The 106833-nt window shown below is 33.1% G+C and overlaps 10 protein-coding genes across 14 annotated transcripts in view; 2 read left to right on the top strand and 8 right to left on the bottom strand.

Annotated features, from left to right (window-relative positions):
• LOC111025884 (Glycosyl hydrolase superfamily protein) overlaps positions 1-3358 on the bottom strand; it is a 3431-nt gene extending 73 nt beyond the window's left edge. The window contains exons 1-4 of the mRNA XM_022303789.2: positions 3023-3358; positions 1814-2910; positions 841-1049; positions 1-72 (exon numbers count right to left, since the gene is read on the bottom strand). The exon at positions 1-72 is cut by the window's left edge and continues 73 nt beyond it. Coding sequence (XP_022159481.1) covers positions 981-1049; positions 1814-2910; positions 3023-3083 — 1227 coding nt within the window. The 5' untranslated portion in view covers positions 3084-3358 and the 3' untranslated portion in view covers positions 1-72; positions 841-980. The remainder of the gene's footprint in view (positions 73-840; positions 1050-1813; positions 2911-3022) is intronic.
• A 2797-nt stretch (positions 3359-6155) lies between these two features.
• GBSS1 (UDP-Glycosyltransferase superfamily protein) lies at positions 6156-10700 on the bottom strand. 2 transcript variants are annotated; one of them, XM_022304028.2, is made up of 15 exons: positions 10548-10700; positions 9676-10042; positions 9490-9570; positions 9300-9398; positions 9129-9218; positions 8614-8677; positions 8419-8519; positions 8218-8327; positions 7888-8131; positions 7636-7812; positions 7362-7553; positions 7139-7225; positions 6898-7026; positions 6619-6752; positions 6156-6496 (listed from the first exon to the last, which is right to left on the bottom strand). In XM_022304028.2, exons 2-14 carry the CDS (start codon positions 10033-10035, stop codon positions 6636-6638), a joined length of 1851 nt encoding a protein of 616 aa, XP_022159720.1. In that variant the 5' UTR covers positions 10036-10042; positions 10548-10700; the 3' UTR covers positions 6156-6496; positions 6619-6635. The 2 variants fall into 2 exon arrangements, with proteins under 2 accessions (XP_022159720.1, XP_022159719.1); XM_022304027.2 differs by having other exon boundaries at positions 6156-6752.
• A 5877-nt stretch (positions 10701-16577) lies between these two features.
• LOC148211055 (uncharacterized) lies at positions 16578-17472 on the bottom strand. The gene is made up of 2 exons (XM_088124936.1): positions 17153-17472; positions 16578-17032 (listed from the first exon to the last, which is right to left on the bottom strand). Exons 1-2 carry the CDS (start codon positions 17267-17269, stop codon positions 16907-16909), a joined length of 243 nt encoding a protein of 80 aa, XP_087981062.1. The 5' UTR covers positions 17270-17472; the 3' UTR covers positions 16578-16906.
• Positions 17473-30675: 13203 nt separating this feature from the next.
• Positions 30676-32276, bottom strand: LOC111024903 (GDSL esterase/lipase At5g03980-like). Its single transcript, XM_088126030.1, has 4 exons — positions 31672-32276; positions 31418-31566; positions 31050-31323; positions 30676-30949 (listed from the first exon to the last, which is right to left on the bottom strand). The coding sequence occupies exons 1-4, from the start codon at positions 32240-32242 to the stop codon at positions 30732-30734; spliced, it is 1212 nt and encodes a 403-aa protein (XP_087982156.1). The 5' UTR covers positions 32243-32276; the 3' UTR covers positions 30676-30731.
• An 11291-nt stretch (positions 32277-43567) lies between these two features.
• LOC111025953 (uncharacterized) lies at positions 43568-46690 on the bottom strand. Of its 2 annotated transcripts, none has more exons than XM_022303887.2 (6): positions 45758-46690; positions 45319-45481; positions 44993-45169; positions 44822-44905; positions 44450-44531; positions 43568-44307 (listed from the first exon to the last, which is right to left on the bottom strand). In XM_022303887.2, exons 1-6 carry the CDS (start codon positions 46096-46098, stop codon positions 43868-43870), a joined length of 1287 nt encoding a protein of 428 aa, XP_022159579.1. In that variant the 5' UTR covers positions 46099-46690; the 3' UTR covers positions 43568-43867. The 2 variants fall into 2 exon arrangements, with proteins under 2 accessions (XP_022159579.1, XP_022159578.1); XM_022303886.2 differs by having other exon boundaries at positions 45319-45484.
• A 4962-nt stretch (positions 46691-51652) lies between these two features.
• On the bottom strand, positions 51653-58976 carry LOC111025945 (Galactosyltransferase family protein). The gene is made up of 11 exons (XM_022303871.2): positions 58497-58976; positions 56975-57074; positions 56844-56902; positions 56476-56687; positions 56317-56380; positions 56158-56230; positions 53313-53433; positions 53111-53198; positions 52917-53042; positions 52723-52832; positions 51653-52002 (listed from the first exon to the last, which is right to left on the bottom strand). The coding sequence occupies exons 1-11, from the start codon at positions 58598-58600 to the stop codon at positions 51854-51856; spliced, it is 1206 nt and encodes a 401-aa protein (XP_022159563.1). The 5' UTR covers positions 58601-58976; the 3' UTR covers positions 51653-51853.
• Positions 58977-69373: 10397 nt separating this feature from the next.
• LOC111025900 (uncharacterized) lies at positions 69374-70240 on the bottom strand. Its single transcript, XM_022303810.2, has one exon. The coding sequence runs from the start codon at positions 70120-70122 to the stop codon at positions 69595-69597; it is 528 nt and encodes a 175-aa protein (XP_022159502.1). The 5' UTR covers positions 70123-70240; the 3' UTR covers positions 69374-69594.
• A 6190-nt stretch (positions 70241-76430) lies between these two features.
• PRPL11 (plastid ribosomal protein l11) lies at positions 76431-82624 on the top strand. Its single transcript, XM_022299888.2, has 4 exons — positions 76431-76789; positions 76881-77053; positions 77154-77217; positions 82304-82624. Exons 1-4 carry the CDS (start codon positions 76531-76533, stop codon positions 82510-82512), a joined length of 705 nt encoding a protein of 234 aa, XP_022155580.1. The 5' UTR covers positions 76431-76530; the 3' UTR covers positions 82513-82624.
• Positions 82625-90821: 8197 nt separating this feature from the next.
• LOC111025992 (metal tolerance protein 1) lies at positions 90822-94686 on the top strand. Of its 3 annotated transcripts, none has more exons than XM_022303952.2 (2): positions 90822-91108; positions 93057-94686. In XM_022303952.2, exon 2 carries the CDS (start codon positions 93057-93059, stop codon positions 94359-94361), a length of 1305 nt encoding a protein of 434 aa, XP_022159644.1. In that variant the 5' UTR covers positions 90822-91108; the 3' UTR covers positions 94362-94686. The 3 variants fall into 3 exon arrangements, with proteins under 3 accessions (XP_022159644.1, XP_022159643.1, XP_087982118.1); XM_022303951.2 differs by having other exon boundaries at positions 90823-91113; XM_088125992.1 differs by lacking the exon at positions 90822-91108 and adding an exon at positions 91145-92820.
• A 5526-nt stretch (positions 94687-100212) lies between these two features.
• On the bottom strand, positions 100213-103874 carry LOC111025975 (protein DMR6-LIKE OXYGENASE 2). The gene is made up of 4 exons (XM_022303924.2): positions 103569-103874; positions 102382-102629; positions 100986-101307; positions 100213-100649 (listed from the first exon to the last, which is right to left on the bottom strand). The coding sequence occupies exons 1-4, from the start codon at positions 103800-103802 to the stop codon at positions 100404-100406; spliced, it is 1050 nt and encodes a 349-aa protein (XP_022159616.1). The 5' UTR covers positions 103803-103874; the 3' UTR covers positions 100213-100403.
• Positions 103875-106833: the final 2959 nt, after the last annotated feature.

A 106833-nucleotide genomic window follows, 5' to 3' on the forward strand; every position in this document is an offset into this window, starting at 1 on the left:
CACCAGATTTTATGTCCATCAACGAACCCAATTCACATAAAAATTATTAATTAATAAGACACTGATATTTCCCTGTAAAAAAGCAGGATAAAAAAGAGATATTAACAGGTCAGATCCAGCTAAGAATGTCAAATGGAATGCATATAAAACAGAAAATGATAAAAATTCCAAACTGAACTTTTTCTTTTGTCACATGGCTCTGTCAGTTGTTCGTCCCCACTCCATTAAGTGACTAGAAGTAAATTCAAGAAACTATCAATAAAACTGTAACTTTTTCGTGGTAAAATGATTACTATGACCACCTAACAATCCCAAAAATAAAAAAATAAAAAATTTATGCTGAAATCTTCATTTTTGGAAAAAAAAAGGATCAGATTAATTAACCAGTAAAAGAATAAACAAAACACAAACCTGAGAATATAAAAAGAAAAGGGTGGGAAGCAAAGATCTCATGAAGTGTAGCAAAAGTCCAAAATATTACAAAAGCACTCTTCAATTGAAAAAAAATAACAAGTATGGCGAATAGGGTTCTCTTTTCAATCCTTTTTTCACATGTGAAACGATGGTTTTCATAATTATTGCTAAAGAGGTTATGATTAAACGGTCTACAGGGAACTGTTCACTTAAAAATGTGAACAAGATTGAAGATTTGTCTCTCACTTAGTTTTCTGTTTTAGAAATTATAAAAATGATTTCAATTCATAATTTCAACCTTTTGCTAGCAGTAAAGCAGAAGCCGAATACTTTTTCTTATGGTCACAGACAAAAGAATAGCAAAAAGAAAGGCATGGAAATAAAAGAGAAGATAGTCGCGTACAAGAAAAGGAACGGAATTTTTACCTTTTCCCAAATCCGACGCTGCCTCTTATTCTCTTTAGCATCATCTCCCAATTTGCTTTTAACGGCTGATTCTGATAAATGAAATAAATCCAAAGCATCTTTCGGAAACATACACTGGAAAACAAAATAATCTCCTAAATTCAAAGTAGCAACTTGAACAGCATAAGAAACATGCACGCTGAGAAGAATCCAAGCCAATGGCTTCTCTCCTGCCACCAAAACATCATCACTGTTTTTCAGTCTCCACAACAGTCACACAAACAGATACATTAATAATTTTATGCAACAGCGATTAACTCAAATTTCTCCAATCATTTAATTTCGCTTAAATGATTCAATAAACTGCGAGTAAATTTTAAATATTCAACAAGAAAAAGAGGAAATTTGGGCCCTTTAGACAGTGCGCATCTCCACAATGGCATTGCACTGCATAAAAGGATCCCCCAAGAAATGTTTTATAACTCGAGCTCTGTTTTTAATCTACTTGGCTTGAAACCTTGAGCTCCCTATTGGAATTGGAATGTTTCTTAACAAAAGTTCTAAAAAGCCTGCCGAATCATACAGATATTCTGTGCTGCCAAAGGGAAAAATAAACATAAAGATGAATTTAGAACTGGACCACAGCAGCAGGGGATATGCATATGGCTGCAAATAACACTGCTAGAATGGCCTCAAAGTTATCAGGATGAGTATCCAATTGGGCTAATGTATCCATGTGCTCCCCCCAATGAAAATGATCAATCACAGAGATGGCCCCCACTCAATTCTTTCCAATTCAAACTCTCGTTTTCTCAATTTCCGGTGATTAGAAATTTCAGAAAAATGAACTCTTTTCACGTTACAGATTGGAAAAAAGCTTAGTTTAACCCTACACATGTTTTTACCATTGTCACTTTATGAACCTGTAGCGCAAATCAAGCAAAAGATATAACCATAATCATGAAAGCGATAAAGGTAATTGGAAAAAAGTTACCGTGGCGGAGGAAATGGACAAATAACCAGTGGAGGTAGTGGGAGATCCCGGCGGCGAAGGTTGCGTGCCGGAAGTGCCATGGGTCCCGTTTCCGACGGCGTCGTTTATGGTAAACCCTAGCTGATACACCGGCGTACCATCAGGTTTAAAGAGACCGTAATTCCTCTCCGAAGTCGGTCCGGGCTTCATATTCTCGTTAAACAAAGCAAACACATAAATGTTGAGGTCCGAGCTCGGCCTCAATGGCGTTCCCTTCTTCTGGCAGATGAACTTGAGAAGGTTACCATTGTATTTCTTCGCATTGTCCGGAGTCGCACCAGCCTCGTCTTCGTCTCCCTTCGACGGCCATCCAGTCTCCGAGATGTGAACGGGAAGTTTCTTGTAACCAACTGCGGCGAGCGCAGAGTACACCGCGTCGATCTGTGCGAACAGCATGTTGTCGTAGTGAAGATTCGTGCCGGGATCTAAAACCCCTTGGTTCGGTTGGAAGAGGACGAAGTCAAGTGAGACCTGCTTCGGATTCGCCTTGTATGCAAAGTAAGGATAGGCATTAATCAAGAAAGGCGAGCCGATCTTGACATGGAAGTCCAAAATTGGGGTCAAACAATCAACTAAATCTCTTCGGAAGACTCCGGCGGAAGGCGGATAAGAGGTTTCAAGTATTGCCAGAGAATGTGCCGTCGTCACCGCCACCTGCTTATCCAGCCCTAGATTTACGAGCGCCGTGTGCACGCTCTGCATCGCCGGTAGTAGATTGGCACTGAGAGAAGTATCATTGAAGGTTAACACCTCATTGCCGACGAAAATGGAAGTGATTCTAGTTCCAGGCAAGTAATCCTGAACATTATTCTTCACCCACTCTTGAGCGCACGCTGGATTCTTCATTTTGGCCAAGTACTCGTTTCCAAGTCCGACTATGAACTCCACGCTTGTATTAGCAAATGCGCGAAGGACCTTGGGACTCGCATCGTACAGCTTCACCTTCGTAGCCCCAATCGATTTAACCAGCGAGATTACATTCTCCGGAGCGGGAAGATTGTTCGCTATCTGACCGTAGTTCACTCCAATTGAACTCACCATTACAGGCAGCAACAAACCTTCACACAACAACAAGTTCTTCACGATACTCCTCAATTTCACAAAAATCCACATCTCAGACAACAACAGCAAAGAAAAAAAAAAGAACAAGTTCATGATATTCCAGATCACCTGAAACCAGAAGAAGAAATACCGAACAGCATTGCTCGAATCCGGGCCTCCTGAGCTCCATGGAGCTTGAAACTTCAGTAGGCAAGTAAAATTCGAAGTGCGAAAATGCTAATCACTGCAGTGAAGAGTGAGAGTGAACGGCGATATAGAGGTAGGGGAATCGGTCTCAACAGTGCCGTCGAAGGCAATAGCCGGAGAAATCGACGATGAGCCGCCGGCCGCCGTCTGGTTTGAGTGTGGACAGAGAGTTGAGTAGGCGGCGGAAGCAAACTGAAGAGCCGTGCGGTTGTGGTCATTTTGTAGAACGTTGAGATGGACGGCGTAAAGTAAAAAAAGGGGAAAAAAAGTGTCGAGTATCAATTCGTTAAAACATTATATTATAAACTTTTCAATTTAGTATAATTGTTATCACATTACAATCATTTGCAATTTTCATTCTCTTTTCTTTTCCATCTTTTAATATATGATTAATTTCACGTCACTATCCCCACTATCCGAAATTAGGCATAGTTCGATGGATAAGATATCTTATGAAATTTCAGAAAATTAAGTTTTGAGACTTCCACTTTTTTAAATTGAGGGACCTAGTGATATAATTGTAAAAGTTTAGAGATCAAACTTATAATTTAATCACAATTATTTTAGTTCTCGAACTTCTAATAAAATAATTATTTCGATCTTTACTATTACTCTACCATTTAAAATATGTACTTTAGTATCTATCTTGGTCAACCTATGCAGTGTCTAATATATGCTTGTATTAATATGTTAATACATAAATTCAACCATATTTATTTTTAATCTTTAAACTTTTTTTATAAAATAATTATTTCGATGTTTGTTATTATTCTACCATCTGATGTTTGCACTAATATTTATCTAAACTTATTTATGTTGCTCTAATTCGTGTCCTGCAGAAACCATATTATTAATGTATTAAATAATAAATGACAAAAACATAGCAGAAACTAGAATAGTTAATTTTTGAAGGCTGACGAAGTAGAGGGTTGAGGACGAAAGTGTAATTCACTTCAAACCCATAGAAAAATAAAACTTTCTCACCATTTATTGTCATTTGGCACCATCTTCCAATGATTCTCATCCCACGTGAATTTTTCTTTTATGATATTCTTTTGTATATTGCCCTAATAAAGTATTATTCTTTTTCCAAGTGACTGTATATTTGTATGTGACATTAATAGAGATGGTCGATGAATTGGAGAAGAGTTTGCGGATGTTACCGGTATCTCAAATATCTCCACAATTGTATTCTTACTACTTTACTTTTGATTTCACCTCAAAAATCTTATGTCAATGGAGATAACGTTCTTATATATGTAACATGGATCACTCTATCTTTCTTAATTAGTGTGAGACTTTATTTGCATACTTTGCAATCCGACTGGAGATGCCCTTCTCGTGTGTAGTTCTTTGCAATTCTTAGTCCTCATATTATTGTTATATTCTTTTCTTTTTTTTTTTTTTTACGAATAATCAAGATGGGTCTGGAGAATCCCCTATTGTGTGGGTCAAGTATCCTTTTAGTTTGATTATAAATCTGGTCTCTATAGTATAGTTTAGTTTTAATTGGGTAAGAATAAGGTAGGTTTATTAAGGGCAATGTCAAGAACCCTGATGGTGATTTGCTACATGCTTGGAAGTGCAGTAATGACATTGTAACTTCTTGGATTATGAATTCAATCTCAAATAAATCATAGCGACTATTGTCTATTTAGATTCGACTAAAGAAATATGGGATGAATTTAAGGACCGATTTAAACAGAACAATGACCCACAATTTTTTTAAAAATCAATTATGCAAAGTGTTGGTGACTATTGCTAGGGCTCCAATATTTGTTGAAGCTTACTACATCGAATTGAAGACTGTGTGACAAGAGTTGAGTAAAAATCAAACGACTAATAAGTGTTCTTGTGAATGATTAAAAGATTGCCTTCATTCTGAATATGTTACGGTGCTCTTGATGAGGCTCAATGATTTTTACCTAGAGTCGGGGCACAAACTCCATCTTGACTCTTGAAGGAGTGTATTAGTTATAACAATTTAGTTAACTAGGATTACTTGAGTTGAAGTTTATTTAGTTTAGTGTTGGTTATAGTTTTTTACATTTAGTGAATTAGCCTCAATATAATATAATTCAGATGAATAATACAACTTTCTTTCCCAAACACGTGTTATTGAGTAAGAAATAGAGGAATAAATGAATGGATTTTTAAAGGTGAAAGTAGATTTAGGGACCATTTATGAGGTCTAATCTAACCAAATGGACCAATTGGAAAATTTAAAATCACAAAGATCAAATTAAATTAAACCTAAACGATAAGAATTAAATTGAAATTTTTAAAACCAAAAGAACCACATTAAACCTAATCTCAAAATATAGAACCAAATTAAAACCAAACTCAAATTATAGCTATACCAAAAAAATTTCATTTGCATTTCATAAAATTAATTGAATACTAATTTATATCAAAAAGCATATATTTTATGTAAAAAAAAAAGATCAAATTTAATTTTCTTAGTTTTGAAAATCAAAACTTAGAAATATATAGTTATATACCACATTTTCCTTTAATTGTAAAGCATAAGATAATCATTACTATTAATAATGTAAAATATTTGGGGATGTGAGTAGATTTTTAGGAGCAAAATGCATTCTTCATCTTCATCCCAAAAATCAATCCATAAAAAAATAATATCATTCTAGACCTCGTCTTTACAGAGAAGAGAACAACCCACCGGAAGGGCATACCTCAGGAGCACCCCCGGGAAACATCGAGATGCACGAAGCCGACCTATATCTCGAATCGAAAGAAAAATGCAGGAAAGGAAAATTAAATATGAAAGAAAAAAGATGCTTTGGGAGTGTGAGATACGCGGACGGGGAGTACGCAGCCGAACAACCGCAGGAGCTTCCAGCAGTGATAGCTGCCCCCACCAGATGGGCCGCCCAAAACCGATTCTCCATTGTTAGTCAAGGCAAGATAAAATTTAACTCAGATGTAAGCTGTATCAATCCAATTATAAATAAATAACATGATGAAGATATACACCATCGTCCAAATAAATATGAGGTTGTGATAACTACTCCTCATTTCAAAGAGAAAGGTAAGATATTCGAATCCCGAACCACATTTGTACTAAAACAAAATAATTTTTGGCCAATTTTGTTTAAATTGGTATCATCAGTTATTTCCAAGAAACACCCTTTAGATCTATCCACAAGCAAATTTGCAAGAGGCTGAAGAACAGAACTACAGGATGCACTATACCATACTATTTACTTGCACTCTACAACAAAAGTTCAAAAGCAAAAAATTTGCAAATGTAGTTTATTTTCTGATTCTTTTTTCCTTGCCAGAACACAACGATCACAGGGCTCTCATGTCCTGAGGAGAAGCAGCATCAATTGGAGAGTGGCCTCAATTTTCCAGGGCCATTTCACCTGCTGGAAGCTGAATTTGTTACATCAAACAACTGCTTCAGAACTCTCCTCTTCTTCTTCCTCTTCGTATCCATATCCATTAGCAAGCAATTGGCATATACTAAGAGAAACTGGAAAATTATGTTGACATACCACTTTTGCCAGTTTCCTTAGGGGGTGGCAACGTTTTCCTTGGCAAGAGGAGCAATTTCCTCTCCGTCTGTTCCAGGTTGACTGTTATCTACTCCCAAGCTTAACAACAGTTTTTCCCATAGTTTAGCAGGAGCCTGCATAAATTACACGAAACAACGACGTTTTTCTTTTTCAGCCGAATACAAAGTAAGAAATTATATGTGGTGCTCAAACGAGCATGATCCGATGATGAGAAAGGTTTTATATGATGTGGGATAAAGGATTAGCGTTGGAACTAACCTTCCATGAGAAATCTTGAGCCATACAGTTCTGTATCATTTCTCTGTGGGCAGCGGTGCCGAAGAGCGCAATAGCTCTTATTACAGTTTTAGCAATTGCAGCTGCATCAGCTGGATCAACCGTTTCACACTGGAAGACACCAGCAAGAACTTGGATTACAATTTGCAACATTAATTCCAAACGAAAAGGGAAACAAAATGGAAGCAGTTCCGTCGAGGGATTAGAAATTATCAATGCTTACTTCAACACTGAAAGGACCCATTTGGAGCCCTGTATAACCGTCAATAACGGTGTCGGCAAGTCCACCAGTTGTGCTTACCAAAGGAATCTGAAAGTGAAACATATGAACACTATCAAGCTACTGTGTTGGAACTGCCAACAGAAGTTTGCCCAACTATCAGATGGTTTAAAATCTGTAAACGGGAAGATAAATATGTGTATATATGAGATTTTTGGTGCCTTACTGTGCCATAAGGCATAGCTTGCAACTGGATGAGACCACAGGGTTCGAATCTACTTGGAATGATCAAGAAATCAGCTGCAGCATTTATAAGATGTGCTAAAGGAACGTTGAATTTTGCCACGCCTCTAGCCTTGTCAGGATATTTGATCTCTAGCTCTTCAAGCTGTTGTTCTAAGTACTTCTTGCCAGTTCCCTAGCAGAAAGAAAATGGAAATCAACTTCCATCCAAATACGGCAGTCGTTTGGCAAAAGAAATGAGTTATATATATACGTACAAGGACCACCAATTGGACATTTTCATGAATGAACTTCGGAATGGCTGATGATAGGATATCTGATCCCTTTTGCTCCTCTAGTCTACCAATAAATCCTATCAGAGGGATGTTCCTGTCAACGGGCAATCCAACTTCTGCTTGAAGAGCTTCTTTCAAAAGAGCTTTAGCTTCGGCAACCTGAAAATGAATATATGGTCAAGAAATTTCTTCCATCAATTTAGAAGGAAACTATGAACCCTTTCAGTTGCTTACAGTTTCAGCATTGAATTTGATAGGAATGTATCTGTCAGTGGTAGGGTTCCACTCTTGTACATCCATGCCATTCAAAATACCAGTAACAGTGGTTAAACGAAGAATGCTATCCAATTCAACACCCCGGTCAATTCCAGAAACAAGTTCCTGGGCATAGTATGGACTAACAGTCAGCACTCTATCTGATTCCAATATTGCAGCCTTCATCCAATTGATTTTTCTTCCTTTCACAGGCTTGACATACCTAGAAACCAAGATTTCTTAGGACACATTGTGAGAAAATAATTTTTCGGGATACAGATTAAAGGGAAAGTATCAGATGGCACTCACCCATCAGTAAAGTCAAAGGAACTCTTGAATTGATCGGGCAAATTCAGAAGGGAAAAGTCTGAGAAGGCAAATCTGCCTTGGTAAGCAATGTTGTGAATGCAGAAAGCAACCTGTTCGCATTTATGAATCCAACATCAGCTCCTGAATAATGATACAAAAGAGTCTACTGAAACAGTGAATATGAACCTGGCACAAACCTACCTTGGCACTTCCATAAATTCCCCTTGCTTGATACATGGTTTTCAGGTAACATGGAAGAAGAGCTGTGTGCCAATCATTGGCAACGAATACAACGTCCTCCCCTGCCATGAATATCAAATCGTACATACTTTGTAAATCATTTCTCAACTAGTAACTATTAATTTGAGATAACTAGGGAAAAAAACGAATACATACCATACGGTCCTGAGAAGTACTTGTTGCTGTTCAAATTTAGAACCAGAGGTGCTAACAGAGCAGCCTGATAAGCAAAGGTATTCGATGGTTAAATGTATAATAGATATTGAAGCACTAGAAAGTATGTCATCAGGAGGAAATTCATCAATTTGCAAATTGGGTACTTCTATACACAAACTTCTTATAGATGTCGCCATTTCTGAACGACTAGTACAATCTTTTAAACAATTTCTTTACAATCTTAACAGAAGTTTTATTTGTTTACTTTCATAAGAAAACAAATTTCAATGATGTAAGGAAAAAAACCCTTCGAGGTTACAAAATGGCACTCAATGGAAGTTAACTAACTAGATTATAACTATTAGTTCTATTATTGTGTTGATCCCAATATGAGACCTAGCTGGACAAGCATAATGAGACGTATCAAGGCAAGTGTTTTTAGTTGTCTTCCTATTATCCCGCTCCTCAAGGCTGAAAAGATGATCTGTAAATAAAAGGAATGCAAGATGAGTCACCTGGCACAATAAGCTAAACCGCAACTGATTGTTGTCATAATCTACTCCTGCCTTAGGTCCATAGAGTTTAGATTTAGTTTTGCCCCAAACCTGTTGAGATCCAAAATGTCAATCTTGAAAGATCTAGTAGAACCAGCTACTGAGACTTCAGTTATGGAATTCAATTCATACCTTTTCCAGAAACATTGGGTGATCAACAAATACTCGATCAACTCCACGTTTGTAGCAATGGAAGAACCGTACAGTTAAGATTTCATCCCCAACTTGTACCTGGTCATGTTCATTAAGATATCACTAAACTATTTCACTTTTGTCCCCTCCCCACAAAGGATGATCATTTCCTGAAGATGAACTTATTTACCTCAACTGTAACATTAGTGTCCCAAGCATCTTTGTACTGATCATAGCGAGGAGTTATTGTCATGACACGATGTCCTCTAGCCTATAAAATAAAGAGCAGGCAAAAATCAGGCTGTAGCACGAAAATAATGGCTTCTGAAAATAAGCGAAATAGAATTGAAGCTTGGGAAACAGAAACTTCACTTACAGCCAATGCTGGAGGCAATCCTCCAAGAACATCACCAAGCCCACCAGTTTTGCTCCATGGAGCAACTTCAGTAGCCACAAACACCATGTTCATCCCTTGTGCACACACAATTTTCCCACCAGTTTTACCGAGTTCGTCAGTTTTTCTACTGGCTGTCCTGGAAATTGCAGTTACAGCGGTTTTCTTCCGCAACACATCCAATTTGTTCAAGGATTTCAATCCATTGTGAGTTTCTGCTTGGTTCCTCAGGTCAACCTGTGATAGGCTCGTTTTGGTCTCTGAGCCTGAAGCCCCGTGACTAATGACGAGAGAACTCCTCGATACAAAGTTGGAGACGGTCACGGTTCCCATTGATGCCATCCTTGATCTAAAACAACATTCGGAACAATCAGTTTAAGCCTTCTGCTTCAGAAATCAATGAATTATACTCCAGAAAAGGGCAAATGACTGGACACGACAGTGAAGATTACTTAGGAACAAATAACGGTGCGATCATGGTGAAAAGCAAGCTAAAAGTTCCAGAATCTATCGTAACGAAAACTCCCAAGCTCAATCTCGCTCCGACCGCTTTCATAAAAATTTATTCAGTCAGAGAACGCGACTCTCAGAATAAGAGTTTCATTGGAACAGGAGGTCATGAAACTAGGAAGCATTAGTAAGAGCCAACCACTTACCGGAAGAAAGACGATTATATGAGAAAACACCAACCAGCTAGACCGAATACCACACTTCAAAAGCTTCAAACGGAAAGAAAAGAAAAACAAACGAAATGCGAATCGATCGCAAAGCAAAACTAAACTATCATCACGAAGCAGAGACATTTGCAGAGAGTAGTTAACAAGAATAAGAGAAGAAGAGGAAGGAGAACTCACCGGCAATGAATGAAGCGAGCCGCAAGAAAGACGTCGTCTCCGGTGCAAACTGCGATGCTCGGAAACAATGGCCGCTGCGAGATCTCAGGAACATCCCCGGTACTTGTACTGGTTCACAGACTTCTCGAGGGTGACACGTGGCGAATATTTAGTGGGCGAGCGTGGGAGCTCAGGGGTGGCACGTGAGAGGTGGGGCCGGGGCATCGGTGGGAATATACTGAAAGTTTGGGGTCAATGAAGATTGGAGAACGAAGGCCACCTATGGGGAAGAAGGGGATATTTTACAGAGCCAAAACGACGTCGCAACGTGGGGCTTGGTAGTGGCTACACTTACAGCTGGTCCCACGGATGGGACGTAATAACATATAAGGAACCTACGCCAAGAACTTGTGTTTCGTCTATACCAGGAAAATTATTATTATTATTTTGATTTGTGAATCAACGGTGGAAAATTAAGGCCAAACTACCATTTGCTTTCCATGTGTTTAAATCAAATATACTCATTTGTTTACAAATTTTTTATTTTTATAATATTTTTAGTTATCGACATTTCTATGAAATTGAGACTTAGACCCTCCCATCAACATTAACATTTAAAAATTTGGTTAGAATTAAGAATCCAACCTAAAAATGTTAAATCCAAATCCTACCAAAAAAATAAATAAAAAATAGTTGTAATTTGAAAGTTTAAATTTCTTTAAATGACTTGGTAATATAACACATCTATAGGCTAAGAATTTAAATTTTTAACCTTTTACAAATGGCAGCATACATTTTAACTGTTGAACTAGGTTTATATTTACACGTGGTAATATTTTGAGCTCCATAAATTAATTGAGTAAAATATGGATTGTACCAATATAATGTATCAAAATTGTAGCAATAATAAAAATAATTATTTCTTTTTATAACCGATTCTTTCTGATCTCTGTTTTCTAAAAACATTTTTTAAATTCTAAGTACAATAAAATAAATCATTTTTAAAAATGGATTTCTATTTTTCAAATTTTTTTTTCTTCTTAAATTTTTTTTCTTTAACATATTCTTTTTTAACCATTTTTAAGTGGTCTAAATTTCTCCGTATAAAATATTTATCTTTCTCTATCTAAAAGGTTCGTCCCCCTAAAATTTCAACGTTATTTTTTATTTCTAATCTATTTTTTGTCGACTAAATATATATCCAACTTTTATCTATCTAAATTTGTCTTCTTTCAATTTTTTTTCACTATAACCATTTTTTTCGTTGTTTGTATTTATTTATTTATCTCTATCAAATATATCTCGAACTATTTTATGTCTAAATTTTTTTTTTCTCACTATAATGTTTTTTCCTTTCTCTAACATGTATTTCATTCCCAACTTTATTTTTTATCTTAAATTTTATCTTTTCGTCTATAAATTTTATCTCACTAATTTTTTTTGTTCGAAATCATTTTCTTTATTTATCTCTGATCTTACTCTTTACAAAATTTCTGTAAAAGAGTTTCTTTTTATTTCTCTAGAATTTTATTGTAATGTCTTTACACTGACACATTTTCCACCACGTCTTGACCTCATTCCCAATTCTATTTTCTAAATAGTTTATATATACATGCATAGCTATTTTACTAAATTGAATAAAATATTAAATATTTTTTAAACGGATTTTTACAGTAATAGATTAAAAAAATAAGTAAAATAGATATATGTATATTTATTACTCTTTTTGATTTTTGAACTCTAAAAATAATTAAATTTAATTACTAAACCGGTATTTTTCCTATGAATGTTCTCATTCAGTCCAAACGAGGATTTTCCTCGACTTGGATCTCAATTTGCAAAATTGAAGAATGTAATGGAGTCAGAAATTTAAAATTTAGGACATAGATGGAGAGTGCCTCAGGAATTTAAATTTAATTACTAAAATTTAGGACAAAAATTAGGACATAGAGGATTTTCCTTACCTCATTCTCATCCCTACTCTATATAAAACTTTCTATATATCTTTTCAACTCTCTAATTTTTTAAAAATAAAAAATGAAAAAAGATGTGAAACTTTGGTTTTCAATTTTCTAAAAACAAAAAACAAACCACCTTTATCAAATAGATTTGATTTTTTTATTTTCTAAAAATAGAAAACAGAAGAAACCAAAAACTAAAAATAGAAATTATTATCAAATACCCTAAAATGTAATACATCGAAAGTTGAATAACTAAAATAGAGATCTCAAAAATTCAAAATAAAAATAGAATGAATTTTCTCAAAAAAAAATAAAAATAGAATGAATTTCAAAGTTTGACGAATACAATAGAAATTAAAACTTGTTTTTTTAGAGTATTTAGATTACAACTGTGGACAATATTTAATATCATCTCGATAATGAATTTTAAAATTTAATTTTTATGTGGCACTCTCTCTTCTGGTCTCTAGCCCAAGTGGCTTCCTAATTTTTTTTCCACCTCCTAATATTTTCCATCTATAAAATGCATATTTTCATTTAAAAATAAATTCTCTTGTGGCACTCTCGTTATCTCTCCTTTCATTTTCAAGCATACCAAATTGTTCTAGAGAAAATAAGTAATTTCAGAAGAAAATTAATCAAATGATTCACTAAAAATACTCTTTAGGTACTTTTTACCTATTCTTATACATTTTAAAACTATTTTTATTCTTGAAGATTTTAAAATATATTTTTAATTGGTCAAAAGCATTTTTAATGACTCTAAAATTTTAACCAAACACTATAATTTATTTATTATTATTATTTTTTTAAAAGACTTCTAGCCACTATAAGTATAAGCACTTTAAAATAGTGCATCCCAAACACACATTTAAACCTAAGATGTTATTAATATTTAAATTATAAAAAAAATATATATTTGCAATAAATTTTATAAAATTACATATTTGACACCTAGTTTTAGTGTTGAAGAGGACTTTTAATACATAAGTGGGGGGAGGGACACATGAATTAAGGGTCATACATCATAAAGAACAATTTTGGGATGGTGCAAATATAGAACACCATTGATAATAAAGGATTAAAGCTTAAAAGATAAATAAATACTATAATGTGACACTTTTATTTTCAACAACCCATTTACTAAAAATTCTATAGTTAATTAGCATGTTTGATTTAGAACGATTTCATATTTTTATTTTTTGTTTCTTTCTCAAAAGCATATGTTACACTCGAAATGTATTATTTACGCAAGTCCTAGATTATAGTAAGATAACAATAATCATTATTTTTATGCTCTCTTAAATCTTAACTCAATACTCAATCAATCTTAGTGAATAAAGCACCTAAATCTTAGTGAATAAAGCACCTATTTAACTTCTTCGTCAAACAATCACCACATTCACATTTATGTACTAAATTTAAGAAAAAATAAAAACTCGAGCTTTTAAACCCTTGCAATACCTTGGTTCAGTACCACTTTAAAAGTTTTAAATAAATTATTGAATTTTAAGGGTTGTATCTATTTAGTTCCTGTTATTTAAAAAAATTTTAATGGGATACTTAATTTTTGGTCAAATAGACACAACCTTAAAATTACGGGACTCATTAAAAACTTTTAAACTATAATAGGCGTAAATTTGAAAAATTCAAGAATCAAATTTTTTTTAGTTCAACAAATGCAAGGGTGGAAGTTTGAACTTTCAATCTCACTGAAGATGATAGATACTTGAACTATGCTTGAATTGGCACTTAACAAACAAATTTATAATTTAGATTCAATTACAAGTTTAATCTCTGAACTTATAAGTTTATATCTAAAAAGTTTTTGAACTTTACAAAGTCTCCATTAGATTCATACACTTTCAATTTTGTATCCAATAGATTCCTGAATTTTTAATTATGTATTTAAAAGGTCTTCGACCAAATCAACATTTTTTTTTTTAAAATTATGAGCTTTATTAGACACATAATTGAAAATTGAGAGTTCTATGGGATGCAAAATTTAATTTTATGTCGAAGAATATATCAATAAGTTTTAAAAATTATTAAAAATAAAAGACTTATTTAAGTCGAAAAATTCAAGAATTTATTATATATAAAATTAAAAGTTAAATACTATTTTGAATGAAGTTCACCTATAATTTAACTTTATATATAGAAAAAGCAGGTTTGAATTGTACTGCCTCTGCCCGTAATTTGCGAAGACACATGAACGTGGAAAAACAACAGCTGCACGGCAATTTGCAAATAATGCAAGGGGTCCGGTTAGAAGAGTTCGTTCATTTTCATTTAATGATTTTTTTTCCCATTTTTCTTGTCCAAATTTTGAAATTAGCTTTTCATTTTCTTTATTGTATTTTTCGGTTGAAATTTATTCGTTTTATTTAACGTTTCTTACTCAATTTTTTTGGACGTTTTTTTCTGGTAGTATATGTTTATTTTTTTTTGTTTTTGTTTTTCCCATTCCGATAACTTTTAATGGTTCACATGCATGAGTGGGATGAGGGGAGCAGAAAAGGAAGAGAAAATAAGAGACAAGAGACATGAGAGATAGAGTGATTTCGTAGATAGAAAGATTTCTAGGATTATGGAGAGAAACATTTTTTTTTGGTAAGAAGTCATAAATTTGATAAAGAGTAAATTTTGCGCGCTCAAACCTCAACTATTTCACATCCATATTTTTTTTTTTAGTAAAATACATAGTAGTATGAGTAATATTATAATTTACGTTGGAGGCCTCTTATAAACGAGTTAAACTCTAAACAAAAGTAAAAATATTTATAAATTTAGGCATTTTTAAAAATGAAATTTCCAAGTTGTCTACTTATCCCTTACCATCCTTGTAAATTGGTTGGCCCTCTTTTTTGTAGGCTCAAAAAGTTGACCCTAAACTCAACAAGTTGATCTACCTGGGTCGGCCCGGCCCAATAATGAGGGTTAAGCCTTAGAAATGACACTCATTTAAAAAGGGAAAAAGAAAAGAAAGAGAAAAAGAAGTAACTTGCATTTAAAAAGAAAAAAAAAATCAAGGGGAAGAGATCACTTTTTGACTTTGTTTTAAGCATATTCCAGATTCCCATTTCCCACCCAACACATTGCCTTTCCTCTGAAGGGATTGGCAAACCATTTTTCCACTTGGTTTTATTTCCTTAAAAACATCACAACCAACCATTTCACTTCCTTCTTTTTCCTTTTGAGTATTTGAAGAAATCAACCAAACCCATTACAACGCAATCTATGTTAGTTTAACACACAAACAATAACAAACAAAAAAACCTGCTCTCCTAAGCATTCAAAAAGCTTTCATAGGCCATATTTTAACTTCATTTTTATAATTGAATGAAGTTTAAAGTTTACGTGGCATGTTGATGGTGTGCATTTGGTCCCACATCCATTACCAGTGAATAAGATATTTGGTTTATAAGGGTAACACCTTTATTGCTAAAAAAAAATTTGGTTGAAACAACAAATATGGTCCATAAAAAAGTAAAACCATGTGTATTTAGACTCGGGTAGATTAATTCAAGACAGAGTCGGATGTTCAAAGGACTAAAATTGTAAATAAACCTTTGAAGTATAAATGGGTTTGTGTATATATGCATTTTTTGATTCCTCATTTTTTATTTCTCCTTTTCAATTTTTGATAAACATATGCATTCTTTGACAAATCAGAAACAAAAACCAAACATAAAAAGTTGAGCCCTTAGACCTGATGAAGTAAACATGACTGTTTTCTTTGGGTAGTTTGGAGTTGATTTTGTAAATGGAAGTGTATATTTTTTCTAGTTGGATTTAGACATGTTAAATTTTGTGTTAATTATTCAATATCGACTTCACTTTTTTTTTCCTGAAATAATATTGACTTCACTTACATGAGAGAGGAAATTGAAAAAATGATCAGTATACAAAGCCCAAAAAAAAAAAATAATAATAAATAAATAACTCCTGGATTCGTCATCATACACACACCAACAATGAGTTTTTTTCAAAACGAATCGACTAATTTGATGATTCCCATGCCCATGCTTTCATTTTTACCATTTCGTCTTCATCATCAATCCAAAATAGCTTCAACAAGGAAGAGGAATCCAAGAAAAGCCACTCATTTTCATAATTTACAACAACAAAGAAAGGCTTCCAGGAATATTCGTAACATTCTCACACAGACAGATCGTTCAACAATGATTTTCGATTCTACACCAAGGAAAACTACATTTCAAACAAGAGGAACTCGCACAAAATCTCTTGATTTCTTTTCATAACTTCGGAGTTAAGTAAAATCACTCCACAAAATGTAAAAACAAAAATAAAATCTCTTCCTAACAATCATATGAAACATTATACGATCCGCAAAATCTTAATGACGAGAAGAAGATTAAAACCAAACGAAGAGCGAGGACAGGCCTCTAGGGATTGTTATCTGTGAGCGGTTACCAGAGTCTCAATGAATCTCAACCCATCGAACCTCGGCGCAAATTTCTCCTTCTCCGATGACGAATCCGAACCGCAACCTCTGTTCGCACCGGATTCCGAAGCTAGGCCCTAAATAAAACCGTCCGTCAAATTAAAACCGATCAGGACGTTGAAATTTCTCGAGATTGAAAACGGAACACGCGAAAACAAACAGAGGAGAGAAGAAATCGAAGGCGACGGAGATAATACCTGTCGAGAGGGAGGAGAAAGAGCGGCATCACGATCTCCACCGGAGGAAGAAGAAGAGGAGAAAGCCATGGTGGAGGCGGCGAGCACCGAGGCAAGCAACGTACAGGAGCCCTTCATGGTTGCGTTCGGAGCGTGAGGAAAACGGCGGCGGAAGAGGCGGAGGATGAAATCGGGGCGAAATCCGACGGCGGTCGCCGGATCTCGGCCGGATGTGGGGATTGGAAAAAATCGCTGGGCGATTATCTTGACCTCAGAAGGCGAAAGATCGGATCGGGGCTTTTATATTCCACCAGTTAAGCGTCTGTGTTTAGAAATTTAGACGCTTCCCGCATTTAACACAATTGAATTCCGATTTAAGATCCGGCCTTCCGCTTTATTTCTCAGCTACGTTCGTTCTACGCCGTCCATTCACTTCGTATCTCACTGGACCCCACTGGCCGACGTGGCATTTTTAGAAAAGAAAAAAAAAACGTTAAATTGGGAATTTGGTCGGTATGACTTGGGGGAATTTTTTAATACTTTCACACCACGTCACGGGATAGCTTTTTTTTTTTTTTTTTTTTGGGTAAGGGATAGCTTTTATTTCTCAATCAAAACATAACTTTTAATTTATATGCATATATAGTCTCTATTTAATAATATAGTTTTTCTGAAACCATAGAGTTCGCGTCATTCCTATAATGAAAGTAGTAATGATTCTACTAAATTTTTGCATAGTTTTTGTTCGCATGGGATTTCGAGCAAAACTTTATTCTAGTAGGATTTTATTTCGCATTAAATTTACGTAGTGTTGGAGTAAAAGTATGACACTAATACGCAACGAGATAAGAATATATCATTTTGAGTGATCAGATGATCAAGCTATTAAACTCATCCATAGGTCAAGATGAATAGTTCATCTTAGTGAATGACCTATCAAGCTCTACCAGAATGGTACCGAATAGGTTGGGCAAATCGGAGATAACATTGAAAATGTTTGATGTCGACCTTAGTCATTACTGGCCCGTAGCTCGGTGCCAATGCCTTGAGCTTTAGACAAATGTAAACGTATCCAAGCTTGTCCCACCCAAGCTAAGAAAATCCAACAACCTTGTCATACAGTTTGGGAATAGTTCAATAACCTTGGTAAGATATAATGGTTGTCGTAACATAAAGATTCTCGCCTAGCCTCTATAAATACGTCATCATTTCACTCAGTTAGGTATGTGATTATGTTTGGAACCGACTTACTTAGCTCGGGCTTTAGACTAACTTGAACTTTAAAGTGTTTGTTATTTGCGTGCAAGTCTCCTTGCATAACTCACTCAATTTGGCCAATCAATTCGCTACAGATCTCAAAGTTCAAAACTTAGCATCAACAACTACTAATTATGATCTCTATATATGATCTGATTGTTTCTCCTTAACGTTTCTCCTTAACATAAGTTTGACTAAAGAGCTTAAATGTGTGTTTTAGAATGAAGGAGATGTGAGTTTTCTACTTCTAGCTTGTTGACTTTTTTTGATCAGTCTCCTACCTTTGTTGATCTCTTTGGACCAACTTTCTGCCTTGTAGATCTCTTTCGATTGTCTTTTTGACTTGTTAACCTCTTTGGATCGGTCTTTTGAATTTGTTCATCTTTCTTGATCGATCTTTTAGGTTTGTCGATCTTACTTTTAAATTTTGATAGATCATTGTCTTGAAGTTTTATAAGCTTCAAATGTTTCCAACTTGTCTTCTATTTTTGCTCAATTCTAACCAACTCCAAGTAGGTCAGACAAGCAAGCCAACCTAAGGGTGAACCCTACATAGAGAAAGAAGAGGATTTAATGCTCAAGTTAGTTTATATTTGATCTAGCTCTAAAGACGAAAAATCAGAATTGCACACTTTCGTACGGAGCAGATCCTATATTTATAGGTGAAGACTAGTAGACTCCAATTACTTGTCAGTTAAAATTGTTCACGATTCGCAGCGCAATAGTTGGAATGACGGTTAACTGGTAGTTGGGTGCAGTCTCGTATACTTCAACTCAACCTTTGAGAAGATCGGAGACTTTATGCTTTATTCGTCAGTTTGGCCTTTAACAAGGTTGGACTTTATAACCTAAATACTCCGGCTTGTCCAACGATAAGGTATGAGTCAATCTTGAAATTTATTTAGTGTTATACGTTGGACATTTAAATTAAAGAATTATAACTCATAATATTATGGTTACTTGGTACGTTCCGACCTAGAATATGTTGACATGTAGGAGGTCATGTCGTTGCCTCCAACATTTTCAAAATTTTAAAGCAGGTCGGGCAGCTATAAGGGTTTTTATATTCGAGGTTTGGGTGACTTGGCTTCATATGGTCTTGGTTATGTTGAAATTTATCATTCAAATGCTTTAATTTAGTTGAATTTTTTTTAGTACAATATGTGGGTTAGGAGTTTGAATTCACGATCTTTTGATGGGAGATATATACCTTAACTAATTGAGCTACACTTCGGTTGACTATTTAGTTGAAACTTAGTCTTTAATTTTTAAATTTTCAATTTGGTCTCTATAGTCATCAATAAATATTTTTCACTAATCCACCCTCTTTTGCTCGTATAATTGACCATGGAGACTTTTTGAAGTATTTGCACCAAAAACAATTTATACAATAAGCAAAAAGCAAATAACATGTCACATAGTCAATAATAAGAGACGATTTTTTAGATATGATGAAACCCAAAATATCCATTTAAAACTTTTAATAATAATAATAATAATAATTTTTTAGACAATTAAAACTTTTAAATTATAAAAAACTAAAATGAGGAGGAGGAATGAAATTGAAATTGAAACTTAAAAATAAGGGCTAAATTAGTAGTTTTACAAAGAAAAGTAAAAGTAAAGCATTATAAACGCAGGACTCGACGGTTATTAGGTCCGGTTGATGTTGAGCGGGTCCCACCGAGTCAGAAACTCAGAAAGGAAGTAGGTGAGGAAATAGGTTACGAGTGAGATTTGGTTAGGAAATGCCGAAGCTGGTGGTACGGGACCAAGGTTGTGTTTGGAAACACGTTTAACAGATGCTTTCGGAGAAAAATGAAAATAATAGAGTCTGTTTGGCAACACTGCTGCTCCTACCATAAAGTAATGTACTATTGCTACTATTAAACTAGTTGAAATATTTTCTTTTGAAAGAACTACTTGAAAAAAAAAATAAAAATATTACTAATTATTACTCTCTGTGTAAAAAAAAAATAAATAAATAAATAAGTACTCATTATTACTCTTTAATATCAAATAATGGAAATTTTACTATTTATAACCATCATTAAGCTTGTTGTTAATTTTCAAAATACCTAATCTAAAGGAATTACGGAACTATTTTTGAAATAATTAAAACTATGTATTATATTTTTAGGAAGATGCCTTTTTGACCCTCGAGCTAAAGAAATCCTCCACCCTATTTACAGCCACTGAATTTTCTCCTAAATATCCAAATATGAAAAGTTTTTTACTATAATGCATTGGATTCGATCTGCGAAAACTTCTTCTCCAGAGCTCGGATTGGAACGACATTTTCATGGCTGGAAAGCTCTTCCAAAGGCTTTCACAATGGTGTCTAATTTGACACAAGATTTGGAGAAAAATGTCAATATAATACATTCAATCGAACTTAAAACAGTACAGTTTCGGGTGCTGCAAAATTTTTAGTTAGAACGTCGTACACTAAAACATCGATAACTTTCAAATCATTGAATGAATTTCAACAATTCTCGTTGTGTTTGACAGCTAATTTGAAAAGCTTTAATTTGGCACAAGATTTGGCTATAGTTGAAGTTTGGGGCAAAAGGATATTTTCTCAGGTTTCTAAAAAATTATGTGTTTGAAAATTTTTTCATAACTTTGGTTATAGGATTTGGATTAAAGCGAAATTTGGCTTGTTAACGTATTTTTTGAATGCTGAAAAAATAAGTATAAATTTGAACTTTAATATAATTTGTCGAACATTCATGCAAATATGATCGATAGTGAGCAAGTGGAAGTAACAAAGAACGAGGCGTTTGAAGTTTTGGATTTTTTAATATTATAAAAGTAAAGACAGGGACGGAAAATAAATGGATATATTTGATCTAGAGCCTAAACTCTCATACCAAATGATACGTGACAACTGTAACATATGGACAACAAAGTCACTTTAAACCACTATACCCCAATCGTATAGTTTGTTCAATATAAAAGAGAAAAGTTAGACATATTACTTTTAAATGGTCGAATACCAATAGTTGACAGAATGCCATATATACTAAGACGAAACACTCCACAAATTTGATGACCAACTAAACTTTAATACTTCTCAATAATGCATCATAAGCTACCAACAAGGAATATATTTAGGTTCAGGTAGACATGGACACTGGGTTAGGTTCCAATCATCATCGATCGGGTGGTAGGACGCAATCTAATAGCAGTATATATTTAGGGGTGAGAAAAGCAAAATCTCTGTCATCTAGCTCCTTCCATGGTACAGTACCTGGGTTTAATCAGATACAATTTGAAGGGTTTTGTAGGTTCATTGATCATGGCTTAACAGAAGAACTTTCTAAGTTTCCAAAAATTGAAGATACATATTAGAAATTGAATTTCAATTATTTGTAAGGTAAACCAACCTCCTACGGTAAAATAGATGGCATTCCACGCAATGAAGATATTATTGACAAATATCTGAGCGAGTCTTGCCCATTGTTGGAATATGGATGGTCTCATTGTAAAAAATTTGCATCTTTCTTTTTATTTGTGAGTCAATCCACCACGATCAAGACCCATCCTACCTTTTTTGGCAGAGCCGCAAAAAAGTCTAAAGGAGAATGAATGACCTTATAATGCCTATTTCAATTTTATTCCAACTAATTAAATTTTCAGAAAATACCTCGAACCAATGTTCGAGTACCAGGCGCTACGACGCTGAAGTAATCCATGTCATACTCCCAAAAAAAGCTCGAACAACCTTAAACAAAAGGAACCTGTACCCGAAACCGAGGAAAATGGGGAATTGTTGTTTCACAGTCGCTCCTCTACAACTACCTTTCACCCAACATGATCACGAACGAAGACAGATTGGATTTGACCAATGCCGAAGGTAGCTTGCTTACCAAGCCACCCACTTGAGGAGCCAGTCACCAAAAAGAACAGAAGTTTCCATAGAACAATATCGTGACAACGTAGATCTAAGTGAGATATTGGATCCTTGGGAACCATCACAAGTACGACCGACCTATATTGGAAAGAGAATGTTGTGTCGTCCATGAGACATAGAAGAAGGTGACTCACAGAGACATCCGACTCCTTTTCAATAGAAAGGAATAGTCAAACCAACCCAACTGGCTGGTCAATCTCAAAGATCTTATCGACCAGTAAACAGGAGATGGACGGCCACGATCCCAACCTTACCAGCACCAAAGGTTTACTAATCAATTAACCTCTGGCTTCCGCTTATGGGCGATCAAACGGAGCTCGATTAGTTTCTGCTAGACGAGAAATAAAGAACGTAACCAATAAAGGGAACGGGGAATATCGGACCATATTTGCTTTTTCACAATGACAATCTCACAGGTGAGTGATTCATAGAATCCTCTCAGGATTCTAGGGAGATTTTGAACGGAAAGAATTTTTATCCAAACATTAATTGGTTGTATATTAGCGGACGATATATATATGGGCATGCAATGCATTGACATTAGAAATCAAGATATTGGTATCAATTGATTCATAACCTTTCAAACACAACCAATATATATTCAAACAGGTATTTGGTGCTCGAACCAGGCAGCTTCCTCTCCCTCTCCGTCAATTCATTTGTTTAGGGCGAGAGAGAGAAAGCTCATGTAGTCTTTCATCTGTATCCGAAGGGGACAGACTTGCCGGTAACTAACTAAACTCCTTGTCCGGTTCAAATAGGCTGCATGCTCAGACGAAAGTAAGCCTCGAAGGAATAACAAAGAAAGATTTTCCAATCTTGTTAGGAATCGATCTAGACTAACTACCAGCAGGGGCCGCGCATAGAGCCAAGCAGACATGTCTGTTGGCAAAGGCAAGCACGCGTCGAGGCTGGCGACATGGGTGCTGGGGGCGGAAGTGTGCAAGCAAGGCAGGGACATCTGCGAGTGGCAGCGAGGATGTGGCGGTGTGACCAAGAGATTCGACGGTGCATCTCCTCAATAACTCAGTTCTGTTGCTAGCTATTTCCTCCATTGACGACCCTGCAACAACGATAGTGCAACCCAAGATGACCACAGACAGCGATCTGCAGCAACCCGTGACACCCGAACCATATTTGCAACCTCTAACAACGCTCCACGAACAGTAACACATGAACCCGTTGGACAGCATCCGTCCATGATCAGAGCAAGCAGCCCACGAGCGCCAACAACTTGAGCTATAATCCCCTTGCAACAACGCATGGCGACGCGACTCTCCTACAGCGGTGCATTCAAAAATTGGAATATGAATGATTTCTTGGAAGGAAATATCATTGTTGTAATTGTAAATGCTGCAAATCGTAAATGGCATCCAAATGATCTTTTTCCTTTTCCTTTTAAGTATATTATTTTTATTTTTATTTTTTTTGTTTATTTAAAATACTCATCATGGGCAATATGTAATTTTAACTTGGACTCCTTCCTCAAGGGCCAAAATCTATATATGGACATTTATGAAATTAGGGTCTCAAAATGGCCTAGTTGTATCGTTACACGGAACATGGCTCAAAGGGAGCCTAAATCTGTGGGCCGACCCAACTTAAGTTCAGCCCAAAACTAGGGCCCATCTTTGGCAAACTATTCATTGGATTCGGATTCAATCTACAAAAATTTGAAGGAATGACCATATTTACACCGTCAGAATAAATCTTAAATTGCATACCTGGCTACCATGTTTCTTGTTTAGTTTAGTTTTTTTTTTTTTCCATTTCTTTTTTTTCCTTTTTTACCCTCCTTAGTCCTCGCTATATTCAAACTCCTTGAAATTATTTATAGTTAAAAAACAAAAAGTTGTGACATTTTCTAAAATAAATATTAAATTTATACGGTAGAGTAAAATTTCTCCTTTAAAATATTTAAAAAAATTTTAAATTAAAATAAAGGGAAAAATCAATGTTTACTGACTGAGTATCACTTTTTACCTTAATATATTTCAATTTCATCTTATCTTTAACTTAGATAATTTTTGCATTTTTGTCTTAAATTTGAAAAAATACTACCATTTTTACCTTCTAATAAGTTTTCATAAAGAAAAAAAAGGGACATTAGGGCAAGCTTTATTTATTTATTGAATTTTTTTAGTTTTGGTAAATTTTGTTGAAGCCAGTAAAGTTTTTGGAGAATTTTACATTATTTTTCTAGAAAAATATTAGTGGACCAACCAAGTTGAATGATAGAAAATTACAACAATTATATAAGGTAGAGTCGAATTTAATGAAACTATACACCTTACCATGTTGGGAGTAAAAAATAAGCCATTAATGAAAAAGTAGTAAACAGCCAAACCTAGTTATTTTTCAAAGAAAAATTTTAAAATTTAGTTTTAGATTCATTTGAGTTGCTCGCAAGATTTTAAATTTTGATGTCTATAGAAATGTCAAAATCTCAATTGTCTAGAAATATCTGTGTCCATAATTATTTCGAAAAAAGTATTTAAATTAAAAACAATAAAATGGTTTTTTTTTTTCCTAGAATTTTAATAAAAATATCAATTTATTCATTGTGATATGTTGAGAGGAGATTCGAACAACCTCTCAGTCGCATCGTGGACCGACGCTTGGATACTTCGTAGTTTCTCCCGTGACTCCACTCTTGAGAGGTGACCGATTCAATGCACGATGTGGGTCCTACTCATGACCAGCACAGCTCACCGTTGCCCAAATTTCAAAGACCAACTCAAATGTCGGCCACTCACTTCTCTTTTCTTTTTTTTTTCAATTCAGTTTTCTATATTTTATTATGTAAATATTAAAATTGGTTAATAATAAATTTATTTAGTTACTTAAAAAAATATCTAACTATTCTTCCAAATTTTTTGAATTTAATAATTTTATAGAATAGAGAAGTGAAACATTAATATTTGAAACACTTAAACACTTAGTGTTTCATCCACTAGGGTAAGTTCGAATGGATTATATATTTATTTACAACAAAATTCATTTAAATCGTACTAATTTCCATGAAGAACAAAGTTTAATAAACTAATGCACAAAATCAAGTATTAAAAAATTTCTAAACTTGTCCATTAAAAAATTCAGTGCTTCAGCCTTCTTTATTTACTATTTGTAAACTTTTTTCTCAGTACAAATAATTTGAGGAGGGTGAGTTTATAACCTTTGGTTTGAGATATATGCCAATTACCGTTGAGCTATGCTCGCTTTTGGTTACTATTTGTAAATTTGTTAAAAGTTTAAAGGAGAATTTTAAGTCGGTATATTGAGGAACTGCACTAAAAATTTGTGCATAAATGAGATATGACATGCTTCCCTAAAACAAGTTTTTCTAACTTTTTGCCACAAACATGCAAAATTACTTTTACGTTTTTGGTTGAAAATAGGTTTGTTTCGCTCTGGCTTCTCCCCCTCGTCCATGCTATCACTCTTGTTCTCTCCTCTCTTGTGCTCTTCTCTCCCTCTCTTTTTCTCTTAGGCTCACTCTTCTCTCACTCGCTATGGCTCTCACTCTCTCTCGACTTGTTCTCTCCCTCACCCAGGCTAACTTTTGCTGCTTCACGTATTTATGAGAGAAAATTTCAATATCATACCTGTTAGATAATATTATTTTAATTATAATTAGATTTGAACGGAATATTATTAGATTTAGTTTAAATTATATTATTTGATTAAGAATTATACGTTTGTATCAAGCAACCAAATTTAAGGAAACCTATTTGTTATCTTCTCAATTTTCTCTCCATCCTTGGAGTCGATTGGAAATGAAATCTGACAATAAAAGAAAAAAAATACATATAGTAATTCTTCTAGTGATTCTTTATTTTTATACGTATCAGGCTCGTAATTCTGCGTGCAGCAAATCTAAAAATTAAAAAAAAAAAAAAAAATCATTTAAAATCACCTCCCAATTAAAGATAAAAAAAGATTGAAGGAAGCGGTTTGAGTTTCCGTGGAAGCGTGTGATTTGAGTTGAAGGCCGATACAAGGAAAAGGATAGCGATGGACGGCTGTGATGTCATGAGCAGTCGACGTGGGGGCCCACCAATTAACGGCCCAGCCCATGGCCCTCATTCTCCTTCTCCTTCTCCTTCAAGTTCACACGCTAAGAATAAGAATTGACTTTGACTTTATTTGTTTTAAGTAAGAACAAAAAGAAGGCTACTTCCAAATTCAATTTCCAATTTCTAGCCCTATATAAAACCATCCCCTCTCCCCAATTCAATCAATCACACAGCCAACATCAACAAGAAGAATTCAATCCAAATCTAATCAGATCGAAGAAGATGAATTCCATGTTCAGTTTGTTCGATGCCTTCGCCGCTGAGTTATTGATGGCCAAAACATTTAGGGCTTCTTCGTCCTTCGCTCCAAACAATGGCAGTGGTGGCTCCGTGAAGTCTCCGCCGAGCAACGCGGCGCCGGACAACCTGGAACAGCCCAAATCCAACAAGAATTCGCTTCTCCGGCCGCCGAGGTTGGCGCCGGAGTTCGACGGCCTCAATTGCTTCGAGACTCTCGTCTCCTACTGAGTATTCATCACTTCAAACTTCAAATCTAACTCATTATTTTCTTCTCTTTTTAAGAAAATTTTAGGTATAAGCTTATACGAGATTTCGAGTAGATGTGCGTTCGTTGCTCTGTTCGGATTCTCTGCTTTTGTTTTCTTCCTATTCTATATAAATCAAATCAAATCAAATCACGCCGTTCGTTGATTGCTCTTCTTCCATGTCTTCATATCATCATCCTTCGTGGTTTTCTTGTTCCTAATTGTTCTTTTTTTATTTCCTTATAATTATCGTAATCAAGATTTGGAAATTATGAACTCTTCTATTTTTGACGGTTAGTGAAAACTCTATGAATTTGAGGAAATATCAGTTCCGGAAACGCAAACACACGGAATAATCATTGCAAAAATACATTCAACATTCTAACCAACTTCTCTCACCATAAATAGATTCACCAAATTTTACCAACTAAATTAGGGCTCTCGCGAAATTATTCAACGTAACTATCTTCTAATTCTATACATATCAATCAAAGTTTTAAAATTTGTAGGACAAGAGAATAGAAGGATCCAAACTAATGACTTATTAATCGGAGACCGTAACAATTGTTGCTTAACTAAATCCATATTAACCAACCATTTATCGTATACTTCTCACGTAGTCATAGTCGAGTGTGAGAATGTTCAATGCATGATGGCGGGCCCACCTTTGTTTTCTTGGAAGTTGGACCTTTGGATTTTTAACGGAAATTAAAATTAAAATACAAGAATGGAATGAATTTTTGTTTGTCGAATTTATATCTTAGAAATTCTGATATCAAAATCTGCTTATATTTTTAGATTCTAAATATGGTGCCAAATCACAAATTAAAAACCCGTCCCCTCCCCTCATTCTTCCCAATCTCATCATCAGGCTCAAGCAACTCGCCAAAATCACAGCAACAACTAGAAGAAATTAATCAGAAATCGAAGATGAATTCTCTGTTCGGTTTGTTCGATTCCTTCGCCGCCCAAATATTGCTGGCCCAATCAGTTGGGGCTTCCGATTCCGATTCCGATTCGAAGAATGCGAACAAACAAGAAGGCGGCAACTCCAAGAACAAGAACTCGACGGTGGAGCCGCAGCAGAGATTGACGCCCGATTCCGATGGCTTCAAGTGCTTCGAGACTCTCGTCTTGTATTGACCTCAACATTCTTTTCATTCTTTCATTTTTCTTTTCCATTTTTTGTGTTCTTGAAATTTTGATCTAATTTGGAGAATGGGGATTACAGTAGTTCAGAGTAGACTTCTCTGTTTCGTTGATCGCTCTTCTTCTTTCTTTTATGATAATCAAGATTGCAAAATTCTCGACTCAACTATTGGTTTCTTGTTCCTCAACCAAATTTCATATTCAACTTCTTGTATTTACAGACCGATTCTCGATGAAATGATTTCATTCAACTCCTGCATTCTACATAATTTCTTCAATTTGGTTCTTCAGTCGTAATACAACATAACTTTCTATTTGACTTAAATTAAAAGATTAGCCTCTTATTTTGTGGGTAATAATTCTATAAATTTAATAGATTAGAGTCTATTAAACGAAACAATAATTTATTAAATTTAAGAGAACATAAAACTTTGAAAATTTAGTAATTTAACAAAACAAAAAAGTACAAAATATTCAACCCTACAATGGAATGAAATTAGAATTTTTATCTTAAACAAAAGAAGTTATTAATGCCGAAATATTCTCAGAGTTTTAAATTTTGATGAAAATATCTGAAAAGGTTATTAAAATAAAAAATTTAAATTAATAAATAAGTATTAATCAATCGTAAATAATTTAAAATGTTGATTTTTTCTGTGATAGGATGAATTTGATGTTGAACTCATGAATATATATAAATCTCGACGGATATCTAATACTATGATTATAGCAAACCTTCGACTAAATATTGCGGCCCTTAATATTGTAAACATAAATTTCAAGGTCGAGAGATAGAACTCGAGCATAACTAACTAAAAAAAATGTATGAGATAAAATCGCTTAATACACCCAATTAAGGAAGATAAACAAATTAAAAATTTTGGGATTAGTCGTCTTCTAATTAAAACTATCCAATCAATACCCAATAAAACAAATCACTGGGGAAAAAATAGAGAGAATTTCCTTTGGACAAAGTCTTGATTGGATAGCCTTAATTAGAAGATTGGAAATATTCTCTCTTGTATTCTAACTAGGATCGTTTCAATGAGACATATCAGTCGAGAGGCAAATAAGGTGGCCCATGACTTAGCCAGACGAGCGATGGAAAACGATTTGAGGGAAGAGTGGAGTTGTAAAACTCCCTCGTGGTTGGACAATGTAGTTTTTCCAGAATTTATTTTATGTTAAGTTGTTTTCTGATCGTTACTTTCAGGCTTTCAGCATCCACATGGAAATTTCAATAAAAATATTGCTTTTTATCTTTACTTCTTAAAAAACTGCAAGAGCCTTTAAAACAGGTTAAAAATTACTTTTGGCCCTTGGACTGTTAGAGAAGTGACGATTTTTTTTTTTTTTAAAGGGTGGGTCTTTATACGCTTCTTTCATCTTTGCTCGAGAATTGAACGAAGGATTGGCTTTGGTACGTCCAATGGTGTTGGAATGTCGCGAATTCACCACATATTTTCTTCAGCAACTCATTTCTACATCTTTCTATGGAAAAAAAAATCGAGGATTATACGTGAGTATCTTGTGCTTTCATTGAGCTAACATTTAGCTTCTGAATTTTAGTCTTTAATAAGTTAGTCTTTCAAATTTGTAACAATTTAGTCTCCGTATTTGATGAAAATGTGAGGAGTATTTTAGTCTAAATTTTTTTAAAGACATTTTGGAGAATTTAATTAAATAATAGAGACTGAAACAAAATCGAGTATAAATTAATCAAATTAACTTAGTTGATTGGATTTTTTTAAAATGATTTTGTTCTTTTTCATTTTTAGTCCCTATATTTGTTTTAAATTAAATATCTAACCTTTGAAAGGTTTTACAAAGATTTGTTTTAACGTTGTTGTTGGCTTAGTTACAAAGATCCATTCATATTCTTTCAAAAATTTCAATACTACCCTCAACTTTTAATAAACGTTTTAAAAATACTTTTTGACTAAACATATACGTGTCAGTTAACGTTTCAATTTTAACCTATAAATATTATTTCTTCATTGTTAAGAGAGTTTGTTCTTCTATTGGTTTATTCAATTTTGCTCTAATCCCCTCTTAAAAACGATAGCTTCTTCCACGTTTCAATTTTGCTCTAATCTATGCAAACTTCCACATTAATTATCACATCAAATATTTTTTAAACCAATGACATAATTCACGAGTATTTTTTGTAATGTAGCCTATATTGTTTGGTGAGATGAAAAGAAAGTGAGTATCAATGTCTGAAATTTAGGCTTGATAAATTGAATTAAAATTTTGATTATATTGCTTTTAATTATTAGGGGACAAAATTATGCATATTTAATTCTATTTTAGATTATATTTTAATATTAATTAAAGTACATGAAATTTTTATAAACAAAATGTTGATGTGGAGTCTTCTAAAATTTACTTGAGATTTCATTGATAGATAATCTGGAAAAACATAAATTTCTACTCGTGTTGATAATTTTTAGTTCAGTGCCAACTCTATTTCTTTTAGGCCACAGTTCATGAAAAAAGAAAATGAAAGAAAGGGTAAAAAAAAAAAAGGAAAGAAGTAAACATGGGATTATATAATAAATGTAATATTTGAATTTCATTAATGGATCAAAAAAGACCAAACTAAACCATAAACATTATTCTAAAAAAAAAAAATAATAATAGTAATAAGAAAGACCTAACTAAACCATAAACATTAAAAAAATAATAAAAATAGAAACAAACAACCAAAACTAAATTTAAAAAATGCAGTGCAATTTTGGGAAGATGTCGTGGATGATCCAATATGCCATGAATTTGTAGGCTTTTTCTGTCAAATGGATTCCATCCCAACTTATATGTTCATGAGGGTTTGGGCAAATTGGTACACCAGGAAGTCCACAAATCTTCATGAGGTTAAAGTTGTAGTTGCCTCCAATCCCGCAACATGATTTTTGCAAGGAAGCTTCATCAAATCCTACTCATATAAATATGGATACGAAACAAAACATTAATAATTTATAGAAGAACAGTACCAAAGATCTAACTTTTATTTTGTAAAATGTAGAATAGCATACCGAGCACAAACGCATGGCGAAGAATCCAAAGCAATGCATTATAGTAGTCGCCATATACAATAACAGTATGTGGATTCTCCCTTCTCAATACTTCAATGGCGTGCTTGATTTGATCATTGTGATAACTTGCCAAACTATTCATACCCTTTAAACAATGAAGTTCATCATACGCAGCTGTATCATTGGTTTGGAATCCAGTGAGATAGATGGGTAAACATCCAATTGGAAAGTTTCCTGGAACAATGACTCTAGTAGCACCATAACTTATCACTTTCTGCAAACATCATCATAAACAAAAAGAGGGGATTAGATTAGTAGGGAAAATCTCAATCAACATCACCTGTAAAGAGTATATAAATATAAATTACCTCAACACCATTCTTTATAGTTTGAACAACATCCGGCACCATATCTTTCACCTCTTGAATAGTTTTACCTTGGAACAGTGCATAATTATAATCATTCCCACCAATCTCGCCCACCAAGAACAGAGCACTTCTTAACTTATCGATGCAATCTATAGCATATAAATACGAAAACAAAATCAATATGTATAATAATGAGAGAAAGAGAAATTGAAAGTATTTACATATATAAAAATTGAAGATTAGTGAACAATTACCTCTTTCATTTAGACAAATAGAGTTAAAATGAGAGTGCATCCAACCAAGCTGATGATCGAGAGAAGAATTGGTAACCGGAGAAAAGATTTTATTTCGTAAAAGAGCCTCAGAAGACAAAGCTGTAGAACCAGCCACTGCAAAATTCACTCCGTGATTTGTCAAAGCATCCCTATTTAGATAAGGATTCACCAATGGAAGTCTTGCGGTTAAAGCTACAAAATCACCCTTAACAAAAGTTTTTATAAGAAAAATTGCAAAGAAAGTGAAATTAGAGAAACAGAAAGAAGATGAAAGTATTAATGAGTTACCGAAGTAATCGAGCATGAGTAAGCCGTTGGAGCAGCGGCCAGTGGCTCCATGAAAGAAGGTTTCACCATAGGGAAGGCGAGAGAAAGTAGTATTAAGATTTTCGCGGATCAGATTTCCAGTGTCGGAGATTGAGTCGCCAAGTTGGTATATTGCGTGGAACATACAGGCCCCTAGTGGATGGGCAGTGGAAGGAGAAGATAGAAGAAGAAAAAGAAGAGGAAGAAGAAGAGAGAAACATGATGTTGTAGATGAAGTGGCCATTGTTGCAAAAGGGAGAGATTTTTGTGTAAAATGAATTCGCGTAGGGGAAATTGTGAATGAGTGAAAGAGTGGAATAATGGTGAGGCCTTATTTATAGATTTTGATTTCTTCCACTTCCTTTTGGGATAAAAGGGGCTTGAATTTTGATTTTGAATTCCCTTATCCTTTTAAGATTGGGAATTCCTTCTCATCATTTTTTTTTAAGGTTAGGAGTAAAATAAAGTAAAAAGATCATAATGATTATTTTCTAAAGTTACAAGGAAAAAAACATTTTGAAACTTCAAATATCATATTTTGGCACTTCAAATTTTTCTCATATTTTATTTTTAATTTCATATTTTATGAATTTTTTTGCATTGATTTTGAGCTGCAACAAATTTGTTAAGGGAATAAATAAACAAAAATATCTGCAACTTCTTTCCCTCTTTATACGTTTTTTTTTTTTACATAAGACGTTTAATTTTTATTTTAAAAAGAAAAACAAAAAAAAATTGAATAAATAACATTCCTTTTTTCCATAAATAAAATACTTTTAATTAAAAAATATCAAATCTTTCTTATTTAGAAAATTTTTAATTAACTTACCCCGACTTAGAAAAGATGGAACTATTTAATCATTTAAATAACATCATTTTATGTTTTTCCCTTTCGAGCTTGATTGATTAATTGGTCAAATAAAATTATATTATTTTCTTTTCATTTTAAATTTGATTAATTAATTAAATCAAATTATTTTCAATTTTTATTATTCGATCTTTTATATTCATTATTAAATCAAATATTTCCTTTCGACTTTTGTTCACAACTTATTTTGAAGTTGAAAGCCGTTGGTAGAAGGAATTTTCATTCATATAAAGATAAATAAATTCAAAATCAAAGTTCAAACCCTTTTTTCTTTTTTCCTTTTTTTTTTTCTTGAGTACAAGTTCAAACCCTCTTTATCCCCTAAGGAATTGGAAGAAATCAAAACCTATAAATAATATTTTAGACTAATTTTAAGTATTATTAAATAAACTGCATGTTATAAAATTTCATAATGAACAATCATTATTATCTAAGGCCGCTTTATTTTATTGTGATATTTGAAGCTACAAAATATGTTTTTCTTGTAATTTAAAAAAATAACTTTTTACTTTTAATTTTTAAAAATAATGAGAAAGAATTTCCACTCTTAAAAGGTCTAGTGTATTTACTACGCGTCGTGCACACATATTGGGGTGGAATAAAACACATAGGAATAAATCCTTCCTTTGTTTGGCGAAGTATAATGTGGGAAAAAGATTTGTTTGTAAAAGGCGGTAGATGGAGAATTGGGAATTGGGCTACTGTTACCATAGGAAATGATCCATGAATTCCTCGAGAAGGCAATTGCATGCCAGTTTATGTCCAAGATGGGATGAAACACAATTCTGTGGTATGTCTAATGAGTGAAAGGGGAAGGTGGAATGAAAATCTTGTTCGTGATAACTTTTATGAGGAGGAAACTGAAATGATTCTTAAAATTCCTTTACCGCGACAGAGTCAAAAAGATGAAATTATATGGAATAAAGACAAAAGAGGGTTGTTAACTGTTAAAAGCGCCTATCACTTAGGGATGAAATTGGAGCAAGCAAAAGAATGTTCTACCTCTAATGGTGAAAATCAAAAGCTGTGGTGGAAGAAATTTTGGAAAACTAATATGTCCCCAAAGATTAAAATCTGTTGTTGGAAGAGTTATAATGATATTCTTCCTTCTAAAGTTAATTCGGTGAATAAATGAATTATTACTAATCTGTTTTGTCCAATTCGATGAAGAAATGAATTATTACTGATATGTTTTGTCCTCTTTGCAGGAAAAAAGAAGAAACTACTCAACATATCCTATGGGAATGTAAGGTAATTAAAGATATATGGATAAATTGTACCCCTATTGAATCCAAATTTTTCTATATTGACACGACAAACTGGACCACAAAAGAGTATTTGGAGTGGCTAATTGATAAGGTTGGTGAAGAAGAACGTAAAAGAAGCATGATCATAGCTTGGCAGATTTGGGAAATGAGGAACAAATCAATTTTCAAAGGTGTTCATTCAGAAACTAGAGACATTCAATTGGCGATTGACAGATACATAATCAACGGTGCAGATCGAAATATAAATCTAGAAGGAAAGTCAACAAACAAGGACTTGCACCTGACAAGGCGAATTGGAGACAATACAGGAGCCCGATGGAAACCTCCCACATCATATTCATGGAAGTTAAATACGGATTCAGCATGGCGAGCTGATACAAACACTGGGGGGATTGGTTGGATTTTAAGAGACGAGAAGGGAGAAGTCATCAGAGTAGAATTATAAGAGCAGAAAAAAAATATTACTTACATAGAGGTGATGGCTATGTGTGAGGGATTGCATGCGATTTGACAAGAACACTGTCCGACCAATTCGCTTGTCGAGAGGCAAATAAGGTGGCCCATGGTTTAACCAGACGAGATGGAAAATGAATTGAGGGAAAAGTGGAGTTGTCAAACTCCCTCGTGTGGACAATTTAGTTTTTTTGGAATTTGTTTTACGTTAAGTTGTTTTCTTCTTATTTCCATAAAAAAAAAAAAAAAAAAAAAATCATAGGTGGCCATCATGAAGTTTAAACTCATTTTCTCTTAATTAACCGTACCTCTTTTGGATCAATGAGCCACCCATGATTATTATAGTATAGATTCATCTAATGTATATTAATATAAAATATATTGAATGTCCACCCTCTATGATTGGAAGAGCCATCGTGCAACTCTAGCTCTACTCTTTACTCTTGGATCTCTCTCTCGAGTTTTCTTCTGTCACTAACCTCTAGGTAGTCTACTAGTAGCTGCATTAATTTTCGTTCCACACAAATATTACTATATATAGTCATCGTTTTGCATTGTCATTGATTCATTGTGTAAGAAGAACTTTTCTTTCTATCACGAATTCGCAAATCTAGTGTAGATTTGATAAATCGTAGTGCTGTAGCATTTCAAATATAGCGTATAGTTTGTTCCTGCAGCATGACTGCTTCCATCATTCCTCAAACCATCTCCACTTAACATATAATTGAGTCAAATAACCTCAAAGTATAATAATGCTTTTGCAACATATTTAATGTTTTCACAGCCTAAACATTCAAATCATACAAAACACCTCAAGTTTTAGAAATACTTCATTCTAACTACTTATATTCTTGATCAAAAGTCTTTGGCAACAATATTGTAATTCAAATAATAACCAACACAACAAAATTGACAAAGATATTGATATAAAAGAATTCAGTATAACTCTTTAAAGTTCCACTTCAGAAACTAGTTAATTAGGCCCGTTTGGTAATACTTCGTTCTTTATTTCTCATTTTTAATTTTATTAAGATATATAAGCATTTGACAACTATGTATATTTATTGTTTCTCATTTTTAGAAATATTCTCAAAATTGTGTAAAAATTTTGGAAGCACGAAAACAAAAATTCCGATTTCAAAATTTTCTCAAAACATAAATAAAATTATAGTTCAACATACATCTCTCACCTTTGATCCATCGCTCCAGCTGACGAAAATGATTTTTTTTTTCGTTTTTTTAGTACACAACATTTCTTTATATTTTTCTTTAATTTTATTTACATTTTGTTTATAGTTAAATTGAAACCTACTCTGTTCTTGTAATTTTTTTTAATTTAAAATTAAATTATTGATGAAGTTTGGCCGCTTTTGCATAAAAAAAATTTGTGAACAATCTGTTTATGGTATGATGATGCTTTCCGTATTCGCAAGATTGTTCTGCGTTTTCAAATGCCCCCATCAACATTGAACAGTAATAAATAAAACTAAAGTAGACATTAATTAATTAACATTTATTTCACAAAAATATCTAACCAAACAAACAATTTCACAAACTCCGAACGCATAATTTGTTGGTTTTTGCAGAAAAGAGAGAATGAGTAGACCTAAAATTAGAAACAAAATAATAATTTAAAATCAATTGATTAAAAAAGAACCAAAAGAATGAGGTAGCGGAAGACGGATTCAATAGGAGACGAGAGTCTCGAAGCAATTGAGGCCGTCGAACTCCGGCGCCAACCTCGGCGGCCGGAGGAGCGAATTCTTGTTGGATTTGGGCTCTTCCAGGTTGTCCGGCGCCACGTTGCTCGGCGGAGACTTCACGGAGCCACCGCTACCACTCTTTGGAGCGAAGGAAGAAGCCCTAATAGATGTTTTGCCCATCAATAACTCGGCGGCGAAGGCATCCAGAAAACTGAACATCGAATTCATCGTTGATCTGATTCAATTCTTCCTTCTTGTTGCTGCTTTTCGGATTGATTGGATTGATCGGAGGGAATGGTTTATCTATATATACCACAGTTGGGCTGGAACTCCAAATTCCAAATTCCGAGAAGTTTCTTTTTGTTGGGGAGTTGAATTTTATTTACTTGTTCTTCAGCGTGTGGGAAGGAACTGGAAGGAACTGGAAGGATGTGGTGGGCCCCACCTGTGGATTGCTGGGAGTAGATCGCAGCCGTCCATCCTATTCCGACTTGGCGTTCAATCCACGTCACTGCCTAGACGCTTCCGAGTTCCAACCAAGCAAATTCCTTTTCGTATTTCGTTTGTTTATTTTACGAAAACGAATTTATTTTTGTACCAAAATGAAAACTAAATTTGGGGTCACTTCAAATTTTCCTTTCTACTTTGAATTTCATCGCATTCAACTTAGGATTACCATAAATATTTCTATTATTATTATTTTTTATAGACTTTGAAATCGTTAAAATTATCGTTAGGTATATATAACTGGTTCATCTAGTATTAGATCAGTGAAACTTTTTTGTGATTGAAATTTATGAGTTTTGAAATACTTATAAATATATATTTTTTATTAATTTACTTTTTTAATTTAATCATTGCAGGACTTTTTAGATGGTAATAAATGTCTTATCCATTTGAAACTATCCTTGTAATCTCTATCGGCCTACGTGAGAGCTAATTAGGCCAATACATGAGATTTGAAATAAACAAATTTACTCCAAAAATGTAGTCTCATTCTTTCTACAATAAAAGTTGTGTGATTAGCAAACTAATGTTAGTACTTGGAGATTTTGTGCGTTTAATTGATTAGAACTTCAATTTTTATTGAGATTTTTTTTTCTTAATACAACATGTTGGGGAGGGAATTCGAATTCACAACCTCATAGTTGGAGGTATATACCAATTACCGCTGAGCTATGCTCGCTTTGGCAATTTTTATTGAGATTAATAGGATTCAAATAAATTAGTGGATAAACATAATAGAAGTGGGTTGGAATTTTATTTATACTCCATTACAAAATTCAATCTCTTAACTTTGTCATTTATTTAAAAGATATCTCTATCTTTTCAAAAGTTTCAATACTACTTTTAACCTTTCATAGACATTTGAAAAATATCACTTAAGTAAACATCGGTTAATATTTCTAACGAAAAACTTACATGATAGAATCTAGAACGACATGACAATTAACATGCATTGAGCAACAAAATTATTGTTGGTAGATTGTTGTTTGAGAGGGATTGGTTTCTTGTTGTGCTATTAACCCCAGTTTTAAATTTAGCACGATGTAAGCTTCTATATTAATTAATTACCAACTCCGTTTATGTTCTACCATGTTAATTTTTTGTTCAAAATATTAACTAATATTTTCTTAAATAAAATTTTTAAAATGTTTAGAAAAGATGAAAGTAGTGTTGATCGTGTTGAAAGTATAGGAATATTCTTTAAATAAAGACCAAAATTTTTTGTTTTCTTAACTTGAATTTAGCCTTTTCTTTATAAATTTACGTCCTCTTCCATGTTTGAAAATTTTCTCCCAATATTTTAACCTTTCGTTCAAAATTCAAAGTTCCAACTTCCAACTTCCAAGATCAAATATTTGTTTTGTGGGAAGGAAAAGAATGAAATTAGAAAATAAAGTTGCCGCCTTTGACTTTGGTGTGTAGAATCGGGGCAACGGTCAGCTGACTCGTGTGGGACCCACATCATGTCTTTGAAACGGCGACCGTTCTAACGATAATACTTGGAAATATCTTAAGCGTGCGTGGGTTCTACGGGGAGATTACTTTTTTTCCTTTCTTTTTTTCTTTTTCTAGACAAGAAGTGAGATGCGTTAGTATTTTTTTTAATTTTTTTTTACAATTAGATATTAATTGTAGGCAGAGAAACTGAAGAACTAAAATTGTGTTCGATAATTTTTTCTTGTTTTTAATTTTTTGTTCTTTGAAAAAAGAAATAGAGACACTTCAAAATATTTTACTGGTGTGCAAAATTTTAAATTAAAAAAGAAAATAAATTTTTTATGGAATTATTTTTTAAATTAAAATTTTATATTTGTTTTTAAATGTTTATTATACATTTTAGAAGTTAATAATGATAACATAATGTTTTTATTCGTATTTTTAAAAAATTGAAAACATAAACAAAAAATCAAATTCACGTTTTCAAAATTTCTGCACAATTTTAAGAACGTTTCTTAAAAATGAGAAACAAGAACCATTATCAAATGTAATATGCTTCTCAAAAACTAAAAATAAAAAATAAGAAATAGAAATATTACTGAACAAACTTTCATCCACGAGTTTAGAAGAAGACAATCTTATTTTTCGTCAGTGTGGTGGATTGCTGAGGGATACCCTCTTTTCTTGACCATTCACAAATTAGTATTAAATCCTTGAAAAAAAAACAAATTAGTATTAAGATTTAGTAGATACATGGTGTGTGTATATATATATATCCATAAAATTGACATTGATCCAAATAAAAGATGAACTGAATTTTTTATTATATCGTAAAAGCATAACGAAATATAAAAAATATTACTATCATGGGCATAATATTAATAATAAAATTTTTTAAATTATTTTAGGAGGTGTTAATACAAATAATTGTTAGTTTTTTATTTTGTAATTTTTTTTAAAAACACATTCATATATATTGATATTTTATTTATATTTCTATAATCTTGCCCTTTCTCAAGACATTTCTTTAACGTTTCTATAAATTTGGGAACTAACATTTTCTTCGACATCACCATTTAAAATCTTATGAATAATGAAAAAAATCTATTTAGCTTTTAAATTTAAAATTAGACTCAATTCTTCACTTTTTGATATTTTATTCTAATCTCTAAATTTTTTAAAATATTTTAACTTAATAAAAAAATATTTTTTTAATACAAGAGGTAAGAGTATGGAATCGAACTCACAACCTCTTAGTTTGGTGGTAACAAATCATTTTAATCTATTGTTATTATTTTTTTAATAAATTATTGAATGAAAACTTTGACATATATAGATATATCGTCATTTATGTGTTAGATAGATGTTTAAAGTTAGGAATTGTAAGAAAAGTATTCTGCTTTGAAATGGATTTAGATTTTTTTTTTTTGGGTAAAATAGTTAATGAAAAATTATGGGAAAAATCGAATTTTTCCTGCCAAGTTTAATCAAAATTTCACCATGAGCTTTTAATTTTATTCAAATTGATTTTTTTTTAACATCTTCAAACTGAAGGACCTACAAAGATGTTGTACTTTTTACCATATGTTAAATTTCTCTTAAATTTACCTACTGTTTAGCAACTTAAACGGTGAAAATTCATACATCTTGTCGATTGTGAAGCTAGGCTTGAAAATTTAAATTAAAAAGAATAAATAAATTTAGCTTGTTCCTTATTTGCCTTCGCGTTTGAAATCAAGACCATGATGCTTTGATACAATAAGTTCCTTTCATACTTTATCTTTTATTTTCTTAAATAAAACTAGTACTGCTCCCGAAATTTAATCAGTTGATAGGTTATCAATTTTATTTAGATTGAAGTTATATTTGGATAGTGTTTGGGAGGTAGAAAACAGCATAACTTGTGTCACGTGATGTTCTAAGGAGGTGGTGCGAACTTCAAGTATTTATACTTCGAAAATTCGAAGTGGACCCATCGATCTGCTTTCCATTATGACCAAGCCAAAGGTCGAGAGATCAGAAGTCAAAACTTGGTAAACCGTTCAACGTCTCACTTGCCAGGGTAGTGCACCTATCGTTTTGAGGAAGGTATCATGGTTGACCATAATATTAAGTATTGTTAGATGTCTATAAATATGGAAGGTAAACTGTTTCTCATGTATGTACAAATTTGTGTATATAGTTGAGAGTGAAATAGTTCGAACCTATACTAACTTAACTGTCGAAATGCTAATTTTTATTTTGCAGGTCTTTGACAATTCGAATTCGTGATCCTTTGAATAGATTTTCAATTATGTTCAAAATAGATTTAAGGTCAAGTTCAACTTTTATGTGAAGAATTTGTGAAAAGTATATTGAAGTATGGATATACAATTTGAGTCTCCATCCTTGCTATTTTGGGACTGGAATGGGAGTAGATTTGGAATTGTAGATTTTTCGATCAAGGATGAGTTCCATGTGGAGAATTGGTCCCCAGATGAAAGAGTGAAAATAAGGCAAAAGGTAGAAAAAATTGTAAAATTTAAAAACTACCCAATTTTTAAAATAGAATTAAAAGTTACAACATTTTTTAAGTCTAAGATTCAATTTTTTATAAAATTAGAAATTTATAGAAAAAAAAAACTCATGTTAACAATTAATTCAATTTTGAAGATAAACATTTTTAAATCCTAAAGGAACGTCTTTGTTTGCGTCTTGACATTTTTTTTTTAGTACAACATTGTGGGGGTGGAGTTCGAACTCATGACCTTCTGGTCAGAGATAGGTGCCTTAACCATTTGAGACATGCTCGGTTTGGCTGTTTGCGTCTTGACTTGTGTCCATTGTTATGCGTTACATGTTGAAATTATAATTTCAAAATGGAGTTACATTGAATGTATTCTAATTTCATCGTCAAGCCCACTCGCCAAAAAAATCACAGCAACAAGAAGAAAATTAAATCAGTTAGGGCTTAATCGAGATGATTCGTTGTTCGGTTTGTTCGATTATTCCTTCGCCGCTCAAAGATTGCTCGCCTAATCAGTTAGGGCTTCTTCTTCTAAGCTTCTAACAATGGCGGCTCTGAAGTCGGAGGAGGCCAACAAGGAACAAGCCAAGTCAGCAATCTCGATTCAGCACCTGAAGCGGTAGGGTTTTGCGCCGGAGGTCTTTTCATCGATTTCGCTACCAATTCTTTAATTTCTCTCTTCAAATTTTGAGATTGTAGTTCGTTTTTCTTTTCGTAATTAGATGATTGATCCTGTCTTTCTTTGCGTTAGTGTTTGATATAAATCAAACCATTGGTTGATTCGGTTTGAATAGTAATATACGACTTATAAAATTCGGAGTGAAATATATCAAACTCATTTTTCTAAGCATATAAAATTTGTAAATTCTTTTTTTTATCAAAGAAACGTTGCATAAAAAAAATCGTACCACTAAGGGTTACATTAGAAGAGGGGTGACAACGCACCACAAATAAAAGCCATAAAAGAAAATAATTATCGAAGGACATAGAAATAATCATTACACTTGGCCAATAAAACAAATTGTCTGTTCAAAGAACTAAGAATATGAACAAATTTTAGCCCACCAAACATTTTCTCCAATGCCACAACATCCACAATCTCATTTAATGATTTTGGGGGAGATTCTTTAATTAATTGAAGGATATTGACAATTATGACACCTCTATTTAGAATTTGGAGAGATAATTGTATCAAAAGTTGTCTTATCCTCCACCGTGACAGGTAAGGAAGGATTAGACAAATTCCCAAAATCATGCTGACAAGGAATCTCAAGACAATTAAGATTGATAACCTCCACAGATCCCAAAACGGTGTTCGATTTGATCGTTGCTGCACCTCCATCGTCGCCCACCTTCTGCTCCATCATCCTTGTCCTGGAACCATGTAAGTTCTCTGAACTAGAATGCAATGCAGATGAAGAGTCATCCCAAGATATTATAGGCGGTAACCCTCACCAATTTTGTGCATGGTAACTCTTCAAAACGTCATGATGACGATGCCATGGACCATACATAACGATGTTGGCTTTGATTTTATCAACCACAACAGCACTATTGGCATCCAATGGGGAGATCTCTGACATCCAGTCACTATCCGCCATAACAGAAACTAGCGGGAAAGAAGGATCCTTCGTGAAAACTGCATTCACAACAGTAATAGAAGTCCCAAAATATCTTCATCCATGCTACTTACTACTTGAAAAAAAACTACGAAAAAACTGAAACAAAGCAGAAAGGAAAACCCTCTAAAAAAACTCAATCAAAAACTGAGAGAAAACGCACACCCTTGACGAGGAGGAGAAGAAGAGGAGGGAGTAGGCCACTGGCCACACCCCCACTTTTTTCCACTCTCCTTTGAAAAAACCCGAAGAGGAGAGCTCTCAAAATATGTTGTGTCCACTCTACATTAAAATTTGTAAATTTTGTTACTTTGAATTGTCTTCTGATATAAAAATGATAAACTTTTACTTTACCTATACACTTTAATATCTTTGTATCTATGTCTCAAATCTATATCGTATTGCATAGATTACAGCTTTAGAATGTTTTGGGCTTCTCTTGCAATCACCATACCTCCTCTCGTTTTCACCATTTCTTCAAAATTAAATATTAGTTTCAGTACATTTATCTAATAACTGATATCTAAATAGCTTCATTAACCAAAAAAAAAAACCAGATTTAAATCAAAATATAAAATATACAATAAAGTTGTTTTGTTTCTCTTATTTCGTCTTTGTGACGTTTGTAATTCTTGTTTTTTCCTTCTGTTTTTTGTTTTTAGTTTTTGTTTGCACTTTTTTAATCAATGGGAACAGAATTTACCATTGGTTACTGACTTCTTATTTACTGTTATTTCTTATTTTTATTATTTAAAAAAAAACATATTTGGTAATTTCTCGTTCTCCAACCTAACCTTTCAAGTTAAAAGAAACTAAAATTTGTATATGGAATTTAATTTTTTAAATTAAATATTCAAATTTGTTTTAATGTTATATTCATTTTTTAATATTTATTATACATTTTGATTTATAAGTGAAAAGTAATAAAGTAATACTTTTATTTATATTTTATATTTTACTCTCTCGATTTCCCTCACTCTATCAACGTCTGGTTCTACTTGATTTTTTCTTCCCCATTTTATATGATGAAACAAGAACATAGATTAATTAATCTATTAAGTATTTCAAGTAGACAAATTTTCAAGCCATTAAATCACAAAATTAGAAAATAGTGTAAACATGAGACATGAATTCTTATTTTTAACCAAAAGAAAGTAACTATATTCAGGGATGTACCAATTTAATAAACAGAAGATGGGCAACAAAAATTAATAAAATAGCTACTCAACATTGCTTCTTACTTTCACCTATTAGTATTAATTCTACAACATTCCATCATGAAGATGATGAGATGAGAAAAAGAAAAGAAACATACAACACAAGAAAGAAAGCCTAAATTACCTTTCTTTACCCTTCTCTCTTCCCCAATCTAAAGCTTCTTTTTTACAACTCAAGGGGGAAAAAAAACTTTTACCACCTTCGAAACTTTTTCAAAGGGGCTGCGTGCGTGTGTAAAGAAACCAATGCTAAGCTGAAGCTGAAGAGTACGAGATTTGCTGCCGCGGCGATCATCTCTTTCCGATGTTTGAAAATCTCCGAGCAACTCCAAATACGACTGCTTTAGTTAAGAGGCCGTGATCGAGACTGCAAGCGAGGGCGATTGCTCCCCCAATTACGAGAAGCTTCGGTAGGCTCTTTCCTGCTGGTTTTTCAGCGGGCTCCAAACTTTTGACCTCTAAGGAATCATCAGATGTGTCTTCTGAGCATCTCAAGTAGTCAGAACTGAGCTTTGTGTTGATATTAGCCATCACAGCACAGTTTGAAAGCGGGGCATCGGTCACCCTATGCTTTTGATACACACGTAAAGCGGGGTCTATCTTCTTTACAGCTCCCCACATCCCCTGCCTGACTCCGAGCTTTGCGATTTCCCACGGTATACCCATGTCTTCATAGTGAAACAGTAACACCTCACAGGCAGTCAGCTGGCCAGTCCCCTTTTCCGACTCGACTGTTCCAAATACAAGCAGAGTAAGAACTCTTTAGTTGCAGTTTACAAAATGTTGTCCAGGAAACATCCATGTCAAGGGGATGGGAATTCAACTTGTCCAACATACTATTAGAATGAGCAAGAAGACTAAGAACATAGTTACCTGCACGGATGCACCAACTCGAATAGTAGAGATCAACGCGTTTTGGCTTGTTTTGTCTAGGTACCAAGGAACAAGGTATGCCCTGAATCAAGACAAACCAAGGAAACCTATTATTTCCCAAGCACGGGTTTTAAATGTTCAATACTTTCAACATAGTCAGAAACTAATCATAATTCAACCTCGAATGTAAAACTAGCATTCATAGGAAATGACTGTAGTTTATCACATTAAAGAATAACCCGAATTGCAAAGTTTACAAGTGAGTGCACAAGTAAATTCTAAAACAAGTGTAGCTATGTCTAAACATATAAAAAGCCCTAACTTCAACAAGATTGCCATGGAAGAATGAAAGACAAATATTGGATGTCTTACCTTCGTCACACAATAGTATGACTGTCCCGATTCCCAAATTCTTCGTCCGATCACATATTCTCGATCGCTACAGAAGAAAGGGAACTGCACAAACAAGAGATCAATGACAAAACAATACAAATAACGTTAAACATTTGGGAACAACCAAAGATAGGAACCAACTTCACTCACCTTGCGCACCCAGTGGACAGTCATGTTCCCTGTGGAAGGGCAATCCTCCAAAGTTTGAGCACTTAGAAGCATATCATCCCATTTCATTCTAAATTCATCGTCCCAAAAGAAGTCCCTCACCATCTGAGGTGTTGCATCCTCAAAAACCGTTCGACTCCGATATTGCGGTGGCCCCGTCTAGTCAAAAGAAAAAAAGCCATAATAACACACCTTCATTTACTAGAACAATATGCACACGCAGAAACTCATCACAAATGTCGTCCTCAAACATTCAGAAAGTGAGCAGATTGGTTCAAAACACAAAAAAATTAACAAGAGGTAGCTACCTGAGGATCTCTCCTCCATGCTTGATAGCTCATGGTAGAGGTAGAGCGATCCATCATCTGAATCCATGAGGGGCCTCCATCTTTCTCCTCAACAAGCTTGTATAAATACTTAAAATCTTCCTCGGTTAACTGGGTCGGTTTTTCGCCTTCGAGTTTTGATGAACTGCTGTTAAAAATACGTATTAGACATTCAAATGCATCATAACTTATCAGCTTAAACTGCCATATCAAAGCTTAAGGTCCTATGTTATTTCTTCTCCAATTAATATTGATAGTAAATTTGCAAGCCCGGAGTGTTAAATATATCATATCCTATTAGGTTTAGACGCCAGTTCAACAATTACCAAAAGGGAAACCCCGACGAGTAAATCAAACACAGAGTCACAATTGAAGTTGTAATTCCAGTTTTGTTCTTGTTGCAATTCAAAAAACAACAAACCTGGAGATGGCGGCGGCAGTAGGTGGCTGGTGGTCGGCGAGAACTTCCTTCTCCACCGCACAATCTGAGGTCAAATTCAAGCATCTGGGTAGCTGAATTTTCAACGAATTCAAGCTAGAAATCGATCCGGCAAAGCAAGACGATGGCAAATTATCCTTCAGCTTCGAAGAATTGAACAAATCCCTACCCGAATCGGCCCATTTAGGTTTCCAAATCCATCCCACCAAAACCCCGACGATAATCCCCACCCACAAACGAGCAATGAACATCAAAATCTTAAACACTAAATCGTAGGCGGTGGGAGATTCCGCCGTCTCGAACAAGAACGAATTCACCGCCATCTCCCCAAAATCACAAAGGAAATCGGGAGAGAAAAAAAGAAAAAGGTAATCGGAAATGACTTTCTTTCAAGGGGCAACAAAGAAACGAACACAATCGAGAGGAACCAAGAGAATCAAACGACTGAAAAACAGAGTAAGAAACGGAAAGGAATCGCAATATAAGAAAGCAAGAAATAGCAAGGGGATTCGAATAAGGATTTTACTTGTTTTTGGTTTTTCGACGCTCTTTGTTTGGCAAACAGAAGGGAAGAAGATCAGGAAATGGATAAGGATCCAGAGAAAAGCGGTGAAAAGAAAACGCGCGCCCTTGTAATGACCGAATAAAATTTCTCTGGTTATAGAACAAATTTTGGGGCCAAAACCAAAACCCAAAACAGATCAACTCCAAATATCTCCCCTCCTCGCTTAAATATAGAAAGAAGACGAAGAAGAAGCTTTTGGCCGAACTTAGGTATTGGTCGGTCGCTCTCTAAATCGCCATTATAGCAACGAGCTCGAGCTTTTGGTAGTTGCCGCGTTTGTATTTTTCACGTTTTCCGACTTGGGTATTTGGGATTATTCCCCCTTCTTCTTCTTCTTCTTCCTTTTCAACTCTGTAAATAATTTGACTCCACCATTTATTACTCGTTTTGGTGTGTTCAATGTGTTGATAAAGATGGGATTTTTATTTGTTTTCTTTTAATTTTTTTCTCTAATCGAACGTTAAGTTAAGCTAAATGTAAGGATTTAAATTTAGATTTACTATCCTTTTTTTAGCCTTTGGCCCATGTTTTTTTGTGAAGCGATAAGAGGATAAGAGGATAAGGGGATAAATCAATTTGGTCTTTGGAGTTGAGCACTTCTTATGGGACAGTGGACTAGGTTTTTGTTGGTTGAATTGTTTGTTACTAATGGATAAATTTTTCAGTTTTAAGTTAAAAAATTACAAATTTTGTGTTTTAGCAATGTATCTCCGACATATATATGGTTGGTCGATGTAGTTCACTTATTTAGTTACTAAATTTGACATGACAATGTAATAATATATGACAATTTAATTTTTGTTCGTTAAAATTTGTAATGATTTAATCTCCTGTATAATGGAGTTTGTTTTTATTGTATGTAGATCGATAATTTCATTTAGAGACAATAAATATATTTTTAGATTACAATTTTCTTTAATTACAAATATTAGATTGTTATACAATAAAGTATAGAAAATAAATCATTGTAAAGTTAAAATTACATAAACTAAATCTTTTTTTTTTACCACATATATATTTCGCCCTCTAAATTATATATTTTGAATTAGGTTCTCTTAGGCCTTTTCTGTTTGAAATTTTTAAAAACAAAGTCATAACCCCTTGAAAGTGGTGTAGAAATGAGTAGAAATACAATTCATTGGTCTACAAAGATTAAGTCTTTGTGTCTAATTCAAAGCTAAATTCTTTCTTTGGAACTCTTTTATTCCAAAGTTTATAATTAATATCTTTTCTAATAATAGTTAAGGTTGACCAGAAAAATTAGACTTGAAAACATTTGAGCATATTTTTAGGATGTGAACCCTAAATTTAAAAAACATTCATTACACAAAACGGTGAATTTTTAATAAATGAAAATAAAAATTCTAAAAATAATAATAATAAATAATGCAAAATACACCATACGAGACAAGAAAATAATAATATTTGAGTATTATAGGGAAAAAATAATATTAATAATAATATTTAAGTTGAAATCGATGTACATTTCTAAAAAGATTATAAATAAAAAAACATAATAAATATTTAAAATAACAATTAAACATTTTACTATTTTTAAATAAGTTAAAATTTATTAATATTAAATTTATATCCTAATGATATTTTTATATTTTGTCAAAAAAAAAATTGTGATACTATGTTGATCCGTTCTACATACTTATGGACATATAAAAATGTTAATATAATTGTCAATATATCGGATGAAATTTTAATATTATGCTTTATTATTGGATTGGGCTGCTATATTAATAAAGGATTTGAAATAGTGAGTTTGAAAACCACCAATTTGACCTACGGAAATCACATTTAAATATTGAAGTGGTTGGTGGAATTCTAAGCCACGTTGGATATATATATTTGTAATTAATTATTAAATTGGACTTAGTCTTATTTCCTATTTAAAATATTAAAACCAATAACTCTTTTTTTTCTTTTCTTTTGCACGAAAATCACATGTTTCAGATCTTATCAAGACTTGTAAGATTTTTTAGAAAAGTTTGTAGTGTAAAAAAATGTAGCATCATTTTAAAATAGTAATATTGAAAAATTAAATAGACAATAAAAACAAATGGATATTTGCATTTTCATGTACAAAGATGGTTATTAATATCTTTCTCGAGACAATAGAATTATTAGTCTCTTTAAATATTCTTAATAATATGATATTACGTATTCTAAATTTAAGTTCATATTTTAAATTTCAAGAAAAAGATAAAATAATTTTTTTTTTTGAGAAATAGAAAAATAAATCTTTTGTGTAGAGATGCTGTTCTTCCTAATATATTAAGAGTTGCAATAAAAAAAAATCTTCCTCAAATTGTGTGGTCACAATGACAATAACTTTGTTTTTCTTTCATTTTTTGATACATTGATTTTCAAACTTCTAAACTTTGGGTCACCTTCGTCTCTTCTCCATCACATAATATTTCGGCTACGAGGAAAGAATAATATATATGAAATTATAAATATTGAAACTAAATATTTCTAAAATTATATAGATACTTTTAATCTAACTAGGGGAAATTTACACCAAAACACCCTGAATATTACCAATTAATTTTTATCTATTAAAATTGAGCCTTCCACTAAGTAAAAAAAAAAAATTAGTTAATTCTCCATTAACACTGGTAAAAAATTAGTTTGATGAGAGAGAAGGTCCTTTTTACTCTCAAATGCATTCCTCTTTCTTTAAAAAATAAAAAAAATTAAAAAATAATAAAATAATAAAAATAATAAAAAGTAAAAAGTAAAAATCCTTCTTTAGAAATAATTGAAGGAAAATATTATAACGTAGTTGAAAATATTATGCCACTAGATTGTATGGAAGAGAAATTATATATTTAGTGATTATCAGATAACATGATGATTTTGAGTTTACATCCAATAATTATTAGGGAACAGCTATATTGTGGCAGTCTCATTTAATAATTTTTCTTAATAAAGATTTTTAAGATACTCTATCTATCTTTTCATAGCATTCGATTATAACAAATTTAAGGAAAATGTATTTGTGGGAAGAAAACAAAATCTTGCTTAAAAGAGAAATTATTGGTTACTTTTTTGTGTGTTCATTTTTAGTGGGAGGAAAAACAATAGTGATGTGTGATATAAATTAACTAATAAAAATAGACCAAGGAAAATTTTATTAAAAGGCAAGATTGGTTAGATAAGGAAGAAATACTTTTTTTGGAGAGGCAAAGTTTTTCTATAATTATATTGGATGACAAAAATATTATATATATTTCATATTAGTTATAAACATCCAGCATTCGAAAAGTTACGTTGAAAATGATAAAAATTTGGATAAGTATACTCTTTCATTTTACAAGCTCATTTAATTTTTTTTTAAAATTAGAATATGTAAAATATATAAATTATACAATATTGTAAAATAATAATTCTACAAATTTATAACAAAACTATTAATGAATTAGTTAATATTATTTTAAATTGAACTAAATTTTTGATTGGTAATTCTATTCCAATTAGTTTACAAATATATTACTAAACACATTTTTTAAATTTCTAAATTTACTATCACATACACATTTTTTAAAACAATAAATACAATTTTGTTTTTAATCTCTTATTTTTCAGATTACCCTCTTACAATTTCATCCAAACAATATTAAAAAAAAACTTGAGTCCATGAAAATGGAACTACCTTTACCTAGCTCTTATAGGTCGATTAAAAGCCTACCAATATACTTTTTGAAAATAGGTAAAAAGAACCATTCTTAACATCAATTATCATGAAATTTAGGGTATTCAATTTTATATCAACATTTTTATGTGTTCATGGGTTGAACATTGACACTAAGATAAATCGACATTTCTATATTATTGCAAAGTAAATCAATAAAATATTAAAAATATTATTAAAATATCACTAATATAGACATAATATTAATTTTAATCATTTTAAAATTATTTAAAAAGGGTGGAAGGCTTGTTTGTTAATTTAAATACTTTTTGTAAATTTTATTTTTATAACCTTTTCAAAAATACTCGATCACATTGACATTTTTTTCGAAATTCCCATGAAATTAAGACCTCGAAATTTCTATCGACATTTTCATGAAATCAAGACCTCGATATTTTCATCAACATGAATAGTCAAATGTCACAAGAAACCAAAACAGAAGGCAGCAAGGGCAAATAAAAAATATATACATATATAAATAAACCGACCACTTTTGAGTTTTTACACGTTTTTTGTGTCTTTTTAAGGGAAAATTTAGATATGAATCAAAATCAAACATAAATTCAAGTGGTTCTCAAACAAAAAACGAAAAAGAAAATGGTCCATGAGTGGTGCGGTGGTGATTGCAGTGGAGGCTTTGTTTGAACTTTATGAGGAAAAAAAAAAGAAAAAAAAAACTTTTTGTTTTTTCACTAGTCCCTGTGATTTGGAATATGAGGTTGTTATGGACGTGAAAATCTCTATTTTATCATAAATTACATTTCTCACGTGCTTAAAAGTACTCCATGTTTAGCTTTATGACTATAAAAATATCAATAAAATATTAATATGAATGAAAATTTTTCAAAAATTTATAAAAATAAAAATAGTTAAAAAATATTTAAGTTAGAGAATAAGTCTTTTACTCTTTTTTGAATAAATTAAAAATTCTTATTACTAATATGAGATAGGTTGATTTGTCCCTTATAAAATGTCGCATATCTATTAAGAATTACTATGATTATGGTCAATTAACATCTATGTTTTAGTAAGAATAACAGTCGAAAATTAATGGCCACCAAGTATTCAAAACCCTTTTTAAAAGTTTTTTTAGCTAAATTAGAATGATTGAAAAATAATGGAAAATAACAGATTTTTTCTTAGTTTTTTGGAACCAATATTAATTAAAAAAAAAATTTGAATTTGTTTTTTTGTTTTTTTGTTTTTTTTTTGGTGAGGGGTGGTCCTTGGTAGAGCCACTTTCAAGTTGCCATAAATCTCTCTCACTATCAAAGAGATACACAGCAATGCAATACCATGAATTTGGTCAAAGATTTAGAAAGCTCACTCCCACCCTATGTTGTTTTCCCACCTTTTTCATCATTTTAAATATTACCAAGGTCACTTCAATTACAAATTTATTAATGAAAAAGGTATCGCCCATCGACGTGACATGTCTATTAATCTATTCAACCGTCTACCACATTCAAAAATAAAAATATATATTTAAAATGGGGATTTGGGCATCTCCAAAACCACGACTTCTAAACTTTTTATACACTGAAACAAGTGACATCCAGTATCCACCCTACTCCTTTGATGGAGATATCATTCTGTAAAAATGAAAACGGAAAAAAAAAAGTCTCCTTTTTTCCATTAAATTGATGATCATCAGCCACTCTGCCTTGTAATAATAATGAATAAGCAAAAAAATGGGCAGATGGGGTTTGTGAGCCTTAGTGTTTGTTGATAAATTACAAACAAATATTCTACAAATATACAGAGACCAAAAAGAAAAAAAGAAAAATAAGAAAAGGAATTGAAAGGGTTTCTAGAAACTGGTGTGCCATATAGCTTCCTCACCTTCCCCACACTTCTGGTGAACCTCCTCCATTCTCTCCACTGATTTGCAAATGCCACTGCAACTCCAATCAAATGATGCAGCACAAGGATTCCCAGCTTCAGCCTTCCACTCACAGTCTGCAACAGTTTGAACAAATTCCATTCATTCCATGGAATTCATCTTTTTGTTCAGAACACATTTTTATCTAGAAACATGATGGGCATTTGATAACTTTGCAGAATCCATTCGAGAGAACTTTTGGTATTGACCGGTTTTGATGAAATGGAACATGATATTAATTCTAATTCATATCACTGTTCTCACGATTTGGTTTTTTGACTGGTGAAGCATGTTTCGACATGATGAGGTGGAATTTTGAAGGTTAATGCACAAGTTTAGTCCTTGAACTTTCAAAATTATGTCTAACAAATCAATGAACTAAAGTGTTTAATAGATATCTAAACTTTCAATTTTGTATCTAATAGGTTTTTGGATTTTCAATTTTGTGTCTAATAGATCCATGACCTATTAGATATTTTTTGCATCTATTAGACATTTTCTAAAATTCGTTGGCAAATTTAACACAAAATTGAATGTTGTGTCTAATAGGATTTTAGCATTTCAATTTGTGTGTAATAGATCTGTGAATTTAAAAAAAAAAAAAAAAAAAAAAAAAAAAATCTAATATTTTAAAGTATAAGGACAGCTTGACACTTACCCTAGACATATAATTGAAAATTAATAATCTGTTTTGACACTTTTTAAAATTCAAGGGTCTAATAGAAACAATTTAAAAGTTCATAGACTAGACTTGTAATTAACCAATTTTGGAAACAAAGGGAATAGTGATTGCGTACCAAGTGGAGTGCCACAGCAGAGGCTCCTATCATCAATGTGTTCCACATCAAGACCAATGAACCATGAACCCAGAGAAACATCTTCATTTGCATATCTATGAAGTATGGGCCTAGAAAAGCAATTCCTTTTGTAAGTGAACAGAAAATTACAATAATACTAAGAGAACAACAATACAGTGTCAAAAAGGACTTACCTATTAACTGAAATGTAGGTAGCCAAATCTTTGGAGATTGCATAAATTTGCCCAGTTGCATGCCTAAAATATTTGTTGCCTTCCTCACCAAATTTCCAGTATTCAGGCTCATGGTACTTGACCCCTCTACATAGATTTTATGGAGTTAAGTATTTGATGTAACATTCATGAATATAGAGTGTTTAATTGCTTACTTTTGAGCAAGGACGGGCCCCGACTTCATGCAACCAATATAAACGCGCGGTTTTGATCTATGTCGGGCCAAGGTAGAACCGACCATACCTGCAATTTCTCAATAAATTGTGTTATGGCATGCAAGCAGAGTGGGCATCTCCAACAAAAACACACCCCCACTCAAAGGATGAGCCAATTATACTAGAATGTGAGAATGCTAACCAAGATTTATGTGAACATCATCATCAACTTTGATAAAGAAATCTGCATCCCACTTAGCAACTGCTGTTGAAAAGTATATTTGGGTTTTTGAGGACAGTTCATGATATCCTTCTATGTGGTTCTGTAAGAAAAAAATCAAAATTTAGAAGTTTATTCAACTAGTGATGTTATTATTTTGAACAAGTACACTGGGGATAAGCAACAGGTTGATTTATAGGTTAAAATGCAGGCACTTAAATATGCAAGTTGATAAGCTAATTAAAGACCAGATATAAGGTATCAATGTGAGAATCAGTTTCTAAGGTCTTTTGTAATTATAAGTTAGAGTTAATTCTTTTGGATAGAGAATGTTTATAAGGTCTTTTGTAATTGTTAGTTAGGCTTAATTCTTTAGGATTGAAACCCCTTTCTCTAGGTGGCGTCCTTTGGTTGGGCTGTTTTTCGGTATGCCCTTGTATATTTCTTCATTTCTCTCGATGAAATAGCAGTTTCTCATAAAAAAAAATAGAAAAAGCTAACTAAGACCAGATGGAAGAAAGCAAAGTACAAATTAACTACTTTAGCTTTGAATACAGCAACATCTTCAAACAACAATTAATAATGTGTTTAAATCAAGTATAAGACCAGCTGTCACATTTAGTGTAAATTTGGTGGTTAACGTTTTTTGAAAAAGCTAATTAAGACCAGATGGAAGAAAGCAAAGTACAAATTAACTACTTTAGCTTTGAATACAGCAACATCTTCAAACAACAATTAATAATGTGTTTAAATGAAGTATAAGACCAGCTGTCACATTATGGTGTAAATGTGGTGGTCAATGTTTTTTGAAAGCTCTGATTAAGAGGAATTGGATAACATTAAATGACAAATCTCAAGATTGTAAAAATTTAAATTTTGAGCTCTAGGGCGCAGACCCTCAAAATCCTTTCACCTTGGGGCATTTACCCTTCCTTTTTTGTACCTTCCAAACATCAACCAGAAATTTCGTTTTCTCTCTCTCTCTCTCTCTCTCTCTCATATTCATACATTTATTCTCTGGCAAGGCTTTCCTCAACTTGAGAAGTAATGATGAAAATGTGATTAAATTCTATTGGGAATATTCCCATGGTCCCCAGAAACAGAATGTAACATGGATGGCTCATGGCACAATCAAGTGCTATGCAAGTTACAGATATTACCTAATAATTAGATCCTCAAGATCTCACTCATTCTTACTCTTTTCCAAATAGAGTAGAAGGTATTCTGGTTAAATTCAATGGCATAACAAAAGGAAAAAAAAAACTTGTACTGGCCTGCAATCCCGAAGGATGCCCTAGTGGTATGGGCTTAGGATATTATTTTGACATACCCTCCAACATCTTTGGTTCAAGCCTCAACGGACTCTGACTTGGTTTGATGATGTCTATAACCAACATCTGCCCAAACAAGTGCTTGGTCTCATCTTCCTGCACCTCAGCATACCTATATGGTCTCACATTGTGGAAGGAGATGCCTCATTTGAGAATATACATCGCCAAACTTGCTAGAATTGGTTGTATCTCACTTTTGTTGTGTAACTTGCATGAATGCAAAACCAAACTCTTAAGAATATCCCTTTGTTCAGTTTTGCAGATGACCTTCAACATGGTTCCCAGTGAAATTTGGGGATATATAAGTCCTAGTTCCCCACAAAACGCTGCTGCATTATGCCCGGCCTAAACCTGCATACTTCACATGGTTTCTAGCCATTGCATCCCAAGGGTTACATCACAACCCTTAGTTCCAAGGGTAAGAAGTCATCAGCTATTTAATATCAGTTTGGGTGAATATGATTTCCTCTTCCGGCGTTTGGCCCTCCTCTTATTGAACCAATTCCTGCAGTTCCTTGTTCTTACGTCTATATGACCAATTGAAAATCTCTCATCATAGTGAAAGCATAAGCCAGATCCCTCTTGCGCTGCAGCTTTGCATCTTCTTATTAAACGTTTCAGAGATTGGGGGTTAACAACAACTTTTTGATTTAACAACTTTTTCTTTCCCATATGATTGAGAAGCGGGAGGCTGGACTGTGCACTCTTGCTAACTAAATTTGGATTAATAGTCATAGTCAATTCAATCTTACCTTTGATTCACAATTGATATTGCATATTCAATTCCTCTCCCTTGTCCCAAGAGCAAGTCTTGACCTCCACCATTTGCATGCTTTCCATGATTTGACTCGGACCACTTGGTCACAATATCCCGAACATCATGATACTGGCTTCAGCCCATTAACGACCCAACTGTCCATACTCACCTATAGATGTAGAAAAGCTATTCCATTAATATGAGGGCTTTTGCACAGTTATGTGTCCTCTCCCCTAATGCTGTAATTCCTTTCAAGGATCTACTCAACATGCTCAAGCAGCATGATGACGTTCTTCTCACTAGGGATCTTCCGCAGATCCCTTGCATAGTACTAAATAACTTCCTCATTTCATTCAATACAATTTGAAACAGTTCCTCCACACCACCAATTTGCCCTTCCATATTCTTTCTTTTAGCATTCCTAGAAATGATTTGCTCGGATACCAAAGTTGATAGAACTCAAGAATAGATCTAGAATTAGTAAGTTGTAAAAATTACAAATCTTCCCGAGCATTAGAGAGGATTAGACTTTCCTCTTCTCTCAATTCTCACTTGCCATCCCCTAGCTCATTTCCTTTATTAATATCAGCCACTAACCGTAGCTAATTAACAGAATACAGATTAACTAAACCAACCTCCTAACACCAACAAGTACCTCGAGTTGTCCATGGTAACTAACTCTCTCTTCCCTCTCCTCACGTATGGCCTATTTGTGTATGACAATATTACAGTTACATACCAGTCTTAGGAAATCTTTGTGTTGTGCATCCTCTGCATCAACTGCACGATCCAATACGCCACCAGGAGTTGCACTAAGAACCATAGCATGTTATCTATTAGATTAGGAAACATGAGATTTTTCAATTAAGCACATTACATGAGTTTATGAAAATTATACCTGTGTCCGATGACAAAGCGTATAATAATTCCCTTCTCCACCTCCAGCTTCCTTAAATCTTCACCTACATTAAATAACAATGCGCCGTAAGGAATGAGTTTGTTTCAAAAGCAGAAAAATGGTTGTACTTGTGACAGAATGACTATGTTATGGTTGAACCTTGAGGCATCCATGTTTCTCTAATAGAGTCTCTTCGCTTTCTGCTGCTGAAGGCTGTAATAATTCCCATAACAAAGAAAACCTTTGGCCGCTCCTTCAAAGTCTGGGTCGCGGGCTTTGTAACCATAGGAGACCCTTCATCATTATCTGCTTTAGAAGCTCTAGCTGCAGCTAGCTGTACCTCCAATGATGAGATTGTTTTGTCTAATGTCCTGAAAAAATAATGATATACTTCAAACTTAGGAATTATGATGGACTATATGATGTTACATCAACAACTAATTCTGAATTACAAAATCTGAGATATAACTACAAGGTAAAAGCAACATTTCTTCTTATATTACATTAGGGAAGAGACTAAAATTTACATGATGACATCATGGGTCTGTGATACTTGAGAAAGAATGTCTGCCTGCAGGGAAACTTCCTGTAATATGAACGAAATCATCAAGATATTGTTGTTAAGGAAAAATTATAACATTTATATACTCCAACTTGCCTTCTTCTCACAATTAACAATGGGCTGTGAAGTTTTTGATTGGACTTTATCCAAAGATGACTCCTCATCTGTTTTGACTGGATCAGGAATAGCCCAGAATCTACAGGAGAAATTTAAAAAGAAATAATAATAATAATAATAATAATAATAATAATAATAATAATAATAATAATAATAATAATAATCAACTAACATATCTAAATGGATAAATTTTGCATAGCATGGAGAAGATATCAGATTTTTTTTTATAGTAATTAAGAGTGTGCACAATAATCTTACATATAATGTCAATATAAAAAAATATAAAAAATAAAAATAAAAAAACCTACAGGGTTAGAAGGAACAGCAGGTAAGGGTTCATTCAGAATTCTTTACAACAAATCTAGGGAACTGTCTGAGCAGAAGGAACTCACGCCATTGATTAAAACTTGCCAAGACAATCTTTACTCGCATGTAAAACATGGGCATTACCTAAGACTGTCCCCAAAAAAAAAAAAACAGAACGAAAAAGAACCCACATTACAATCCTGTTCGTTTGGACCCAGTTTTAAAGGCTTTAAGTCTGTGAAACAGAATGAAAGTTATCAAGGTTCACACATTTCTTCCTGGTAGACAACCAGTATCAGATAGAAGAATATGCAAGTTTCACCGCTTACAGGAAAATAATCCTTGTAAAGTTCGTCGAAGGACATACTGACTAAAGTCCATCTCCACATCTAACCCTTTCCCCATTTCCATAGCTCTCCCAAAAATGAGAGAAAGATGGGAAGAAGAAGCATGGAATTCACGAAGAAACCATAGAAGATTTTGAGCACTTCATCAAAACAACAGCAACATGAATCCCATGGTACAATTTTCCTTTCAACCATTCCCAAGTTTTTAGTATTTCTTCCACGAATTGTTTCCTAAGCAACTCAAGAGCCAATGAAGGCTCTAATCCAAGTCGATCCCTTCTTATCTTCGTACTTTCTTTCTGGGCTCAGTAAATAAAGTTCGAACTTGATACTAACAATTTAACTATCCAAAATGATATGTTTTTCATGTACTAGATCTCATAACAGCACCTCAATCTTGCCGAAGATACGGAAAGTTCACAAGATCAACTTCTCTAGCCAATGCAGCAATCGGAAATAGTTCTCACAATTTTCTAACTATCCAGCCACAAAAATGGCAGTGAATCATATCATAAGAAGCAACTTCATCTATAGCTTAAACAAGAAATCTGCAACAGGAATCTTCATCAATTGGCCAAGAATTTGCAGCACATTATACCAAAAGATCCAGTTACAGGAAGACCCAAAGGTCAAAAGAAACACACAATGCCTCCACAAATCAAAAAACCCCATGCAGACTAAATACAATTTCCTTCTAGAAGTTCTGCATCTGATCAGTCAAATTTCTCAAAAAGAACTGCTCAAGAACACAACCCACTAAGCTATACAGAAAATGGCAATACCCCAAACAATTAACCAGACGATTCGATTGTGAACAAGATCTCAGTCACAAAAGAGAAAGAAAGTACCTGTCGACAACGAAAATACCCAGAAAGAAGCTGGCAATGCAGAATAGAAAAACCCATCTGGGAGAGAAACCATTGGAGGCCTTGTGAGGTCTGCCTAGACCCATTAGAGCCCAGAAGCTTCTAAGCTCAAGGAAGCGCTTACAGGCTATTATCTTGAAGAAAGGGTCAGAAAGAAGAAGCGAAGTGAAGCCATCAGAGAAGAACAGAGAGAGAGAGAGAGAGAGAGAGAATCTACAAAATCAGTGTCCTGAAAAAGCAAGCGGATTGTGATTGCCCAATATTAGGAGAAATTGGAGAGTGATTTTTCCTTGGGTTTCTGGGGGAAATCGAAATGGTGAAATGTGTTGGGTTTTCGCGAATTTTGAGTGTCTTTGAATCGCTCGCTCACGGGAAAAGGGAATGTATATTCAAAAAAATTGGACTCGGGTCTCTGCTACCCCACCTACCCGTAGCCGTCAAGATCAAGCGGAGTCCGCAGCAACAGCAGATGTATCAGCTCTTAAATTCTCGGGTCTCTTTCTTCGCATTTTTTAGGTGTTGTCATCTTATTTTTTTCTGTTTCTAAAAAAAATATTTTTTTTCTTACCAAAATTTGGCTTATATTGTTTACAAAAACTACATTACAAAAAAAAAAGGAAAAAAAAACCAGGTTACTGAGTGCCACGAGTCGCAAGCACTCCCAATCACATGGGCCGGGTCTAAGAAAGAACTATAAGAGACCAAACACACTACCCGATCCAGCACACATGAAACCGTCCAGAGAACTGCCAACAAGTGGGGTGCTGACACCTTGTACAAAAATCGCGATTCGCTTTAGGGATTGCCCAAGACACTGTCATGCCCCTCATCCGTTACGCATAGGGAAAAAGAGGATTTCAATGGTCTTTACGAACCGCAAGCGTGACATACCATTCCTCTATGTCCGCCTCGCACATGGAGAACACCCATCCTTCCATCCATATATAAGGAAAAGAACAACTCTAAGGGAGGTAAACTGTCTTTCCCTGTACAACTCTTGGTGAGAATTTAGCACATACACGCTCTAAGGCAGACTCTCATCTTCGAGGCTACCGTCCTCTTATTCCTTTTGCTTTATACATGTTTACTCTCAACTTAGAGGCAGACTCTCATCTTCGAGGCTACTGTCCTCTTATTCCTTTTGCTTTATACATGTTTACTCTCAACTTAGAGGCAGACTCTCATCTTCGAGGCTACTGTCCTCTTATTCCTTTTGCTTTATACATGTTTACTCTCAACTTAGTCCTAACTTAAACATTGAAGTGGATTCAGCAGCGTACTACACCAATACTAGATTTCTATGTGCAGGCAATAAGAATTTCGAGACGAAGACGTACGTTTACTTACGTAGATTGCACCAAAAGATCAACATCGACACCATAAATGGAAGTAATGTCTCCAAACTTACTTTCTAAAATCGAAAAATCAAAAACAAAATCAAAACTTAATTATAAAGTTAAACTACAATAAAATAGAAATATATTGAAAAAAGAGTGTTGCACAACGGTACACAAAAATCCCAACCACAACATTAAATCATAAACATAAATGACTTTTTTACATATTTAAAAAAGAACAAAAAATGGAGAGAAAAAAAAGGTTGATTTCTTTTATTATGATTAAAGCTTAAGTCTACATATAAAGCTTAGTGCACATGCAATTCAGAGGATTAAAAGAAGAAAGAAAAAGTGGAGAGAGAGAGTTATTTTTTCCATAACTTTGTTTTCTTTCTTTTTTTTTTTAATTAAATATTTGATTTCGGGTCTCGATGCAGTATGTTCTACACACATGACAAGAACTTTGTCTGGTTTCATTTTGTTTTTCAAGGTTGCCCATACCTTCTAAAGAAATGCAAAATAAAATAAATTTTACCCATTAAGAAAAGTTTTTTAATCCAAAGTCATATTCTTCTTCGTCGGACGATGATGTCATTTTAGTTCTATATTTAAACTTTTCTATGTTTGCATTGTGCAGATCATTAATGCTAGTCAAATGAAAAAAAAAAGTATAGGAACTAAAATGAATTTTAGAAATTATAAAGGTTTAAGTGAACAAAAGTTGAAACTTCGTAGACTAAATAAACAAAAGTGAAAAGTTGAAAAAAATAGTATTTTAACCGAATGAAAAAAAAATAACAAGAAGTTGTGATAAATGAATTTATGGTTCTTTTATCCAAAATATATATATACATACATGGCTCAACATGCCAAAAAGATACCGTAAGTATAATGATTTAAATTTTGTGGAGACAAACGGCACATTCCAACACAATACTAATTGACATCAAATCTTTGAATGCATCTTGTATATTAAATTCTTTGACAAAAATTATGTTCAATAATCCATGTCTTTATTATTATATATCTATAGATTTTAGTCAAAGTAAACAAGAGAAAATTGTCCCAATAAAACACCCAAAAAAAAAAAAAAAGTTTTCTGAGTCCAATTCATTCAACTTGATATTATTCAATGCAAAAAAAAAATAATGGTAACCCCACCATTTTTTAGTGCAACATGTTGGGTAAGAGTCGAACTCACAACTTCTTGATTTGAGGTATATGTCAATTACGGTTAAAGTATGCTCGCTTTGACGTAATCCCACCATTAACTACTTCATTTATGAATTTCACAGTAGAATTGAAACAAATTAGAATTTTGAACTCTCTAAAACCTCCGGTTAGGGGATAAAGATATTTTTTGGAGGGATCTCTCCTTGTCCCATGGTATAGGTCAATCCCTATCATCTTCAAAGAAAATGACATTTTTTTCAATTGGATTTGGTAAAATAACTCCCAAATCTATTGGATTTCTCGATCGAGCATTCTTATAACTCAATTTTCATGTTCTTCAATGGATAAGCAAAATCAAAAGAAACAAGAACTTATTTTCATCTATCCTTGTAACTTGGTATGGTACAAATCCAAACAAGAATAGAGGTTCAACTTTCTCTATGTACTAAAGGAGGAAGAAAAATCCATAATCATTTAATACACCAAGGACTATGGCCTTTTGTCATCTATTTATAATATTTTTATAATGTTCCCACAATGTTAATGGTTTGCTATTCGTTTGAGTAGATTAAAATACCTATTGTCATTCATAAAGTCGATGATTTGATTTTCAATTTTGCAATTGTTGAACTTTAAATAAGATTTGGCTTGTTTCACTGTAATGTATTAAACAAATGTAAGCCGTGTGAGTAAAATATATAATTAATATATTAATTACTTAAAAAAGAGGTGGTACAATCTCGTGTCTCACTCTATTTTTATTCAAATGTCTATTTTCCTTCTATTTTCTATCTAACGTATGTTGAATTTTGTTGTAAACATATGAAAGAAAATGATTGTTAGAATTTGAAAAGATTGAAAAACAGTCGAGTAATTATGAATTTATAAAAGAATTTGAATAGTTTTTAAAAATTATTTCTGTTATGCAACTAACATATTTATTCACTTGTGAGTGTCTATTTATATTTTGTCTTTAAACCGACGTATTTAATTGCATTTTTTATGTAATGGTTGACGTTTATCAATTCTTTATTTATTTCTTTAGTCTTTTTTAGCGCTTCTTTGTTCGTTTTTGTTTCTTTATTTTGTGTTAAAGTTGAAGAGAAGTTATATCTTAAATGAGGGGTTATAGATTTGTGCAACTAAATATAGTTATTGTTTTCTTTATTTGAGATATCTAAACATTCTACCTTTGAGTTTCTCCTCTTTTATCAATAATTCTCTCTTCTTTTATCAATAATTCTGCGTATCATTATCATGAGTAAATATGAGACTTTTTTTTACATCCTGATGGATGATGTTCTCTATCTAGATGACTATGATGATGGACAAAAATAAGGTTTAGAAATGAATAAAAAATAAGAAAAAAGAATGAGTGAGTGTTTTTGTTCAAGTAAAAAATAGACTTGAAACATGTAAAAATACTAGAGATGGATCCATAGAGATTAAGCTAAAACTTAGAAAATTATATAATTTAATTTTTTATGCCTAAGCTATAAAGGATTTTTTTTAATAATATTTTTATTTAAACTTATTTTTAAAATGAACTAATAAAAGTGGCATGGTCGGGAAGAGGCGATCATGTGGAGGATTAATTTCGAAAGTATTATTTTTCGAATAAGTTTCAAAAAATGTATTTTTTTTGTTAATTTTAATTAATGCAGTATTATTTTAAAAATAAATTTAAATAAAAATATTATTTAAAAAAATCAAGCTGTAAATATCAAATTCATAATTTAACTCTAAGAAAATTAAATTAACATGTTGTAATAAAATGGGATTAAATTTGTAATTTTTCTCTCAGAGAGAAAGAAAAGGAGATCACGGGACTTAAAAGTTAAAAAGTTAAAACTGGTCGATTGATAAAAGCTGGCACAAAGAGGACAATTACGTCTTTTAACATGACAGTATTATCATTATAGGTAGGTGCGTGTTTCCAGTTTCCAGTACCAAACACGTGCCGAATACGTGTGCACGTGTGAGAGAGGAGACACGACACGTGGCAGCGCTGCACGCGGCGTGTCGAGTGACGACAAGGAGTGACCGTTTTGTTTTGTTATTACTTATTGGAATCTCTTTTCATACCGTTTGTTTCTTCATGGGTTCACGAAGTAAATCGATGTTTTCACACAGTATTACAATAAAAATGGACCAAATATAAAAAATACTAATAAATTATCACTAATATAGATATAAAATTGTCAAACAAATATAATTGAGCAGTAATTGACTTATACCTCCAATCAAAATGTTGAGAGTTCGAATCCCGTTCCCGACATGTTATATTAAAATATATATATATAGATATAGATAAATTAATACCGACCATTTTAACTTATTTAAAAATAGTGAATATTTATTTATTAATTTAAATATTTGTTTAATACTTTTTAATATTTTCAAAAATACTCGTGTTGACATTTTATCGATATTTTAATCGACATTTTCATAAAATTGAGATCTCAACATTTCCATCGACATTGATATTTAAAATTTTGCTTTGGTCTCCGCTACTAAATTTCTGTTGATATGTCAACATCTATATCAAAATTTTGATAACATTAAGACATCGATATTTTTGTTGATATCAACATTTTAGATATCAACATTTTAAATCATAAAAGTTCAATGATTAAACTTATAACATACTCTATATTATTAAAAAAAAAAGATTAAAACATAATTTATTACAACTTGATTTTCCATTTTCTTTTTTTTCATCCCCTTAATTTATTAAAATTACTTTTGCTTGTGAACTTGATAAGGTGAGTATTTCTATTTTTAACTTTGAGTTTCATCAACCAGGAAGACTTAGTTTGCCTGTCATGATACAACTTCCATATGACTTAGGTTAGGCACTCTGTTTGCCCTTATGTCACTATACAAAATACTGTTGCAATCCATAATTCCATTTTAACAGTGTTGCTTTGTTTTAAACTTTTCTATAAAAGTTAAAACATCTTGATCACATCATTGTTGGAGGTGTTGATGGACATCGTGCGGAGGATAGCAGATAAGTAGGTCTATCATTAAGGATCATTCTCCCCTAAGAATGACCTTCAACACTTAGTTTGATATTAGAGACATCGACATCATATGGAGGTATACCTATTCAGATCATGCGTGCCCGACAAGCTAACCTTCAGTCCAACATGTCTGATTGCCAGTCGGATACCTAACATATAAATAGACCACTTCATTCTTCAGTCAAGTAATGCATTCTAGTTCGGTCTCTCTATTAAGGTCGAACTAAAACTGACTGGAACATCTGAGTGTTTGTTTCATTGTGCAGATTCTTCCTTGCTAAGCAGTTTTCCAACTCTTTTGGACACCCAAACTCTTCCAATCACAATACTTTGACCAAGTATACTTGGTCGATATTTGTTGCATAAACAATCATGATTCTTCTATCAAATAATCTCCCTTAGTATAGTCCAACACCTCTCAGCTTTCAAATATTTGAAATATAGTTTATACATGTCACAAAAAGATTTGATTGATAAATTGTTTTCTCTTATTAAACATAATGGGTGAGTTGTAAAAGCCTAGTAGAGATGAGATAACATTTTGGGTATAATATAAGTTCTCTTACTTTATCAAAAAAAAAAAAGCCTCTTAAGAAAATGTATAAGGGTTTAAGAAATGAGAAAAATTACCTTTTCCAATATACTTTTTCAATCCATGGCTCTATTGGTAAGGGTGTTTGCTTCATTTTGAAATTTTCCATGAAAATTACATCTTCATCATGATTCTTCAATCAAATAATTTCCTAATTTGATACACAAAAATTATAATAACAGTCAAACACAACTCTTACAAATATAAATTTTGTGAATATTTGAAAGGAATCCAATTACTCAATTCCCCTGCCTACTATCAACGTGTTGGGAAAAAATATATATAGATAAATCGATCCTCCTGTAAGTTCTTCAAACATGAACTATTTGATTTTCTCCTTCCACAAGCTAAAAGTAAATAAGTAAGTAACAATAATAAAGGAATAAGAGATAATGATAGAAACGCTTAACACCATAGAGATTATACCGGTTCACCCCTATCTTGGGACTACGTCTAGTCTTCTGCGAAAAAGCAGGTTCTAACTATAGTTGGGAATATTACAATAGAGATCTCACCTAACATATTACTATCTTGCTTCTAAGTACCCTAACAATGGCTACATAGGATAACACAATTGGAAATACCCTCACTAAACCCACGAGATACAAACTTCTTTTTACACACACTACCCACAACCACTCAAGTCTCTCTTATTTGGATTCTGTACAAATGAAACCTTAACAAAAGAGTTCTATTTATAAGAGGTCAAATATCTCAATCCTTATAGGAAAACAATATTGTAATCCTTATAAGACAATAATACTCTACTCCTTGTAGGAATTGGTAGTAGTGTTGAAAATCCTTTTCCTCGTAGAACACGGGTCATATGTTTTGGCTCCATTATCCCAACAATCTCCCACTTGGAGACAAAACATCGATCTTGCCTCCCACTGCAACAATAGTCTTTGATAATCTTGGAAAAACTCCAAAGCTTCTTCTGCAACAACTTCTGATCTTCTTGAAAAAATCTTCAAGGCTTCTCCTGCAAGTCTGAAAACTTGTAAAACAAAATGTCATAGATCACTAGTCTGATCTATCTTTGCTTGAGGTCGGGCAATTTACGTGGTCTTGTCTCCCAGACGTAAGAGATACAGCCACGTGATCCCACTTAAACTAAGTGGCGATATCTGAAGCTTCCTTCTTTGTTTTCAAACACTTATTCTTGAAGAAAGAAATTCCCACTGATGACTTGACAACTCTATTAAAGCCTATTGCCAAAATTGAAACTCCATTATTTACCTCAGTACCTACTGGGTTCATCTTCTCTGATGCAACTGTTCGCTGACGCGACTTCATCAACTCACCCATCCGTTTGACAATTGGGTATAATCTCTGACAACCTAAAGAACATGTTCTCGTTCTTTGACTTCTTAATTGTTGTTCCTGAATTGATGGTAGATCTTCCTGATCTGTTATGGTTGTCTTTGTTGCTGGCTCAGTCCTACCTCTTTGGACACCATCTGCAACTTGCATCCATTGTTTCAACGATCCTCTGACAACACTCAATTGTGACGTGTAAATTGTAGATCTTCTATGGCCAACTGCCACCAACTTGGATCGTTTGGTGAGCTTCCACTGGTTCCCACCAAATTCACTCTGATAACCATCATCGTTCAACTTACTTGTAGAGATAAGGTTCATTCTGATACTAGGTACATACTTGACATCTCGCAGTAATAACTCAGTCCCACTATTGGTCTTCAATCGTATATTTCCGCTCCCCTTTCTGCGAATTTCTTCAGCAATTGCTGCATCACAAATTTCTAAAAATTTCAAAGATTTATCTCCTAACGAATTGGACACTGCTGTCTTCATCGTTTCCCAACTTTCAGGTAAAGATGTTAGCAACTGAATACCATTCATTTCGTCACTAAAAGTAATCTTAACTGATGTCAATTGATTGATTAATTTTGTGACCTCATTTATGTGGGAGTTGACAGAAGTATTTTCTTCCATTTGAATGTTAAAGAATCTCCTTACGAAGATATACCTTATTATTATCTGAGGGTTTCTTGTACCTATTATCCAGTGCTTTCATCAGATTTATTGCTGTCGTTTCGTTTGCTACGAGACTTGCCACATTCATCGACAAACACAATCTGATAAAAGCAACTGCCTGTTCATTCGTCTCTACCCAATCTTCATCTTTCATCTCTATTGGTCGTTCCTTTAAAGCTTTATTCAACTTCTTGCAGGTCGAAGTAATCCTTAATCTGCCTCTTCAATATTCGAAATTGGCCCCATCGAACTTCATGATTCCTTTAAAACCTGACTTCTCTACTGATCCCATGATCATTTGAACCAAACGCTCTGATACCAATTGTTGGGATAAAAAAGCTTAACACCACAGGGATTATACTGGTTCGCCCCTATCTTGGGACTACGTCCAGTCTTCTGTGAAAAATCAGGTTCAACTATAGTTGAGAATATTACAATGGAGATCTCACTCAAGATATTACTATCTTGCTCCTAAGTACTCTAACAATAGCTACCTAGAATTACATAATTGGAAATACCCTCACTAAAACCCACGAGATATAAACTCTTTTTTTTCACGCACTGCCCACAACCACAAGTCTCTCTTATTTGGATTCTGTATAAATGAAACCTTAACAAAAGTGTTCTATTTATAAGAGGTCAAATATCCTAAGACAATAATATCATACTCCTTGTAGGAATTGGTAGTAGCGTTGAAAATCTTTTTCCTCGTAGGACACAAGTCATCTGTTTTGGCTCCATTATCCCAACACAACGTTCCTCTTTGACACCAATAGCCTGCTCCAGAGACGGTAGTTTACCCTACCATATTTTTTAGATCAATATCTAATGAATTTCTTTTAGAGTTGTTATTAATATATTTTTACTCTATTTTGAAACTGGAAAATAGAGGTTTGGATTTCAAAATCGAAATCCAAGTGAAACAATCTCTAGCAGAAGATTTCCCCTTGAACCACCTTGCAATCCATATTTTACACATGATTTAAAACAAAAGAACGTAATTGAGAGTGTTCAACTTAAGACGTAAATTGAAAGCTTCAAAAGATTAAAGATGAAATTGAAAATTACAAAAAAAAAAAAAAAAAAAAGTTATGGGTGATTTAGTGTATTTTCCCTCATTTTTTTTTTCATTTTACTCTTTATATTGATAGTCTCCCTCGTTGATGACAGATATTAATTTTGATGAGAAATTAATCTCGACAAAGACATTTAACTTTTTTTGAGCTATTTTTAGCCATGTAAATTGTTGACTTGTTTCTTATTAATATTAAAACTTTGTACTAAAATTAAAATCATTTGTGCTAATATCAACATGTCAGTAATAAAATCTATCTACTCTTTTCTATTGAAGTTCGAAGGTTCAAAACACATATTTCCTGTATAAAAAACTAACAATTCCATTCACTTTGCTAAATTAAAATAATAAAATTTTTTATGAAAGTTAAAAATGATTTCAAAGATGAAAAATAATATAATTGAAATTTATTTTGCCCTCTAAATTTTCAATTTTATGTTACTTGGGTTAAGCATTTTTAAGAAGTTAATAATTTTAGTTATTGTCATTTTTATAATTCTCTTACATATTATCAAATGGTTAAATAATTGATGATAGCATAACAACAGAAACTAAAATAATTAGTTTCTTAAAATTTTAGGTTACTAAAAATAGACCTTTCAAAATTTGAATAAAAGACTTTTACGATTGTATCTAATAATCTCATATTTTTTAATATTAATATTAATTATTTTTAACTTATTTAGAAATAGGAAAATATTTATTTGTTAATTTAAATATTTTTACAATTTTTTAATTTCAACTTTTACAGTATCGACATTTTATCTATATTTCCATGAAATTTAGACCCCAACATTTTCATGGACATCAATATTTAAAATCTTGCCTATTAAACACAAAAAGGTCACATTCTATTAGATACAAAGTTCAATCTTGCATGGAATAGATCCATAAATTTAAAACAAAATTTAAAAATGGTTAAAAACTCATGAGAGCTCAAAATTGAAAATTCAAGCATTTATTAAATACATTGTGAACTTATAAACCAATGTGTAATTTAACTTTTTTTTTTTAACATCGTGCAAATATCTTCTAGTTGGATTTTTTATAATTAGAATAGAGAATGCAAAGAAGAAATATCTTTTCTTATTTTTTTTCAAAAAAAAAAGGAAGAAAAGCACTTTGGAAGATCGTGGAAGGTGGAACGAAAATTGCAAGGAAGAAAAAAGCAAATTCTGGAAGAAGAAGAAGAAACATGAATTACATTCTTTGCAAAAAAAATAAATAATAATAATAAATAATAAATAAAGAAAATTATAAAATAAAATTACAGTCTTTATCCGGCCACGTCTCTCGTTAATCCAAAATAGAAAAATAATATAAAATAAAAATTAGAAAACATCAAAATACAATTTCTTGATAGCGAGGCGGTAGGATTTCAAAATTCAATCTTATAATAAATAAATCCATAAATTAAAAAAAAATTAAAAATGGTGAAGAACCTCTGTGAGGCCCAAAATTGAAAATTCAAACATTTATTAATCAACATAAACTATAAAAGTCTAGAAGAATAAATTTGTAATTTGACTTTTTTTTTTTTGTATTTGATATCGTGCAAATATCTCCTATCGTTGGATTTTTTATAATTAGAAGAGAGGATGCAAAAAAAAAAAAAAAAGCACTTTGGAAGAGCATGGAAGGTGGATGCAACATGCAAGGAAGAAAAAAGCAAATTCTGGAAGAAGAAAAATGAATTACATTCTTTGCAAAAATAAAAAATAAAATAAAATTACAGTCTTTCTCCGGCCACCTCTGTCGTTAATCTAAAATAAATAAATAAAAACAAAAAAAAAAAATAGAAACATCGAAATACAATTTCTTGAGAGCAAGCCGAGGGCGAGAGCGAGGCGGTAGGATTTCCGGCGGCGGAATCTGAGAATCAACGGAAATAGCGGAGGCCGTCGCCTTCTCCGGCGGGCAAAAGCATGGATCTACAAATAGGGCAAGTAATCTGGAATTCGTCTATCCACGTATCCAAACACTCCTTGTGGAAGACATGGCAGCAATTGGAGAGCTCTCTCATCTTCTCCGATTTCTCCATTTTACTCAAGCAGATCGTACACCTTCCCTTCTCCTCTTCTTCTTCTTCTTCTTCCCAATCTTCCCAAAATTTCAGTTCCCCTTTCGCTGCAAAGTCCCCAAACTCCACAATCGGAAGGCTCTTCTTGATCCTCGCCTGGAGATCGGTCGCCGGAACCGTCACCAGCGACGGGCACAGCCCTTCCGTCACGAAAACGTAACTCGTCGGCCGGTCAACACGATCGTCGGCGTCCTCCGGTTGCTGCGGCGGCGGCTTCAGCACACCCAAATACACCCCCAGGTGCTTCAATCGACGGAAGATTCCGGTGAAGAAATGGAGGATTTGAGAGCAGCGGTGGCCGTTAATGGCGAAATAGAGGAAACCCATCAAGATTCAGGGCCAACGGAAACGGCGCTCTGCTTTTTTCTTTTTCAATAAAGAGGCGGTCTCGGTTTTGATTTGGTCCGTCCCGGAAAGGTAAAGGTTTATATAAAACCGGCAATGGAGGATTATTGAATATTTATTTCTGTAAATCATTGGTCCACTATTTTTATTATTATTATTATTATTTTGACATTTTGGACCCACTATTTCAAACTTATGGATGTTACTTCGTCAACGTTATTTGAAAATTCACATGCCTCAACAATATTAAACAAACTTATAATCTACAGCTAAAGCGAGCATAGTTCAACGATAATTAGTATATGTCTTCAATTGAGAGGCTGTGAGTTTGATCCTCGTCCCTATATGTTATGTTAAAAGAAAAATTTATAATGTATAATCATATTATTATTTTCCCTCTCTTAATTTTTTTAATTTACAAATATATCGTTAATAATAAGAGATATATGAATCTAAAAGTGATAATTAATATATGAATCTAAAGTGTTTGTAACTTTTCATCATCTCTAGGCCCTAAAAACAGATTTTTTTTCATCAATTTTTTCATCCAGAGTTTATTCTCTATTTCTCTATTTATGTTTTTAAAACATATCAAGATATTGATAGCATATTCAAGTCCCAAGAAATGTGTGTGTCGAATCTATAACATGAATTAGAGGTGTTCAAAAGTTTATGTCTTAAACAATTAAATTTCAAAAAAAGGTAATATTTAGAAATTGAGATTTAAAGGATAACAATTAAAAAAAACCAAGATTGAGAAGAAAATATTTTTTGAAAATTTTCTTCCAAACCAAAAAAATTTTCAAAAATTAAAAAGTAAATTTTGTAGATTTGGTTTCTACATAAAATTGTTTTTCCAATAAAGTAAGGTTCAAGAAAAATAATTTGTAAACTTTTTCAGAATTTTGAAATTTGACAAAAAGTTTCACTAATAAAAAAGCATTAATCTAAAAAAATTAAATAAAATAAAAAGATGCTCGCTCTAACATGGTATGATCTTATGACAACACAGAGAGGTGAATAAGGTTTACTTATCAACTTTTCCGTTTAATCAAGAGGAATTTAAGAATAACAAGCCATTGGAAAAATAAAAAATAATTTTAAATGCAGAAATTAAAGGGAGTAAAGAAGAGATTGCACCATGAAATTTTATAGTGGGTTCAGAAATTTTTACTTCAAAGATTTCTTTTTAGGATGACTTTGTTGGAGATAGGAACCAAATTGATCGCCATTCTTTTTATGTATTCGGAAGTAAACTCTCCATCGATTTTTTTTTAGGTTCAAGATCCAATCTATATCGATCTTTTTCACTTGTTCAAGATCAAACCACTTTAACAATCCTAAGGTGCATCCACACCTTAATACAAAATCCCAAATGATGAAAAATGAACTAAAGGTAAAATACACAAATTTCGCACTAAAGGAATGATTAAATAACCAATTCTAATGTATCTCTAAAAAAATGGGCATGAATGAGAAATTTGTGATTTGGAGTGAACAAAATTGAAGAAGAGAAATGTGATTTTTGCTTGATGAATCGTGTGAAACAAGATAAATTTGGTGACTTCTCATTTGAATGCTCCATGTGTCGTTATCTCACTATTGTTTTTTTTTTAATACAATATGTGGAGGCAACGAGGCAAGGTTTGAACTCATGACCTTTTTTGGTCAGAGATATGTGCATTAACCACTTGAGCTATGTTCTCTCACTATTGTTGGATGGTAAAAATCTGTCATAGGTGAAGTGTCAACTTCTATTTATGGTCAATCTATCAAGTTGGTTTTTCTCATAGACTTGTTTTGACAATAATTTTTTCTTTTGAAACCCGATTTGAGTCATTTAACGAGTGTCAGATTCGTCTTTCTGAGCTTTACACTGTGGACATTTTGAAAAACAAAAATTGTTAGTAAATAAAGTTTGTTATTATCAAAACATATGATATGGTTGAAACTCTCGTAAAGCTAACAAGTATATGGTGTGATGCTCTTTCAAGGTTATGTCGAATAGATTCTTAAAGTTGAAAATACCTAAACTTTCGAGTAATGTCTGATAGGCTCTTAAAATTTTAAAGATGTCTAATAAGTTGATGCTAAATCCATGGTTTATGATATATTTTCTAAAGTTTAAGGATTTATTAGACACAAAATCAATAAACGCTTTTTAAAGTTTGAAAATCTATTAGAAGACACAACATTGAAAGTTCTAAGATTTAATTTATTAGACACTTTTTAAAGTTTAGAACCTACTAAAATACAATTTTGAAAGTTTCGAGAATCAAACTTTAGACTATCAACAAATCACGAGTATTGTAGAGAAAATGAATTCATCAAAGCGATGTGGTATTAGGCTACAGCTGAATGAATTGACAATGGAGCTCTATGGTAATGAAGTTTGTAAAAACTATCAATAAGGTCATAGAAAGCCAAATTATAGTTTAAGGCAATGAGGTCAAAATTTTACTCCATCTTTTTTATAGCCATCCTGAAATGTCACAAAAACACAATATGATCATCAATATTATTACCAATTACCTAATAATGTGTTTGTTTGGCATTTCTTTTTTTTTTTTTTTTTTTAACGTGCTTATGGATGAGTAAAAGCATTTTTTTTAAAAAAATTTGTTAGTCTTCTGTTAAAATTTTAAAGAGTATTTTTTTAACTCATTAGAAAGTAGAAATTTTTAAAATTTTCGATAATCAAAATGTAGGTTTTGAGAAATTCTAAAATAAGATTTTGAAGCATTTAATTGGATGTTTAGAGCCACCCACTTTGATACTGGGATGTTTAATTACTTTAATTAAGTTAGTTGATAAAGTATTTTACTTTTTGAACTAAATCACTTCATTTTTTTTCTTTAAACGTGGTGTACTACACAATCACATATGAAAATATTGTCGAGGTTTAGATGAATAATTAAATGTACAAATATGTCAGACAAAGAATAATATTTTAAAAGTTCACGGATACCACACAAAAGAATCTAAAAACTTTTAATTGTGGATAATTTGTTTTATTTTGAACTAGACAATAGATAATTTAAGTTATAAACTATCACTTTTAAGCACATGTATCATTAATATAAAGTAAAACATATGCGTCAATACGAGATTAGAGGAGTAAAAAATAGTGAAAATAATAAAAAAAAAAATAGGAGAGAGAAAGGTAGCATTAGGATGATGGAAAAGGGAAAGAGGAAAGAGAATGATGGGATGCCTTTGCCATCCAAATGCCACTGTCAACAGTTCAATGAACGAGAGGGACGTGACCTCTTCAAAGTTCGAGATATAAAATAAAATTTGTCTTTTAATTTGAGGAGTGGATGTTTATTTCACTTCTCAAAAAGTAACAGTTCGATCTTCACATTTAGAAAGTCTCTCAACCTATTTTAATATAATTGAGTTTGAAAATTAAACGTATGTAAAAATTATTTAACATTATCACGTCATTCAAAATTTGCTAGCTCAATTATGTCAAAGTTATTTTTCTGTTAGTCAACTACCGGTCAAATAAGTTCTTTTCTAAAGGTCAGGAACCAAACTGTTATTTTTTTAATTTAGGGACCAAATAAATACATTTCCTCATGCTCGAGACAAAGAGTATTTTTACTCTTTTCTTAATGTTTCTTAAGCGATAAATTTATTTTAAAATATCTACATAAATTTCGAATGATTTTTGTATTACTCATATCCATTAATTCATACTTTATTGCCAAAGCGAGCATAACTCAGAGGTTGTGAGTTTGATCATCCACCCCACGTGTTGTACTTTGTTTATGCAAGGATTTGCACAACGTTAATCTAGCTCGTACCCGGTCCTTGCTCCGACCCGAAACGCGAAGGGAAGACCTGCACAAGAGGGCAAAACCTCCGACGCTCAAGTCAGTAAGCAGCTCGGACTCAATATTAAGTTCGAGGAGAAATTTCATACCTGATGGTGAAATGAGGCCCTCTATTTATAGGTTTAGGTTCCGGCAGGAGTTTCGACAGGCGGTTACCTTGGTCGGATTTGAGGTCGGATGTGTCGGGTTCACGTAGGTCGGCCTCGGACACACTCCTAGGTACGTCGAATGAATTCCTTAATAGGAAGTGGGGAACATCCCATCTCGGAAGGATCTGAGATGGAGCTCCGTAGGCTCATTCCTCTAGTTCTTCTGTTAACGGCGAATCCTCGTCCTCCATGTGGCGAAGAGATATTTCTCCCCAAACATACTTGAAAAAAAATCATATTTTATTATTAAAATATGAATTAACAAAAACATGGAACATACATTTTGAACATTAACTTTTAGAGATATCCACAATTTTGATTTTAACATTTTTTCCCTTATTTTTAGATTACACAATTTTGTTATATTTAGATTAGGTTTCTTACCAGATATATTGATTTAGATACGCTATATTTATGTTTTAGCTGGATTCCTAATTTACAATAGTAGTTTATTTCACAATAAAATAAATGGAGTATTACAAAGTGGTTTCATTAATTTTACATAAATAGAGTATATTACAAAGTGGTTCGACTCTCTCAATACACAAAGTAGTTCCAATTGTTTTTTTAAGTATTTCATCTTAGTAATTGAGAGGGACAGTAAACTTGACCAATTAGATGTCAAGGCAGTATTCTTAGGTACCTATGAGACCATCTTTTGGTACGTACTATAGATTTGATGAATTCACTACAAAAATTAGGTTTAGTTGAAATGCACATGATAATTGCTTCTATGTTAAAACCAACCTCAAATAAAAGTGACATTTTTCTGGTCTTATACGTAAATGATATGCTCCTCGCTAGTAAAAGATATGATAATTTAGTACATGTAAAAGGATGCCTCAAAACTGAATCCTAGGAATAGAAGTGCAAGCTCTTAAGCGTAAATCAATTGTCCTACTACAAAAGAATACTTACAAAGTTTATAATGAATGATGTGAAATCAGTAAAAACATAAATAACCCAACATTTCAACAAGCTCTCCTTAGAAAATTGTCGAGCAGAAAATGATTTTGAGCATTAAAGACAATGAAATCTATACTCTATTCAAGTATTGCAGGGAGCCTGATGTACCTAGTGATATGTACACTACCAGATGTAGCATATGCAACTAGTGTAATAAACAGAGTCATGGTGAATCATGAAAAAAGACATTGACATGGTGAATCATGAAAAAAGACATTGAGAGGCTGCTAAGTAGGTAATGAGATACCTAAAGGGGACTAAAATATTAGGCCTCACATATAGAAAGACAACTGATCAAACACCAACTACTTTATGGATATGTAGACTCAGACTATGCTGGAGATCTCGATAAAAGGAGATCACTTTATGGGTACTTGATCCTAGTTGGGGAAAATGTAATTAGCAGAAACAACCCTATAACCCGTAGTAGCTCTCTCAACAGAGTTTATATTACTATTTGAAGCAATAAAAAAAGTTCTATGGCTAAAAGGTTCCCCTAAAAGATTTTGGATATGACAACCTAAAAAGAATATCTACTGCAATAATCAGAGTACCATACACTAAAAAAAAAGACCAGGAAATTTCACAGCAGAACAAAACACATACATGTCAACCACCACTTTGTTAGAGAACAAATAAAAAAATGGGCAAAATGAGGTAGCGAAAGTTACCTCTAACAATACTGTTGATATGTTAACCAAGCAAAATTCAAGTACCGTCTCCCATTATCTGATATTCACCTAATTGGCGAAGGATGATCAAGATATTAGTGACAATTCTTTCACTTTCGGTATGGTTTAAGGTGGATATTTTATAGAAATTACTGTAGTAAAATCTACTGAAAGTTAGGTAAGTGGACATCTCGTGTTAATAAAGTGAGTTAGTATACTACTACTATATAAACATAAAAGGGTTGTTCCGTACCTTGTATTATTTGAAGCACTAAAGTGAAAAATTAAGTTCTCATACAGTGGACGTAGGGCTGAACCACTTAAAAACTCGAGTATACTTCTTAATTAAGTTCTCATTACAGTGAACGTAGACGTAAATTGGCGGAACCACTTAAAAACTTGACTATACTTCTTCTCTACTTACTTTGCCTCTTACATGAGTGTAACTAGATATTCATGAGTGATTTTGTAGATCCATAATAGAAGTAAAAGTGATATCCTCCAAACTTAGTATTAAAATTGATATTCCTCCTGATTTAATATTTAATTCGATAAAGTTGAAAGTTTATGAATATTAAATTGGCAAATCTTATTTTAAGTTCTTTAAATGTAAAGATTGAATTTTTTGATTTCAACATTTAAATAAGAAAAGGGGTTAAAAAAATGTACACCCCCGGCAAAACCAACTTAAGAAAACTGAATTTCGTTTGGTTTCCGGGGTTTATCCGAAAAGAAAATCCGAGAGCTCTGCGTCTTTGCTTATCTATGGCTTCTTCCCTCTCCACCTATCAACACCATCTTCTTTCTCCTCAATTTTCTTCAAAAACTAGTGCCAATGGCGGCAAGCAGCTCTCCTCTCCATTTCTTGCTTTACCCACTTCAGGGTTGTCTTCAAACTTCAATTTCTCGCTAAAGTTCCTCAGCAATGGCCAATCTTCATCACTTCTCTCTTCCCGTCCAAGGCGTCTCAGTGTCATCTCAATGGCGCCTCCCAAGGCCAAGCCTGGTGGAAAATCCAAGAAGGGTAATTTCTTAATTCTGATAAACCCTTCATTTCCTTCACATTATCCCTAATTGGGTTGTGCTTTTGTGTAACTTGCGTCTGGGGTTTACAGTAATTGGGATGATAAAGCTTGCTCTGGAGGCTGGCAAGGCTACCCCTGCTCCTCCCGTAGGCCCTGCTCTTGGTTCGAAGGGTGTCAATATTATGGCCTTCTGTAAGGATTACAATGCTAAGACAGCCGACAAGGCCGGCTACGTTATTCCCGTTGAAATTACTGTTTACGATGTGGGTTCTTGTCTCCCCCCTTTCTTTTTTTTTTTTCTCTCTCTATTAACGCTCTGCCATTTCTTCATTTGGTAATGTCTTATTGTTTGATTTGGAACAGGATAAAAGTTTTACTTTCGTGTTGAAGACCCCACCTGCTTCAGTTCTTCTTCTCAAGGCTGCTGGTATTTCCCTTTAATTGCTTGATGTTGTTTTCTGGGTGCCATTTGTTAATTTTATGTTTTCACTGGGATATATGCTATATAAGGATCATAATATCTGGTTTAAAATATTAAAAGCTGGTAGCCATTCTTTACAATTTGTCAATGGTAGCCTACTTCCTTTCCTTTGCGAATCGCTTCAGAAACAGTAACTTAATTAAATTGGTCAAAATCTTGGAGAAGGCTTCTGTGGTTAGAGTAAATTTAAATAAAAACTATGGTGGCAGACATCAATGCCTTTACTAAGGATTCTACATTAGTGGCCCTCCTTGTCAAGTGTCAGGTGGAAATGGCCCCTGAATTTCCTTGATATGTCATATGCCATTAGGTGGTTATCCTAGAATCATAGTATTTTGGACCCCATAGTCTAAGGAATAGATGAGAAGATTAAGAAATGGAAGAAGTCCTGCATCTTCAAGGAGGCTGCATCACCCTAGCCCAAGCTGACAGGTTTTATCAGTTTATTTTTTTAAGTTTTCAAATTTCCATATGGTGCAAGGAAGGTGGGCAAAATCCAAAGGGTTTTCTTTTGGGGGCCCCTGAAGCAACAATTTTGCCGGTACCTTATTCATTGAAACATAACATTGAGATGGTGGCCTATGGAGGAATGTGCACTTGCAACATTAAGAGGAGGAATGATGTACTTACTACTTGCCAAAAGTTGCAGATTTTCCAGAGAGAGAGAGAGAGGCTTTGTGGCATATGGTGATTGTTGCTAAGTCTAGTGTAGTCTCCTTTAGCTGGTTCACGAACTACTAAATACAATAGTTCCAGAAGTCCCGATTCTTCATAGGCAGGTCAACAATCTGAATCTCTAAGAGAACTAGGATGGCGGTTGCCAATTCGAATGGCAAAGGTTGGCTTTTAGGAGGGCTCTAGGGTGGATGACCCAACCGCCATTTTTTCTCAAGTTGTATACTTAGGCTGGAAGTTGGCTGTCTAGGTTTGGGTCTGTGAGGCTGCAATGTTAGAAACGCCTGGTTATGGATTTCAAAAGGAACTTCAATGATCAGAAGGTTGATTATTGGTTCGGTATTTTCTAAAATCGTGAGCAAATATAGGTTGCATCATTTTTATTGGGTTTCAACTGGTCTCAGAGAGTTCTAGTAAATGCCCTTGGAAGGCTATCTCCTCTTTCATTTTTTTTTCTCTCAGTCTGTTTCTTGCTCTATTGGGATGGTACAGAGGCTTATTTTTGGGAGGATGGCTGGGTGGGTGACAAACCTCTGTGCTTCTTATTCCCTATCTTCCCATTCATCAGTGGCCTCTGTGTTGGGGTCATGGGTAATTCCCATTCTATTTCTTGAGGTCCCTGTCAGTCTTTGACGGATAGGGAGTTGTTGGAGGTTGTTGATTTGGTTGTATCTTGGTTCATTTCATTTAAGGGAGAAAGGACTTTCGTATTTGGTCCCTTAACACGTTGTTGTGATTCACCTGTAGTTCTTTCTTTAATTTTTTTGAGTGTTTTGTCGCTTCCTCCTAATACCTCAATGTTCGCCTCGCTCTCAAAGGTAAAAAATGAAGGAAATAGGTTCTTTACTTGGTAGGTTTTGCATGAGAAAGTTAATACAATGGACCATATTTGAAGATGTTCTTTTTTTTTTGGTCCCCAGTGTTGTGCCCTTAGCAAAAGTGTTTATGAGGACCTTGAGTGTTGTGCCCTTAGCAAAAGTGTTTATGAGGACCTTGAGTGTATCCCATTGAGTTGCTAGTTCCCTGAGTTAATTTGGTGTCGATTCCTGGAAGTTTTTGGGGCTTGTAATAAGGAGTGTAGGACAATGATGGAGGTGTTGTTGTTACCCCTTTCAGGATAGAAGACTCATGTTGTGGCAGACTTGTTTTTTTGCTATTTTGTGGGGTATTTGGATCGAGAGGCATAGTAGAATTTTTAGAGGGGTTGAGACTTGAGAGGTTTTAGAAGGAAATTTAGGAGCTTGTTAGATTTAATACCTCTCTGTGGGTGTCGATTTCTAAAACTTTTTGTAATTACCAGTTAGGTGTTATTCTTGTGGATTGAGATCAGGTCCCTTCTTATGGGGCTTGTTTCTTGTATGCCCCTCGTATATTCTTTCGTTTTTCTTTAATGAAAGCTTGGTTTCTTATAAAGAAAAAAAAATTAATTTCTCTCTCTCCTCACATGAAGGGCATGTAGGAGGCTTGATTCTAGGTAGTAATATTAGGCTTTTTCATACAAGTCTCTCTCAGTGTTTAGGAGCCAATGCCTCTCCGCTCTTTGTTAGCAAGAAAATTTAACAGGATCACTCTCTTAAAAATGTCGAAGTTTTCCACTGGTCTCATTATTTGGGAGGCATTTACCAAATTTATAAAAATTTGAAATGGTTGCTAAACTTCTTGGCCCAGCTGGTACATCTGGTGAAAGAATATTTGTAAGATATTATCCGCCTCTTCATCGAATGCCAGCTGACTACCCATCTCTGGTAGAGGCCGTTGGTTGCTTTTTGAACTTGTTTTTGTATTTCCTTCTAATTTCAGGCCTTAATCCAATGTAATTTTTGGATAGACTTTCTTTACTCAAAATTCAAAAGGGATCTGTTTTGTGGCTTGACGCTGTTATGACCTTTTTTTTTGTGAGAATCTTGGTTGGGAAGGGATAGTTTCAGAATTGTTAGAAAGGGTATCACGACGTTTGGTACATCATTGTTTTTCTTGCCTCTTTATGGGAGTGCAAGTTCTAAGGATTTTGTGAATATTCACTTCCTATATTGCCCCTACTTGGATATCTTTATGTAACTTCTTTTGGATAGGGCTTCCCTTCCTATATATTTCATTCTTTTGACATAACTGTTCCTCACAAGAAAAATGAGTACAACCATTGTGATTGAGCCATATGACTCTCAGATTGAATCACTACGAGGAAGCAGCCAGAGGTCCATATAATCAGTTTGAAGACTTGTGAAATTCCATGTGAACTTCCCAAGAGAAAAGCTAAGAGTACACTGTTTTTATTAGAGACGAACTTTCTTTAAAGAAAAGAAGGGAATACTGCCAACGAGGCATGGAAGAGAGATCCCTCTTCTAGGAGTATTAGGGGGAAAAAGGGGCTCCTCGAATCTTAAGTTGATTGCAAAGCTGCTGTAATTACAAAAGACCTTATGATTGGCATTCAATTTGAGGCCATATGCTGTTCATTTCATTTTGCCAAAAGTCAAAAAATCTTTTAATTATCATTGAAGATCATATTCTCTCATTCTAACCACAACCACAAGGACCAGATTAGGCCCAAATAGCACTTCACATTTTGAATCCGCTCCTTCTAACAATTGTCAGTGGCGTTTTAGGTTAGGCAAATTGCTAATAAAGTTTTAAGTAGCATGGTACAGCTAATCCACAGTTCCTTCAGTGGCTGTCAACTGATTGGGCACAAGCCCTCTGCTCGAGCCTCGAGCACAGTCTCTAGGACAAGTGCTCGCCTCCGGTCACAGCTGGATTTTTGCTTGCTGCCATGTTGGTCAAACAAGACTTGCTTGAAGATCTAATGCTAAATTCTGGTGGAGCTAAACATAAAGGTCAACATATTTTATGAATTAGAAAAAAAAACAGGTTCTAATGTGGAGTTAAAGCCTTATTTATTGGCTTTGTTACAAGTTACCTAACAGTAGAAGTAATGACTAAACAGTCAACAACTAAGTTCACAACACTTAATAATTAAACAAAACAATGAACTTTGTCTTTGGCTCCATTTTGTCCGGGCTTTATTATGGACTGTTTGGCTTGAACGGAATCGTCAAATTTTCCAAGGAAGAGAGCTCACAATGCAACTTCTTTTTGATTCTATAGTTGGTTTGATTGTATCTTGGTGTAAATGCTCTCCTCTCTTCAAACACTATAGTTATGTCTCTCTCTTATCTAATTGGAGATCTTTTTTGTAGCCCTCCTATGGGTCTCTTCCCTATGCTGTACTAATATTTCATATTATCAATGAAATAGTTTCTTTTCAAAAAAAAAAAAAAAAAAAAAAAACAATGAACTTGCTCTAAACTTACCAATAGTAAAGACAAATATGCAGTATAAATACAACCTACACTAAATATAAACATGACAAACATGTTAAAAGCGAGCCTACATCAAGTAGACCCTTTTTATTTAGCTCCACGACCTATAGAAGTTTGCTAAACTGATGTTGGGACCATGACCCAATCCACTATATGTTTGTCACCTCCATCTGCAAATTTTTGTAAGCTACCCTTTTTTTCTTTCCTAGTTGTCATGCCTTTTTTTAAGGAATTGTGAGGAGATATAACTAATATAAATGAGTTCATTTGATAGCATTGATTGAACCAAAGCCAGCTGCCCTCCTTTCCACCTGAAAGCTCGATTCCACATTGTTGATCTTTATTAGTTTTCTCAATTATTCGCATCCCTATTATTTTTTGGAATTGGATTACTTTCATTCCTCTTAATAAAAATGGTTTTCTTTGTTTAAAAAGAAAAACTGCACCGGTGCAGAAGTGTGCACTATCTTGCCTTTGATTATTTCAGTCTATTTGCAATATTTGCTGCAGATAACTATGAAATATGTTACATTAGGGTGTGTTTGTTATTTCTGGCATAGGCATTTCATCTTTTTAGGGAGCTGGGCGCCAAGGTTATAATTTCCTTATAACTATTTCACAGCTCGGAGTATGTTCTTATAGTTTGTTGTTTGTTGAGACTAGAGCATGTATGGCTATTTTTTATGGGGATGTATCCTGAAGTTAGAAGGGAGCAGAGGCATACATAAAGATGTATATTCCGCAGTAAAAAGTTTATGGTTATTTTTTCAAGTGGTCTAAATATTTTGTGTTACAAAGTCGACAAGGGTCATCTTTCTTTATGATACCTGTCCACTACTATAAGCTGTGTAAAGTGAATTGATCATTTTCACAAATGATTGCAGAACTTTCATATTCTGAAAAAACTCTAATAAATGTACACTATTTACGCATGCCCAGGAGATTTACATTGATACACTACTACGTTACATACGCAGAGAAGTTGTTTGCTCACACTACCTGTTCTGCATTTTAACCTCTATGAGTTGGCTATGTAGGAGTTGAAAAAGGATCAAAAGATCCACAGGCGGAGAAAGTGGGAAAGATAACCATTGAACAATTGCGTGCGATTGCTGCTGAAAAGTTACCAGATTTGAATTGCACAACCATTGAATCCGCAATGAGAATCATAGCAGGTACAGCAGCCAATATGGGAATTGAGGTTGACCCTCCTGTCCTCGAACCTAAGAAGAAGGAACTTGTGTAGCTATTTGTGGTAAATTGGTTTATTCTTTTCCTTTTTTGTCGTCTTTAATATATTTGAGGCATCTTACTGTAAGATGATTTATAATTCCACAATCATGTCTCCTATTCCTATATGGGTCTTATGCTTGCTTTTACTTAACTTTATTCTTTGTTTATCTTGAAGAGCATGACGTTTTCGAGCCTCTAATATGCAAACTACCAGTTCCTCACCTGTAGCTACTTTACCTCAAACCAAGTCCTCCAACCCCATCGCAACTTTCTCGCTTTACTTTATTTTCATTCACATGATTGTTTTGTTCGAATCTGTTTGTTTCCTTTGTTTGTGAGATCATCTTGGGTTGCTATCGATGCTGAGATATGATAAATGAAAATTTTATTGATAAGAACTTTTCAATTATAATCAATATCTTATCACAAATAATTCTGACAACTCCCTGGAAAAAAGAGGCAAAGTAGTGACCACATTAGTGAAAAAGTGTCATGGTGAAAAGGAGTGATGCTATGCCAACCAATGAATGCATTATCTTTTCAAGTAATTGAAGTTCCAAGGTGCCTCAAAAAAGAGGGTCAGATAAAACAAGCTAAACCTCCCGCGAAACTGCAAAAACTATTGTCGATTGAATGCCCCAAACTAGACTAGTGAGGCTAGAAATGAGATTAAAAGCTATTTCTAACGTTGAAATTAAGTTGTGGCAAGGATATGGGGTCGAGAATGATAGTGTGTGGACACATATTGATTGTCTTGTGGTGAAAGGGGTAGATAGACATTACACATCTTTTCTTCCAAGTAGGGTGGAGAACTTGGCTTCAAGGATGGCAAGTGAGCTAGGTAGAGGTGTATCGTCGTATCGTGAGCATAGGAAGGTTGAGCTTGGAATCGAAGAAGGGGCGAGGAAGTTTGTTCTTCGGGTGTTTTGTTCATTTGTGAGATTTTGAAGTGACTTGGGGCCAAAACGTAGTGTTGAGCATAAGGGTTGAACTTCTATAGCCATTGAATTTGAGCAAGTGGTTGATATGAACCATCTCTTTCCTTTTGAATAGGACCCCTTTTTATATGAAAATCCTAGTGCATTGGAATTAGAAAATTTCTTAATTCTCACCCACTAAAATCTTCCAATCCATTTGATTTCAAAGTTAGACATGGATTGATTTAAGATCAAAGCCCTCGAGACAAAGAACAAGTTTCTTGGCCCAGGGGTTGAACACTCCTAGGATTACCAATCATACTGAGATATTTTTGGCATGCAACTCAAAGAAACATGAAATTGCAAGATTATTTTGGCATGCAGCTCAAAGAAACATGAAATTGCAAACGGTTCCAGAAAGCTCCCGACTAAACTTGAAAGTAAAAGCTCGAGGACAAAAATTCATTCATCACTGATCTAATCTCCCAAACAACCTCATGGTCAAGCTTTAGATAGTCTTCCAACTAAATCACTAAATCCTAAATGTCAAAAAAAAAAGCAATAGAATTACATCAAAACTATTAAATTAAAAGTTTTTCATAATTTGTTTCAAGTTTCCATTTTGTACTTTTAAATTTCATAAACTCCCATTTGCTCCCTCCCACACGTTGATTACACTTCTGCTTTCTCCATGAGGCTTTATTATTTATATATATATATATTTTTTATTTTTTTGTGACTTGTGCTCTTAAAGATCATGGTTGAATTGATATAAATAAGCGTGCCCACCCTTTGTTTTTTCTTGTCTCGTCTTTTTTACTTTGTAAAATTCCCTCTTTCTATGAGAAATAATGGTGGGATTGAAGAGTTTCCAATGAGTATGACCTTTCTCATTGAAGGATATGATTTCTACAAAGGCCAATGTCAAATCCTTCTCACCTTTCCTTTTGCTTCTTTTCTTTGCGATGTTGAAGGAAATAAAGTGGTGGGGCTATCATCAATGCTATCATAGCAAGACATTATTGCCTGTTTTAGTTCCCATGAAAATATGGAATATTAGTACTGAATTGTAGCCTTGTAGGCCTAGTCAAATCGGTGAACTCTGCCAATTTGGTTTAGTAGAGGTTAATTTTCGAGAGGCGTGGTTTTTGTTTGATGAAGATGGAACCAAACTCGAGAGATAACATGATTCAGGTCGTAAGGAAGTAATTGTTGGTCGAGGCGAAAAGCGAGACTCTCGATGTAGCATCTATCATGAGCATCTTTTTTTGGGTTAAACATGTGCAACAATTGAGGGACATGTCCTTCATCTATAAAATCTTCTAAATATTGTAGGTAACTATTGCACAACATGAAAATCTTCTAGACACGTTTTATTTGGAATACATCGGAAGTGTTGCAACTGGTAGAAGAACCAATTGTAAGATCGTATGACAATACAACCTCCATAGTGCAAATGCAAAAGCATTGTTTTCCTCCATTGAATGACCCGTCAACTTTCATGAGGGCCATATTATGAGAAAGAAGGGGAAGATGAACCTTTGGGCTTTGAGGAGCCGTTTCATAGGCATCCTACAATATCATATAAAAGAAATACATTTTTGTTGTTGTAATCTCATCTTTGAATTTATGAAGTATTAGACAGAATGGGTGTGGTTATGACCATTATATGAATTACATTAATTTATTAAAATTCTTTTTTAAATATATATAGTTTTGTGCTATGAGAAAATGGACTTCCAAGTGACGAAAATTGTATTCATCGCAAGAAAAGTGACAAATTGAAAATTTTGGCGAGGGAACGCATTTTCGTTGCTTTAGTTAGGAATTAAATACAAATAATTTTTTTAAAAAAGTAAAATTTGCATGAAACGTTTTGGGTAGAGTTAAACCCATAGAAATACACTACTACTACTTAAGTTGTGTCTGAGAACCATTTCGTTTATTTTTTATTTAGCTTATAAATACTATTTCTATCTACGTATCTCTTTGTTTATTATCTATTTTAGTTTCTAAAACATAAGTCTTTTTTTCTTTTAAGTACGAATGGGGAGCTCAGTTTTTAAAATTTTGTTTTTGTTTTTCAAAATTAGCAAATTGAAAACGAAATCATTTCCAATTTCTACTCTCGTTAATTATGAACAATTAATCCTCATATTTATATTCTAAAAGAAGAAAATAATATTCGATTTAAGGTAAGTTGTGACAGCTAAAATAGACATTATTGTTTTTGCACAAAATTAATTAGGGGTATAATTGTGTCAAGCCGATTCAATTTTCGGACGAAGCAAGTCGGGTCGGGTCGGATTGCTGGTGGTTTTTTTCTTCTTCTTTCTAATCCTAGGGTTTCTATTTTATGATACACTTCTGACAGGCCAAGTGGATCTACAAAACTGCTAAGGAAAAAAACTTAAAAGAAGTCGTAGTTGTCGACCTCTGACCCCTTGCAAAAAAAGGAAGGAGAAGAGAAGGAACAAAACACACAAAACTCAAAGAAGAAACCTTCAATTATGTTGGACCGAGCTGACTACTACAAACCCAAATCGAACCGACTCGAACCGCTTTGGGTCAGGTTGGTTTTCCGGATCGCTTTGATACCTTAACACAAATGATAGAAATTATGTGAGGATGGAAAGGGATCAATATTTGGTAGGAAGGACGTTTGGAAGAATATTCCAAATACTTTTCACAATTTACAATTTTAAATATTTGTTAATATGGTAACTGACCTGGCAAAACCAAATTGATCAGAATTTAAAATTTACTCTTTTTAAAAATATCTTTTAAAATTGAGCAATGTCCATAAATATTCCGATACTTTAGAGGGGGTGTTTGGGACATGGGTTCTATTTCACGAACTAACGGAAGTTATGAAACTTTAATTAATCTTTAACTAGTTAAGCTATGTTCAAGTTAATTAATTTAGTATAGATTTAGGTAATTTGAATTTGTGAAAGATTTAATTCTATTAAATTAATTGTTGTATTTTATATCTATTTTAATTTTTAATTTTAACTATTTACTTTAAATCCAACTTAAATTTTAAAATAATATAAACTTAAAATTTTATCATTAAATATAATTAAAAAGTTGTTGGGTAGTTGTATAATTTTTCTTTTTCAAATTAAAAAGTTGTCAGGCAGTTGTATAAATTTTTTTTATTGAAAAGAAAAGAAGCAGTTGGATAATTTATATTAAAATTTTAATTTAAACACTACTATTAGATCTAAAATAATTCTATATAATTTATGTTTTAAAAATATAATTATAAAATAAAATTGTTAGTACTTTCGTTAAAAATTTTAATTGTCAATTTTTTTAATACAACATATTAGTGTGAGGATTTGAACTCGTGACCTTTCGGTAAAACAGGAAAAAGAATAAATATCTTAATTAGTTGGCCTACAATCAAGTTTACATTTTTTAGTATATTTAAAATAAAAGTGATTAAATTTTAATTTTTATAATCTTTACATCTAGGCCGATATAACATCCCCTGGCTAGATGTGGAAGAAGTAACGTTGAGGAGTCCCATTTTATTTTTCATAGAACCATCCTTATAAATAAGGTAAATATTGCTAGAAATAAATAAAAATAAAAAAAATAAAAAATAGAGGGGTAGGTAGTTAAGGCCCTATTTGATCTGCAAGCAATATTTTTTGAATTTTGTGATCCAAAATAATGAAAATTTTAAAAACAAGTTTTCATATTTTTAATTTAAAACTTTAAAATACAGAATTACATTAAAAGAAGATAAAAATTCCGATGAATACATTCATTTTGTGGTAAAATATAATATATTATAAATTATATAGCATTATATAATAATAATTATACAAAATTTATAACAAAAATGTTAATAGATTAATTAATATTATTTTAAACTAAACTAAATATTTAGTTGGTAACTATTACTAATTTACAAATATATGGCTAAATACAAGTTGACCGATTTTTTAAATTGAGATTCAATTTTTAAATATACTACCAAATACATATGTGCGAACACTGAAAATAAAGAATGGCTAGATACACGGTGATGTACAAGTGCACGCACACGTACTTTACAGACGTTGTGCATTGAATACTACTTAGTGTTTAATTTGCACACCACTTCGAGGGAGTGTATTAAGTTTCTACATGTAGATAGAGGTTGGCTATAAATAGATGATGTAGGACATTTTATTAGTTGATGCTACATGTAGACGAAGGTTTGTGCTAACAAGACGTAGACGTGTTCGTTCAATGTCAAAGATCATATATTGAAAGATCGACATCTACTCACATTATGATAGGATAAAATTTTTCAATTTATAGCTAATATAAATGGATGACTAACAATAAATTTAATCATAAAATTAGTATCAGTGCAGTGCAGAAGAATTACAAATAACAGAGATAATTGGAGTAAATATTGACAAACAAATACATTAATAATTAGGTCGAGGTGTAGCTATCTCGCTCTCTTTAAGGAGATTCAAGTCATGTGCAGTGTGAATTTCTTTATCAACCAACATTCCAGCAGATATTCTTTGGTCTATCTCTATAGAATACAACCATTCAAATTGAAACGTTGTGTAGCTCAAAACACTCGACATCCAGAGGTTGAGTTCAAAGCTCCACAATAAAAAACATCATTCTTTTGACCAATTACTCGAGAGAGAGTAAAATATATCAAATATGTTGTATATTGAGAATCTGGAGAGATATTTAAAAGGCTTTTAGATCTAGAAATTTAATTAAAAATAAGTAATTATAAAATAACATCTCTTCCAAATATGTTTTGTTCCAATTTGATAAAATCTCTCAAAACTTAAAACTCTGAAATTAAATACTAAAAAAAAACTTTAACTATAAGTAAATGGTAAAATTGAGCAATACTTATTAGATGTGAAGAAAAAGAAAAAAGTATTTTTCATGTATCGAAAATGCAAGGAAATAAATAAAATTGAAAGCTTTAAATTAATTATTAAAAGCTAACAATTTAACAGTGGTATTTTTGGTGTCTGCTGTTCGTGCATGAAGAAGATTTATTATTATGTCATAGTCACATGACATATTTGGGTTTTTCTTTTTTTTTTTTTTTTTAATTTTTATAATGCTAAGTTTATAGCTATAACTATATATCACAATCAGTATAGTTAATGGAAGAAGATGTTCCGATCACTTTAATTTGTTTCCTTTTGCATTGGCGATTTTCTGTTTCGGAAAAAAGTAAAGTATAGTTCAAAGAGAGTTTTATGCAATTTGCTATTTCTTTTAAAAAGGATATCAAATCAACAAATACAGATGAAGTTAAAAACAATTTCCTTTTTTATTTATAAAATTGAACAAGGGAAAATTAGAGGAAGACAATACAATTTTATTGATGTTTTTTAAAATTATAACAAACTAAGAGTGACTAGCCGTACAAACTTATTAGAATCCATATAAATGAATTAAATTTATCCAATCTATCAGTTTAAGCTTTTGGGTTGAGTGGTGGTTTGTTCATTCTTTATCAATTACTGTCATATGAGATTAGTCTGTGTATAAACTGATTTGGACAGTCTGAATGTAAAAAAAGAAAATTTAACTAGTTAATATATTTGAAAATACATGAATAAGAAAAAAAAATAACCACTAATTTTTTTTCCTCTCTCTTTTGTCCTTTTTCCCACCTTTTTGCTGTTTTATTCTTAGAGTGGGTTGTCTTTTTCTTTCCACAGATAATTTTAACTTTCTTTCTGTAATGAGAGAACTACCCCACACAAACTCAAATTTTCTAATGAAATTTTATTCTTTAGAAAAAATTGATAATTTTAATATTAAGTAAAAATACATTGTGCTTTTAACGTGGTCAAGCTATCTTTTAAAATGAATATGTCACACATCCCATTTAACTTGTATGGTTAAAAATCGACTTCAATTTTTTATATATAAAAAGATAGTATGGTTTGTTTAGTTTTATTTTATTTATTTTTAATATATTACACCACAATTACGAGAGATTCATTTAAACCTACACCCCTCATAAAGAGAGAATTATATGTTGAGATTGTACCTATTATATTTTATAATTATTGAGCATCCATGTATATTTAATAGTTTATAATATGAAAATTAAAATAAAAATAAAATTTATAACATCATGTTGATAGCATGAACATAACTAAATTCATTGAAGTGTATATCATCGATCAAAATGTTAGAGATGCTAATCTTAATTAAAAAAAAAGTAAATATAAGATTTGTTTTTTTTGGTAACTAAAGATTAAATTTTTTTTAGTAGAGAGAGATTTTAATAATAAGAGAAAAAAGGAAAAAGGTTGTGCGATTTTGCTTGAAAATTTTGAAAATATTTAAATTTAAAATCGTAGATGTCATGATTCATGCATGCTTCAATAATAAAAAAGTCATAGATGTCAGATATTAATTTTTAGTTTTTACAGCAAAGATTAAATGTGAAATTTATATTAAAAAAATTGAATGGACTAAAATATAACTTTTTTTTAAAGAAAATAAAAAATGAGGCATAAATTACAAGTACCAACTATATTTTAACCCCCTTTTCTTCCTAATTTCTTTCTAAAATGATATTATCAAGATAAGTACTGGTAACAAAAAAAAATTAAAAAGAAAATAAAAAAAAAACAACCAACAGATTAAGAAAGATGAAATTGTCTAAATCCACTTGATTTTTATGATATAATATTAAAAGAAGAGTCTACAAACAATAAAAAATATCTATAAAATTAAAATTATAGTGTGAATAAAGAGAGTGGAATATTTCCCTAATATTATCTTACAATTTCGATAAGACCATCCGAATAATTCTATATGAGTTTTCAATTGCTATAATTATTTAAAAGAAACAGATAATTGTATCCTCTTAATATATTTCTCTATTCGAAGTAAATTATTATTATTTTTTTTTGTTCAAATGAGAAATTACAAAAATTTAATTTTTCTGAAGATTCGGTGTGCGGGTATTGTTAAAATAGGATTTTGAGATTTCTTATCTTTCCCTATTTCTAAAAGCTCAAATAATCAATCTCCTAAAAGATTTGGAAAAATATAATGAAAAGATTTTTAGTTTTGAATTATAAAATCTTTCAAAAGAGAAAATTAAATTTCTCAAATTTTGAGTTTAAAATTCAATAAAAATTATCTTTCTTTAAATATGAAATTTTAGACCATCTTTTTTTTTTTTTTTGAAATTTTAAACCATCTAAACTCACCCACTCAAACTTAATTTTTTCATGTGCAGTGTAGGGGAAGGAATTCGATGTAATTTAATTGATTTTAATATATTATTCTTATAAATTTGTTTTGGTCATATAAAAGAAAATTAAATTTTGAACCACGAAAGTTCGTCAAGAAAGTCGATTGAATTTTGGGAACAGGAAAGCCATCGTTTCGCTTTCGAATTTCCATAATTTTTCAAGAAGAGTTGGAAAAGGAAGAGTTGGAATCGGGAAGTTTTTTAATCCATTTACAGTCCCACAGTTTCTTCTTACAGAACCATTTATATTTTTGATTTTCTCCTTACGTCCAAAATTTAAAAGGCGAGATCACTGCTGCAATTTCAGAGTCACTACGTCTACAGAAACCCAAAAAGCTCGACGGCCGCTCATATTTCCTCTTTGGCGCTCGTTTGAAGAGATACCCTTCTGCCTATACTCTTCAATTCCAGAGTATATCGGCATTTTAGTAAGGTCTCTCTCCATTTTTCTCTGAGATTCTGGTTCACTGTTCTTATTTTAATCATATGGAATCTGTCTGGTGTTTCTGATGCCCTTTAAGATCCTGCGAATATTCATTAGCAATCCCTTCTTAGATAAGCGTATTGGGTTTTGGATTTTTATTCGTTTCTTTTCTGGTTTTATTAATTTTGCTTCTCTCTAAAGTGATTCGCCTTGATGGGGTGTCGTAATTTTACATGGATTTCATTGGCTGTAATGTTGATTTGATCCACAAATAGTGTTAGGTTTTTGTGCTATGAATTTCTTTGGTGATATCTTCACTTGAGTTATTCTTGTTCTTGTTCTTTAAATCTCTGATTGAGGGATTTTCTCTGTGTTTTGCTTCGTTGCTGAACATTACTCTCTGTGTTTGCTTGCTGAGGGGAGGTCTGCCTCTGATATAATGAAGCTTATTATGTTTCCAATGCTGAGGGGAGGTCTCCCTCAAACTCTCAGCCGCCCCCCACCCTTCCCCCTCTCCCTCTTGATCTGCTCCCTCCCCTTCTCTCTCTCTGGATCTGCCCTCCTTTTCACTGGAGTCAGCAGCAGTGGCGGTGCGGGGTATCCCTCCCCCACGGCCGTTCCACAGAGCTGCAACACCGGCCAGCAAATGTGTGGTCCTCTGTGCCATCACCATGCTCATAAACTGATGAATTGGATGCTAAATCAATATCAATTTCTTTCAAAACAAATATTTCTCTGGTAACACTTTATTTTGTCTGTATGACTACTGAAGTGTCCTGTGATGACTTCTTTTCCTTTGGTATAAACACCCAAAAGATTGTTGCCTTTAGGGGCAGTATTGTTTTGTCTCCCCAACTTGTTCTCTAGTTATTTATTTTGAAGTCTAAAACCAGAATTGTTCCTTAAGGTATTATTGCAGGAGAACGACCAGATTCAATCTCCTCTCAACTCACTGCTCACTGAACAGATAACGGTCTAGATGTTTATTCTGTGGATGGACTAGCAGACAGTCTGATTCAGAGATTTCAATCACTATCATAATATATTAGCTGTTAGCATAGATTTTTGTCTTCATGGTGCAATTAGTTCTTCTCTCTCTGTTTCTCCCTTTTCCCTTCTCAAATTCTCACGTCTGAAGTAAACGTTCATTTTGTTTCTACTTTAGTTCTGACTTAATAACTTACTTTATTCATCTGAAGGACTGAGTTCCTGTTGAATGGACTTTGCACCTCCCTTCCTCCAGCCCCCAACCTAATCACGCTCTTCGAATATGTAATTGTTTTGGGAATTATAATTTTTCAGCCACTACTGAAGTCCTGTAGTGTGAATTGAGCTGGTTAATTTTTCATTATTCTGGATGCTTCTCTTCACTTTTCATTCTTTTCTCACATCTTCAATTTTGTTTTTTAATCTCTCTCTCTCTCTCATATTTAATTTTTTACCTTGAGATCTCTTTGAAATGATTTGTGTGGACTTTCAAAGTTATTATTTTTTTAAGAAGGATTGTTTACATTATTTGTATTGATTTTACATATGCTGAGGGAAATGGTCAACTTTCCAGATGGCTCTCAAAATTGAGAATACATTAGCCTCATAAGTAATATCAAAGTCGAGTTTATTTCTACTCTACAATTCATGGAAGATTCAGTTCAGTTGATAAGTTGATCCGACATAGGGGTCAACATGTGACATTGCCATGTTGATGAATCGTGGAAGGTGTTGTGTTAAGTTCTTGATGTAATAGATATCTTTTCATTTTAAATTTGACTTGTAGGACTGAGAATACTATTCATACCAACAGAACTGAGGTTCTTATGCCCCTGCTTTTGAGCCTGACCTTGTAGTTGTAAATATGATTATTAGTTTATTATCCTGATAATATGTCCGTCTTTCGTATTTCTGCATTGATATCTTCAATTATCCTTTAAACATCTTTTCTTATCCAATTGCAGATGGAAGTGCAAAGTCACGATCACGGTCACATAATTGAAGTATGTGGGGATGTGCAAGCTGTAGGGCCGAGCATCACTGGAAGTAAAATTTGTGGGGATGCACCGTGTGGATTCTCAGATGCGAAAAATAGTTCGAAAGATGCGAAGGAGCGGTCAGCGTCCATGCGGAAGCTTTTTATAGCAGTTGTTCTCTGCATTGTTTTCATGAGTGTAGAAGTAGTTGGAGGTATTAAGGCAAACAGTCTTGCTATATTGACTGATGCTGCTCATTTGTTGTCAGATGTTGCTGCTTTTGCCATTTCTTTGTTCTCACTCTGGGCATCGGGCTGGGAGGCAACTCCACGCCAGTCGTATGGTTTCTTCCGAATTGAAATACTCGGTGCCCTCGTTTCCATTCAGATGATATGGCTTCTTGCTGGAATTCTTGTTTACGAAGCTATCATCCGACTTATCAATGGTCCTGGAGAAGTCAAGGGGTTGCTCATGTTTGTTGTTTCTGCCTTCGGGTTAGTTGTTAACATAGCTATGGCTCTGCTGCTTGGTCATGAACATGGCCATGCTCACTCTCATGGTCACAGTCATGGACATGGTGGGCACGACCATGAGCATGGTCATGGCAGCCACGAGCATGGTCATGGCAGCCACGAGCATGGTCACGAAGATCATACCAACAGGCATCACCACGGGATAAGTGTTACCACGCATCACCATCATCACCACGAAGAAGAGGGAGCTACCAGTAACGCTGCTAAGCACGATCATGTTCACACCCACGAGGTAGACACAACTGCACCCTTGCTTGAGAGTTACTACAAAGATGAAAGTCATTCCCAAAAGGGTACCGAGAAGCCAAAGAAACAACGAAACATAAACGTACAAGGTGCTTATCTTCACGTACTTGGAGACTCCATTCAAAGCATCGGAGTGATGATCGGCGGGGCAATCATATGGTACAATCCCAAATACAAGATCCTGGATCTGATATGCACTCTCATTTTCTCTGCAATTGTGCTCTGCACAACAATCCAAATGCTGCGGAACATCCTAGAGGTTCTGATGGAGAGCACGCCTCGAGAGATCGATGCGACAAAGCTCGAGAAGGGTCTGTGCGAGATGGACGAGGTAGTTGCAATCCACGAATTGCACATCTGGGCCATAACTGTGGGGAAGGTTCTATTGGCATGCCATGTTATAGTAAAGCCAGAGGCAAATGCAGACATGGTACTGGACAAGGTCATAGATTACATCAAGAGAGAATACAACATCAGTCATGTCACAATTCAGATAGAGCGCCAAAGATCTTAGAGTTTGAATCAGAATGCTTGTAGATATGGTTTAAAGGGAAGATCTGTCTCAAGTATTTAATGTCTTCTTCATTCTCTTCTTATGTCATCTTATGAAGAAGGAAAAAAAGTTGCTATTAAGTGGAATTATTTTGGTAGGGGAAATTGAAAGTTGGCTAGCTAAGGGGTCATTTAAAAGTGCTTTAATGTGTAACTTTTGACCCAAAAAGTGTTTTTTTTTCTTTTTTTTTTTTTCCTATTTTGTCATAGTGTTTGGTTATGTTAAGTAAAAGTACTTCTGATTATTTCAGAAACAATTAGAGAGAGTTTGGCTTGATTTTTTTCAATTTTTAGATGATAAAATGTGCTTTTAGCTCTTTTTTTTTTAAAAAAATGTAATGGGGGTTGGTTGCATTACCAAAAGTACTTTTAACATTTTTAAAATACTAAAAGGGCTCTAAGAGAGAGTATTTTCCCTTTTAAGAGTATTTAAAAAAAAGTCAGTCATTTTAGGAGAAAGTTTAAGAATAATGTAATTTAAAAAATTAATTACAAAAATAATGTATATTTAAAAATAATAACAAAATAAATGTAGTAGAAATAAAAAATTACAAAATTAAGTTATACATTCAAACTATTGACAAAAATAGGTTAGGTTCTAGTCAAAGTCAAAAATTGCATATAATGGATGCGATTTAGGTATCAAGATGACATAGATGAGGTGAACCTCGAAGAATGATTCAGCAAGGAAATCGCGTACATTGTAAAGTCAAAGTCGCGTACATTGTATGCAATTTCTATTTATGGAAAGTAATGTACGCGACTTTCTACAATGAACGCAATTTTCATTTAAAATATTTATATATTTATTTATTTAGTCTTTTATTTATTTTACGAATAAAATATTAAAGGATTCGAATCCATGAATAGAGGGTTGATATGACCTTTATGACCTATGGTGCACAATTCTTACCATTGAATCCAGTGACAAAATAATATATATAGCATATATAACTCGCAGCAACTGTATGCCCAACACGTGGCATCCTTAAAGCCATGTCATGCCGAAGTCGCGGCCAATGACTGCGACTTTCACAAATTCGCAATCATTGGCTACGATTTCGACCTAAAATCGCAGCCATTAAATGCGATTTACCTGAAATCGCATCCAATGACTGCGATTTCATTACCCTACTTTTGAAAATACTTTCAAACCTATATTATTTGTGTCATTTGTTTTTTAAAAAAACATTATTTTTAAAAAAATCCGTCATTTTAAACTCACTATATATATATATATATGATTAAAAATGTTTTATTTAAAAATACTACTTTCAAAAGCTATACCAAACTCCACTAATTTCATTTTATTTTTTGTCTAAATTTGTATTTACCTTAATTTAGAATAGTATTATTAAGTGTGCTTCTATCTTATCGTATTCTCTAATTAAATGAATATAAATCCAAATCATCTACAGGTAATCTAATTATAACGACTCTTATATTAATCACTTCCATTCTTCTCAACCATATGTAGCATTAGCACTCGTACGAGCCTACATTTTTAATCGCATAATGCCAAAGCTTTTTGATTTGTTTATCTCTAAAGATTAATCAATATATTAATATTGAATATGATAATTTAAACGATAATTTTATACATAGTTTCATGAATTAAAATGTTACTATGATTTTTTTGGTATGAGAATTTGAATCTCCAACTTGAAGGAAAAGAATATATGTCATTTAGTGATGAATTATGTTCATGCTAGCAATATAATAAAAGGATAAATTTCTAAGGAGAGAAAATGACCCACCACCATAAATTTAATAGATATTTATTTAAAAAGGAAAAAAAAAGAGACGGAAAGTTCGTGGAATGATTCATGGGAGATAGATAACAAAATATAGAAACATGGGTGGAAATAGTGTTTATAAACTTAATTCTTAAAAATAAAAAATAAAAATCCGATTGCTTAATTTTCGTTATTAAAATCCACTTATCAACCTCTTAATCCTGAAAAAATCAAGATTTTATGTTGCAACCATGAAGATCTATGCTCGAATCCCAATAAAAGATAAAAAAAAGATGTGTTTTTGAAATGAAATCTCATAAATATTGATATAACATTAGAGCTCAAAAAGTTCAAACGAACATCTAGTTCAAAAATAAAATCCGGTCAAGATCGATAAATTAACCAAAAGAGCCACGTGAGGAGGCATGTGAAGGATCCCACATTAAAAAAAAATCTAGTTCGAGCGAGTTATGATTTGAATAAAGCTTCTCTTTTTTAAAAGATTTCAAAGCAAGTGAAGCTTAGCACGCTCACATCGAGTGAAACTTGATTGTAACTTTGATCTCTTGAATTTTTCTTTGATTTTAATATTCTAACTTTTGAAGCTTGCTTGTTTTGTGAGTTTTATTTTATTTTTTGTTTGACTATAAGCAAAATGCTAAGTTCGTTGGTATCATAAGTGAATTTCATATTCATTTATCATATTTTGTTTATGTTGTTTTTCATAGTCAAAGTAAGTGAAGTTTATTTAATGTTAATTTTTGTTTTTAATTTATTTTTATAGGTGAAGAAAGATTATTCTTGGAGGCCACTTTAGAAGTTTTCCAAGCAAAAGAAGAAAGGAAATTTTTAAAAGATAATAATAATTAAATTATAATGCCTAAGCACTGTGGCAATTGTTCATGAAGAATTTCAGTAAATAGAAAATCGAACTAATGAACTTGATTTGAGGGTTAATGAACGCTATGGCAATTGTTCGTGAAGAATTTTAGTAAATAGAAAATCGAACTAATGAACTTGATTTGAGGGTTAATGAACGCTAAGGATTGATGCATTCAATTTCTAGCTTATTAGCTTATTGAATGATTTCGGAGATCTTCGGCTTTAAGATTGTTGAAGGCTTCGATTAGTTGATGAAGTTTTTAGACTTGTAGCCTAATGAAAGTTCTTCGACTATCGAGTTTGATGAAGTTCTTCGGCTTGCAGTTTGTAAAGAGTATTTGAAGTCGGCTTTGAACTTGATGAAGTTCTTCGACTATACAACTCGATAAAGTTTTCGATTTGTAGCTTGATGAAGTCTTTGAAGCTTTCAACTTTGAGCTGGTTGAAAATCTTCGGTTTGTTGATGACGAAAAAAAAGATTCAATTATTGAAATCTCGTAATAGAAAGAAAAGAGAGTGTGCATCTAGAGAGAATGACAGAAGATCCAAAACAAAACCTAAACAAAACCTTGAGAGATTATGTATTGCCGAACGTAAATGAGATACATTCCACTATTTAAAAACACACAATTCAAACGAACAATTTTGAGATGAAACTGACTTTGCTTCAAATGATGGAGACCTCTATGCATATTAATGCTCAAATCTCTAATTTTTGTGGAGATATGTTATACCTACATGTATAATGAAGTGACAGACGATGCCATTTAGACTCTGGCTATTTTCATTTTTCTCTTGAGAATTAAACTAAAAATTGGTTGAATTTTCTAGGTGGCATATTTGATTGAGACATGGAGTGATTCGGCGTTATGTAACACAAAAACTGTGTACAAAGACATTAGAGATTATGTATTGCCGAACGTAAACGAGATATACTCCACTATTTAAAAACACACGATTCAAGCGAACAATTTTGAGATGAAACTGACTATGCTTCAAATGATGGTGGAGACCTCTATGCGTATTAATGCTCAAATCTCTAATTTCTGTGAAGATATGTTATACCTACGTATATAATGAAGTGACAGGATGCCATTAGACTCTGGCTATTTTCATTTTTCTCTTGAGAATTAGACTAAAAATTGGTTGACTTTTCTAGGTGGCATATTTCATTGAGACATGGAGTGATTCGACGTTATGTAGCACAAAAACCGTGTACAAAATATCCCTCTTTCTCTCAGGAAACTCACCTGCTTCCCGTATTTAAATCCTTAGTTATGATGAGTGAGTTATTGTCTCCCTGTTTTCTGAGGACGAGATCCAAACAAAAGACTTACGGAGGATAGGATGGAGGAACCAAACTTTGGTCTACTGTGGCCAACCAAACCAAATCAGTCTTAAAGAAATGAGTGGGAACACATAAATTTGGGCATGATTTTCGAGAATGGGCCAACAAAGGAGTCCTGCAGAAGAAGAGCTAAATGGGGTATTTCATAAACAACCCAATAATAATTACATCAGTTAACAAATTAAATGATCAGAATTAAAACAACTGATCTAATATATCTCTCTTGAAGGCCCCCAGAAGCTCCATTCCTTGTTAGATTTATAGGGCTTTGAAGATTAGTTGGATGATTGAGCAATCTGTGGGATTTGGAGGCTAAGAATTGGGAGATTTGAGTACAGTAAAACCGACAAACCAACAGTTTTGACTAGGCTTGGTCAAAAGAAGTTGAACAAAAGAATTGGTCAAAACGTCTTCAAAACTCGCGTTTTAGGCTTTCTGAAAATCTCACAGGAGTGGTCGTGTTGTGCACTGCCCTATTCTTGTCACAAAACAAAGTATTTTGTAACAAAACTTACGGTTTTGATAAGTTATATAGTTATGGAGTATGCTAAATGAATATTCACAATTTCGGCTGCCAAATATACGAAATACGAAATATAAAGTATAGGGTTACAAAACTAAACTAAAAATAGTACAAATTAATACTAATTTACCCTTAAAATAAAGGGTTATATCAATGTAGATAACTTACCTTTTTTTTTTCAAAGAAATTCGTTATTGCATAAGAAAGGATAATCGGTCAATTACTCAATGCCTAGACAAAATAATAAATTGAAAATACACTTTGTTTCTTATATATGGACAAACCCATGCATGTACAGTACAGACTGGACCCCTGCTACAACAAACGGACTTCAAATTAAAATTAAAATTGTCGAAAATTTGAAGGAAAGTATCAAATTTTACCGTTTAATTTTTTGATGGACTGGCGTCATTATACTGACATCATCACACTGCTGCTCTCTGACGTTGTTGTTGTTGTCAGTTGACTGGGCATGCCACGTGGGTTGCAACTGGGGCTAGGGCCCACCACTTTCAGCCTTTTTCTTTTCTTTCCTATTCCCAATATGCCATTTTCCAGAACGAATTGTAAGCTGTAACCATGTCATTCTTTGCTATTAAAATAATAATAAAAATAATACAAGTATTTTTCTTCGGGTTCCAACTTACAATCTCTCATTAAAATATGTACCTTAATCTGTTCAAATTCACGATATAAATTTTAAAAGTTGGTAATCTACCGTTAACTTAAATGATAGAAATGTATTTAATTTTTTGTCATTTACGTTAAATGTGTTGGACATCAACCTGAAAACCTAACATTTTTATTATATTATTAAAAAATCGAAAAATATGAAAAAATATATATATCTCAGAGTAGCAATTCTTTGATATTAACGAAGTACATTTGGTTTGAAAGAGAAAAAAAAGGTAGCCTAAAGACCTAATAATTTGAAAAGGTTAAATTACAATTTATAAACTCTTTAGGTATATCAAAGCCAACCCTTTAAAAAGTTTTTTAATGCTAAAATTTCAAAGTTATAGCTATATAATAAGTTTTTGTTTTTAATTCAATTTATTTACATGTTTGAACTTGTCTGAAATTAAATTAACGTATCATATATTATAATATAGTCATCCGACCATGTAAATGTTAAACTAACAAAATTAACGATAGAGGAGTACTAAATATAAATTTTAAAGTTCAAAAATTTATTAGAAACATTTTAGGATTAGATAAACACAACTCTATAGTTTCAGTAACAAACTTTTTAATTGAATCAAGAAAATATATCAAGACGATTCTATATTGGAGACAAGAGAGAAGCAAACCAACAAGAACCCGATTAAGAAAGTGGATAAGTTTAGCGATTCTCGTAAGCTAACGAAAGAGACATAGAGAGCCCAGAAGCTAGAGAGAAAATATCAAAGAAAAAAGACCCCACAATATATCAATGCAAATGCAAATTTGTCATCAATGACTAAAGTTGAACTATTGAACTAGAGTGTTGGGACCAATGTGATTGAAATGAAATCCTTAGGTAACCTTAAACATATCTAAACATCTTTCAGTTGCAAGTCCTTCATTCCAAAACGTTTGATAATATTCAGAATAAGAAAAGTTTCTATACACGGCTTCATGTTCATTGTTGAGTAGCTCCTTGATCGGCCCGATCACTGCCTCCGGTGATGGACAGTAAAACGTCGGTATCGATATTCGCTCCTTTGTGCTATTCACAACAGCCCGATGAAGCACGCTCTTGTACTTGTCATTACTCAATGCCTGAGCAAAATAATCAAATAGAAAATACACTTTCAGACAATTGGTGGATGAACTTGATAACAATTTGTTTCTTATAGGTTCGGTGGATCTTAAAAAGGACACCACCAACCTATTAGGTACAAGATTAAAAGCTCTCACATCTATTAGACACTTTCAAAGTACAAAAATATATTATACACAAAATCGACTTACACATATTAGACACAGTCTTAAAAGTTCAAAAACTAAACTCATCATTTTAACAATTTTGTTATTAAACAAACTAATATCAAATTATATGCTTCTAATAGTTATGCTAAACAAATTAATATTAAACATATAGACGATGTTAGTTACCTGCATTTGGTCACCAATGTTGATGATAAAGGTGTTCGGGATGGGGTTTAGGGCGACCCAAGCACCGTCGCGAAGGACTTGGAGGCCGGGAACTTGGTCTTGGAGGAGGAGAGTGATGAGGTTGGGATCAGTATGGCCGGGCAAGCCATAGGTGAGCTCTGGTTGTGGACATGGCGGATAGTAGTTGAGGGCCATGTGCTGACCATGGCTCCCAATTGAATTAGTTATGGAGTCTTTTGGCAACCCTAAACTCTCTGAAATGGCTTCGAGTAGGTTTAGTGTCAACTCTCTCACACTGGTGCAGTACTCGGCCACGTATTTTCTATATAACATAAGTGAAGCTAAAATGATATTACAACAAAAAAGAATGTATATCTTTTGAGTTAGCACCAAGTTTATCTTGTTTCTTTCAGAATTGGTCCTCTAGCTTCTATGTAAAGAGTCTTGTTAGACTTCCAGGTGACTACTAATGGCTTTATTATTATTAGTCAAAAAGACTTCTTGGACATATTCCTCAAAAATCTAGGGCTAAATTGTAGCTTTTTAAAATTCATGCCAAAATAATATTATAAGTAAAATTCGAAAGACCAAAAATAGTTCTTACTATATATTAAAAAAAAAAACTAAATAATAATTAAAAAAAGTTATCAAGAGCTTTAGATATTCGATTTATAATTAATTCAAAAAGTACTTACGTGAACTTCTTAAGTTGATTCGGAGTGTTAAAAAATTAATATGTAATAAATTTAATTTCTGAAATTAAAAAAAAAGTTATATCAAGAGCTTTTTGACATTCGATTTTTATTCTATTCAAAAAGTACTCACGTAACCTTTTAAATAACGAGTTGTAATTGAAACAGTTTTGGAAAGTGAAAAGAATAAAATACTAATAGATTTAACTTTTAAAATAAAAAATGTTATCAAAAGCTTTAGATATTCGATTTTTATTTTATTCAAAAGTACTTACCTCGTGTAATCTTTTAATAAACTAATTGTAATAGCTTTTCAATAACAATTTTAAAAAATTAGTTAAGCACTTGAGATTAAGAATCAATTCTTCTGACTAATTGTGATTAGTTTTTGAATAATAATAAAAGAAATAGTTACCACTTGAGATTAAGAATCAATTCTCTTGATATCGATGAGTAGCACCGTTGTTACACGTAGAAATAGAAATTCGAATTCATAAATACTTTGAAAATAGGTGGCTTGACCTGATTCATATAAAAATAAAATAAAATCTCAATTTATTAAAGAAAGAAAAAAGAAAAATCCTGTTTAATATGATTTGTTACCTAAATAAACATTTGATTTAATAAACATCGGAGATAATTGCCCGAAGGAGGTTAACTTAGAATGATCTGAAAAGACATAATGGATGATGGGAAGGTGTTACCTGAAGGATGGTGGATTGGAGGGCCAGTCATGAGCATAAAGCTCCACAGGGTAACAATGGAGTCTCAAGAAATCTCTCCAGTTCGATACTTTCTCTGTCTTCACATTGAAACTCGTCGACAGCCTCGTCGTTTTCGTCGGATCTTCCGAATAGCTCTTCATTCTCTCACTTTCCGGCAGCCGGAAAAATTCCCGGGCTAACCCAAGTATTCTGCCGATCATCTTCTCCGGCACCCCATGGTTCTTCACCTGCTCTCAAACACCAATTCATCCATAATTATATTCCTCCTAATTATTCAAATTCTCTATTTTAAGGCAACTAAGTGGTACATATATCTCCTGGGACGGAGATTTATTTGAAGGGTGTTTTTGTATAATTGAAGTCATTGTAACTACTTTGAACACAGTGGTGGGTTCTTTTGTTTTGGACGGTGGTTTTTCTTCGATTTGGAATCTTTCCCGTATAATAATCTGGAGCGGATCTATGGATCGAGCGAGCCTCTCAATTTTGGAAAACTTTCTATTATATACTAAATATGTTAACAGAATTCTCCTTTGGTTCCGTGGGCACTGGGCATGCACTCAAGCTCCATAATATTTAATTACTTTTAAATGGTGTAACCACCGTCCTACTATTTTGAATTTGAAAAAAAGGCTTTTTTTTTCGATTCATGCGCATATATTGTTGTCCTTTGATCCATTTCAAAGGTTTATAAACTATAGCTTATTTTATTTATAAATTCATGAAATTAGATATTATTAATTATTTTTAATAAAATTTAAATAAAGGTCGGCATCAAAAATTCTAAACCTTTGATAAGAATGGAAAATATTTTACTCGGTGAGGACCAAATTCTGTCCTCATCACCGTTGAGAAATTAACAATTGGATAAATTTTTATAAAAGATTTTTATTTTTGTATTTATCTCTCTAGGTGTTAAACATACTACAAAGGGACGACAAAGACAAGATTGGTCATTACTCCTAGAGGAGTTAAATATTGAAAAATTACCCCTTAAACAATCTCGTACTTCCCACCCACCATTAAAGAGTCAAGTTTTTTTTAAAGAGTCAAAGTTTTTTTAAAATATTTTTCAATAAAAATACTAACCTGCATTCTAAGCTCCTCGTAAGAAAGTTTAATGACTAAAATAGATACGAAATCTAAAAGTACAAAAACTTGATTACCAGAAAGAAACCGTCGTGTTTGCAGGCGTGTCCGATTTGTCGAAGGATATCGGGACGGGCAGGGCCGTGGAGGCCTTGGAGGTCAATGAGGGGGAAAGAGGAGCCGTCCGACGATGGTTGGTGGACGTCGGAGGAGTTGGGACGATCAGAGACGGGCCGAATGAATCGGGAAGGGAGGCAGGTGATGCCGGAAGCGGCAAGATCCGCCAGAAGCACCTTGGGGGTGGCGGCCATGACTGCACTTCAAAATTTAGCCAAAATTGGTCACACCACACAACAGCTCTGCAACTCCAATGGCTAACAAATCCTCCCTCCAATTCACTTATATAACAACAATATGCCTATGCCGCGTGTTTCCTGTGCTGATGTCATGTTTATTACGTCATCCTCTCACATGTGTCTCCAATTTTCCGTGGCCTAATTGGTTGGGAAGGAGAAATCTTTTAATGCCACTCATTATTATTATTCTTCCACCAATATTTACCTCATGTTTTCAACCTGGTCCAATTCCAAATCTTTGTTGTAGATATTTTTTTTCTAGAAAAATATATATCGGACATGAGATAAGGATTCTTTTATTTATATATATTTTAAAAAAGAAAAATTTACTACTTCCTTGAATAGGTTTCTTTGATCAAATAATTGGTCAACTCTCCGAAGGTCGAACACACAAAAATCTGTAGAGATAGAGATAATGATATGACACTAAGTTAGTTTGAGAAAGGATAGTTTCACGTACCTGAGAAGTGAGGCAGAACTACTCTTTATTTATAAAGTTTGGTTTCAAACATCGTTTGGAGAGTGGTTGTGACCGTCTCGAAAATTGCAACATATAATCGAAAAAGTGGTTAAAGGGCAATGACATATGATGTTGTTATTCTTTGATCGACCGTTTAATAAAGTTCCAAACGACCAATAATATTCTTATTGGCTCGATTAAGCAAGTTAGTCAATCTCTTTCTTTTTCTTCGACATATTTAACCTTCTGACTACGTCAATTATGATGACTCAGTATTTTCCAACCGAGAAAAAGAGCTACCGCCCATTCCAATATTTCGATTGTTGATACGTAAGTGTCCGAAAACTCACTTTTCGACTTAAATGGCTATTGTTCAGTTGTTGAGTAGTAAGTATTTTGTAAATATTTTCTTTAAGGCTTAAGTAGCAAAATTTTAGGTTTTTTTATTTATTATTATTTGACATTTAAAAAATTTGAGGAGAAACTTACCTATATTCCTACAATGATGGAGGATACCAAGTTTTCAAGTCTTTACTTTTTGATAGACGTACATAAATTATTGTTCTCACATACATATTATTGATTTTTCTATCTCTTAATCAAAGTGAGACTTTGAATTACACTCTCTTACCATCAATAGAAAATAGAACTATAACTCATGTTAAGTTCATCCAATTATAAAGGATTGTAATGAAAATTTTAAAATTATAGGGATCAAATTTAAATAGTTAAACTATATTATTGAAAGAAGAAAGAGACAAATCAAACTCTAAAAAATATTATCCTTGAAAGTGGTGGAACAATGAATTAAATAAGTTTTTAATTAATGTTTTAAATTGACCACGAAATGAAGTCCAGGAAAATATCCTACGATATTACTTTTAATATTTGATTATACGTAAGCAAGGGGTTAGACGGCTTTAGCTTACTGATTTATGAACTTCTTTACGCATTCATTATTTTTCCAAAAGCGCAAATTATTTATTGACAAATCACTGGCGTTGGATTCTCATTTGGGTGACACGTCATCACAAATTTGAAGTAGATTTCTAATTAATCAGAGATAGTATAGAACCTAGCATCGTTATACTACTCAAGCATTTTGAAACTTAAATTAGAACTTCAGCTATAGAAGTGGCAGTTGAGTTTATAAAAACTATTTGACTCCACACTTGACCGGAAGAGAATGTTGAGACGTCCATATCTATATCTTTTACGAGCTATATGAATCTCTTGGCAGTAGAATCAAAAGATATTTCGCAGACGAACTATACTCCATGTAAGAGCCGAGCATTGCATAGTGTGATATGGGTCTTTGCTCCTTGACTCGACTGCAGCCAAGCCTACACTCCATAACAAGAGTGGGTCACGTATCACTCTCAATTTTTTTCCATAACAAATTTTTATATCCAATAATAAGTTATAGATTTAGCTGTTTTGAAGTTTTATTTTAAAAATAGCTCAAGTCTCCGGAGGTGGGAGGATGAAATTGGCGTAACCCACTCTATTATACTTGAGAAAAGGAGAAGAAGTTTTGCTTTTAGGGGACAGTTACCATAAAGTGGATAAAATAAAACATGTATTTTCAAATATTAAATATCATTTAAAAGTTAACAAAAATAACATGTAATGTAAAGCACATTATAAAAAAGTCAAAATTAAACCATATTTGAGCAAATTCATATTTCCAAAAATACATATGAAATTTATACAATAATTTCTCTGATGTTTTATCTCTAGTCTCTAAATTTTTAAATTTAAATTACTTGATTAAATATTCAATGCAAGAAATACATTTCATATCCCCACCTACTTAGCCAAGCTTTTGTTCTGTGCATTGCTGTCACATGCTACACCAAATCATCAGATTTAAGTAATAACATTAATAACGAAAGAAATCATTAAACTTTTAAAATCGTCTAATAAATTAAATAATCGATTTTAAACCGATAATTTTTTTGCATCCAGAGGTCGGCAATGATTCTTTGAATAGATAAAGAAGAAGGCATTTCGTTTATAGCGTGTAGTCGGCAATACTTATTTTATTTTATTTTATTTTTATGGAAAAGAAAACACGACTTTATTTCACTTATCGTTTATTTAACGTCAAATAAAGTGGCGCCACGATACGACTTGATTACGCCTTGGTCGTCGTTGACGGTGCCGTGCCGCTCAATTTAATTTTGCATTTTTATTTATTTTTTTGTTCTTCTTATCCTGCGGTCGGCAAATCAATTTATAATAATAATAACTAAAAACAAAAAACACCGTCATGATGTCAAGAGGATGCCACTCCTCGTTCGAATCCCTTCAAATTTAAGTTCAGAAACTATTCTCCTCTATTTTTATCCAAGTGAGTAATAATTTAAGAACGGTTGTAATCAATTTCGTTCTTCGTTTCTGAATTTCGAGAAATGTTTTAAAAAAAGAATCAATTTTTGACAACTGTCCATGCAAAGAAATATACGAGGTCAAACTTCGGTCAAGATCGAACTCGGTCCTAACTCCGACTTGGATCACAACAGA

The sequence above is a fragment of the Momordica charantia genome (assembly GCF_013281855.1).
Source record: "Momordica charantia cultivar OHB3-1 chromosome 6 unlocalized genomic scaffold, Mcharantia_2.0 BLBB01000006.1, whole genome shotgun sequence".
NCBI lineage: Eukaryota > Viridiplantae > Streptophyta > Magnoliopsida > Cucurbitales > Cucurbitaceae > Momordica > Momordica charantia.

Excerpts from the sequence above, each read along its gene's own strand:
- GBSS1 (XM_022304028.2), bottom strand. The coding sequence starts at position 10,035 with ATGGCATCAATGGGAACCGTGACCGTCTCCAACTTTGTATCGAGGAGT. Across the intron at positions 9,219-9,299 it reads ACCCAATGTTTCTGGAAAAG|GTTTGGGGCAAAACTAAATC; the intron begins GTATGAATTGAA and ends GGATCTCAACAG. Across the intron at positions 8,328-8,418 it reads GAATTTATGGAAGTGCCAAG|GTTGCTTTCTGCATTCACAA; the intron begins GTAGGTTTGTGC and ends AAATGCGAACAG.
- LOC148211055 (XM_088124936.1), bottom strand. The coding sequence starts at position 17,269 with ATGAAGGGCTCCTGTACGTTGCTTGCCTCGGTGCTCGCCGCCTCCACC. Across the intron at positions 17,033-17,152 it reads TTTCTCCTCCCTCTCGACAG|GGCCTAGCTTCGGAATCCGG; the intron begins GTATTATCTCCG and ends GGTTTTATTTAG.
- LOC111024903 (XM_088126030.1), bottom strand. The coding sequence starts at position 32,242 with ATGGCCACTTCATCTACAACATCATGTTTCTCTCTTCTTCTTCCTCTT. Across the intron at positions 31,567-31,671 it reads TATTTGTCTAAATGAAAGAG|ATTGCATCGATAAGTTAAGA; the intron begins GTAATTGTTCAC and ends TATATGCTATAG. Across the intron at positions 30,950-31,049 it reads TCGCCATGCGTTTGTGCTCG|GATTTGATGAAGCTTCCTTG; the intron begins GTATGCTATTCT and ends TTATATGAGTAG.
- LOC111025953 (XM_022303886.2), bottom strand. The coding sequence starts at position 46,098 with ATGGCGGTGAATTCGTTCTTGTTCGAGACGGCGGAATCTCCCACCGCC. Across the intron at positions 45,485-45,757 it reads ACTGCCGCCGCCATCTCCAG|CAGTTCATCAAAACTCGAAG; the intron begins GTTTGTTGTTTT and ends TATTTTTAACAG. Across the intron at positions 44,906-44,992 it reads CTGTCCACTGGGTGCGCAAG|TTCCCTTTCTTCTGTAGCGA; the intron begins GTGAGTGAAGTT and ends TTGTTTGTGCAG.
- LOC111025945 (XM_022303871.2), bottom strand. The coding sequence starts at position 58,600 with ATGGGTCTAGGCAGACCTCACAAGGCCTCCAATGGTTTCTCTCCCAGA. Across the intron at positions 56,231-56,316 it reads CGCTTTGTCATCGGACACAG|TGCAACTCCTGGTGGCGTAT; the intron begins GTATAATTTTCA and ends TATGGTTCTTAG. Across the intron at positions 53,043-53,110 it reads GGGCCCGTCCTTGCTCAAAA|AGGGGTCAAGTACCATGAGC; the intron begins GTAAGCAATTAA and ends AAATCTATGTAG.
- LOC111025900 (XM_022303810.2), bottom strand. The coding sequence starts at position 70,122 with ATGGGTTTCCTCTATTTCGCCATTAACGGCCACCGCTGCTCTCAAATC.
- PRPL11 (XM_022299888.2), top strand. The coding sequence starts at position 76,531 with ATGGCTTCTTCCCTCTCCACCTATCAACACCATCTTCTTTCTCCTCAA. Across the intron at positions 77,054-77,153 it reads TTGAAATTACTGTTTACGAT|GATAAAAGTTTTACTTTCGT; the intron begins GTGGGTTCTTGT and ends GATTTGGAACAG. Across the intron at positions 77,218-82,303 it reads TCTTCTTCTCAAGGCTGCTG|GAGTTGAAAAAGGATCAAAA; the intron begins GTATTTCCCTTT and ends TTGGCTATGTAG.
- LOC111025992 (XM_022303952.2), top strand. The coding sequence starts at position 93,057 with ATGGAAGTGCAAAGTCACGATCACGGTCACATAATTGAAGTATGTGGG.
- LOC111025975 (XM_022303924.2), bottom strand. The coding sequence starts at position 103,802 with ATGGCCGCCACCCCCAAGGTGCTTCTGGCGGATCTTGCCGCTTCCGGC. Across the intron at positions 101,308-102,381 it reads TCCAATCCACCATCCTTCAG|AAAATACGTGGCCGAGTACT; the intron begins GTAACACCTTCC and ends TATGTTATATAG. Across the intron at positions 100,650-100,985 it reads ACATTGGTGACCAAATGCAG|GCATTGAGTAATGACAAGTA; the intron begins GTAACTAACATC and ends TATTTTGCTCAG.